General features: G+C 37.2%; 3 protein-coding genes across 4 annotated transcripts; all 3 read right to left on the reverse strand.

Annotated features, from left to right (window-relative positions):
• Window positions 1-2,970: 2,970 nt before the first annotated feature.
• On the reverse strand, window positions 2,971-48,098 carry LOC145683684 (uncharacterized). Its single transcript, XM_081755040.1, has 3 exons — window positions 47,909-48,098; window positions 8,751-9,224; window positions 2,971-3,511 (listed from the first exon to the last, which is right to left on the reverse strand). The coding sequence occupies exons 1-3, from the start codon at window positions 47,991-47,993 to the stop codon at window positions 3,003-3,005; spliced, it is 1,068 nt and encodes a 355-aa protein (XP_081611166.1). The 5' UTR covers window positions 47,994-48,098; the 3' UTR covers window positions 2,971-3,002.
• A 4,041-nt stretch (window positions 48,099-52,139) lies between these two features.
• LOC145683685 (uncharacterized) lies at window positions 52,140-70,362 on the reverse strand. Of its 2 annotated transcripts, XM_081755041.1 has the most exons (3): window positions 69,830-70,362; window positions 55,659-55,926; window positions 52,140-52,470 (listed from the first exon to the last, which is right to left on the reverse strand). In XM_081755041.1, exons 1-3 carry the CDS (start codon window positions 69,918-69,920, stop codon window positions 52,455-52,457), a joined length of 375 nt encoding a protein of 124 aa, XP_081611167.1. In that variant the 5' UTR covers window positions 69,921-70,362; the 3' UTR covers window positions 52,140-52,454. The 2 variants fall into 2 exon arrangements, with proteins under 2 accessions (XP_081611167.1, XP_081611168.1); XM_081755042.1 differs by lacking the exons at window positions 55,659-55,926; window positions 69,830-70,362 and adding an exon at window positions 55,152-55,598.
• A 9,940-nt stretch (window positions 70,363-80,302) lies between these two features.
• On the reverse strand, window positions 80,303-113,260 carry LOC145683686 (uncharacterized). Its single transcript, XM_081755043.1, has 2 exons — window positions 112,715-113,260; window positions 80,303-81,264 (listed from the first exon to the last, which is right to left on the reverse strand). The coding sequence occupies exons 1-2, from the start codon at window positions 112,788-112,790 to the stop codon at window positions 80,537-80,539; spliced, it is 804 nt and encodes a 267-aa protein (XP_081611169.1). The 5' UTR covers window positions 112,791-113,260; the 3' UTR covers window positions 80,303-80,536.
• Window positions 113,261-122,060: the final 8,800 nt, after the last annotated feature.

Below are 122,060 nucleotides of genomic sequence, written 5' to 3' on the forward strand. Positions count from 1 at the left end.
AATGACAACTGAAAGAGCCGGGGGTCTTCGTGGAGGTGGTGCCTGTTTAAACGCCTTTGATTCAAGTCGCTTCATTTCAGCATGTTTGCCAAAAATTTCGAAACTGCATTTGTTTCGTACAGTGGTTAAGAATGATGAATCGTATGACTTGAAGATTATCCCATTGGGTGTATGAACAATTTGAGCGACGGAGGCGCGTGGTAGATATTTTATGAGTTGTTGGAAAGCCAGCTTGGTATTCTCAAATTTGGAATCAAAGTTGGTAAGCAGGAATGAATGAAGACGAGGTTTGGAAGAATCCAGTATTGTCGGAAATTCATTAGCGTCGTCGAGATTCATGGATGAAACAGACTGTTCGAATTCACTAACAGTATGATGACGCTTAGACGGGGGCTGAGTTGAAGAAGTGTGATGTTTGTCCGGTGTGCGTGATCGGGATCTACCAGAATTTTTGCCTTGGGAAGCAGATGGATGCCTTCGGTCAGGCCCCTGGCCCACTGACGTGGGGTTCAGAGACGGCCCAGGAGGTTGCGGTGGTAGTCCCGGATGGCCAACTGACGCCATCCAAATGGGCGCAAAAGACTTCGGCGAAGAGAATGATCGAGGAAGCCCACTGTGGCTCTCACTTGAGGCAGCAATACGTCCTCGCGGAGATGTCGGTCAGTGCGAACACTGGCCCTCCACAAAAGAGATGAGAAGACGAAGATGATGATGATGGCCACGGGCTCCCACTTGAGTCAGCAATACGGACTGCAAGGGGATGTCGATTGCCTGTATCAGAACAATCCTCCCTAAATGATCAAAAATATTAGTAAATGCTCGTAGAGCGTTATAAATCGAACTCAGACCTATAAATCGATGAACGATTCGGAATTCTGAGTGGGTATGATTTCGTGAAAACATCCATCCCTCTGTTATACTTGCGGAGCGGGCAATCATTTGATGAGCGCCGTTTTACCGTTTTCGATGTAGTGAACGTGAATGTGAAAAAAAAAATAATTTAAAGTATCTTAACTTTATTAATTTTCATTTTTTTTTTAATTTTCAAAATGGATAAAATAGATGAAGGTATGTGCAATTCAAATTTACGCTTAGGAAGCAATTGAATTTCCATAAATTATTATTTATATTAAAGTTAACGAAAAATAAAGAATAATTAAGACAGAAAAGCAGATAAATGCAGAAAAATAGTTATGAATTCCGTATAATTCTATAGACAAACTGAGTTTACGACAGACGCAATACAATAAGCTAACGGAATTCACAAAAAAAGCAGCTGCCCATATGTGCCCTTACAAAACTTATACACTTGTTTCCCAATAGATATCCAGGATACCAATTATTAGTAATTTGAAACTAAAGCAATAATAAATATATCTTATTTTGTTATATTGCAGTTCACGTCATAACCATTTTGGAAATAGACATTCTGCCTTTATAATCATTACACTGATCTCCAGTGGATTTTTTACAAAAACGAAAGTATCCAATCTTTATAGACTTCGAGGCGCTGAACACGAATATCACACTTAAAATTAGCTGGTAGCTCAGGGTTGCCAGTAAATGTGGAATTTACCTTTAAAAATCATGTTTTTCACATTTATTTTGTTAGGTTTTACTCAGGAACGTATAATTACGTCCCTATTTATCGTTGCGGAATGTGTTATACCTCTTTCTATTCGTCGATGACCGTACTTTCTGAAAATTTAACAATCGTTCCGAGAACCGGTACCGTTGGGAAATTATATACCCATATATTCGAAAATATCCCTTTTTTAAAAGAGGAAAATCCGATTTTTATTTTTTTTACTGGCAACCCTGCAATAGTAAAATTATAATTTATATTTGAAAAGTAACCTGTCAATATTGGGAATGTTTTCTGCAAATGTCGTCATGATCGAAGCGAGCCCAACTGTGAAAAAAAATATTATCCCTTCTACCGAAATGCCGAAATTTTCCCTACCTTTACAAAATGTATATACATTAAAAATGTAACATTGACTTCCGTATGCCGAAGTGATTATCATTTCGGTAGTCTGTACTGGGATGGGGGATTTTATGTGCTGAAATATTGCACGAAAAATTTCCTTTTATAATTATAGCCAATCTTTTCGACAATGAGTTCTAGGGAACCATAAGTTCTAGAAAAATGCTGTTTTCAGGGATCGATTGCAACTTTTGTGCAGACTGTTCAGTTCTAATTGAATATTTTTTTTAAAAAAAATGACTATTATTTCTTGATTACATCTTTTTGAGTACACTGGAGGTGTTGAAATCTTTAAGAACATATCCTACAAGTTATACATTCCAACACCTCAACTGTGTATATAGAAGTTGCATATCTCTCAGGTGTTTGTTTCATGGTTAAATGATAATGAAAAAGGAAGTATAACCATTCCTCCAGTCTAAGATGAATCTTTATTGTTTGGAGTATTTTGTTCAATGAACACCATATATCACTAATATTATAATTAATTGTGGGTGTAATGTATTTTCTTATACAAGAAGAAAGAAAACACTAATCACCAATCGTCATAATTAGAAACTCCAACCGAAGGTAGGCTCAATTCACGCAAGTTGTGCGAAATATTAAAAACATAATCCAACAAAAACTTCCTTTGATGGTACTCCTTGACGATTTTTATCAAGATGTCTTTCACTTGTGTTTGTAATGGGACATGTACAGATGAGGTGAGTTGAGTTGATTTTGAGTTTAACGTCCCTTTCAGCAGCGATGCTATATAAGACGCTACCTACTGATTAACATGGAATTTGAATCACATGAGATCCCTCCGGAATCGAATCCGGGTCACCCACCCCACAGGTGCGTAAGCTAACCGCTTAGCCACGAAGAAACTCGACATGTACAGATGTTGTGAGGAATGACAAGGAGATTCATACTCATATCTGAATGATGCACTGTGTAGAGAGCGCAGATTCATCTAGTAAATAAGTAAATAAACAAATAACTACAAACGATTTATATTTATTCATTTAGTTTATTACACATACGCACATCCTTTACAATAAAGACTTAAAATCGTAGAGAATGACGGGACCAGTAAAGAATCATTTTTATTTGGCTGAATAATGTTATTTCTGCGTTTAAGTCTATCAAAGAAATACCAGTAATGGAATCTGGTAGTTTTCGTTAGTTTTCCTAATTTTGTCGACACCTGACTTTCTGAGCTTTCACCTTCTGGTGAAAGCTTCTCTTTCGTATTCGTGGCATTCACAGAAGGTTCTAAGGGAATAAACAGAAACGTTAAACCCTCATGTAATTCCGTTTCATTGTTTCTAGTAGTGTTATGCTCTGGTTCAATTAATTTCCTCACGCTGGATATCCTGCACAGGTATGGGATGAAGTAATGGGTGTTGTTGCTTGCGTTTAGTGGAAGGAGTGTACATATCAAATCCGATATTTCGACCTTGTTTACTATGTGCTGATTTGGTGCGATTCGTAGTTTCTTCTTAGCATCTTCTATGTTCTTCAGTTCTTCATCAGTTTCACCTGTAACAATATATTAATTAAATTTAGGAGTAAACAAGGAATAGAAAATCTAAATGCGCATAAAGCACCGTATGATAAACACATGTTTTTAAAAATACATTAACAATTGCCTTACAGCAATGCCTTCTTAACAACATTATAGAAACCTGAGTAAACTCGTTTGCTGGGGACTCTATGACCAAATTTTACACGTAATACATGTGATTGTTCGACAAGTGATTACCGGACCCATGCGTTAAGACGGCTTTGCATTACAGGCCTTCAATATGATCTCATGTGATAACATGGACTGTTTTCCAAATCTGTGGTGGCATCCTCTGTTGTTTGTGAGGTTAGTTTTGTTGACCTCGGTGACTAACCACGCTACAATGGGTTAAAAAAACGAAATATTTGAAAAACTAGTGCCTAAGAAGGGTTCTTTCAACAATGAAAACAAACGAAAATTGCAGACGCTTACGTGTGGGGAGTAAGGTGGATGTCCCAAGTTCTTCCAGTGCCACCTAACACCTTGATCACTAAGTTAGAAGTCTCCACAGGCAGGAACTTTTAGCCTGGGCCTGGCCCGTGAATTTATAATGTGGGGCCCGACTCAAGTCCGAACTATGTTTTAGCATTTAGGCCCGAGTCCGGCCCAAACTCGTATGATAATCAAATGAGTGCGAAATAAGCTCGAATTACAGATACTTAACAATTAACGCAAAATTGTATTTTTATTTACAGCAATTGGAGATTTAATTTTGCTGTTGTGCGTTAAAAGTTCTCCAGAAAGAACGGTCCAGTAAATATCGTTGCATTGTATATTTAGAAAGTTAGCCCGAAATGGCCCGGGAAATATGGTTGTATATTTAAAACTTTACGGCCCGAGCCCGGCTTGGACTCGAAGTGACATATGCTTTGTAGGCCTGAGTTCGACCCGCAGGCTCAGGCAGAGCCCGTGCAGACCTCTACACTGTATTTCGACTTATTTCAACCACACCTTAGATAACTCTGCCTCGTCTTTCGTAAGTGAGGGACGATTGCTATGTGTCCAAACTGCAGAATCGTGATGTTCTGAACGAAACCCTTTTACCCACGGTGTAGCTGTCCTATATGGTAAGCATCATTGTCACACGCTTCCTGCAACCTTTCATTGCACTTATATATATTTTTGATGCGGACGATTTGGATTTTCATACAAGTATGCTGTTTAAGTTTCGTAAATATGGTTTAAGAAAGCTCATACAACATTGATCACTTCAACCATACAAGGAGCCACTTCAATGGCTATCCTTGGTACTATACATCTCCTCAATGGTTTGAACTATCATTCTCCAGATTCACCTTCAGCAAGATCATGCAAATACTCATCTCTCGACAGTCTTGCCAGTACTTCATTTACAACCCATGTAAGATAATATACGCTAGTAAAACACAATTAAGATATAGAATAGTGTCACGTGCATTGTACTTGTGTGATACTTGCTAGGTCTACCTCATATACCTTACGTGTCTATATCATTACACAATGCATTCACTTTCTCAATAACTTCTGAGCGCTTAAGAAAAACTGTCGTCTGATAATTCGACAGAATCCTTTATACTTTCGACGCACTGCTGCTAAATGCTCTCAACAACAGATACAGCAATTTTGGTCACAAATTAAGAACGTTTACCAAGTCATATCTCTATAATCGAAATAGCATGGCAGGAAAATTTGTAACGTATGATTTACAAATTACAAACATAATAGTATCAGGAATATTTGACAGAAAATTCAATATTTAACTACCCTTAACAGAACAGTAATCGAGCTCGATTGCCTAAAAACAGCTAAAAGAAATTGTAATGAAGGCATTACTGAACCTCACTCTGAAAAAGTATGCTACCACCTTCACACTGAACCTCATCTTCAAATAATATTGCTCCTTACAAAATCGCTTACTCCCAACCCCACTCTCAAATAATATTACTGTGCTCACTCTCGCTTACACTCACCCTCAAATTATACAGTAAAATCTCTCAATAACGAAAACGATGTGACATGATTATTTGAACAAAAGGAGAGATGTCCGTTACAGAGAGATTACAGAGAGGTTACCTTTATATACCTCACAAGGAAAGCACATGAACCTGTCATCCGGACATCCGAATCAAACCTAGTCCATTCGATAAATATAACAAAGATATGTTCATGCACAAAAAGTTAGGTGCCACGGACAACGGAATAAGTCCCTGGGAATCATTGATCCTGTTAGTATAAAGAAAATCGTAGACTCGAAGTGAAATAGTTATTGTATCAACACTGTCCATTGGAAAATCATGGTTTATAGTTCATTCTCTTCAATATGAAACAAGCTTTAGAGAAGTGCTATGTATTGGGGCCCATAAAGTATTTGAACAGGAGAAATTGGGAGAATGTCAGGAAAAGTTCCTCCAGAAATCCCTACCTTCAACTTTGGACCCCTCTGTAGTGGCCCCGGGTAAAAGCACACAATCAAAGTGTATCTCAAAAACTACTGTAGGAAATAAGAAATGTGTGCACCAAGTTTTGTATTGAAGGACAATAGATATGAGGGGAAAGCGTGTATTGGTATACAAGCTTTTCCCTCATATCTATTTCGTCTATCAATACAAAACTTGGTATACACATTTCTTATTCCCTATAGTATTATTTGAAATAGATTTAGATTGGGTACTTTTACTCGGATCCACTCCACAGTGCTCCAAAGTTGATGGTAGGGATTTCTGGAGGGATTTCTCCCGACATTCTCCCAACTTCCCCTGTTCAAATACGTTATGGGCCCCAATATATAGCATCTCTGGAAAGCGTGACTCATGCCAAAGAGAATGAACTATAAACGATGACTTTCTAATGAACAGTGTTAATGCAATAGCTATTTCAATGCAAGTATACCCCTAGGATCCTTCTCCTTTGTCTATGGCACCTAATGTTTTGTGCCTGAACATATCATTGTTAAGTTTATCCAATGGACCAGTTTGATTCAAATGTCCGGACGAGAGGTTCATTTCCTTTCCTTGTCAGTTTATGTGATAGTTATATGCAGCATGTAATAAATACACCACTAATAAATGTAAATATAGGTTAATATTGAAATACTCTATCGAGAAACTGACCGGAAAAGTTCCCTCTGTAGAGAAACAAAACTATTGCTGGAGGATGTGTTTTGTGTGAGGGTCCTGAAGAAATATAATGCTTATGAAATGATTTTCTTGTCAAGTATAAGTTATACCTTTATAAAAGTCTCATAATTCGCTCATTGGCTGTATTGCAAGTATAAGTAACCAAATAAGAACATGAAACATTATGATAAGCATTGATAATGAAGATAGAACCAAGCAATTATGACGGTTTATGAATTTCTTGGAAAAAAAAATAGTTGTCTGTTGTTTAATCCTTCGGACACGTTTCCGATCAAAACTTGCTTCCACTAAGAAAAAATTGTTATTTGGACAGATTGTACAAATATACGGAATACATATGCTTATTACGGAAATTCTGTAGTTCTTTCATACGGAAAGTACGTTTATTCGGAACATTTATACAGAAGGTACCTGTAAAACATACGTTATTCCAGTTATACGTTTGCTACAGTATATTACATGTAGTTAAGTCCAAAAACTACAGGATTTATACATGTAACCTACGTTTATACATACGCCATATTATATATATATTCTTTGTGTATAATTGCAGCTTCAGTTGAAGGGATCATTTTTTTTTCGAATCGTAAGATGTATTTGCTGTGCTAAAGACCTTAAAATAATTCCTTTCCATTATGAAGAGGTTCCTTAAACATTGGGAATAAAAGATAATAATATGTATCTATATCTGCAGTGAGAAAAATCCGTTATCCGGGCAGCGGTATATTGAACAAATATACGGAACCCTTATATTTACTTCGGAAATCAGTGCGGAGCATACGTTATCCGTATGTTACATACTTTTCCCGGTTAGACGTTACATCATGCACGTTGCAGGATGTATGATATCTAACAGTCCTATGTATATTACATACGTACACATATGGTATATACGTCAGCTATATGTTCAATACGTCTAATTGTATGTGAGATCCGGACGGCCTATTTTGAGTTCTTTCGTTCGTGCGGAATGTACCTGTAAAATTTACTTTTTCAGTTATACATTTGCCGTACGTTAAGTCTAAAAACTACAGGATTTCCACATGTAACCTAAGTTTTTACGTATGCCACAAATGATTTTTTTTTTTTTTTCAATGTGATAATGCCGTAAAATGGAGGCCAAACTTTTGTTTCTTCTGGAACAAAAAGTTTGTTGTTATTGTGGAGACGTCCGCTATTAAGAGTTATCCAATAATGTAGGTTCCACAGTATTAATGCATTCACTCTCAAATAAATACTTTCCCTTACACTCAATCTCGTTAATGCTTACCCTCAAATCAATATTTTCCTCACGGTCACTCACTGTTATTAGGAAATATTCAATATGTCGTCCTTGTCTTCACTCTCAAATAATGATCACCCTCCATATTATTGCTATCACCTTTACATTTACTCTCAAATTTTGATGCTCTTACCCTGAAATTAATAATTCCTTCCCCCCCCCACTCACTCATTCTCATCTTCATTATTACACAAGGGGGCGCGGTGGCTCAGTAGTAGAGCGTTCACTTCCGGTGCTTGGGGTCCCTGGTTCGATCCCAGCTCGCGCCGTGTGGACTTTGTGGTGGACAAACACCGTGCTCGTGTGTTTTCTCAGGGTTCTCCCGTTTCCTCCCACTTTCTTCATTTCATTCATTTCCCATAATCACCGTCTCCTTTAGCTTAACCGGCATATACGTAGGACGTAAAACTGAAAGATTTTATTTCATTTTTTTCATTCTTATACAACTTCGTTACACCCTCATTCTCACTCTCAAACCAATATTTCTTCCTTGCTCTAATCTTCAAATTCTCATGCGCTCATTTCATCCTCAAATAGTATCTCTGCTGTAGTCCTCACTCCCAGTCCCTTTGAAAAAATACTAATTCCCTCATCCAATATTCATTTTTTTTGCTGTCACTTGACCTCACCCTTATTAAACTGCCAAATACCATTTCTTCAACCGTGACCAACGATGGTATGGTTACCGTTTATAAGAGCTGACAATCGTATTATTCTGAAAAGTTGATTGATTTTCTTTCTCATAATGTTAAACAAAACGCTCTTTACCTTTTTGGATGACACTTGCATATGTGAACGACTATTTAAAATTCTTACCGTTAGATTTTCCTGATGATGCTTTGGATTCGTTAATCATCGATTGATATTCAATTTTTCCTTCTTCCGTCAGCAATGACTCAACTGAATAGATTGGCTTTGAGGACGGTGGTTTAATCTTTTCTAAAATTGAAGCATCAATCAAATCTACAACAGGTCCTGACTCGTTGCGAATCTGAAACAACATGACGATGTTATCTAGCTTCTGTGGTAGATTATGAGTCAAGTTGGTGGAAGTAGTCACCTCGGGGTCTGTGAAATCTCTAAACCTGCAGAGGAAGGCGTTATACTTTTTGATGTCGTTGTTGGCGTTAGGTTGTCGAAGGGGTAAGCACAGAATGGGAGTCGTTTCAACGTCAGGATGTGGCGTATTTACTGATGGTAAGCTTCTAGCGCTGGAAGTTTCGCTCTTCTGAGTCCTAGATTTAATGGCGCTGACTTTGAAAGTTCCAGCTAGCAGAGTATTCACAGCATCTGAAAGAAAGAAGGAAAAATGAAGTTAAATGCTAAATTTAGTGACTCTTCAAGAAGGTTACATGAAATATGGACATAAAGCTTATCCATATCCCACATGGATTATTTTAGATGGATTAAACAGTAAAAAGTAAAACATAAGTCAAACATAAGAAAACAAGAAACCAGTAAAGAAGCAAAAGCACTGCGACTTTCAGGGTATACTAAGGGTTAAACTTGGCAACTAGTTCTGTTTTCATGCAAGAATGGAACTTTATCTTCCAAATATCAGTAAATCCAATTATATACCTAGCAGCACAGTAAATCTAACAGCTCAAACTTCTCCAGATCTTTCCACATTACCAAATATGGCTGACCAAATCATACCGTCAAGACTGACAATTCTGTATTTCCTACAAGGGACATATTATAGTACCAAGATTATCTCCGGTCACATGTTTTCCCACTCTTGTATACAGTTTACATTGTTGATATCCCACCACGTTAAAAACTCTCACTGTGACGATTGCCAATCACATTACTGTTTTTGCAAACCACTTTTATGTCAGATGCACCACAGTATGTCTACAATGCCATATCCAGTTGCTGGGCACATGGATGGCCAACTGGGGGCTCAACATAAACACAGCAAACACAGCGATTGTAAGAAACGTAGAGAGGATTAACACTACCCTCACAACGTGAGGAGCGGAGCTAACGATTAACAAAGAGGTGAAATGCCTGGAAGTTAAACTAAGCTGTCGGTTAACGTTTACCAATCATCTCCAAACTACCACAAAAAAGGCACTGCAATGCTTACCGCTCTGCTACTACCTCCGCTCTTCCGTCATTGCTAATGGAAACGAAGAGACTAGAGATGCAAAAAAGCCGGCTTTTTTGAATCGATGGTTTTTTTCACATAAAAAGCCGGCCTTTTTTGGGGGGGGGGGGGGGAACGAGAATTTTGGAAATTTTGGCTTTTTTCATTTTCATGATTTTTCTATCTAAATAGCTTTCTTATAGTATATTCTATAGTTAGATAAGAATTCCATGACCTAAATGCCATATTTCGCCGGAGCACATGTTTTACGAATTAAAGCTAAGATGAACAATGTAGTATTTGAGGGCAATTTTAGAGGCTATTTAACTTTATTTTAACTTTTGAGTTATCGACATTTTTTCTTCTGTAGATCATTTTAGTTTGTCATCCGTGCTTCATTTCTAAGAGCTGAGTGCTCTAGCTTCTAGCGCAAAAGTTAAACTTATGTTTTTCTATATATGCCTCAAAGCGTTCGTTTTTCAATATATCCGTCAAACCGTACTTCCACATTTCTGTTATACTGTAGCTGTGCAATGATTTAGCAATAATTATCCGGATACAATTTACACAAATAATCAGTAGCGGATTTAGAAAAGTACTTTGGGGGGGGGGGGGTCTCTGATTGTTTCGTTTTCTAAAATGCCTAATTTTATTTGGGAGGTGTTTGAAGTTTATGAGTACAAGCATAATTAATATTTTGTTTAGTTTATATGTTTAGCAATAATCTTCCAGATACATCCTTGAAGATAATTTTATACTGAGAATCAGTGGCGGATTTAGAAAAAAGTATTTTGGGAAGGGTTTTTCTTACTAATGTTTAGTTTTTCTAAACATTCGTAATTTTTATTTGACGGGAGCTTAAAGTTTGAGTAAAGGCATAACTAATAGATATTTCGTTTGTTTCAGGCATTCCGTAACTTTGGGGAACAGGTTTCAGTCCGAAAGACCGCTCCCCTAACCTTCGTAAAACCGTCACTGCTGGTAATTAGTAATAATAACGATTTAAAAACAATAAGAAAGGAAGTCAGTCATCTCACAGTACACGCACTATTTCTACATTCACAGATGGAATGAAGAAAAGCTTTGTCAGAATGGTCGAATGCTGGGTTGAATACCGGACTTCCCGATAGAAGCGCAAAAGCTAACCACTCAGTCATGTTTGTTGTGCAGTTGTATTTAGCTTAACTCAAATATATTCCGTAGTCCTCTTTTTTTTTGGGGGGGGGGGTCCGTAATGATACGTTGAATCTCTCTTGTTAAAAATTCAGAAAACTTGAGGATTGGGTAAACCCGTGATGGCGGTTATATAAAACTTAACTGTAGAATTTCAAGAATATACAGAACCAAAAGCTCTAGATGTGCAGCCTTTAAGTGTATCATATAAATGTAAGTATTTCTCTTATGTTTTATTTCAATTTTATTTTGTTTCCAACAGAGGGTATGGAATATTTTGAAATAAAAATACTACATACAATTTTGTTAGCTATTTGTGTATTTTTTAAAAATAAGTATTTACTTTTAGGGTTGGCTGGTTTACACCAGTTATTTTTTTCTTTTTTTCTTCTTCTTTAAATAACTGGTTTAAACCAAAAAATAAAAAGAACGAAAAATGCGAATCGTGTGAACTTCATGGTGACGTTTCTACATATCAAACCATCTGCATTAGTTTTATTTCCTTTTCAGATTTTAATCAAGGTATCCCATGTTCAATTCTCGGTCTAACCACAACCCTTCTCTCATGCGTAAACCAAGTAGCGGTTCGGATGTCACTTTAAACGAAAGTCTTCTCCTTGATAACCTCGGTATTATGTAAGGATGTTAAGTCTAAACATACGAAACGAAACTAAATTGTATATTTCTGCATGCGTGAATGCCTGTTGTTTTATAAACAAGCCAACGTTGCTTAAATATATTGATAGCAATTGACAAAATTTATCGATTGCCTACGTAGCTTCCAATCTTAGCTTGGATTGAACTTTCAATGATATCTAAATTTGTAATTTAATACCTCAGCTTTAGCGTACTGATTATGATACGTTGACCTTTAAATTTTACATGCAAAGCAATAACAGGATTTTCCCGTTATTGTTTTGCATTTAAAGTAATGACGGGATTTTCCCAATGACTAGGGCGGGAGTTTCTCAATTTAAGAAATTTACTGACCGGACTTCTTTAAGCTTATGGGACCTCTTCCATCATAACCCCGTTGTTGCATAATAACCATGGGCGGCGATTAGGGGGGACAAAGGGGGACAGTTGCCCCCCCACACTTTTTTTAAGTAGCCCTTAAGGTATATAGTTTCATCTGGAAATGTAAAATTTTTGTATGTATTACTGGTTTATAGAGAAAAATGATGCCATATAATATTTGCTGTTGCGTGAGTACGTATTGGTCGTCTTTCCGTGTAGTTAAGAAAGCTACAGGAATTGGGTTTTAATTGTCACCGAAAATAACCAAAAATTAACCTATTGGATCACAACAATTCCAAGATACTTTCACTACTTCTTACAAGGGTTCGATGTATTAGCCGCTTTGAAACTAATTGAGAGAACATTTCGGAAAAAAAAAAAAAAAAAAAAGCTTTTCACAAGTTATTCTTTAATTGCACGAAAATGGATAGTTCCTAAAATACCTTATCTTCTTGCTAATAGTAAGGCATATTGATTAAAAAGGGAGTAATATGAAACAACTTGTACCTTTTCCATTGTTTTGTAGTGTAATATACAACTGAAGTGGTGTGTTGTGGGTGTACGAGTGTATATACAATTAAATTTAGTGAATTCAACATAATTCTAGGTTTTAGGATTATTTTGTGTAACTGGAGTGTGGAGTGATTCTAAGTGTTCTGTTTTGATGTGGTCCAAAAAAGTTAAAACCATCTAATGGCAACGAACATGTTTCGGGAAGCTGCAAAAGTAAATATTTCTTTAAATGTAGCATATGTTCGTAGTATTCACTGTCTTTCATTTTCTAAGAGTAATAACATACATTTAATAGAATGTGTGGAATTAAAAATTAAGTTATTCATTAATCCCCAGTTTTAATCCCCATTGATTAATATTATCCTTTCTATTTATTTCTTTTGCAAATTTGTTATTAAATAATCTGATCACACAGTTTTCCAGACAATTTTATGATGTTCATGAGCAAGGAATCAACTTTCTTCTTACACCTTTGTTGTTCAAGAGTACAAAGAGCTAATACCTACTTCTGTTGCTCTTCTCAATTTACTTAATAAAATATGAAATACGATGTACAGTACTTGAACTGAAAAAGATAGTATCCTATTAGTTATACAACCTTTCGCCAAACAAAGTGTTAGAAACAACTAGGGAAACGTAAGATTGATACACATATATTCAGATCATGTCTTGCCCCCCCCCACTTTTAACGTCCAATCGCCGCCACTGATAATAACACTAAGGCGAAACAAACTTATTTCTGTGTATATGTAATATAAATACATAAAGCAAAATATCTAAATCAAAAATCCTGGTTTAAACCCAAAAAACCTGGTTTAAACTCCCCCCCCAAAAAACGTGTTTTTGGCATTTTCAAAAACAACACTGCTTACTTTGCCAACCCTGCGTACTTTTTTATATAGGAGGTTAAAAAATTCTTATTATATACATTAGTTAGTCCTTTGGAATTCATAATGTAAATATATTGAAATAAAATTGTTTGAAATATCTTTTCGAAATTCATGGTTTATTTTCGAGGTTTTATATTATTATCAGCATCAACCACTAATTAAATGATTTTTTGTGTTATAGAGAAGCGAAACAAAGTCTGCTTTATCAATTTAAAGCAGAAATTTGAAAAAAGCCCAAAATTTCCCAAGCAAAAAAGCGAAGCAGAATAAACCGAGTTTTTTCCAAAAAAGCCGGTTTTTTTCCCAGCCCTTGCATCTCTAGAAGAGACACATCTATACCGCGAGTATATGCCCCATACTTCTGTACGAATAAGAGCCACGGTGGCATATAACTTCTAACAACAACTTCCCACTGCAAACCCTCCAGAAAGAGCCAGCACAAGCCATTCGTGGGTTAAACGCGTTGCATAAATTCACTAAGACATGGGTTTCCCATTTTGGAAGAAGTACGAATAAAGTGAGTGGCCATCTTCTGGAGAAACATTGAAGCCTCTTAAAATCCAGAAACTGCAAAAATTGGAAAAACAAACAAACCCAAGATGAATACTATACAAGATGCTGCGCCCAGCACGATAAAACTGAAAAGGGAAAAGAAAGAAAAAGAAAAAGAGACAAACAAAAGGAGGGTGGGAACCCTGTATCGTGCATGGAATAAGTCGTGAGTGGAAACCCTTCACCCCTGGTGGAGGAATATTCATGAAGCTATCAGCTTATGTCTAATTATATATATATATTTCATTTCTTACTTTCGAACCTACAAGGTTCGACCAAAATGAAGACTTTTATATCGGACTTCCGAAGAGAAGTGAAATTAATACATGACCGTGTTTATTATATATAGGATTCCCAGTCACGACCCCCTTTTCAGGTTTATTAAAATAGAAGAAGGAGTAAAGAAGAGAAGAAGTTGGGATAGGAAGAAAGGAAAAAGAGGGAAAATAAGAAGATGAGAAAAGAGGGAAACTGCTACTGGATATTTTTGAGAAATACGGTAAAGGAAAGTGAATAATTATCGAATTGGGATCATTTCTAATAGCTATTGTGTGAATCTTTGGTATTAAGGTGATCAAAGGTAAACACATGTTAACCCATACCTCTCAGACCTAGATCCATGTAACCCCAACTACCGAATTATCCCAATCTAGCTCTGAGATAGGTGAGAAAGTTTAATTTAACAGTTTATTCAATATTTCAGAAAGTTCTCGACTAGTATCCAATACTTGAAAGATAAATGATGAAGTTGATCGCATGCTAGAATCGAACGCAGAAAAAAATCAGAGTAACATATATTTGTCGAAGATTTTGACTCTCGAAGTTCTCCCATGATGATCATTCGTTCAGGCTATTTCCGTCCTTTTTGCTTCCTTTATAGAGCCAACTTAAATTAAGTTAGTATTGACTTTCAACGACTTTAATTGCCTATAACCGTTAATTATAGTAAGTCACACACATATGTCAAAAGAATTGGTGCACTTAATACTAAACCTACATTTCACTCACACTCACATTCATACAGGACAATGTGTACTTCAGGTAGCATTTAGTTGAATTAAACTAACCTAACTACATTTCTATAGACATTTATTACATTTCAAGAAAACTTAATTCGACAGCACAAGAGAAATTTCGATACATGAAAAGAAAATAATACTAGTAATAATAATCTAGTTTATAGACATGCATAGAAATTTGTTACTTTTCAATATCGAATAACACATTTCTTTTTTGTAGATATATTAAAAGTTGGATTACGTAAAAATAATCGACAAAACGAAAGACGAAGAGAGAAAAAAATCAAAGGTCAACATTGAACATATTTAAAATTCAGTACAAAGAATACATATCAATGTGAAAGAAGAAAGAAAAAATATAATTGGTTAATCATTTTTCTAAAAAAACACTTTGGTAGCATTTTTATTGAGTCTCTGTCTCAAGAGGAGAAATTTCGTCAATTTTATGAGTCCTTTTCTCACGTCGATAATAACTCCTTTATCAACTCTCTTTATACACAATGATTTTTGTCCATGAGAGTATTTAATCGTTTGTCTTAACTACCGACAAAAAAAATAGTTTCTTCATATTATATATATTTTCCATTTCGTCACTTGACGCACTTGGTATAAACATTCAAAATTTATTAAGATTTAAAAAAATATCGAATCCAGTCCCAGACATTGGGAATATATTTCCATTATATGACACTTCCACAGAGCTGGGTTTCCGGACCCATCCCAGGTCCTGTATTCATATCACTAAATTATTAACCACATCTCAGTTCAAATTAAGATCGCTAAATTTTATTCCTCGTCTAGATCATGGAGTCAAGAGATTCGAGTCACTGAACTGACGAATGACAAATAGTTATGTTTCCGATCGTAGGGGAAGGATTTGGGGCGCACTGTTTCATAGTTTACTGATTTCACTATTGTTTTACAAAATAACTTTAGATACGGATTAGGGTTTTTTCTTACGACCTGCTACCTGTTCTATTTACATGCAATATTTACCATAGTATTAAACTTTAATAGTTACGAACATTACTAACAAATCAATAAGGTGTCATTTATTACTAGTTACGCGGTAATACTTTACAATCATAAATAGTTAGTCAAATATCGGGTGTCAAAAATCTATGGCAACCTAAAACAACCAGGGTAAATACCGAGCCCTTACATACATATTCGCTTATATATATATTCATATTACTCAATATAATAAATTTTATTCTAATATCAATCTTAGTATTTCGTCGACACTTAAATTTTCTACATAATATTTTCATATTCAATAAGTATTCACATTTTTTTTGGCTCAAAACAAACAGAAAAAAAACCCTGACAAACAAAATTCTTTTTCTTCTAATAAGGTTGCAACATTGGAATGTATATATATCCCCGATAATCAATAAAATTTCAATTTTATTAAGATCCGCGTATAGAGAAATGGTTGGTATTATTTAATAAGTCGACACAAAAGTGCAAATACAGCAAATATAGCAAACACGTAAGTTTCCAAACTATGTAAGCACACATATATAAATGTATATACAGAGAAAGAAAGAAAGAAAAGAATCAAGATTATTTTAAAATTAGTGGGCCCAAACTACTAATACATACACACCATATAACCAATCAATAGAAAGAAACCAGAAATCAGTAATCAATGGATATAGTTTCTACGATCGATGAACAACAATTAAGTTTCTGGGTATCTGAGATCGTAGTTTACCTTCTCATCAGTCCCTCCCATGGTGGATTGAGTATCGTGAAAAACGGTAGTAAATTGTTCTGAAATACCGGGAAATACCTCCGCGAATTGTATCCCTCGATGTCTCAGTTAATACATACGATCGAAATAAGTGATATGAACATTGTATGCTTTCATGAGTTTCAGAAACCGGGGGGGGGGAGGTTGGAAAAAATCTTGAAGTAAGAAGGAAGAAAGAGACAAGATAGAGAAAGTGGCGCCAACGAAAGGTGGAAGATTGAGGTACTACTTACTACACAGGCGAGTGATCGAATTTAAATATATAACAACTCACAGCCAAAAATATTCACATATGCCGAAAGAGGGCGGTTTACTTAAATACGTAAACTCAAAAGTTATCTCCAAAAACACAACGAGTCCGTGCCCGCAAGGGAATCTTCAGAAAGACGAAAGCTTTAAGGAAATTCCCCTCCTCGCTGTATCCGGATGAGTCCTTGGAAACCCCGGCCATCCCGGAAGGTGGTGCAGAATCTTAATTTGGAATTTCAGAAAAAAATCATTCGACCTCTCAGAAACTAAGAAAGTCCAGAACAGTAATGAAACTAGAGTAAATAATAGTTGAGATATCCTTAGCTACTAATTTGCCAAAATAATAAAAAAAGTTTAAATAAACTGAATTTTGGATCGGTGATTTCAGTGACCAAACATCACCGATGGCTACCCTGCGCAGACATGCCAAAGTCTGGGACGTCGTTAATTTCCATCATCTAATTAAACTAAGAAAAGAAACGAAAATACTTAAGAGGGTCAGGGGTCGACATCCGGGTACGCAAAGGACCTAAAAGAATTTTTAGTAGCGGCTGATTTAATCGGATAGCCCGATCTGAGCTGTTAGCTATATGAACACTGCACAGTAAATAAAGTAAGCAACGAAAAAAATCTCGGAAAGTCAATGAATGTTAAAGGTACAAATGACCAAACTTGTACTTTTCGATGATTCCAGGATATAGCAGTTATTTTTCTTAATTATCATTTCTGTCAACCTTTAAAAGTAATTCCCACATGATGCTACCTTATCTGATGAAAGGCTTAAGGTAAGGGGCTGTTAGTATGAGGTACTTAAATGCGAAGTAACATACAATTCCCAACTACACATTACTATCCAATAGCAAACTCGGTTGGATGAATGTACTGGTATAGAAGTCAAAACGCGAGAGATTTTTAGTAAGCATATTCATATTCTCCATATATAATATACACTGGGCCTATCCATTTAAATATAGGTGTCATATCATCTCATTCATTTCATATTATAATCGTATTATTATTATATCGTTATATTTATTCATTATTTACTCATTTCCACACGAAGTAATATTTTACAGACACTATATTTCATACATTTTGCACGCAGGCATTACACATATTTATATTACGCACTAATAAATATATAATTATCACAATCTGTCACGCTTAAACTACTACACGATAACATTCATCGAACCACGGACTCTGTTTCGAAGCACCCAAATTATATTTACTTCGCAGTTAAAACAATCATACGTGTATTCACTGAAAGTTAAATTGTCAACGATGAATTTATTTCTGATTTGCTGATAGAACTAAAGCAACAATGGAATTTTTCTACAGCCACGGGAAAAGAGAATTTAATATTACATTTTGAAACAAACACTAACATCATGTGGGCTTTGCTTCTATTAAGAAAATAGGCATTCTTGATTTCAGTGGATATTTCGGTTTCTAAGTGAGGTATCAAGCTGTAATCAACAGTAAGATCTCATGCTATTTTATATGAATGTATACTCATTCGAACCGCAAACCATGTTCACGGGATGTAATTTAAGAAGAAGGGGCCAAAATCAAACAATCTAAGTCACTAACTCTTGCAATGACGTAATGTCAACAAACAATTGATTAGCGAAAACTGACATGATGGCGCTGTAGTAAGGAATAATCTACTGTGTACTAAAATATATACTTGCACTTATTAATCAGAACTATAATATTTACTCTGGTTAGTTATTTTTAGCTAGAAAAATGGTATTAAATTAACGCAGGTGAACTACACTGTCCTTACGGTAAAAAACATGAACTCACACAGAACTACGAACTACACACCACTATAAATACTACACATAAATTCGAACTATATAACGACTCACCAAAGGGTAGTCGTCAACCTGGTTCGATCGATGATATAAAGAACTTGAGTGGTAGTAACTGTTTTCATGTAAAAATATTTTTTTATAATTATGTATATAATACTATTCTCACCTTCTCTATCAGAATTATAAAGTAGATGAACGGTTTTAAATGGTTTATTAGTTGATACACTTTTAATGTATTTGTCATTCACACTGTCGTGCACATACACGAGAATTAGGTATCCATAAACAATTACATAGCAACGAACTATATAATACCCTCTAATATCTTACAGATATTAAAAACATTCTTCTTTTGTTATTATTAAATTAACATTCTATAAGGTATAGTGCTTATGTATGAGCACTTTCTACCCAAGGTACAGGTAATTATTAACCTATCCAATATTTCGTTATAACTAAACAAAACAAGCCCCATTTATTATAGTCATGTTGAAGACAACTACCTTCAAACACATTACTCCTTGTCGGTATATAAAGTTGGCTCTATTGAACCTAATGGAGGCAAAATGAGAAGGGTAACCCTAGGTCCAATTGACCTGACCAATTATTTAGAACATATTTACTAGAATTTGAAGCCCTGGGGGCACCTTAACAAAATTTATTAAGGGGCCTTTCTCCGGAGGGGGAAAAGGCCCTAAAACAAACAATAACTAACCCATTACCCCCACTAGAACTGATTCAATTTGGAGAGAGAAATAGGAGCCCTTTTTTGTTAGCATAAGCTGCCATTATGATAATTAGTATTACACTACAAAACCTACTACGTACAGGCACTTACTGAATAAAGAAAATCACATTTACCATATACACAAACAAAATTACGAAACAGGTCGTATTTTCCCTAATCCCTAACTGAATTTGGGTTTTAGAAGAAAAGGAACATAAAAATCATTATTTCGCTTTGTCTATTCTATCTTGGCAGCAAACATGGCGTCCGTTGACAGATATCTGATATTTCTCCTAACTATGAACTGTTTGTTTAATAAAAATGTAGAATTTCGGGCTCCTAAGTAATTGTCAGTCTTTAATTATTAAGTTAACTTAGATGTTACTTTAATTCTATTAAATATCTGTCCTTTTACAGTCAAAATGTGACAGTACAAGTCACGAGCTGTGCGTCCAGATGCGTCCTTGCTTAGAATGATAACATTGCGCCGAAAACGACAGAGATAGGAGGATTCCTCCAATCAGGGCGAAATATTTCAGCTGTGGAAATTACAAAACAAATAGAAATTGGTGAAATCCAGATATAACCGGATCTGAAAGTGACTATGACTAGTGAGAGGGGGTGAGGGAAGGTTTAGTTACCTGGCCAAATTCTACATTGGTCTGAAATTAAGAAAATTTATATCCAATGGCGGAACTATATTTCGGTATGAAGTCAGAATGGTAAACCTTGTAACTATTCAACTTGTATATGCGAATATGAGATTTTACAATTAATCAGAATATAAATAAATATTTTATTCCGTGAAAATATAATTTCTAATGAGACCTTTCGATTCATTACATTCATTTGAAATAAAGAGGATAAATAAATTGTGTAATTAAACCGAAATTGAATTTTAAAAAATTACTATGTACAGGGTGAGTAAAAAAAAGTTGCCATTACTTTCAACTGTAATGGTACATTACAACGAGCACTATCAATTCTGAATTGACTGAAGACCAAAGAGTGCACTACAGTCACGACACCTTCAAACTACTTAACCTTGAAATCCTACTGGCAAAAGGAACACCATAAATGGGAGGCAAGGGCATTGGTCCGGAATTTCTACACAATAACATACGCCATGACTGTCTGTTCTTATCTTGGTGTGCTAAAAATATTTCATCTCAAGAAGAAATAATGTTGTCTAATTGTACTTCCCTCTCCCACTGCTCCCCTTGCGTTATTAGCTAGTATTTCTGTTAGTTAGGGCCGTGGGTTTAATTTATGTTGTTTATTACAACATTGACAGTTTTATTCCTTTCATAAACAAAAACTGTTTACGCATTTCACTGTTTTTGAGTGAAACGAAATGAAAGCTTTTCTCGCTTGCTCCTACAATAACATATACGACTTTTAAATGAAGTCTTAGCTCCTTGAGCTGTGTTCTTTTTTATCTTTGGAATTTAATTCTTTGTGAAGAATACAAAGAACAAACTAAAAGGCCAATTTCACCGTATATATTTACTTGTATTTTGTGTTTCTTTACTTACTCCGTATAAATTTAACGTGATAGGAAAATTTCAATAATGTCCTTTCGGGATTACTAATAACGCCAGTAAGACGAAAGGAGGAATGCAGATCAAAAGTACCTTAGTATCGAACGCGATGGTAGTGATATGTAGGGTAGCCAGATGTCCTGCTTTTGGAGGTCCTGTCCCGTGTCCGGCTTAGTAGTATTGCCGGATGCCCATTTGTCTTGCTTTTCAGTTGTCTCATTATAAAAGTTTAACTTTTCATTATTCTGATGGCTCGATGGCTGAAGTCTCAGACACTTCAAAATTTGCAAATTATTATCAATGAATTTTTGTAAATTGCAACATAAGAAGGTTTTGAGAATTTGAAGAAAGTCCGTTCATATACTGTATTCTTTTCATACAAAGTAATAATGCCTACTGCCAACGGGTATTTTCATTAATGAATGCTGCTTGGACAACAGAATGCAGCCGAGTGAATATTTAAACAGTTGAGTCCGAACTTCAAGTTTGTTTCAATTTTAAAGGAAAAAATTAGGATAGAACGTGTAGTAACATATTTAAAGATTTCTTGCAGAACAAGCGTGTATTGAGAGCCATTCGAGGAACAGAGATATGAGATATGAATTTTAACATGTAAATGTAGCTTTTTCAGTTTGCTTGAGCCAAAGATGCCTAAACGCAATTAATGAATTGAACTGCCATATGTTTGGGAGAAGGTTTACAAATCCACAAAATCTGGCTTTGTAAGTCAATGTGTCCGTCTATTTAATCATTGCCTTCTGGCCACCCTAGTGATATGACGTATTTCGAAATATCAGAAACAAAGTGACGTGACTTTTTCGAAAAGTCTTTTATTCCTAAAAAGCTGTTTGAAGAACGTACCGCACGCAATCACATTAACGATTTTTAACAGATGAAAATATGCTAATGGCATTAATATAAGCAATTCGATATCTCAAACTGTTTCAGACGTATTGTAAATAATGATAGAGTTTGCAGCACTACTTAAAATTTTATGTAACTTGTAATTACAACTACCAGGTCTATTGTTATAGTGTTATACAAGCAAAGAAAGTCATTAATTGTTTCAAAATGTATCCCCAACACCAGTATAGCAATCTTTACCAATGTTTGTCAAATCTCCGCAACAGTTTAAGAATATTGAATTTCTGTAAATGTAATTAAGATCTTTGTGTCTATCAAAAGCTGTCTGTGTAATTTGATGTTATATCTATGCACTTTTAGGAAAAAACTTTGTAAAAAATGAGAAGTTTTCAATTATGTATATCTTTGTTCCTGTTTAATTGAAATCCATCCTGTGATGATTATAGTATTTAGCATTAAGGTACTTTGGATGCTTCTTGCTTTACCCGTTTCACTTGGGTTATCGCTGTTTTAGAAGTCCTCAAAATTTTATATTTCTTTGGCGTTGGTGATACTGTAGCGTCTTTAGTTTGCATCACTGAGTAATACATATGGTATTGTAGGTTTTTGTTTAATATATATATTTAAAATATGTAGCAACCTGACGTAATACATCTTGGAAACAACATATCAACAAGTAGTACTACTACTATTAATGCTACTACCAGGGAGGTAAGCAAGGGATGGATCCTATGGTCTGGACTCCTCTGCTCCGAAATTCCGATATTTCTGGAAATTTAGTCCAAATTTAGCGTGATTTTACAAATTCTGGTATAATTTATCATCACATTGATTTTTTTACGCCCAAAAGCTCCCAAATAAATTCCTACTTTACTACTACTACTGAGTTCTCAAGACTTAATCTGATGGTGTTCCAGATTATGTCGAACAATGTCCCCTTTTTTCTATTTCCATGGTACAAAATTTCAGCTTTTTGCAACCATTAATTTAAGTATTACAAATACATTCAAAGTAAATGGTCCACCCTGTATATAAAAAGCCTTAGACCTCTTGGACTTATTCCTTTTCCTTCGAATTTAAACACACCAAAAGCAGGGGCGTCATTTCATACTTCGCTTGAGGTGGACAAGAGCGCCACCGACATAAAAATTTCACGTTTTATACGAGTATATTAGTAGATAATCGATTAAAGTATGTATTACACAAACCCTTGGGGGGGGGGAGCAATTGCACCCTCCCCTCTAATCGACCCTAAGTATGGGAACAAGTGCTTCCATGGTGAGTAGATGGTTGTGAATAATATGATGGCTTACATGTGATTATTCTCTAGCATTTGGTCTGTTGCACTGCGCATCATCTATCCTCTCCTTCCACTCTAGCTGGCCGACGGCAATCCTAGTCATCAATATCGTACACCAGGACAATTGACCTTGTCGGCGATAGATTTGCCCGAAATCAGTGTCTGCACGACTTTAGAGATGGACTGGCCCATACGTCTAACCTCGATAATCTGGCCACAATCAAATAGGCTGAAGTCTAGCATCTTATCCATTCTATAGTCTACTATAGGTCATACAGCCCATACGATAGATAGACACATGGACAGATATGATAAATATATAAAGGGATTTCAATAAACCAACCTTAACAAAAATCCAAGGATGAGACACATTAAACCAATACATCCATCTAGCTGAAAAAGATGACATGGCTGATGGCAAATCCTCAGTCAAAGTTTTCAAGCAAATAGATAACACTGACTCTTTTATAAGGGAATCTATTTGTTTCTAAGGAGCTCTTTTCTGCAATCAATTAAGCGTACCAAAATGTATATCCCATTTCCAATCTGATCTCTGTAATAAATCCAAAAAGGGAAGAAATATACTATCACTTTTGCTTCCAGTTTTTCAATTAAGCGTACCAAAATGTATATCCCATTTCCAATCTGATCTCTGTAATAAATCCAAAAGGACAAGAAATATACTATCACTTTTGCTTCCAGTTTTTCAATTAAGCGTACCAAAATGTATATCCCATTTCTTATCTGATCTCTATAATAAAACCAAAAGTGGAAGAAAGATACTATGACTTTTGGTTCGAGTTTTAAATGAGAAAATATTGCGCGATACAAACCAAATTATCTCACTTGGTGTACATGTGACACAGCTATTTATGTATTTATTTTAATTTATTGTTAATATGAAAATAGATACCATACGAGAAGCAAACTACATATTAAGATAAAACCACATAATACTACACTGATGGCGGGGACACGCAGTGGCTCAGTGGTAGGGTGCTTAACTTCGGTGCGTAGGGTCTAGGGATGCGCACGAGACGAGTCGAGACAGGATTTTCCTGACAAAATTCGAGTCGAGACACGGCTCTTCCAATACAAAAAATACATTTTTCGGGTCGAGACATCAGTTTTATAACACATTTTCGAGACGAGACAGCCACAAATCTTGTCTCGTGCGCATCCTTAATAGGGTCCGTGGTTCGATTCCCGGTCACGTAAGCTTTTGAGAACAACATTGTGTCCGTGGGTTTTCTCAGGATAATCCAGCTTCTTCCCCATTATCATTAAACCAATTTTTTCATCATTATTCACTTGCCTTCACCATCATCTTCCTTAGCCTAAAGGGCATAAACGTGGGTCGTTAAACGGAACTATTTTATTTTTATACACTGATGATCAAATGAAGTAGAAAAAGCTGCCGTTCTGGGAAAACATTGCTGTGGTCGTCCTTTGGAATATAATAAGAGAGCGTGGCATGTAACAGCAAGCACGTTAGACCTTGTACAGACTGTATGATCTAAAGTGGAAGTTTAGTATAGAATAGGGATGGCCACAAAGTTCCGTTTCCGGCGGAACTGGTTCCGCGAGAAACCGGTTCTCGGAGATCAGGTTTTCAGAATCCGGACCTGGATACGAAAACCCGGTTCCAGAACCGGATCTTAGGAACCGGTTGCAGACCTGGATCCGAAAACCCGGCTCCAGAACTTGATCTTTGGAACCGGTTCCAGGCCTGGATCCGGAAAAATGGTTCCGGAACTAGATACTCTAGAACCGGATCCGTTTAGACCCGAACCGGTTTTGGGCATTCCTAGTATAGAATGGCTGAGACACGAGACTTCAGCGCATGTGATTGTGGTCAGATTGTCGGGGCCAGATGTATGGGCCAGTTCATCTCTGAACTCGTGCAGGCTCTGAGCTTTCGGGCGGAATCATTGCCGCTAAGATCAACTGACATAGTGTACGACACTTTGATGACAGGCATTGCATCGGCTAGCTAGAATCGGAAGAGTGGATAGACTTGCCACAGTACACCATGGCGTGCAGAAGAAGGAGTCCCATGACGGCGCCTCAGCTTAACATCCATCACAAGGTATAATGACTGGCATAGGGAAAGGAATACTGCCATTGGATGCTAGAAGCACGGAAAAGATCGCCTCGCCAGATAAGTCAAGGTATCAGTTGGTACACGACGATGGTCAGATACGAATGCGGCGCCAACCACATGGGCAATCGATTCGTCTTAGTAGCAGCATACAATTCAGGCTGGTGGTGGTGAGGACTGCTCATGTGGGTTAAAATTGGATCCATGGTTCACCCATTACCGTCGAACGTCGCAGAGACCTACTGGCAAGTCATAGTCGTTCCTTTGCTCGCCCCGAACACACTCAAGGCAATGTTCGAGCTCATGATTCCCAAATTATGGCTGAAAGGATCGGTGAGGACTTCACGGATATGAAAATGTTTGCCTCATTCTCATGGATCCGCGATCTCAACCCCATTGAGCAAATCTGGTATGCTTTTGAGAGAGATTTACTGCCTAGGAAACCTACTCCGAACAATCCTTTTAAATTATGGAAAGCTGTGCAATGATAATGGATCAATATGACTTCCCAAAGCTTCCAATGTCTTCCGGAGTCCATGCATCGCCGGCGTTATCAAAGTAAAAGGGTTTTTTATATGCTACCATCCAGGTGTGTCTAATTCAATTCTGTATGATTGTACAGTACATATATCTTGACAATCCACCTTGCTTTGAAAAGGCTATATTCCGCCAATCACAAGCAGGGAATTCTAATACTTCAGCTCTAAATTGGCCAATTGAAAATCTATGTTTGCTTGGTTTGATTCAGGCTGTGGGTAAGTGTACATGTTTTTTGAAAGAAAAATGGGAGTAGGGATGCGCACGAGTCGAGACATATCTCGAATCTCGACTCGACTCGACTCGAATCCGAGTTGAGATTCGAGTCGAGACACACTTTGTAAAATTCGAGACGAGTCGAGACAAACGTATTTCTCCACTCGAATTTTCGAGTCGAGTCGAGACAGCTGTTAAAAATCTCGACTCGACTCGAATGTCTCGAAAAGTTTTCTATAATTTTTAATATTATTTTGAAGAAAGTGCTCGCCCAGAAACACTCGGCACGAGAATTTCGGAAACTGCAGGACTTGTCAGGTGTTCGAGGAGTGCTGTGGTGATTATCTTCAGCAAGAGGCGAAACCAAGAGGAAAATACGTCCAAATGTCGAGGGGTTGGGTGCCCCCACCTCATTACAGATGTCGAACATCGTAGGCTGGGCAGACTGGTAAAACAGAACAGGCGGCGAACTGCGTTGAAATTAACATCAGAGTTTAATGCTGGGCAAAGTACTGGTGTGTCTGAACTACTGTTGTCAAATTTCCGGAAATTTTGAACCTATTTTTTTAAACGTTTTTTTTCGATTTTCGATTATTCGATTTTCGATTTTTCGACTTAATTTTACTAGTAATGATATCTTTTTTTTTCAAACACGTGAAAAATGTAAGTTCAAAAATTTCAATATTGCGAATATTAAAAAAATAGCACTCGAAAATAAAACTATTCCAATTATTATCTATATATTAAAATACTAGATTTACGCGTATATGTTTCTCCTCACATAAAAGTTTATATGTTTGTCTCCAATCCTTTCAACAATGAGATCTCGAACCCACAAGTGCTAGAAACGTGCCGTTTTCATTTGTCGATTCCAAATTTTATGTAAATTGTCCAGTTCTAATTGAATATTTTTATTAAAAAAAACATGGCCATTAGTTATTTATTACATTTATAGGGGTACACAAGAAGTACTGTGGGGGCACGGTGGCTCAGTGGTAGGGCGTTCACCTCCGGTGCTTAGGGTCCCTGGTTCGATCCCAGATCGCGCAGTGTGGACTTTGTGGTGGACAAACACCATGCTCGTGGGTTTTCTCGGGGTTCTCCCGTTTCCTCCCACTTTCTTGATTACACCACTTCATTCATTTCTCATCAACGTCTCCTTTAGCTTAACCGGCATAACCGTGGAACGTAAAACTAAGGATTTCATTTCACTAGAAGTACTGAAATTTTTCAAAAAGTAAAGCATCATACCCTACGAGTTATATATTCCAACATCACATAGTTGTATATATGGGTTGTACATCTGTCAGGCGTTTGTTTCATGGCCAAATGATAATGAAAACGAAGGATAACCATTTCTCCAGTCTAAGATTAATCTTCGTTGTTTGGAGTGTTATTTTTTAATAAACACCGTTTATCACTGACATAATTAATTGTGTGTGTACTTTATTTACTTATTAAATAATGCATGCAAATGCATGCATACACGATATGGGCATTCAGTAAATGGATACTTGAATATTTGAATTCAATTACCTATACAAGCCGGCTACGCGTCTTTTTTTTTTTTTTGCCATGGGTGCAGTTCAAACTACTCTGGGATGAGCTTCTTACCGGATGTCTAGCCTACCGAAGGACCACACAGATGTTATCGAAACTATTATGCTATTGTTTCTTTTATGCTTTGGCAGAAGTTCTGTAGATATCGAAGCCCGCCAGTGAAGCCATATCTTGCATTTTGGAGCTAGATCTAGCATAATTCACTCCCATTTAGCATCTAGCATCTTGACTTTAGCATCTTGGTAAAATTTCAATTTTTCGTCTGGAGAACAGAAAAAGAACGAAAATTTAGATGGCTCACTGACCGTTGGGAATTATCTCTTAGTTGAAGCGATGGTTGGAGTAATAAAACCCGTTAGCATTTCCGCTGTTGTATTGTTGAATTCACAGAAATGTTAAAAAATAAGCAAAACGTGACTCTGTACAAGATGTTTACTTACCCATAGTTTTATTATTGTCAACTGAACCCTGAGTGTTTGGGATGTTTCTGTCCCTTCTCACTTTACAACTTGAGAGGGGAGGGGGTATGACCGCTAAAAGAAATGCTTCAGTGCTGCGCCGGAAGCGCGGCATGTTTTGTATATATTTCTTAAAATGTTATCCATTCATAAAGTATAAATTCCCCCTTCCTCCCCTGATTCTCTTTCCAATACAGAGAACCGACTCTTTAAATGAAGAAAGAACCCTGAATTCTCCCGAAGATGCAAAAATGAATGATGCGTACAAAAATAACAAATCTATGGATGAATCAAATAATGCAGATACATGAGAAAATGATGACGAAGATAACAGTGCTTGATGCAGCGCAGTCCAACACATGTAAATAGATTTGAAGTGTTCATATTTGTGTATGTGTACGTGTATATGTGCTTGTTTCTGAGTATCTATATGCGCGTTTGTTTTGTAATTGTTATATTAATATCCACTGGATTAAGTGAAAGTATAAAATTGATTTGATAATTGCCAAATTGACGTCAGCTTGGTAAGTCATTATTTTCTAATATTTAGTAATATTAAATTAGATTATAGTTTAGCGTCGTTTTCAGGAGCAAAGCTCTACAAGACGTGAGCGTACAGTTTAACGTCGGATTTGAAACACATAAGCTCCTACCATGAATCAAACCTCGTTCGAGAAAGGCGCATACGCTAACCATATAGCAACGGGGAGCTCAACATTTAGTGATATGTATATTAAGTTGTAAAATTATATTCGTTTAATTTTCACTAATATAATCTTCACAAGCATTCGCTTGACACGTTATCTTGTTTAAAAACAAAAAGCCTATCTCTTATGTTTCCGTCTCGGGGTTGGACTGCGGAATGATAGAAATCCGAAAGAGATGTTTTTATTATATTTTGTACAGTAGATCTGATCCTTCATAATCTCCGTGTTTGATAAGAATGAACCTCCTTGGCTCACAAAAATGTATACATAATATAGCAAACCATGCACATTAAATGCCAGACTAATATAGCAAACATTGTAGATGCCTCCCTAGAAAATTTTCTTCGGCCACCCATGTCTTCACACAATTTCACAACTCAGTGGATATGATGTGGATGTATTCAGTCTACTGTTTTACCCATAAAATTTAAATTTTATAACAATATTCTCAGTGAATACTAACCGGAGGAGAACTATCTTTTTTTAATTCGATCGCTAAAGATTTTTGTTTGTTTGTTTGTTTGTTTGTTCAACAGGTCTCTGTAATTGTCCGGCACGAAAACAAGTTTCTACAAGTGTTTCCCCAGCATTTTTTTGAGAAAGGGGTCCTCCAGGAGCGTTTTTTAGGGGGTAATTCCTGCGTTTGTTATGTATATATATATATATATATATATATATATATATATATATATATATATATATATATATATATATATATATATATATACTGTGTGTATATATATAAAGATAAGTAGGAGCGGGTCTTTAAAATTAGTTCGGAAAGATAATATGAAAATCTAGCATAATTTGCAAGAATCTATCTAGTCTAATATAAATAAAATAAATAGTTTGTTTGTGTTTGTCTGTCTGTATGCGGGCTGGGGACCAGACGAGTGGACCGAGAGTTACCAAATTTTGGTCAGGAGTACCTTGGCCCAGGCCCCAGATCAAGACGATTTTTTTTTTCAAAATTCGAACCAGGGGGTCTCAGGGGGTGCTTACAGGGACATGCAAAAGTGGTAGAAAATGACCAATATTACTGTCGAATTCATAGTTTTCGAGGTCGTTGAGATCAATGGTGACACTTTTATTGGCGAGGACTTGCAAATTCAGCTACAATTGTATGATGGCCGGGAGTTAACGGGGTCTCAGGGGGACTTTATCCGCCCCCCTGTGATCCCCGGCCCGAATAGGGCGAATTTGGAAGTTAATGCGATGAGAGTTTCATCATTGATTTCAGCGACCGTGAAAACTATGAATTCGACAGTAATATCGGCCATTTCCTACCACTTTTACATGTCCCTGTAAACGCCCCCTGAGACTCCCTGGTTGGATTCCGAAACATGTAAAAGTAATCCAAAATGATCGATATTAGTGTCAGATTCATACTTTTTGCGGTAGCAGAAATGAATAGTAATACTCCATCAGACGTTGTCTTCCAAATACTGCCCCCATGCGAAGAATGGGTATATTCAGCTGTCTAATGTAAATAAAATATAAGGGTTTGTTTGTGTGTTTGTCTTGTGCGGCCTGGGGACCAGACGAGTGGACCGAGAGTTACCAAATTTTGGTCAGGGGTACCTTGGCCTAGGACCCAATCAAATTGACGAAATGTTGTTTTCAAATTTCGAACCAGGGGAGTCTCAGGGGGGCGTTTATAGGAACCGGCTTGGGAAACAGACAAATTGACCGAGAGTTACCTAATTTTAGTCACGAATACCTTGGTCCAGACTCCAGAGCAGAGTTAAACGATTTTGTCAAAATTCGAACCAGGGGGGTCTCAGGGATCGTTTACTGGGACATGTAAAAGTAGTAGAAAATAACCGATATTAGTGTTGAATTAATAGTTTTCGCGGTCACAGAAACCAATGGTGAAACTCGGATCGTATTAACTTCCAAATTCATGCTATGCAGCACCGGGCCGGGGGTCACCGGGAGGGGGGGAGTTGAGATATTTTCGCGGTCTTTGAGATCAATAGTGGCACTTCCATTAGCGATGATTTGCAAATTCAACTACAATGCATGTGGGCCGGAAGTCAGCGGGGGGGGGGGGGCCGAGACAAGTAAAAGTAATCCAAAATGACCGATATTAGTGTCAAATCCATAGTTTTCGCGGTCGCTGAGATCAATGGTGACACTTTCATTAGTGATCACTTGCAAATTCAGCTACCATTGTATGCGGGCCATGAGTCAGCGGGGAAGGGGGGGTTCGAAACATATAAAAGTAATACAAAATGACCGATATTAGTGTCAAATCCATAATTTTGAGGTCGATGAGATGGTGACACTTTCATTAGCGATCACTTGCAAATTCAGCTACCATTGTATGCGGGCCGGGAGTTAGCGGGGGGGGGGGAGGATACCGAGACATCTAAAAGTAATCCAAAATGATCGATTTAGTCTCAGATCCATAGTTTTCGTGGTCGCGGAAATGAGGGTAATACTTCCACAGGCCTTGACTTCCATACGAAGAATGGGTATATTTAGCTAATATATATATATATATATATAATATACTGACCAAAAAATTAGGGAATCAGATGGAAACACATGTAAAACTTCCTTCGAATAATGTGAGAACACTGTATCTTGTCCAGTTCAGATTAAAATCATGAAGGCCCAACGTGCAAACGAACCGTTTGGAACATCTGTGCACGTGATCAGTGACGTGGCGCTACCAGATATCATTTTGTAGTGTGGCGCTGCCAACACATTCCAGCTCCAGGATACCTTTGTTCACATTGTGTTTAGTGCGTCACAAATCTACGTAGTGAAATTGCACAACAACGTGATTTGCCAGAATCGTTGGCATGGCGAGCTGTCGGCCGGTTGGAAGCTGGTCAGTCATGGCGGAAGGTGGCACATGAAATAGGAGTGGCACAAAGTGTGATTTCCCGATTGTGGAATCGATTTCAAACAACTGGAAGTGTTCGAAGAAGACAAGGACAGGGGCGTCCACTAGCAACCAAAGCCAGAGACGATCGTTATCTCTTGTTAACAGCCCGTCGAAACCGGCGTCAGAATACAACTCTGCTCCCGCGAGCTTTCTGAACAACAACAGGACGCACAATATCTACTCAAACGGTCCGCAATCGCCTTCGAGAAGGTGATCTCTACGCACGTAGGCCTATGGTGTGTGTCCCATTGACTGCACGACACCATGTTGATCGAAGAGCGTAGGCGGAGGAACATCGTGGGTGGGGACGCAATAAATGGGGCAATGTTTTGTTCTCTGACGAGTCTCGATTCAGTGTAGAGCCTGATAATCGACGTGTTTTCATCTGGAGAGAGTGTGGAACACGACACAATCCCATGTTTGTGCGAGAAAGATCCAGTATCATGGTGGTGGACTGATGGTGTAGGCAGGAATCAGCATTGGTGGGCGTACTGAGCTCCACATCATCCGAAATGGCTCTTTGACGGCTCTCAGATATAGGGATGAGATCATGAAAACTCTTGTTCTCCCTTATGCTGGTGCCATTGGTGATTCGTTCCTTTTTATGGATGACAATACTCGTCCTCACAGAGCTCAGTTAGTGGATGAGATGCTGGATGCTGAGGGTATCGCTCGGATGAAGTGGTCAGCATGCTCTCCGGATCTCGTTCCAGTTGAGCATGTATGGGATATGCTTGGCAGACGAATTGCCGCTAGGCCAGTAAATCCAACAACCACTCCAAAGCTGGAAGTCGCTCTTCTGGATGAGTGGCACAACATCCCCCAAGAACTCATCGATAATCTGATTGAATCCATGCCACGCAGGTGCGAGGCTTTGTTGACTATTCGAAGTGATCATATGACATATTAGGGAACAATCAGTGTTATTGCCTTGCCTGTTTGTGAGCAGTTCGAGAGGTTCACACATAACCGTCTTGTGTTATGAGCCATGTGAACAAGGTTTTCCGAGCCCCAACACCAGTATGTGTCCCATTTTTCTAGTGTATCTTAAAGCATTCCTTCGTGTATGATATATATGTATCAAACCCAAGCTTATCCATACACTATCTTAAGGTCTTGTGTGATATTTCAGCTGAACCCCTAATTTTTTGAGCATTATATACAGTATATATATAGTGGCGGATCCAGGATATGATCAAGGGAGGGGCTAAACCATAGTTTGCAGTTTTATCCAGTGTAAAGCAGGATTAAAGCCCATTTTATGCAGTGTATACTTGAGTGTGATCCCCTTGGATCCACATCTGTATATATATATATATATATATATATATATATATATATATATATATATATATATATATATATATATATATATATATATATATATATATATATATACGAAAATGGCCTCGAATCCATACTCGCTGAGATGAACGGAATATGCCGTTTAAATCCACAAATTCAGCCCCATTAGTACTCTAAGGAGGATGGTGACATGTAAAGATAATTGAAAATTACCGATATTAATGTCAAATTCATAGTTTTGGGGCTCCACAAGTTCATTGGTGACAGTTTTGGTGCCCTTTGTGTCCAAAATGAAACGTATTCTCCCAGTGCGAAGAACGGATATTCTACTAGTCTGTAATAATAACTAACGGAAGTTTCACTTAATATATTTCTCGCTGCTCAAATTTACTCACTTGTGCGGTATATGTGTGTAAAGTAGAATTAAAACCTGTTGCTTTAAGTATTTTTCCTTTAGCGAAATACTGTACATTGTATATACAGTAGGACGTCGATAATCCTAACGTCAAAAATCCGAACGCGGTCCCTAAAAGCTTTTTACATTTTGTCTTAACGCTAGCGATAAACAAACAATAGCGTGTCTATCGACGTTATGTGAAGTCAGTGTTTTTACAGAAGTTCATTTATATGTAATTGTTTGTCATGTATTTTTATTTCTATTTTTTTCTTAGGCCTATAAGTTTTAAGTGTGACTTACAAGAAAAATGTTATTTAAAGTACAAGCAAGTTCTTCAGAAACATTAAATGTAAGTAGCCTTACGTACTGTATTGTAATTACTGTATGTACTGAATAACCACTGTATCGATAGAAGAACATACCGTACAGTATATGTAAGCCTAAATGGCATTTTGTTGGTCATTTTCGAAAATCTGAACAATTTGAAAATCCGAATACCTGTAGTTCCAATTAGTTCGGATTTTCGACTTCCCACTGTATATGTTGCAGACATGTTACAGGAAGTAAGATTACTAGCACCAGGCCAACAAATAGTTTTTAAATTACATTTTCCTGTTTTTGCCAATATTTCCTAACAAATGATTTTTTCCTAATGGTTTCAAAATTTCCGGAATTTTACATAGAACAATGAAGATATCTCTATGAAACATATGTTTGATTTGAGATTTTACCTAAAATGATTCTGTGATTAACAAAAATGATGATTCTGATAACACCCAAATTTTCCGTTTTTTTCCACAGGCCTTCACAACACTAGTCTGAACACACAGTACACCGAACACTCCTAACGATGGCGCATGTTAACACCACGACATCGGCAACTATAACTGAAATGAACACGTGACCGCTGCTTGCAGACTACGTACACCCCTTCATGACGGTCATGTTTCCCATCGGTAGTGGCATTTTTCGACAAGATAATACACCAGGTCACAAGGCCAGGAGTGTGATGCTGTGGTTCGAGGAACGCAGGAGCGAGTTTCAAGTGATGTGTTGGCCCCCAAACTCTCCGGATCTGAACCCAATCAATCACATCTGAGATGTGAGTGAACGTGACGTGAGGGCGCGTCACCCCCTCCCCGGAATTTACGGAAATTAGATGACCTGTGTGTGCATATGTGGTGCCAACTCTCTCCAGCGACCCACCGAGGAACATTGCGACCATGCCAAGACGCGTTGCCGTTGTTATTCGTGCGAAAAGGTGGACATACTAACAATTAGATAGGTAGTCATAACGGTCTGGCTGATGTGTGTGTGTATATTTTAACTCGTATATTTTGTCTCGACTCGAATTTCGAGACGTCTCGACTCGAATTCGAATCGAGTCGAGACAGCAACATATTTTCGAGTCGAGACAACATTTTCTCGCGACGAGTCGAGACAGGCTTAAATCTCCACTCGACTCGACTCGTGCGCATCCTTAAATGGGAGACCAAGTCTTTTTGAACAAGACTGTATAATTCTATTAGGAATTTAATTATGACACTAACAAGACAAGAGCAGATACTATTGTCAATTATATACACAGTGCGTCCAATAAGTTTCCAGATTACGACGAAATAAAATACTTAACAATGTTCATTATTTTTACAACGTTAGCTTCCTATCTACACCTCTTCCCGTAGTCAAAACAAAGTACACTCGCCGACTCGTACCTCTTTACTTGTCTGGCAGTAAGTTTTTATTTATTTATTTATTTTTGCCACAATAAGGGTCAGAGTACTCGTACACTCCATATTCGCTTGATTTAACCCCAGTGGGTTTCATAATCTTTCCTAAGCTCAAATTTGATCCCAAGGGGGAGTATTTTGAGGATGTTGATCGATTCAAGCGAATGTGATAGTGGTGTTGAATCTAAGCCTGCCATACGTCCCGTAAAAACGGACAGTCCCGATTTTGGGCCCAAGTGTCCCATGTCCCCATAAATTTAGTCGTGACAGGCAAATGTCCCGCATTTTAATCCTGTCCCATTTCTGCTATCAATATCAGCTTATTCAAAAATTAAAAATAAAAAATTCAGACACTCTCTGTGAATCCTGTAATTAGTGAATGAACAATAATCTGTAACATGTAACAGCTCCGAGCAAGTTATCACACCCTTTCCGATTTGATAGCGAGAAGCCAATAGGCTCGCAGTGCAGAGTTGCAGTTGTCCGTTAGCAGTCTCATGGATAAAGTGCACGAGATAGCTGTAATTGATAATACATTATAAATGAAGTGTTCCAACTTTGTAGTAACAAGAATGTCTAATCTGAAGTGCACATTTTCTTCCAATTTGAAAGAGAAGTACCCGTGTTTGAAAGCAACGAAGTTGAACTATGAAGTTGACGGCCAATTTTGCAATGCTACTTTTCCATTGTACCTGGTGGAAACTTAGACACTCTCTAACATTAAAAAAAAAATAATAAATAAATAAAATAGAAACATAAGATGGCCGGTGTACAAGCAAAGAGAAGATGACTGAGTTTCTTTTCAGCGAGACATTAGATAAGTTAACAAAAACTATGAATAATCTTTCTAAGAGGCAAGGAGCACAGAATTGTGCTTTGGTCTCGACCTTAGAAATATGTAAATCCGGCCCTGACAATTACACTCGACGCAAGGAGAAAAATCAGCTAAAGTTTCATCAGATTAAATCGACAAACGTAATTTTCGCAAATACAGTCATGTAAATATTGCTAAATGCGCAAAGAATATTGAAGGTAGATTGTATCACCAATTTAAATAAAACGAAATTATTTGCATGTTGTTTTTCCGTAAAGCATTTTTATAAGACGTCGTCTTGAGTTTTTGAAGCGATTCTTTTGTAAATGGGTTGTAAATATATTCACTCCGCACAATTAATTGCAGCGAACAAAAAGATAAAGTAGCTGCAGCTTGGGGAACTTTTGCCTGTTATACTGTTGTTCATAACCATAGTTACAGTTCATTGGATTGTGTTGGTAAGTTTGGGGGAAGGGAGATTGCAAGTGTCCCGTATTCTCATGAAAAAAATAACAGGCTTAGTTCAATAGCACTCCAGTGGACGTTTTATATAGTAGCTCACACCCTTTACTACCGTGGCGTGAAAACAGCCTACTCGTACAAAATTAACATGGTAATAATTTTTTCTGGTATCGATAAGTGTTTTACTTCAATGTAATCCCGGAACTTATTAAATTCACTGTGTAGTCAAGCCAGTGGTGTACGCAAACGAGGTTTACCTGGGTTCATACATTCCCTTGAACAAGATACTATCGAAAAATAAGCATTTATTGTATCGAGAAATAGGCTTTATTCAAAATTCCCATGTAATCTGAAATGATATCATAAGGTTTGGTTGCTCGAAACCACTTCTTGACGAAACTATCTGCACACCACTGAATCCGTTATTATCGTTAACTCTTTACTCTTTAATTTTTGTTAATAATTGAGACATTGTCGTGATTTTAAATTATTAGGTTCTTTTTCCATACTTTAGGTGACAAAGTGACACTGGTAAACCCATATACAGATGGTGATGAGAAAAATGGAAATACCTGAACGAAATTGCAACTTACCAGATTAATATGGTCCCGGGCAACCTTTCGCTTTCAGAACAGCCTTGATGCGACGTGGGATGGAGGCATATAGGTCGTGAATGGTAGCAAGTGGAATTTTACACCATGCCTCGTGCAGGGCATCGGCCAGTTCTGTGAGAGAGGATGGAGGTGGAAATCGTCGCCGGAGTTGTGTTTCCAAGACGGACCACAGATGTTTAATTATGTTGAGATCTGGGGATTGGGCGGGCCAGGGGAGGTGTTGAACTTCATCGTCAGCTGTGTGGATGGGTGCATTATCATCCTGGAAGATGGCGTCATTGTCCGGGAACAACATCTGGACCATAGGATGCAAGTGGTCTCCTAAAATTGCGACATAATCGTTGGCAGTGATTCGTCCGCTAAGTGTGACCACAGGACCCAATGAAAACCATGATATGGCGGCGCACAGCATCACCGACCCGCCGCCATGTTTCACAGTTGGACGGAGACACTGCAGATCATAAGCTTCTTTGGGTGTTCTCTACACATAAACACGGCCCGTGGTTGGGAATAGGGTGAAGGATAACTCATCCGAGGTCGCGGCACCATTTGCGGCGTGCGAAAGCGTTATAGTCCCTGATGAGCGGTTTGGCCCGTGCAACACTACCCCGTAAGTTCATGTCATGTAATTCGCGGCGGACTGTGATTGTCGAAACAGGGTGGGGGAGGTGCTGATTGAGTTCCTCCGTCACTTGCTCCGCAGTGGCACGACGGTTCTGCGTGACAATGCGCTTTAATACCCGGCGTGACCTGTCACTCATGCTTTTCTTCCGCCCACTGTTCTGCTTCCCCGATGTGGTTTTCCCGTGTGTTGTGTAGGCCGTCATCACCTTCGATACTGTCCCACGCAACACACCTAACACAGTAGCCACTGCCGTCACACTCACTCCACATAACCGCGCACCAACAATTTGCCCTCTTTGAAAATCTGAGAGGTGTCCCATTTTACACTACCTCCGTCTGCTGCAGCCACTGGACACTGCTGTTCCACTGCGCCTGACGTAGTATGGAGACCGACCTAACATACCATCACCAGCGGTCCGGCGCTGCGGGCGCCACGACACCACTGCCATCCCATACATCTGACGTGTTGCCAACTACAGGTGTTTCCATTTTTCTGATCACCGTCTGTATGTATCTGGTCCTATTTAGTTTGTTAGAAAAGAAACAGCGGACTGTTTGTATAATCAAAAATCAGACCACTTGACGTAAAATTTTTTTTGGTAGGTCTGAGCCAATCTAACGCCATCTGTTAAAAACTGGATGAACTATATCCAGTCTAGCATTTAACACTGCATCGCTCTGTCTGTAACAGGCATATCAGAAGCTTTCTATAAGCTACTAACCATCTTTTAGTCTCGTCACTCCCAAGTTTGCGTCACGACGCTGGATGGACGCCAAAAAATTGGGAATCCAACCCTGGACCACGTAGATGTATGTCCAATGCTCTAACCACGACACTACGGTGTTCCTTGGACTGTTTATATGACAAAGCAAAACTAGTAAAAACACTGATCAAAGCTTCAAACCTACTATATTTTAAACTATAATATGTAACGGTTTCGGATTTCTAAACATTGGAGATGGAGAAAAGAATGATAATAAGGAAGTGGAAAGAAGCAGATTGGATAAAGAAGGTAGGAAGAGATAAACTGATGAACTGGACATGGGGCTTACCTATTAATGAGTTATGGCAAGGAAGTTTGGATAGCGTGGACAAGAAGAAAATAAAAAAAAAAAGACCCTTATAAGAACCAAGAATGGAGGAACGTGATTAGTTGGAAAGTGAAGAGGAATACTTACGGGATTGGCTGAAGGCCTCAGCAAATAGAAATTAAACTTTCTTATAATAATGAGTATATAAATATGTCTGTTAAAAGAATTTAAAAAAATTGTTCATAACAATAACTATATATCTATATATATCTATATCTATCTATCTATCTATATATATATATATATATATATATATATATATATATATATATACTGTATATATATGTCTGTATTTACATTTATGTTTCATAATGTCTGAGGAAGGATATGTAAATATCCGAAACCGTTACACATTATGTTTTAAAATATAGTGGGTTTGAAGCTTTGATCAGTGATTCTTTTGGTTAAAATAATCAATCCAAAGCCATGGATAGTCATGCTAACTAGTAGAAGTTTGTGCTAGTTGTTGAAATTAATTATTAAAATACCTTACACGGATAAAGTTTGATTAAGATTTAAACATAAGTATTTTGATATGTTTAGATTGGAAGGAAACAGAATAAGTACACGAGTTCTGACGCCTTTTATGTACAGGGCGGACCATTCACCTTGAATGTATTTGTAATTCCTAAATTAATGGTTGGAAAAAGCTGAAATTTCCTACTATGGAAATAGCAATAAGAGTTAAGTTCCAAAGTTAGGCGTCCGTTTCCAGCAATTTTTTTTTTTTTTTAATTTACAGGGAAGATATTGATAATTTGATAGTTTGTGTGCTTGATAATATATAAGGATCTCGAAAATTATCTTTATTTGTCATATATAAACGGTTACAAATATGTGACTACTCCGCGAGCGGACGGAACTACTTGGCGCAAGGTAACAGAATAGTTGCATTGTGGGAAACTAACGAGCATTTATATTATCAACATGGCGGCAAATATGCCGAAACGATGCACAGGATATGAACTGACTTTGTTAAATTTCGTGAAGCAATACGTTCATAACGAGCAAAATCTTCTAAAACTATGTGAAGAACATGAATTAATGAAAAAATTGTGGAAAGTGTGGAAAGGAAGTGACAGCGAAGAAACGTGGAGAAAGTTATTGTTTTCAGTACGAACCGAAGTACTAAGTTAAGTGTAAAAAAAACTATATTAATTAGAGTTTAATGAAGACTAAAAATAACGTGCCCTGGGGGCTCTAAACCGCCTTCACTCGCTAACGCTCGCTCGGCAATACTGTGTGAATTAAATAGTAAACTTTGTTCGGACGTCCGAGGGCACCTCTGTTCACCTCTGTTGTATATGCAAACCAAACCAAACCTAACCTCTCCCATACCTCACGATGTAACGAAGGAACCCTACAGTCAGTCAAGAACGTAGGAATTGAAGATTTTGCTCGAAAAGTATGGGACGCCCAACTTCGGAATAAATGCACATTGTTTGACATAATCTGCAATACCATCTGATTAACAGCATTGGGAACTGATCATAAAGTGGAGGGCCGCGGTGGCTCAGTGGTAGAGCGTTCACCTCTGGTGCATGGGGTCCCGGGTTCAAACCCTGCTCCTGCCAAGTGAACTTTGTGGTGGACAAACACCGTGTGCGTGGGTTTTCTCGGGGTTCTCCCGTTTCCTCCCACTTTCTTCATTCCACCATTTCATTCATTTCTCATAATCACCGTCTCCTTTAGCCTAACCGGCATAACCGTGGGACGTAAAACTCAAAGATTTCATTTCATTTTTTTGATCATAAAGTGATACAAGTAGTCAGGTGTGTACACAGGAATTTATTTCGCTAGAGGTCGAAATCTGATGGTGGTCTAAATTCAATATCAGGATAAATTATATTAGAATTTATAAAATAACCCCTAAAATTGAACTAAATTTCCATTAAAGTCGGAATTTCGGAGTAGAGGAGTCCGGACTCCCAGAACTCATCCCTGCGTACGTCGCATTAGTCAGGGCCGGCCCTAGACAATTTCCGCCCCTGCAATGGCATCATTTGCTGGGTCCCTTTCTCCAAATAGAACAAATATTAAAAGCCACGATTTTATTTATAAGTATGCTACTTCATCATGAACAACGCGAAGGACGAGAGGACAAGCACTCGAACTCAGAAAGGCTAAACATCACAAATACAATACCGTTGTATATTTTTATTAAACTTTAAATAATGGTATGTTATGTTAATGAAAGTTAAAGCAAACATACCTACAGAGGAAAAAATGATAATCCTTTTTATAGAATTTAAAATGGAGATTCAAATTCAATATATCAGTTTGCAATTCCAGTGCAACTAGCTCTTTTAACTTTATTTCTTGATTGTCCTTCTACACCTGTTACCTTTAAAAAAAAAAAAAAAAAAAAAAAAAACTTGTCTCCAACTTCAATGATAAAGAGCTTGTTTGTGAGAAAGATAAGACTAATGTTCATATCAAAACCGTGATAACTAAGTAAAAGGAACAGGTGTTAGTTATGTTCGAGACCTTAAACTAATGCAAAATTAACATGGTTTATAGATGTAGTATTCAAATAGAAGGTCAACTTAGTAAATTTAACCACTATCATCATGCAGTCTGTTTCCAATAAGATATATTTATTTTAAGTTACATAGTTATAACAGATTTTGCCGCACCGTACAAATGCCCGTGTTGCCGCACCGTACGGTAGAGCCAGCCCTGCTGGTAGTAGTAGTAGTAGTGGTGGTGGTGGTGGTTGTTGCTATAGTTGTGGTTATTTTTGTTTTCAAAAGGCACTACACCATTGTATTACATATTTCAAATTTATATATTAGACGAAAACTTACAATACCGTACTTATTACTCAGTGTTACAGTCTAACGACGCTACAGTATTACAAACATCGAAGAAATATAAAACTTTGGGGGATTTTACAACAGCGACAACTCAAACGGATGGAGCAAGGCACATTCAAAGTACCTTGGTCTTAAATACTATGATTATCAAAGGGTGGATTTCAATTAAATGGGATCAAAGATATACAAGACTGAAAATTTGACACTTTTTCAGAAATCTTCAAGGTGCATAGATATCACCCCTAATAACACATATGGCTTTCGAAAGACATTTAAAATCTAAATTAAGTTTACAGAAATTCGATATGTTAAATCAATGGTTCTCAACCTAATTCCTATCACGAGTCCCATTTTATCACATTCTCTTGCCAGCGACCCCTTTCTAGTTTATTTTTCGTAATAAGCTTGTGCGGGAATTTTTAATATACCTATTGCTGAGATCTCATGATATCTATCTATTTCTATAATAGTATAATCCATTTCTTCTATATAGACCTAGTGGATATAGTAATTTCCCTCAAAGTAAAAAGATTAAAACCAAGTTTAGTCAATTCATTGATATTACAAATATCGAATCCGATCCGTCATACCGTTTCAAAATGGAAGAAGTTCGAAAACATTAAAACTGCATAATTCCCTTATTTTGGGTCATATGATAAAGAAAAGTAAACTTATTTTTAATTTTGGTTTAAAATAAAGCTTGAACAGTTGTTTAAACAGTTGTTAACCCTTCGAATACCAAGACGGTCAATTCGACCCAGATTATCTTTTATAAAGAAATGCTATAATTTCAAAGAGATATAGTGGGCTAATATCTTAGGTATTCCTCCATTAACAACCATTTTCACTTTTGGAAAACATTTCAGTAGAATTCATATATAAAATAAGCACAAAATACCAAAAATATGGCAGAAATTGTAGTTGGGTCAATTTGACCCAGCCTTGGTACTCCGCAGCACGAAACACACAAATAACATATTTTATTATTATTATTATTATTATTATTATTATTATTATTATTATTATTATTATTATTATTATTTTGCTGATTGAAACCGCATTTCTTCTTTTACCTGCAACAATCACTTCCCCGTTCTACCGAGCTTTGATTAAAGTGAGAATAATAGAAAGTTTTATTTTAGCAAACTCATTTGCCCCCTTCTCCTCCTCCACACTGACCGCTGTACATTTCTTTCTCAGCAATTGCTACATTGTTGTTCAGTTCTCTATAATATCTGGCTTTATTTTCAGCAAGCCATGTGATTTTTCACCCTTCAAAAGTGTGCAATCTGCCACAAGTTTGTATGCAAAGGACACTGCACCAGCGAGCCGACCTGTAAGGACTGTCAGGTGTAATCAAAATACCATGTGTGACAGGAATTACTCCTAAAAAAGCGTGTTTTATGTATATATATTTGTTACAGTACTATAATTCAGGTATTGTTTGAGAGTGTCACGAGCCGCCACTGTCAATTTATACAGCGTATAAAATTTACTGTAATATAAAGAACGATCAGGAACATTGCCCTTTTTATTGAACGTTGGAAATTTTAACTCCTTGAATGAAACTTGATATATTTTTAACAAAAAACTCGCCTGGGTCCAAATGACCCAGGCTTAGTACTTTATGTAATATTTTAGGCTTGGTACTCTAAGGGTTAAGTATTTTAAATGACTTGATAATGTGCATCACGAAGACTGAACTGTACATTGAAGCATTATTGAAATCATACCATGCTCAGGTATTTCATTAGTTGTCAATTTTAGTTGTAGTTTATTATGCAGCTTTGTTGCATTTTAATTTTTTGGTATTTCAATATGCAGTTCTCATTAGTTAAATAACGTACCTCTTTCATTTAAATTGATTTATAAATAACTCTGTACCTGTTGAAAATGTTGAGTAGACTCTTTTTTTTTTTATTCTTAACAATATGTATAATAATAAAAATATGCCATTCAGAACAAAATTTAAAATAAGCTTTAAAAATATTTTCCGGTATTAGATTTTAATTATATTTATCTCTTCCGCTTATTTTCGCGACTCTCATAAAACCCTCTCGCGACTCCTCTAGGGGTCCCGACCCCCAAATTGAGAAATCCTCTCTTAAACCGTTGGAGAGATATGAAAAACAACTGTTGTTAAAGATTGCTATACTGCTTTTCAAAAAAGGCGTGTTTAGGGATACATTTTGAAACAATTGTTGGTTTCCTTTGTTTCAATAACACTACAATAACAGACCTCGGAGTTACTGTACATAAAACTCTGAGAAATTTGCAAACTTTACTATTATTAACCATACCTCCGAAACAATTTGAGATATGTAAGCGCCATTATGATCCTTACATTTGTTAAAATTCTAATATGTAAGTGCATGTGGTACTTTTCTCCAAACAGCTTTTAGAAATAAAGATTTCACTCCCTTGTCACTCTGTTTCTAATTATTCAAAATGCTTTATATCACTTCCATCGCGTTCGATACTAAGATATTTTTGATCTGCATTGCTCCATTCGTTTCACTGGCGTTAGTCTTAGTTTGTACACTAAATAATGTAACGAAATTAAATCTTAATTTGTATAGTAAATAATGTAACGAAATTAAATCTTAATTTGTACACTAAATGATGTAATGAAATTAAATCTTAATTTGTACACTAAATAATGTAATGAAATTAAATCTTAATTTGTACACTTAATAATGTAGCGAAATTAAACCTTAATTTGTACACTAAATAATGTAACGAAATTAAATCTTAATTTGTACACTAAATAATGTAACGAAATTAAATCTTAATTTGTACACTTAATAATGTAGCGAAATTAAACCTTAATTTGTACACTAAATAATGTAACGAAATTAAATCTTTCAGTTTAACGTCCCACGATTACGCCTTTTAGGCTAAGGGAGACGATGAGTAAATCAGGTGAATGATGATGGAAGAATTGGTACGATGAGAATGTGGGAGGGAAGGGAAATACCTCGAGAAAACCCATGGACACGAGTTGTCCACCACAAACTTAATTAGCTGGGGATCGAACAAGGGACCCTACGCACCAGAGGTAAGCCCTCTACCACTCAGCTACTATACCCCTATCACTAAATAATAAGGGTGATATTGTAAGTTTTCGTTTAACATGTAGTTTTAAAATATGCCATAACTTGAGGTAGTACCATTTGGAGAAAAATATGTTATGTTGGTAACACTGTTAATTTGGTGGTACTAGAGAGTATGCCAAAAATATACTCCTATTGTTTCCATGGTGCGAAATTTTAGTGCTTTTGTCCACTAATTTAAAAGTTAATAGGGCATTTCTCGGTAAGTGATCCTCTCTGAATAAGTTAGAGGAGCTTCGGTTCCACCTAGAGGGCCGTACTTGGTAAATGTTGTGTTTCATATCTAACGTATCCTTAAAATATTAGTGTTTTAATAGTTCTACAAACAGACTGCGAATCCAGTTTACACTAGAATAGTTGGTAATGAATTGCGTTTAAATAACTTACTCTATGACCTATGGAACCCGGAGGTTCAATGCCGCTTCTTCTCCACTGACTTTTGTCCTTAACGAACTGGATCTAGTTTCTACTTTGTAATCCTATTTCTACGAGATCCATCTTAATATTGTCCTCCCATCTGTGCCTGAGCCTTCCTAGGGCCCAGGTACCGTGTTCATTTACCGGTTGGATTTCCAGTTAAAACTTTGAAAGAGCACCTATTTTCTTCTATTCTAGTACATCACCTGCCCACCTGAGCCTCCTAGACCTGATAACCTTGACAATGTTTGGTAAACGGTATAAATTATGTACTTCCTCGTTATGAAGTTTTGGACATTTGGAATTCCCGTTCCTCTTGGGCCTGAAAATTCGGTTACAATTGCAATTACTATACATTTACAGTATGTAACATGTGCTGTAAACAAAAGCTATAATTCTTATATTGCCTTAAAGGAGAGCGCTGATTTCTTGGCTCAATTCTCAGAGCATACGTGTTTATAATGTACAACTCAACCTCCATGAGTTTTTTCGAGTTTTTTCATTTCTTCTCACGGTATATTTCAACGAGTTACTCCATCATCATTCACTGTCATCAATCACCACTGGCATGGAACATAAAGGGAAAGATTTTATTTAATCGTATTGCTTAAACATTTATGACGTTTTAAGGTAACAAACATTCGGCTGACACCGGGGTTCTCGTTGTTTTGAGACCTTACAATTCACAAGCAGACCCATGAACTGTTCGTAGGTTTCCTTAAGAAAATTTCTCTCAACTGACACAAAAATTGCCTTTTTGTTATCAAATTTTTCCTAGTTTTTGAAAATGAAAAATGAAATGAAATCTTTTAAGTTTTACGTCCCACGATTATGCCGGTTAGGTGATGATGAGAGATGAGTGAAATGAAGAAAGTGAGAGGAAACGGGAGAACCCCGAGAAAACCCACGAGCACGGTGTTTGTCCACCACAAAGTCCACACGGTGCGAGCTGGGATCGAACCAGGGACCTAAAGCAACGGAAGTGAATGCTCTACCACTGAACCACCGCACACCCTCCTAGTTTTTGAGTATCCAATTCGTATGACATAAGTTATGTGATAACACTAATTCGTCTATACTAAAGGAAGCGCTAACCACATTTGTTTTATTCATTTTCATTTTGCTTCCTTTTTACTTTTTATGTTACTTTTTTAAACAAAAAGTACATACAAGTCACCCGGCCAACATTGGGTAGAAATTACGCTACTTTCAACAGACAGATAGACACCCACCCACTCACACACACACACACACTCACACACAAACTATTGCTATTGTATTGGCTCATATCTGAAGAACAAAGAAAAATTTAAGCATTTATATTGATTAATCAGTCTGCTCAAAAATTTTCCTGGATTTTTGCATTTTACGGGAAAAATTCATTTTTTCGCTTTTTGCTAAATTTGCCCATGAATTTTCCCTAGATTAGGGAAATTTCCCCTCAAACTACGAACACTGGACGCATGGAGAACAGAAGTTGAGTCAACGGCCTAACAATTTTTCAACAAATTCAATGTTGAACAACGGACGACCACCGATCGGTGCTACTTGGGGCATTACGTGTAACTTTAAAAGCGGTGATTATATTCGAATGAAGTTAAATTTCTAGTTAATGCCTCATGACTACGAACCGAGGCTAAAAGAGACAGTGATGATGAAAATATTAAATAAAATGACATCTTTAAATTTTACGTCCCACGATTATACTGACAAGGCTAAAGCAGAAGGTGATGATAAGAAACGAATGAAATGGTGGAATGAAGAAGGTGGAGGAAATTGGAGAAGCCCGAGAAAACGCATGCACACTTTGTTTATCCACCTCAAACTGCCCTTGACACAAGCTGAGATCGAACCTCGGAACTCCACACACCAGTGGTGAACACTAAGCCACTACGGCCAGCACCGTAACTTAGATATTTTTCTAGGGGACAAGTATTAATACAGAATTTGGGCTCCCTGCAAAAATCGAAAATAGGCCCCTTCTTTCCATCTTTTTCTTACTCTTTGTGGGCTCCCCGAAGACTGTGGCCCTCCCGTACAGTAAGGTCTGCGGGGACGTTAGTTACGCCTCTGGACCCGTTCCATACATGACAAGTTAATGAAGGACAATATTTTTTAAATCTCAAAGCCATACGAATAAATATTATTTCTAGGGCTCCTGATAATATACATTTTTTACTGAAATGGGCCCATGATTCATTTTTGTTTTATTTATCTTTTGTGTGCTATTTTGTTTACGTAATTTACTGAACCTGTTTGATACTTCATTTATAATTTCATATTTGTATCGTATATGAAGTAAGAAAATTGTTGTCTTAAAGTAGACCCCCCTCGAACGTCGGGGAGCTTCCCTGAGAAAGGGGGCTGGCAGTTGCTCCCTGCTCCCCACAAGTTACGGCACTGACTACAGTATTATTATTATTATTATTATTATTATTATTATTATTATTATTATTATTATTATCTAGATATTTTATAATGATTAATGAATATTATGAAACCTGACAGGGACCCATCTTTCTTTTTTTTGCCAGGGTCCAAGAAGATACTGATTCGGTACAGCTTAAAGCATTGAAAATCTTAATTATAAAATATTTGCTCTTACCTTGGATATCTGTTGGACTAAACTGTTCCCCAGATGGCGCTGAGGTCACTGTGCCAATCAAGAAAACAACCAGAATCAGCTTCATGATTCACATGGAGTCTCCACTGGAAAAACATGTTGTCAACAAGAACTGGAATATTTATAGGTTTGTGTTGACCAGATAGAGATTTCACGTCATATATGAGTGTACACAACTGAAAGGCTGCTGAGGAAATCTTACTCTTTAAAAGATCTTATCTTTTGTAAACAAGAATTTTTGGGGGAAAACAGTTTTGACTGTGAAGCAACCGTTTTCGTTCATTTCCTATGATGACGTCTGGAAGAACGGACAAATATACTTTTCCTTTTTCCTTTTCTGACCAGGAAAACATCAATGACCATAGAAACTGCAATATTGCACAACATTTGAAAACTACTGTATTTTCTACGTAGAATCTGCATTTCTGATATTGATGTTTTTTTTTTTTTTTAACGTAGTGATCAAAATATAACATATGTAATTGGGTATCAGTGGCGCATATAGGATTTTATTTCGGGAGGGACCAAGTCTGGCTAGTAGTCTTCAAACGACATGCTGCACCATCTGATATCGATAAAATTGGAAGTTCGAATTTCTCCCCACTACAAGAAATTTAGTTATTCCTATTATTAACATGCTAAAAGACCTTAAAATAAAATTTCAAATTCACACATTCCTTATTCTTAACGGTTACAATTTTTAAAACTTGTACTCTAAATATTATTTTGTAGATCTTAATTTTTGCATTGATTACGCACTCTTTACTAACATTTTTTACTCTAAGAAATTAATTTAGGATTTTCACTGGGTTTTTCCTTTTGTGCAGTGCTTTGACTTAACCCTTTATGACCCGAATTAAATATTACTTTGAATTTTAATATATTTTTTCGTTTTTCTAGGCCACATAAAACTATTAGTTTTTAACTGGAATACAAGTTATATACACCAAATTTAAGCTTGAGTTTTTTTCATTTACACCCAATCACCCTCAAGGATTTATGTGCACCGGCAATATTAATCATTTAGCACCCAATTAGGCCCTTTGAGTGGAAATCAGGTCACAAAAATAAAAATGTTGCAGCATCAAAAGTAAAGATGCCGAAAGCTTACCACCCACAGTAGGTGAAAAAAAAAAAAAAAAACCTGCGACATACAATCAGTTCTTAAAAACTAAAAAAAAAATCCTATAACCTGTGAGGAAAAAATGTTGACGAAAACATACCTCCCAATTCCCTTTTCTACCCTACTACCATTTGGCACATAAACCTCGACAGATTAACAATTTCATACATAGCAGATTCTTGTTAATCAGTGTAATATACCTTATTATACGATAATTAAAGCTATTCAGTAGAATGTTCTACAATTAATTCACAATTTGAGAAGATTCCCATATTTATAGTTTGATATCAAATCTTCTTGGCTTCTTTGCAACTCCAGTTATCCGAAAAGGACAGCTGTAAACTATCGCAACACGATATTTTGCACGGCATATCTCATGCGTCAATGCAGATTAAGAGCACGCACGGTTCGTGTGTGTGTGTGAGAGAGAGTTTGCAATTTTTTAAAGATACTAGGCAAATGACAAGCAATAATGATTTTTTTTTTTAAATTTTCTTCAAAGTTTGTCTGCAGTACTGCTGTATAAGATAAGCTAGATTAGTTTCGGGAGAAGACTGGGCCCCCCGAGGTCATAGCTGGTTGCTCCACTGCTTGGTATATACTTATAGGGTGCCCATACAAAAGAAATTCCACTTAATATATTAAATTTATTTCCAGAATTTATAATATTTTTTTATAAAGAATTCTAAAAATTCAAATTCTGTTAAGGATTAGAGGAATACCTTTAAATTCTGCTAAGTTTAAACTTATCGCCAAACTTCAAAAGTCTTATGTTCGATTTTCGCATATGTGGTTTATTTTTGTCTTACGAAACTGTATTTTGTATTGCTTATATCTCATTCTGTCAACAAGAATTTTAGGAAAACTAAAAGCGGATCAAAATATTACGATTTTGGCCATGCTTTTTAGATCCGGGGCCACAAAATTTTTGAATTGTCACTAAATCGAGTTTTCGTATTTTCTTCCTAATAGGCGTATCATAATGTGTTAACTGATAGTTTGGGTTTGGCTACACTGTATAGTTCTCGAGATATAAGGCCTACAAGAAAATATTTTAAAAAATATTGGATCTTTTGATTAAAAAAAATGTATGAGTTGCAGAATGAGGATGTTTCCACACAGCAGATTCCAGAACTGAAAGTCTGGACACGTCATATTGAGTAAATGGACACTGTGTCTCAATTTCAGAGCTCTTGTTTCTTGTACAAAGAGTTTGTGGTTCGATCCCAGCCAAGTAGACAAAATTGTGTCCATGGATTTACCTCTTACTTCCACATTTAAAAATTGTTCATTTCATTAATTATGCATCTCCTTCTGCCTGCATACTATGTACGTGGAACGTAAGGTGAAAGATTTAATTTCAAGGAGTTCATGTTGTGTGACTTTAATTACATTTAAATGTTCTACCAACTTCACATAAGAATCTATTGTGTAAATTTCAAATTTTAAAAGCTAATTGTATCTACGCCTCATTGGTTGTAGATCAAGAGATGGAGTGGGTCAGTGGGTCGTGGGTTAAGTAGATCAAGATTTGTGAGCGGGTCAGCGGATCGTGAGTCAACAGGACGTGAGCCACTGCGATCCACCACCCATCGTGACAAACTCTGACCCACAGTTACTCACTCTGACCCATCAACACATCACGACCCACCGACCTACTCTGCTCAGTGCATTGTACACAGCATCTTCTGAATATTGGTGAATTTCTCTACGTTTTTCCATTTTTCTTCCTTTCTCATTTCTTTCTATTTACTTACCTAAGATGAGTATATTTAAGTGATAAGAAAATTCAAGAACTTTCTGATATTGATATTTGTAATTGTAATATTGGCAAAGGAACTTACTACTTGGCTTTCGAAACACAATCGAACTTTACACTGTTTTCTTTTCCTTTTTATCTTTACGTTGGATTACTTTACTTTGATTTGAAACTTTCAAATTTCATCCTATTTTCTACTGAAATGTATCTGTAAGTCAACAAGGAAATAATTATATATGATTACTAAGTTGAAATTCGTCATAATATTTCCCCTGACAAGCACTTTATCATTTTATATCGTAAAGGTCAGATCCACTGGTAAAAATAAAATGAAATCTTTAAGTTTTACGTCACACGGTTATGCCAAAGGAGACGGTGATTATGAGAAATGAATGAAAGGGTGGAATGAAGAAAGTGGGAGGAAACGGGAGAAACCTGAGAAAACACACGAGCACGGTGTTTGTCCACCACAAAGTCCACACGGCGCGAGCTAGGATCGAACCAGGAACCCCAAGTACCGGAGGTGAAAGCTCTACCACTTTTTTAAAAAAAGAAACTTCCTGACTATTTTTTTTCTATTTTAACCACTTCTCAGGACTACTAGACACGACAAGGACACGAACACAGAAACATCGAGGACGGTTAAAATTCCACCCTTGCTCCTCAGAGGGACTCGAGTCCCCAATGGGCTTCACCTCATGATCATCAGCCTAACTCCTTAGACCGCTCGGCTACACCCACCGGCTGCCACTGAGCCACCGAGCCACTGAAGATCCAATGATATTGTAACGAAGCAGTGCATGAGCGATTGAACATAGGAATTCAAACTCCGATTAGTGATAATTATACAGCCTTGTTTTATTACTCGTACAAGTTTAAACTCTGTAGTCAGTAGGGCCGCGGTGGCTCAGTGGTAGAGCGTTCACCTCTGGTGCTTGGGGACCCGGGTTCGATCCCAGCCCCCAGCAAGCGAACTTTGTGGTGGACAAACACCGTTTCCTCGTACTTTCTTCATTCCACCATTTCATTCATTACTCATCATCACCGTCTGCTTCAGCCTAACCGGCATAACTGTGGGACGTAAAACTCTAAGATTTCATTTCGTTTCATTTCTATAGTCAGTAGAGAGGAGGGCGTGGATCACGGGTCAGAGTTGATGACAGTGGGTTTTGGTGAGTAGCGGGTCAGAGTGGATCATGGGTCACGGTGGGTGGTTGGTTAATTGGTAATTGATCAAGGTTTAGTTCATCTCTGGTTATATCTGAAAGGTTGTTAACTAAGTTACTAATGACCGCCTGTAGCAGAATTTTAAAAAAAGTATTTATTAAACTTAAAGCAGTGTAAACGCGTATCAAGTAATTGACTTTCATAACAAATGATTAATATTTGTACTTAAAGCCTTATTTTTATTTCAAAATATACAAAATAAGTTGACACTAATTGTAACACATAACAATAATTGCTTTAAAAACAGATAAATGTTTTTAGCAAATTATTTCGTTAGCATTTCACAAAATCTTTCTCACACTCGATTATGAACACAAAGTTATTTGAGATTTCAAATACATGGCTGAATTTGTCATTTTTGGCGTCGCTGTTGCTCTTAGAATTCAGATGAATCAATGATCCTGTACGTATTTCACTTCCTATCGTTTCTTGCCCCTGTAAAATAGAATAAAAATAAAATAAGTTATAATTTATTTGTATCCACTGTGTTATTTATAAATTCTACAATATTTTAAGTGTTTAAGAGGAAGGGAAAGTTCAGAGCGTACTAATTTATAGATATTATATTATTGATGTGAGTAGAAAAAACAATACATCGTGCAAAAACTAGTATAGTTCTCGATAAAGTTGAGAATATCAAAGTTCAGGCTGTCCGAAAAATATTATATCTTTTTCTTTATTTTCTTCTGGGTGCCTAGTGTGTGGAGAGAGGTGTCAGTGACAAGGAATTGCTATTAGATACTCCAAATTTTGATTGAAAGAGCCCCTTTCCAAGACCACAATTTTTTCAAGATAGCGTCCACATAACAACATAAGGCATTTTGTGCTGTGGAATACGAAAAAACAATGTCTGTTACCACAGTTCAACGCAACTTTTGGCGACAGTTTGGGGTCGATCCACCTGACAAGAATTCCATTAAGCGTTGGCATACACCATTCATACAAAAATATTGTTGCCTATGCAAAGACAAAAGCACGGACCGTTCTTCGCATTCAGAGGACACAGTGAATAGAGTTTGGTAATCGTTCCAACACAAGCCTACGAAATCAGTTTTTAAAGCGGGCCGTGAGTTAGAATTGCCCCGCTCAACAGTCTGGGATGTTGTTCGTAAGCGTTTGAAATTCAAGGCTTACAAGTTGCAACTTGTGCAGGCACTCAATGAAGGAGACATAAAACTTGGCACTGTCTTCAGTGTACACATGTTGCGATTCCTGAGAAAGTGATGGTTTTAGGACCAGGGTAGTCTTCAGTGATGAGGAGGCCTTCCATATGAACGGCAAAGTCAATAGGCATTATATTGACACCCGGGCTCGAAATGCTGTCTGCGAATCACTGAGCATGTCAGAGTTTCTCCAAAATTTGAACGTCTTTGCTGCCATGTGCACAACGAAGCTTTATGGGCCATCCTTCTTCACAGGAAGAATTGAAACGAGATTGATTCTTTGTTTGAAACGAGATTGATTTGCAGAATTGAAACATGCAAATGCCTCTACGTAGTATTACTGTGACGTCGTATATTGTTCCCTCTGCGCCTTTCTCAATTCGAAGTTAGTACGAAATTCCAGCGCCTGATCTCGTTCGGGCATTTTACAGTAAAACCCCTTCTCCCTTCCTTGCATTTTATGTCAAATATCAAATAAATAAATAAATAAATAAATAAATAAAAATAAAAATAAAATTAAAAAAAAATAAAAAAAAAACACCTTTAATATTTTATATGAAAATCTCAAATACCAAATTTTATATGTCTAACCTGAAGAGTATAGTTAAAAACATGGTCGCTTACTCTGAGGGAAGAGCGTAGACTGAAAGTATTTGAGAATAAAATCCTGAAACGATTAATTGGATCCAAGAGGGAAGAAAGTGGGGACTTTTCAAAGTTTTAATTGGAAACCCAATCCGAGAACGATCATTACGAAGACCTAGGCGCAGATGGGAGGACAATATTAAGATGAATCTGGCAGAGATAGGAATACAAAGTAGAAACTGCATCCAGTTGGCTAAGGATAGAAGTCAATGCAGACCTTTTGTGAACGCGGCATTGAGCCTTTGGGTGTCATAGGCCATACAGTTAGTTATCCTTAAGAGGTTTCGATATAAGATTAAGAGATTACGGATTATTGTAATAACTCGAACCTGCATCTCATCTCTCCTCTCACCTCAATTCTCCCCTTTTGAAACAAGTATCAAAAAATGCTTTAACGCATGCTTAAAAGTAATATTTAACATAAGGAAGTTTTTGTTATTATATCCTAAAAGTCTTAAACATAGAGTACTTGAAATTTAATATAATTCTCAATTTATAGACCCTACATGTCAGGGGCGGATCCAGGACGGACTTTTGGGGGGAGCGGTGGGTTGTAATACTGCTACTTAGAGCTATTTTTAAGAGCTCCAAACTCTGGGATGGGTTTTATTTATATATAAAATAAGAAAGTTTTGTATTCAGGGGGGAGCGATCGCTCCGATCATTCCCCTGGATCCGCCCCTCCTACATGTGGAGTATAAAAAGGTTAGAAAAACACACTGTTTTTAAAGTTAAAGAAAGAAGGCAATTTTCAGGTGTATAATGTAAACAGTTGTGAATCTAACTGTAGACTGATTTCTTTTTTCCTTTTTCTTTAACTTCTAGTTTCTGGTTTACTTTGTACACAACAAACAAAATTTCAAGCTAACAAGTTAATAAAAACAGTAACAAATGCATTCTCCTTTTGTGGTTAGTAAAAATGTTATATTTCCTTTTTATCCCTTTCATCTTGTCTAGGGGAGGCACTGTACTCAGTGGGGTCAATGGTTCGATTCCCGACCAAGCAAGTTTGCGGTGGATAACATCGAGTATTCTCAGATTACTCCCATTTCCTCCAATTGCTCATTCCACCAATTCTTCTATCATCATTCACTTAGCTTACCCATCCGTGTCAGTTAGCTTAACAGCCATAATTATAGTTTGATACAGTACAAGCTAGTTAGACTTAAGTTTAGCGGTAACTATGACAATGACACATATGTAACGTCAATGCTTAAATACCTTATAAAAAGGGGAAATATGAGACAATATTTAAACGATTTAATGTAGATAGTTTGCATGAAGGATAAGTACAAGTGTTATACTTACCACCCACATGTATGGCAACCTCCTCCGCCATACGAAGGTCCTCCACCATAACCAACACTAGAGCTGGAGGCAGAGCTGTACGCGTGACTGGAGGCATAACTTCCGCCTCCTCCCCAACCACCCCCATAGCTAGATGCATGGGCATTTGCTCCGCTTCCTCCGTAGCCTCCACCGTAACCTCCTGAAGGGTAGCCACCACCTCCACATCCTCCCCCATACCCACAACCACCATGACCTCCATAACCACCATGACCTCCATAACCACCATGACCTCCATAACCACCATGGCCTCCAGACACAAAATTTCCTCCACCATAACCACCCCCGTGATGGCCGCCTCCAACGTACGTCGGTACTTTCACCACTTTAATAACTTCAACCCTTATTGGAGCGGAATAACCTCCGCCCCAACCTCCACCATGGTGACCCCCACCACCATAATAACCCCCGCCGCCCCATCCTCCTCCTCCTCCCCAACCTCCCCCACCATATCCGCATCGTTTGCACCTGAAAGTCCTCTTCTGTCTGATTTTGGGTTCCAGGACTAAATTTTTCAGGGACTTCATTTTGCTAGGCTGCGGAGTAGTTTCAGCGTTATTCTGTAAGTTGCTGCTGACCCCTCGAACCGACGGGTATTGAAGTACTGGCTTCAAGTCAAAAAGGTAGGTGACCTTTCCACCGTCGGGGACTGGAATAAGGGCACTGGACGACCTTCTCAAGCTTGGTGATGATGGAGTGTTTTCTGGAAAACTTGATGTCTCGGTGTTCGTTACTCCTGAAAACAAAAGAAAACATATGAAATGTACATTTATATTTGGAGCTGTAGTGGAAGGTATGCGGCGGTATTCGCTGTATATCCTTTGCTTCATCTTATTTATTAAAGTATACTTTCTTCTTCAAAGTAGATATATAGTAAGTTTGTTTCGTTTAGATATATATATTTGTTTACTAATTTATTCAATCAGATCATAGTTCTAATGATAAAGTGTGGTCCCGCGTAGAGTATTCGCTAACGCTCTCGCCTTTGGTGCGAGCGATCCTGAATTCGATTCCCGGTGGCGACACGCGGTCGAAAACATATAACGGACTTTTCAGGCTAGGAATTCTGAGTTAGTTTCTCCGAGATTTTCCTCATTCACACTGGGGAAATGCGGGAATCGTACCTAACATAATTGGCCCAGGTCGCTTCCTTTTTCCTCCCTTTCTTAGTTCCTCTCCAATTTCCCGGGCAGCGTGATCACCGAGTAACGCCATTCTCATATTTGTGACGAGTTAATATGGCCGTAGACGCCGAAAGCCTAAACATCTAATTCTTAATCCTAATCCAGAGATAAAGTGCCTATATCGTCATTCCATTATCACTTTTTTTTTTTTTTTTTTTTTTTTGTATCTTGTTCTTAGCCATTATCCAAATATATCGATGATGCGAGAAAGTGCATTTATTCACTATTTTGTGCTTTCAAAAGAGATTAAACAGAAGGGTTAGAATAATATATCTTTCAGCGTGGAAACTACATGAAACATAGGCATACGGCTTAACGTGGAATACGAACCACACGAGCTCTAGCAGAGAATTGAACCCGGCTGTGGTGGTTCTAACCTGGGGCAGGGGGCCTAGGTCCCCCTAGTTTTTTGAGTGAGAAAATAATTGAAGCTATTTTTTAAAATTTATAGTAAACTCGTGATATACTTATCATTGTTGGGTTCTGGCTGCTCCTTCCCAATTTTTACCCTCTAGATCCGCCTATGAAATCTTGTTCTTCCGCGAGCTCCTTCGTGGCTACGCGGTTAGCGTATGCGCCTTTGGCGTGGGAGTCCCGGGTTCGATTCCCGGCGGGAGCTCATGTGGTTCGGATTCCACGTTAATCAGTAGGTCCACGTCTCATATAGCCTCGCTGCTGAACGGGACGTTAAAATCAATCAATCAATCAATCCTGTTCTTCCGCACCGAAAACACATAAGCTAACCATATAACCTGGAGGGAGAAATCCCAAGTAGCAAGTGAGCTTACGGCCAGTTGGCGCGTGTTTGGCATTTGGCTTTCTATGTTTGCCCTTTCAACGCGTGCTTTAAAAAAAAACTGCCTTTTGTTGCACTTGCAAACGATTCTTTAGATCCTTCGCAGAGCGTCATAGCATCACTGGCCTTTTATTGGTTATTGACTTGCCACCAGCATAACACGCTTGTGTCAGGCTTGAATGGAACACTGAATGCAAGGTTGCCCCCATGTGTAACTACGTTGCTGGAATCCAGCTTGCGGCATGCTTGCACGCTTTCCAATCAAGCCGAATGTAAGCTTGCCAACTTCTAATGCAAGCTTACAGCAAGCGGTTGCAAGTTGTCGCTGATACTAGGGATAAATAAAGAGAAAGGGTAGGAGAGAAAGAAAGAGGAAGAAAGATGGAAAGATTACGTGAATTCTGTCTCTGTCCAAGTTCGTGTTGTTTCAATCAGTGAATATAACTAAGAAAGCTTTCTTTAATTGTAATATTCTTTTAGCCCCAATTTTCTTAATTCCTTCTTGTACATCGGGCGCGATTTTCTCTGTTCCTCCTCGCAATGGGTTGGGTTCTTTTGCGTACCTACATCCATTTGTATTTTGAATGGAACGATTTTACAAGAAGTATCATCAAGAAAATAGTAGAAAATGCTTTTAGACTATAAAACAACATCTACCACGGTCTGTACAGTACTTTAATGAAATTATTCATACAGACGTTTTACATTGTTAATTTTAAGAATATTAGACCCTGTCTATTGTCACATGTCTATGCCATTCACAGATGTTAAAAAAAAAGACAGGATATAACTTGTGAAAATTTTAGGACTGATTATTGAGAATTGGTTATATGGTACTCATACATACACTCACAGTGCGCTCAATAAGTTCCTAAACTACCTCGAATTAATATACTTAACGATGCCAGAAAATTTTATTACCTTGTTAGTTTACTGCATACATATTTTTTCCGCGCCACACACTCGAAGGAATGTGTTCAAGACGTTCACTGGAATGTGTATAGCACTGCCGTAATGCACATTTGAATCTACGCCACATCCTGAAAACGCCCTCTTTTGAGGAGAGATATGAACGGAGGGAAGAGCATGAAGTCTGCTGGGGCAAACTCAAGCGAATACAGGCTGTTCAAATATTTTGGCCAAAAATTGGCACACAAGCAAACTGGCGTGGGTTGATGCATTGTGGTGCAGTAGATATCTTTTACTGAACTCGTAAAATGCAGGTCTGATACGACGAATTCTGGCGAGCATTTATTTGAGGACCTCAGGTACAATGTCCGTATCACTAACTGACCAGGGTGACGAATTTCCGTCGAACAATTCCTCGAGATAATTTTCACCTTGGATTTTGAAGTTCATGCTTTCATCGGACAACTCTCTTGAGAGAACAGACAACACCGGAAAATGAGGCGTATGTGAGAGCATCCATCCAACAATGTCCAAAGCGGTCCAAAGCGTTGTTACGGTCCGAGGTAAGTCACGCAACTTTTCTCTTAGTGCAGAACCTGTTGCTCTGATATTTGATACCCAAACTTCAATAGTTTTCTCTGTCCGGAACAGAATCATACTGGCCAAGTCCGAACCACCATTATGAATATACTCCTCCAAAACAAACGCACGATACTCACTGGTCCCGACCATTGTCACTACTGAAAATAGCATGTATATCGCTATCGGTTGATACACCCTCTGCAGCCATATCCCCATCACAACTCACACAGCGCCCTCTCCAAATACGGCAGGTGTTTGTCCCTGACCCTGTATTTAGTCTGTGTGTCGTGTGTCCGTTCATCCGGGAGACAAAATCTGAACAATTACTTGATCGATCACTACAAATTTTGGCCACAATGTAGAGCAGCGTTCCCCAACCTTTTTTAACTTACGGCACACTATAGGTGTTACTTATATTCTCGCGGCAGACTTAGGCCTATAGATATTATTATTTGTAAATATAAAATACAGTGGTATTTTTTCTGTGATTACAGGGTTTGTATGATAAGTAATGAGACCAGGTCTGGAAACATTGTTTTATTGATCTGATCTGTACAGGGACTTAAAAGCTTTCGAAGTACTCTCCTCTTGCGTCGATGCACTTCTGCAATCGATGTTTCCACGCTGCAAACGCCCCCTGGAAGTCAGCAGCCGGCATGTCCTTTAGAAATGTGGTCACGGCTGCTTGGATGGCTGTGACGTCTGCAAAACGGGTTCCTTTCAAGCGTGGCTTCAGCTTCGGGAAGAGGAAGAAGTCGGCCGGGCTCACATCTGGGCTGTAGGGTGGTTGTGGAAGGACTTCCACCCCAATCCGGGTCAAAAAGGAGGTCACTAAGAAGGCGGTGTGGGCAGGGGCATTGTCGTGATGCAACTTCCACCGGCTAGCGATCGCCGGTCTTTTCCGCTTGACGCTCCTGTGCAGTCTCTCAAGGACTTGTTTGTAGAAGGCGGCGTTGACGGCTTGTCCTTGGGGTACAAACTCCTTGTGGACCACCCCCACATTGTCAAAAAAAACAATCAACATTGTTTTCACCTTTGACTTCGACATTCTGGCCTTCTTGGGGCGCGGGGACGCAGGAGTGTGCCACTCCGCGCTTTGACGTTTCGTTTCAGGGTCGTACTGGAACACCCACGACTCGTCACCTGTTATGACGTCATCTTCAAAGTTAGGGTCACTGTTCATGAGGTTCAACAGTTCCTGACAACAATCAACACGTCGTTGCTTTTGTTCGTCAGTCAACACTCGCGGCACCAGTTTCGCACAGATTTTTCTCATTCCCAATTGTTCCGTCACAATCTTGTGCACTGTTGTGTGGTTCATATCGAGTTCATCAGCAATCAATCTCAACGATAATCGACGGTCTGAGTTCAGGAGATCCCTCACTTTTGCCACAGTTTCGTCCGTAGTCACTGTTGTCGGGCGTCCAGCCCTCTCCAGATCCTCAACGCTTTCCCGGCCGTTCCGGAACGCACTGTGCCAACGAAACACCTGGGCTTTGGATAGGGCTTCCTCTTTGTAGGCCTCCGTGATGAGAGAAAGCGTCTGAGTAGCCGTTTTCCCCAGGCGAACGCAAAATTTGATCGCATAACGCTGTTCGATGGAACCCTCCATGTTTGTTGATTTTCCGCCGTGACAAGAATGTTCACAAGGGCTTTGTCCAAGGCTTGTCCGCGCTCCACTAAGGCTCGGAGCCAACTGACGCGCGGTGCGTTGCTTTGCTCGGACCCCCCCCTACATCCTCCATCACCGACAAACCCGCTCCAGCGACACGCGCGCCGCGGCGCGGCGAGTCTCATTACTTATCATACAGACCTTGTATTGATCTCCTTCTCACAGAGAAGGAAGCTCTATCACTGGTTTATCCTGTGGTAAATCATTTTGCTTATTTTTCATTCTAATTTTAAAATAGAAAGCAATTGCAATGGAATATTGAACTCGGTTTTCTAACGAAACTTAAAATTGTAGATTCATAGTAATGTGAAATACAAATATAAATTTTTCGCTATGTTTTGCAATTTGATTGCTATAAAATTAATAATTTTGTTCGATTCCCTCGCGGCTCACCAGTGACCCATTCACGGCACACCGGTTGGGAAACGCTGATGTAGAGAGTAAGAAGTTGGGAATTGAATTCGTCGATGGAGCTAATGTTCAAACCAAAAGTGGTAATAAATCATTTCTGGTTTAAATATTGATCGCTAAGACCCAAAAGCATTAATATATAGTGAGAATACATTAAGCGTCTCAAGAATTCATTTCATCTCCTTCCATAATTGTCTACTGAAACCGAATGTGATAGAAAGCCACACTTCCAATTTCAATATTGATATACTGTATATAAAACCAAAACGATAAGAGATTACAATAAGCGTCTTTTAACTCTGGAGTTGTAGTATCTATTTTTAAGCACTAAAGTAGTGTCTTCATTATTAGATTAAAAAAGAACCGATAAAGCTTTTTACTTCGGACTTTTTGTTTTCTCAAGTCTAGAGGTATTGTAGAACACGTTACGTGTGGTTTCACGCCTTTCTGCGTCGAGACATAAGAGGTGATGACGTCATAAGTTTAAAAAAATATAATTTTTGTTAGGTCTATTTTTGTTATTTTTGGCGGGCTTACTTTTGCACCTAGAAGATTGAAATTTTGCACAAATAAGCTATTCAATTTACCCAGCAGTATTTATCAGATATCTTTCAGATCTCTGCGCTAACACAGCGGGGTCCAGAGCGGCAAAAAAGGTAAAGAAAAGTTATATTTTAACCCCAAAAAATTCGTTTTCGCGATTTTTCCCGCCTCCGGTGCATTATGGAGACATGTGAATGATACCATTTAAAAGGATGCTCTATTCTGAAGAGAATAAGGTACAAAATATGGTCCTAGGATAGATAAATAGGGATGTCTCAGGATTTTTTTTTTAACCTCAGATTAGTATCTTTTGCAATAATCTGGGAAACTGTGGGGATCATTGGTAAACATTGTTCGCGCCCTAACTATTCAAGATAGAAGCTTGAAATTTTGTACACACATTTAGTACAACCCTTAGTATTTGCAGTTGATTTTCAGATCTCTGCGTTAACACAGGAGGCTCCAGAGGAACTCAATTTTTTTTTTTTTTTTAAAGAAAATCAGAGAAAAATTCCGATTTCTCTCAAACTTTCCGGCTTCAGAGAATGATAGGGAAATGTAAATTGTAAAATTTTGAAGGTTGCTCTATTATGAAGAAAACGAGGTATGAGCCATGATCCTACGATAAATGCTCTAGCTCTACCATGATACTCTAGCCGTTTGACTGAAAGTACGGTATTTACGTTTAAAAAGCAGGAATTTAAAACGGTTAAATCGATATGGATTATTTTGTGTGTTAAACTATTACCACTTCCGGTTTTAACATTATATAATTGATATGGAGTTAAATCTGTAAATTAAAATCTTTCAGTTTAACGTCTCACATTTACACCCTTTAGGTTAAGGAGACGATGATTAAAGCAAGTGAATGGTGACGAAAAAATTGATGGAATGAGAAAGCGGGAGGAATCGGGAGCACACCGACAAAACCCACAGACACATTGTTGTTCACCATAAAGATACTTGGACGGGGATTGAGCCAGAGTCTCCAGAGATACGCGCTCTATCAGTAAGCCACCATTCCCTCTAGTAAAATCTGTAATACATAACAAGAAACAGTTTTCTGCAATCAATTAAGCGTCCCAAGAATAGATTCCATGTCCAAGGGCGCCCATGTTGTAGTTTCCAAGGGGGGGGGGAAGTATAAGCGACGTTTCAAAAATAATTTGAAATTTTCCTGTAACTAATGTAAAAATTCTATTGAATTTTCGATATTCGTAAGTACAATTTCCTCTAAAGGGGGCGAGCGCCCCTCCTTGCCTCCCCTGATGGGCACCATTGTCGATGTCTACTTTAATGTCTCTATTAAAACCGAAAGTGATAGAAATTCACTACTACTTCGATTTAAATATTAGTTGACAAAATATGACGTCATAGAAGCCAAATTCCTTCACGTGCTGTAGACGTCACTCTGCTGTTTGCTTTGTAGAGAACTGAACACATAGTTAGGGTATTCACTACAGTGAAATTAAACTACCGCTAATTTTAGAGTTTTTCTGTAATATCTTCAAAACAAATAAAATTATTCGGAAAGCAGAAACGTAGTGAACTAGACCAAAAGATTTTACTTGTAATAACTTTATCACAATTCACCTAACTGTTTTTGGTATGACGCTATTTACAGAACCCGCAAAAAATGCTAAATCTATCTACAGTTGCAAATCGAAAGAAGATAGATGAGTTGTGATAACGGTATCACATGCAAAATAATATTGTCTAGTTGACTACGTTTCTGCTTCTCGAATATTTTTATTTGTTTTGAAGATATCACAGAAAAAGTCTAAAATTAGCGGTAGTTTAATTTCACTGTAGTGAAGACCCTTAAGTCAAAACGAAAAGAATTTTTACCATGTGAACAGCAGTCTTCAATCTATAAAATAATCAGAGAATTTGAAAAGAATTACTCTTAATGCTTTTGAAGGCATTCCATACAAGAGATTATTTATTCTAGTGGCTTTTTAATCTACACAAAATGAGCATACCTAAAAAGGCATTGAACTTGGTGGCGTGTTGATAAAGCCTCCTCCTAGAGTTTTTGACCTTTTCTTCTTTCGTCACGCTTCGTTTAATCTCATGAGCAAATGACTTTTTCTTTCATTTTTCTTTGAGGAAGAAATGATTATATAAAAACAAGAAATGCTAGGAAGTTAATAAAGCGACGTTTGCTTTTTTTTTTTTAAAGCTTATATATTATTTAATGTATTTACCAATTCTTTCAATTTTATTAATACAATGAAACCATGTTCGGAACTTCCAGGTCACTTGATTTTTGCCATGTAAGCGTATGTTGCAACATTGTTATTTCTCGTGATTCTACGTTTGTTTGTTCTATTTTAGCATTTGTTTTAACCAACGGGGCTAAATGAAACATGAACCTACTAAAAAAGGCGGGATACAAGCCATCGGAGCCTTGGGTATCAGCAGGGCCGTACCGTGGAAAATTAGCGCCCGGGGCGAGAGTATACGACGCATACATATATTCCAGACAATTTTTCGTATCTTTTTTCCTTTTTTCTCCCGAATTTTTTGCCCCTCTTAATTCGGTGCCCGGGGTAGTCGCCCCGCTCGCCCCCCCGGTACGGCCCTGGGTATCAGCACCCTCCTCACAGGCGGATCTAGAAGATGAAAATTGGTGGAGGGTCAGCCAGAATCTAGACTATGATACAGTAGGTATATCACGAGTTTACTATAAACTTTCAAAAAATATACAAATAACAGCTTAAATTAATCTTGTTACTCAAAAAACTGGGGGTTAGGCCCCCAGCTAGATTCGCCACACACCCCTCTTCCCAATGTTTGATGGTCGTTTCCGTGTACTACTACGAAACAAATTTCCTAAGTCCGAATAATTAACAGTGTCAAGTGTATACCATGTGAAAAGTTTGGTTTCTATGGCGTGATATTTTTTTAACTAATATTAAAGGCACAATAAGAGTATATTCCTACTATTTCCGGTTTTAGTAAAAAGATTACAATAGAGATGGAATATATTCATGGGATGATCAATCGATTAAATTTCTATTACTGTTTTTACTCCATAGCGATCAACGTTAAAACCGGAAGTGGTTGATTGCTGCCACTTCCGGTTGTGAATAGAAGGGTTGAGTTGAGTTGGTTTTAATTTAGCATCCCTTTCAGCAGCGAGGCTATATGAGACGTGGACCTAGTGATTAACGTGGAATCCGAACCACATGAGCTCCCGACGAGAATCGAATCCGGGCCTCCCACGACAAAGACGCGTAGGCTAACCGCTTAGCCACGAGGGAGCTAATAGAAAAGGCTAATAGAGAAGGTAGTGCCTGTGCTTCTTCCTATAATTATCTTTCTTTTTTTTTTCTTTTTTTTTTTTTTTTTTTTTTGCTCTGTAGATTAGTATTTAAACCGGATATTGGGGAGCACGTGACTCAGTGGCAGAGCGCTTGCCTTTGAAGCCTTGGTTCGATGATTATGTGGGAGGAAACGGGAGTACCCGGAGAAAACCCACAGACATGATGTTGTCCACCACAAACTTACTTGGCAACATTGTGCCTGTGGATTTTCTCTGGGAAGGAGTCCTCTCCTCCCACTTAATCATTCCACCAGTTTCTGCATCACCATTCCTTTGCCTTAATCATCGTGACCTTTAGCCTGAAGGGCATAGTCGTGGGGCGTTAAACTTAAATATTCCACTCCATTTCACTTTAATTTCAAACCGGGAATTTTAGTTGCTTTCTACCACTTCTAGTTCTAGTAGAGAATTAAAGATGGATTAGATGTACCCTTGAGACGCTTAACCGATTTTAGGATACTGCTTCTCGCTGTATGTTACAGCTTTTAATCTAAAGTGATCAACGTTAAAGAAGGAAAAATGTTAATTTCTACCATCTTTGGTTGATAGATTACTTCCATTTGCGGAGTCGAATCCCAACTTTCGGCCCTGTACATCCGGGTCAAAACTTACGATGATCCATTAACTCCTTCAGTGTGGGTGGCGAGTTAACTCGTATCTTCAAAACGCACCTGCTGTGCGGATGGCGTATATATACGCTTTCATTTTGCTTTGGCCATTTTGTATTGCGTATGGCGAATATACTTGCCCATAGTATGAGTAATGTTATCCCGTCAATATTTAGCTAGTTTGCGCTCAGCTGGTTTCAATTGTTGCTTAATTAGAAGAAGAAGAAAGAGAAAGAAATTATAAAATAGAGTTTGTGCTTCGTCAAATACAGTTTTCATTCTATGTTTTGTTTGAGAGCAGGCAGCACAGTAATGGCGTCAAAACGATATTTCAACGATGCTGACATCGAGGAAGAGTTATTAATTAGTGATTCTGATGTAAGAGATTTTGAAACAGATTTAGAGTCAACAGGTTTGGAGTCGGAGGAAAGTGGTGATAGCGCTTTTAGTGATAATGACAAAGAACTTAACTTTTTACAGCGGTTCGCATCTGAAAATTACGCACTGAAGGGGTTAACTATAATTTGGTTCTTGGGATTTCTTTATCTTCTGAATGAACGGACACATAGGGTAAACAGCATAAAGGACTTTTGGTAAGCCAACTCCTTAAAATCAACTACATAAGTGCTTTTACATCTCGAGAACACAGTGTTTACATTTCTTAAGTATCCATTGCAAGTTACTGTTTTAAGTAGTTTTCACCTGATTTTGAGTTTAAGAGCGAGGCTATATGAGACGTGGACCAACAGCTTAACATGGAATCCGAACCACATGAGCTCCCACGCTAAAGAAAGCACACTAACCGCTTAACCATGAGAGAGCTTCTTATTTTTTTAAAACTAGTATTAGTGTCCCGAAACCACTATTTTCTCATTCCAGAATTTTTATTGACAGGAGGACAAACCAGGTTGATTCTTGAATGCTTTTATCTTCTCCCAGCTTCAAATGTTTGTTGGTTACTGGTAAGCATTGTTCTTGATTTGTTATTACCTAAGTTGCGTGTGAGCCCTTGTAGGTTTCCCAGAAGACAACAGCTCGAGTAGTTCACCCACGCACTGAGCTACATGAATATAACAAATCAAGTATGATTACTCACTGTAATGTGTTTCAACTCGTTTAGCTTAATTATGGATTTGGTCGGAACCAAATGCAACCTTAAATCCTGACCCTATTATTCTCGGCTTGGTCCCATCAAGTTGTTTACCCTCGCTGACCTGAAAGCACGTAGAGTTAATGCTGTGTTGCCATTTAGCGCATACTTCTGAATTTTCCAGGCAGTTTTGCTTATTAGCGTAACGTGGCAACACCCGAGTGCTTTCAAGGTCATGAAGTCATCGGCAGCCAATGACGAGCGCATTCTCTTCTGCTTTAGACGATAGTGCTGCGTGATTGGATGAAGCTTCACCCAGCGATACGATTGTAGTTGGTTTGTAATAGACTTGTTCTTCCCATTGTTCTGCCCTTTCGGCTGAAAACGGTGAGAAATGAATAATAATAGAGAAACACATGTCAGTAGTGAAAGCAAGTCTGCAACAGAAATGCCCTGAGCGTTATTCGAACCCGCTTTCAATAGATTTCTTAGTCTCCATTCTCATTTCTTAACTCGCTCGACCACTCCAGCGACTGGCAGTACAGTAGAGGTTTAAAAAAAAAATCTTATTATAGTGATCGCGACAACTTGTGAAGCCTGGGCTCTACACCAGTCAAAAAGCTGCTTTTCCTCACGTGAAATGCATCGGAAGAATTTGGTACGATTCATTGAGCTGCCTTCTAAACGTACAGTATATTTAAGAGTCTTCATACCAGCGAAATTAAAATACCGCTAATTTTACAGTAATTATGTGACATCTTCAAATAAATAAAAGATAACTGAAAAAGTGGAACAAGAGCGCCCTAGACAATATTATTTTACATGAGAAACCGTTATCACGACTCACTTATCTACTTTCGATTTCGAGCCATTTTGAAAATCGGCATTTATTTTCGCGTTTCTAAACAGCTGAAAACGGAAAGCCGCTAGGTGACTTGTGATAACGGTACCTCACGCAAAATAATATTGTCTAGGGCCCTCTTGTTCCATATTTTAATTATCTTTTATCTATTTGAAGATATAACATAATTACTGTAAAATTAGCGGTATTTTAATTTCGCCGGGATGAAGACTCTTAAGAAAAAGTGAAACAGCAGAAGTACACCAACAACGTTGCCAAACTTGGCAAAGGAGCTAAAAAAAATGAACGTAAGAAACTATAACACAAACACTAACAATTTTTCGAATTAAGCGTTAATAATAATGATAGCAAAAATATTAAAAAACAATAACAACAAATCGAAACTTAGCGGCAATCCGGCAACACTGTACCTCCATATGTTCTCCGTAGCGCGCGAGAAACAAGACTGACAAAATTTCATGGAGAAGGGTTGACGACCGGGACACATACTCGCCTTCTATTGACTGGTGTAATTACTAAATTTAGGCCAAGCTTCACGACCTCTCGCGATCACTATAGTTACCATATTAGCCTGAATATAAGTCACACTCTAACATTTGAAGGAGCAGAAATATGCTAGCCTAATATAAGCAGAGGGAAGAAAAGAGTTGAGTTGAGTTGATTATAGTTTAGCGTCCCTTTCAGTAGCGAGGCTATGTGAGACGTGGACCTACTGATTAACGTGGAATCCGAACCACATGAGCTCCCGCCGGGAATCGAATCCGGGTCTTCCACGCCAAAGGCGCGTACGCTAACCGCTTAGCCACGGAGGAGCTCAGGGAAGAAAAGAATATACCTCAATCATTTGCCCGCAGATTAAGAGTGTGCAGGGGGGAAAAAAGAATATAGATATTAGATGGTTCTTGAATGAAGTCACATCAGTAAAACTTTCAATTTTACCGCTGCAAGATAAGGAATGAAGGTATTGAGTTTTGTATACATCTTCCTGAAACTATAATAATCCATCTCATGTCTTTAGCAACAAAATTGAATCTTTTACGGATATGACTTTCTTCAAGTGCCATCACGTTGTATATCGCAAATTCACATTGATTGACATAGGACCAGGGGTTTCTCACACGAGAGGTGAGCGATGTACTACTGGGCCAACATGGAATTTCTTGGAGATAAAAATTATGTAATAAAAGTAGCTACGTCCAATAATTCATTGACACTTTTAAATGACATTTGATTCAAATAAATAATATGCTATTGACTATCAAGGCAGTTCAAAGCCTGTACTGGTGTTCTAGTGGCTGGTGCAAGCGCCCTTGGTGTACGGGATGTTAGGTTCGACTTTTGGTAGAAGAATATTGAAATTTGATCGTATTATGGTGGTTCGGATTCCACTTAAATTGAAGACCCACGTATCATATAGCCTCGGCGCTGAAAAAAGAAACGTTGAACTCGAATCAGAACAATCCAAAGTTTCAAGATTATTTCCTTTAGGCTCTTAGGCTAAAGTTTATTTTCTTTAGGAGACGGGTGGCGTTGGGCGTCAGTGCCAATAAAATTGGTTTGATTAGTTACTGTTTAACATCCCTTTTTTGCAACTCTAAGCTTTATGGCATGAGGACTAAGAATTCAACATAAGATCTAAATTCCACTTGTGGCTACAAGAAACCAAACTTGACCCATCAAACCCAAAGGCTGGAACAAAACCATGCAGCCATTGGAAAACACGATTCAATGATAAGGGAAGAATCTTTTCAATATACATTCGTTATATGAAATGAAGTGATGGTACACACCCCACTCTGGAGAAACAAATGTGGGTTACAGACAGCGGCTCCCATTTGCATATATAACTTCAGGGGTAGGGTGATCAGAATGTGTGTTTCGTTTTCAGGTATCCAGATTCAAGGGGGATCAAGATCATTTTGCAGAAAGGGCATAGCCACCTTCTGAGCCCCAGGTGATGTGATAATGATTCATACTTCGATGCTTTGAGCACTGTACAACTCAAGGAGCACTGTACAACTGTAGTTAGTAACTCCGGGGAGCGGGGATTTCCCCTGGAGTATATATCTGATGGACCTCAACATGGGTTACAAGCAGGCCCGTATCCAGGGGGGTCTAGGGGGGCCGCCCCCCCTAAATTTTTACTGGGCCCCTCTAAAATTTTCACGCTAGGATTGCAAACGAACTATAATATGGAATGAACTAATATTTTTGGATTGCCCCACCCTATTTTCCACCGGGCCCCTCCTACATTTTCGGGCTGGCTACGGGCCTGGCTGCAAGTATTTGCAGTAATACTTCCACCCCTCGTGTAGCAATGTTCCGCCAAGGGAAATCTGAAATCATCACTGGTCGACACAATACTTTGATCAACTTTACCTTCAGTTTTCCTCGATATTGCTAAAGGAATCTTGTCCACAATTAACAATTTGATTGAAGTCTAGCGCCTCTTTCCACATTGAGGCTATATGAGAAGTGGACCTGCAGTTTAAAGTGGAATCCAAACAACAGCAAAGTTTACAAATTTTAAAACTCTCCCACTGGGAATCAACCCGGTACCCCGTATAGCAAAGGCACCTCTAACCATTAGACCACCGGAGAGGGCTGATCAGCAGTTTGAATTTCATTTTAAGTCTATAGATTAAAATTCTTACCTGGAAGGACGGTATTCGAAGTAGTGTCATCTTCAGCTCGAAGTTGGCCCACAGATACCAACAACAAAAATAAGAAGCCAAATCTTGTCATAATGGTATCCTTAGAAAGGACGTTATCTTCTTCCAAAAAAATCCTTTTCTTCAAAGGGTTCTCATGCGGTCACACATCCACACTCAGACACTTACAAAACCACCGACAGACGGAAGCGTGGTCTTTCAGTTACGTTCATGAGCGCGAACGAAAGTCCATCTGCCGTCCCTCTAGTCTTGGCACGTTTTATTAAATAACATTACAGGTGGAAATTCCGTGCGAATTTTGTATCTTGTTGTCAGGATTCCCTCAGCAAATCCTTTCCCAGAGGGAATCCCGCGTGTATTAAAAAAAAATGAAGAGTTAAAGAAAAGAAAAGTTGGACTACAAAAAAAAGTTAAAAATCGTTGTGTCTGTGGTGGGCCGTCCCAGAAGAATCACGGAACCTTGAAGAATTACAGAGGTGCGGGGGTGTTCAACCCAAGAAGATTCAACGATGCGTTGCGATATAAATTACCTTCGTTTCTTTCTTTTTCTTTTTTTAACGTTTTTCCTTCTCTTATTTTTAGGTGCGCACGTAAGAATGCGGCTGTTTTCTTTTCTTGTATATGAAACTGCATGGACCACTGTCTTCCTGCATCATTAAGAACTACCCAGTCATCTTCGTTGATTAGGACTGAGTGTTGCTTTGTAATTTTGTTCGCTTCCTGGCGCTCCTAAAAAAAAGTTAATTCCAATTCAAGATCAATTTATTAAAGGTTAAGGTCTCACTTTCATTATCATGTGAGCTTTTGCACAAGAGTCAGCAGAGGAGGGACTGGTAACGTTTCTGCATCAGAGAGGTTGTGGATTCTAGTTAACATTGTGGCTATAGAAAGGCTTTAAATTCTTTGTTGGGGTAGTTAAATTGCAGTAGCGGATCTGGAAGGTAAAAACTGGGGGTTGCTGGACAGCCAGAACCCAGATTATGGTAGGTATATCCTTGCAATTTTTCATGAGTCCTGGAGAAGTTTCCAACGTAGCTCTCTCCCGATGAATATTATGTCTAGGTTGGACGTTCACATTGTTAACCACAAGTATTATTTTACACATTACATAATAGAAAAAAACTGTAAATAAAACTATATCTAATGTTTCAAAAAATTTCCAATAAAGAATAATATTCAACGTTTACTATAAACGTTCAAAAATATAGGAATAATAGCTTCAATTTTTTTATCACCCCAAAAAACTGGGGAGTCATATGCCCCCCGACCTAGGGTTAGATCCGCCACTGTTCAATTAAAATCTAAAGGTAACCTATAGGTTTATAGCAAACAGGCGGAGAGTGATTTTATATGCAGGTGCTTACTTGTTTTACGAACTGTTTATTCTTTGTTATAAGTTTTAAATTTACATAACGAGATAGTAACAATATGGCTGTCGTATAAGAACTAGAATTTAGGATCAAGGGCGCCGATTTCTCTGATACTTTGGGAGGGCGCATTCAGGTGTGCGTTTGCTTGCAGACAAGAGTCTAAGAAGACAAATATGAGGATTTTATGACAAATTGAATTCAAATTATACCAAATATTGTACATTCATTAAAAAATACATATAAAATATAAATACAAATAAAAAAATAAATAGTCATAAAAAGTCATAGGGCCCACATCAGCATTGGGGGGGGGGGGGGGTCGAGCCCAAGGATCGGCGCCCTTGTTTAGAACTCACATTTAATACGTTTTCTATTAGTTAACAATGCTAATATTATAGACACTTTATATTTTGTTGTGAAGGTTATGACATACAGATCAAGTGGAGCATATTCGGCGTTAGTATAACCTAATATTATAATGTTTAAAATTACAAGTTATAACAGGTAAATTTAGAGTTTTGCCGTACCGTTTTGATTGCAGCATCTCTTTTAACTATTATTCTTCCTTTTGGCAGGTCACTGGGAGTAATTTTTTTTTCATTTTCTTCTTAATTTTTAGTTTGAGCCTGGAAATATTTCTTCCATGTTTCTCAATGTTCAGCTTCTTCTTTTAATTCTCAATATTTTCTCCTATTTTTTTTTCAAAGCATCGATCACTTGTGTTCTTCTTCTTCCTATTCCTCGCTTTCCTTCCATCTCTCCTTCTATTACAGTATGAAGAAGACAATTTCTTCGCAAGATGTATCCAATCCAATTGGCCTTTCTACGAAGGATGATGGCTTGAAGCGTCCTCTTCTCTCCTATCCGTTTTAAAAGTCTTCGTTTGTTACTTTCATCTATCCATTTCATCTCCCCCATCTTCCTCCAACACATTACTAAGCTCTCTAAATATTTCTTCTCTAACTTCCGTAACGTCCAAGCCTCTTTACCGTACATCATATATCACCATAGAACCAAAGGTTCCCCTTCCGAAGGAAGGGAGGACTTTTTAGCACAGGTGCTACTCTGTCCAGTGGAAAGAATTGTTTTTTGTTACGAAATTTTGGTTTGTCTTCTTTACGCTTGAACTGTGTGTCCTTCGAGTGGAAGTGAGTTCTGTTGTTGAATGTTTTTCTGTTTGAGAGGAGTGTCGTTTTATTTTATTTTATTTATTAAAAAAAAATTTTTTTTTTTACCTCCCATTGTAGATATAAAATTGTCATAAACATTGTGTGTGTTGTTAAGAGTTAGTGGTTTCAGTTTGTTGTGAGCTATTCGTTGGTGGGTTTGTTTTTTGTGTCCTGTGTTTCTTGTTGGATCTTGGGTTATTGAGTTTTGTGTTTGTGAGAAGGGTGTTTTCATTTGTTGTCTTTACCATACAGTCCAATGCTCCAGACATAACACTTCACCAGCTTAATCACTCGATATGCCTTGAGCTCGCATACTACATGGCTGTGTTCTAATCCACACAGTTATTGTTATCAAGGCTGCAGTGAAAAATTATGGCTATGATGTAGGTTCAGCATCTACCGTACTAACCAGATTTACAAACTTACAATAGTCAGTTAGTGTATGTAGGCGTATGGTAAAAACAATATCCACTTTAATCCATTGACAACTACACGCTGGCGGACAAGGAATCGATTTCATTATGTCGTACTTTTCAGAGTCAAATGTCTTTTACATTACTAGTGCAATAAGAGTCAGTGAATACTTTCAAATATCTAGAATCAATATTAACAGACGGAAACCATATCCACGAAGAAATTAAATGTCGACTAAAAGTTCATGTTATTATTCAGTTCAATATCTTTTGTCGTCGCGACTTCTGTCGAGGAATTTGAAGCTTAAAATAATAATCATGCCTGTTGTTCTGTATGGTTGCGAAACATGGTCGCTTACTCCCAGGGAAGAACGTAAACTGAATGTATTTGAGAACAAGATCCTGAGACGAATATTACGACCCAAGAGGACAAGGAATGGTGGAATGACGGAAACTTCATAACTAGGAATTTCATAATTTTTACCGTTTACCAAACATTTGTTAGGGTCAAAATTTGTCTTTCTTTCTTTTTCTTTTTTCTTTTTTTCTTTTGTTTGAAAACATCTTATTTTATAGGGTTTTCAGTGCAAAGATGCAAAGAAACATGCACATAAAAGACAAAAATACCACTCACTCACTCACACACACACACACACACACACACATATATATATATATATATATATATATATATATATATATATATATATATATATATATATACGCGTTTTATTTACCTGTATCGCATCACAATTTGCTATACAAAATCCTAGAATAGTTTCCAGTTAGTGTACATGCCTTCGGCGTGGGAGACCCGGATTGGATTCCCGGCGGGAGCTCATGTGATTCGGATGCCGATTGCTTACAGCAATGTACGCCCTATTTCGTGTCTGCCTAGAAACACTTTGTTTTGTGAGTGTAATTTCACTATTTGTGACTCCCTGGCTACTAGATCAATACCAAGCATTGCACAGCGAAATACGCCAGGGCTGCAGAAGACAAAGACGTTTCCTATTTGTCCCACATGTTTCATGTAATATCAATGTAGCTTCTTTTATTTTTAAGTCACAGTACAGTGACACGTTTGTTTATGTGCTTATGGACTAAAACTTTTCAGTTTGTAACTCCATTTCAACTATCATTCTAACATTTTATCTTTTTATCTTCATTTTGCACTTCGATTATTCTATGTTTTACTTCAGCCATGTTGTGTAGTAATATTTGAGTTCGTATAATACAGACTATGTAAGCAGTTGTAAGATTTATTATGTTTCTAGTAGTATCCAAGACTTGGCGTAATTACCTGCACGTGTTGGTAAATACTCCACTTTGTAACACTTTTTTTCTTTTACCTTGGGTACAAAATAGAAATGAGTCGCATCATTGTCACATTTTTTTTCTATACGCGGAAAGACTATTCTGCAAAGCATATGTGTTTTCTTTGTGTTTCATGAAAATTAAGGCCATAAAAAAATCCAACATCCTTAACATGGCGTATTTACCTTCTTCGAAAACAGCTACCAGCTTAGACAATTCGTAGAACGTCAAAGTTAAAAGTTTTTAAAAAATATAATTGCTGTTACTTTTTCCTTACTTTGCTATTCATCATCAAACTTGTTTATACTGGATAGAAAATATTTAGGGTCTACTATTTCACTGTATGAACCAATAATAGTAATAATAATAATATAATACTTTTCTTGGTTGCCGAGAGTGCGAAATAAAACCTGCAAATTGCAATGTAAATTTAAAATTGTTTCGCAATTTGCTGCGTAAAAATAAAAATCTAAGAAAAACCCACTGATATATATACAGAGAGGTAGGTAACTCCACAGACAAACTTTGGGATGTGATTCCTTATATGAAATGAAAGAAAAAAGTTCTTATAAACATAGGTCAAAAAACGTCTCATTTCAGACTTATGAACCACCGAAAATTCGAAACATCATGTTTCGAAACGCCCTGCCTTAGAAACTATAGGACCTATAACAAGCGGTTTAAGGAATTACACAGGAACTAGTATGCGAACTATCTAAATATCCATGTTTTACCATCTTCCGTTATCGGCGAAACGAACGCGTTATTAGTACTTAAAAAGAGTATCCCTATACCTCAAATTCCTTTTTACAGTTCGTTTCACCGATAACGGACGATGTGTGTGTGTGTGTGTGTGTGTGTACGTATGTATGTATATTTACAACCGCTGCTGATAGGAAAACGAATTGTCTTTATTTTTCAATCGGTAATTTGACCGAGCCTTTCCTTTGCAATAGTTGTAATTTTACATTTTATTTATTTATTTATTTCGGTAACCAAAGTACCAACGTACATTCAGAAGACGAAAGATTGAGCTCTGGGATTTTAACCGTCTTGGTGAAGAAAAGAAAATCTCGGATAAGTCGTAAAATTCCTAGATAACCCCTCCAAAACTGGAACAGCTGGGAATCCTAGGCGGACGACCGGACGTACCCGTTCTATGCAAGATGTGATCAAAAAAGTGCGGGAAATGGATTTGCCCAGTGCCTTCTATCGACTAGTAAGTCCGGTAGTCTAAACCTTTGGTACAGTCAGTATCGAGTGCGTGAGCTGTGACATGTTAGTTGGCTTCCAAGCAAGAAGAGTGAGGACATGTTAAGAGTATCTGTCGCGCGACAATATTAAGTTTTGTTCTAAGCTGCAAAGAAATGGCGAAAAAGCTCACGAAATGTCAAAATCAGTGTATGGCGATGACGTGGCGGCACTGAACACCGTTTATAAATGGTATGAGCGATTTAAAAGCGGCAAAGGAGTTAGTTGAAAATAACCAATGATCGAGACGTCCTTCGACGTCAAAAACAGATTTTTAAAAAAATGCAAAAAGTGACACAAATGATTTGTTCAAACAGCGAATGAGTATTCGAAACAACTATCTCATATGGGTCCGTGAAAAGCATTTTAACCACCGATTAAATCGGCAAATGTCTTCCTTCTTCACCACGAAAACGCGCCGTGCCACACCTTGCTTCTATCGAAGAGATTTTGGCCATGAAAAAGTGTTCCTATCTGTCTAAATCCCCCTTACTCACCAGATTTAGTACCATGCGACTTTTGACTCTTCCCAAAAATTAAAACAGTGTTTAAATGAAAACGTTTTGACACCACTTCTGACATTGAGAGAGCGACGACAGAGCAGCCGAACGCCCTTCCGAAAGAAGACTTCCAGAAATTCTCCCATGGGTTCATCGTTGGGATAATTGTATTGGTAGCCAAGGACAGTACTTTGAAATAGATTAAATCGAAGTACATGTGAGCCTGTTACTTTATTTCTAATAAAATGATTGACTCTACATTTCTATCACATCTCTTAATGTGCTTCCCGTACACTTATGTATGACATAATTTTGGGTGTCAAAAATGGGAAAGAAACTGCTGAGCGTTAGTTTCTGCTTTATACAGTATCTGTGCTGAGCATGGGCCGTCGACGGGGAGAGGAGCAGGGGGACCGGGACCCCTCTGGCTCACGAAAATATGTACGTAAAATAGCAAATAACGCATATTAAATACCAGAAATACCAGACCAGCAACCATGAAGATGCCCCCCCCTCCTCTAGAAAATTTTCTTCGGATTCCTCTGGTGCTGAGAAAGAAAATTAAATTCTAATTGAATTCTCCTTGCTATATCACAGGATGCTACTTCTCAATTCAAGTTACCCCAGAATTGTCCTACAATGCTAATTCAGGAAAGTTCTCGCTTTTTCTTGATTATTAACCCGGAACTACGCGTATTAACAATTCGTGTAAACGTCAAGCTAGTTAGTTTAAATCCTGGAAATGCATCTATATAAATACAGGAAACACTAGAGGTTCGTTATTATATTTCTTGTTATAAATATGCATATCCTTTACGGTATCTGAGTTTTTTTTTTTTTTTTTAAGCTCGTTGTTAATTGTGTAATGTTTCTAACAGTGCTGACGTCACATGCACTCATTTGTTTCTCATTAACTGTATAAAATAAGAGGATATACCACTCTAAAACAAAGCTTAAGAGCTTGTTATGTTTCTCAAAGCTCTGAAACTGATTATCTTTTTCTCTTTTCCTCAACGAAAAACATTAAACTTTCTCTTGCAAGGGTTCATGGCCACTAGACGCCAATCATGTCACGAATTTCCCCAGAATTTCATTATCTGAACTTTATTCTTTTCTTTTTCTGTCTTTCTTTCTTTTTTCACTTTTTATGTTTTTTTGGATCAAGATGATAAAAACATAAACTTGATCTTAACCTTGGCATATTGCAAAAGACAGATACCCTTATAATGAACTAAAATCCCTCATTTCTACACTGTATTGCTTTTTTAAAACCTGTTTTCTCCAGAAAGAATGAAGCCAACTTCCGATTTGCCTATGTTTGTTTTTACTTCGCCATAATCCCTATGGAACACTTTACCGGATGTTACGTAACTGAATGGATACACGTGTAAGAAACAGGTGTCCGTTAAAAAGATCTTATGCGAAGTTCTACTCATTGAACTCGGCATGCATTTCCTTGTCTCTGTGGGGGCGCGGTGGCTCAGTGGTATAGCGTTCAACTCCGGTGCTTGGGGTCCCTGGTTCGATCCCAGCTCGCGCCGTGAGGACTTTGTAGGGGACAAACACCGTGCTCGTGGGTTTTCTCGGGGTTCTCCCGTTTCCTCCCACTTTCTTCATTACACCATTTCATTCATTTCTAATAAATACCGTCTCCTTTAGCCTAACCGGCATAACCATGGGACGTAAAACTGAAAGATTTCATTTCATTTTTTCCTAGTCTCTGTCTGCAGGAAGGGGGGGGGGGAACGGTGGCTCCGTAGTAGAGTGTTTATCTCTGATGCGTGCGGTCCTTGGTTCGATCTCTGGCGAAGTAAACTTTGGTAGACAATCTCGTGTCTGTGGGTTTTCTCCAGGTGCTCCCAATTTCCTCCCTCACTCTCATTCTACTGATTATTCCATCATCGTTCACTTGTCTTTATCATCCGTCTCCCTTAGCTTAACAAGGGCATAAACGTTGGACGTTAAATTGAAAGATATAAAATTTAATTCTCCGTCTGTACACTGTGAAAAATGAGATGTTGAAATAACACAAAATGACTACTACCACTTTAGCATTCTACTTGTGTGTTAATTCAACACAAAGATTTTTTTTTACGTTTACCCGCTTAAAGGGTTGTGCCCTTTCTTCGGGAGCAGCACAAAGTTTTTTTTTGGTAGTGGTAAAGGGTTAGGGATTAGGGAAATTCTTTATTCATCATTTAATTTCAAAGAATATTTCTAACCCTAGCCATTAGAGGGTTACGCCCTCTCTTTGGCACAGATTTTAGTACACAGTTATTTAAAGAATTTGTTGATGGTCTATGTGAAAATATCAAAAACAAAAATTAATAATAAAAAAAATCTAAACACAAGATTAGTGCAAATATTAAATATGAGTGCAGAAAATAACACATATAAAAGTGATGCAGCTAGGAAACTTTATTTTTTTTTAAATTTTTATTTTATTTTTTTTTACTGTTTAAGAAAGAGTATATAGGCATTGAGGTGCTTTATGAAATAAATATCATGACGGTGAAAGATGAGATGCAGTGCGTGCACGCCACAATCACAAAACACATTGTTAAGAAGACAAATGCAGATTAGTTCTTCTGTCTCGGGGCGGCTCGAGACTGATGGCAACATGGGGAAAGCCCAGCTTTAGTGTTGAAATTATACATGGTGCATAGATGGAAACAAATGAGGGAGATGATCACCAATATGATAAATATGGAAGATATCGCGCTCGTCGGCGGTAGGATGCTCAATATTAAGATACAGCGTAATAAGTATATTTAATGGCGTGTGCAAATACTTATACGGAGCGTCAGTTTTAGCATCTGCTTGTAGGGTATCGAGAAGAAATGGGTGTGAAACTGGTAGACGAGAGTGTATATATTTCAAGCGGAGATCGGCGAGATGTTGAGTAAGTTGAGGAAAGTTAATGTGCTCATAAGTCAGAAAGTTTGGATATGGCAGCCTGATACGATGTGCAAGTCGAATGGCATGACGCTCTAGTATTGACAAACGGTCATAGAACTTCGTGCGAGCGTTGCACCAAGCAATGTGTCCAAAAGTTAAGATAGGTCGAAGAAACAGCACAAAGACATAGCCTTCCGAGCATATCAAAAATAACTAGTTACTACCCGAGAGAATTTGCATTCGTATTTATTGTTTAATATGAGCAAAGCTTTACGAAATATCTTTGGCACTTCTGCCAAATAACGAATAATGTTCTATGTTTTCAGTAATCGGTCACAATAATATTGTTGTAAACCTTTAAATCATTTGACAACAGTTACACAGATAGCTGTGCTTCCATCTGTTTTCTTTATCTGTTATTCTTGTGTCTTAGCATATATGAATATAAGATGGCAGAGATTGCTGCCTGTGTTACTGTTGTCAGACAATTCAGAGGTTTACAACAATATTATTGTGTCCGATTACTAAAAACATAGAACATTATTCGTTACTTGGCAGAAGTGCCAAAGATATTTCGTAGAGCTTTGCTCATATTAAACGATAAATACCAATGCATATTCTCCCAGGTAGTAACTAGTTATTTTTGATATGCTCGGAAGGCGATGTCTGTGCTTTAAAACCTCATAGCCCATACATGTGTTCCACCTCTTACTGAAATTAAATTTAAGTCCCTCCCGAAGAGATTACGTTATCGTCTGCGGAAAACAGTTGAAAAAAAAATTTTAAAAAAATTAAAAAATCTATGCTGAGCCCGAAGAAAGGGCACAACCCTTTAACCGGGATGACGGACAAAAAAAATCTGTGCTGATTACCGAAGAAAGGGCGCAACCCTTTGAACGGGTAAACGTTAAAAAAAAATCTTTGTGCTGAATTAACACACAAGTAAGACGCGAAAGTGGAAGTCATTTTGTGTTACTTCAACACCTCATTTTTTTTTTACAGTGTATGCTTATTCCACGATCATTTTTTTAAAATGTATCCGATTTTAGTGAAATAGTGAGTGGTTTTCATGCAGCTTATGCAATAAGCTTATTGGAAACATGAAGTTGAAAATTAATTAAGAATAAGGCATAAAAAAAGAATAAAAGTAACATCAAGTTGTAAGTTCTCGTAAACCTGGTAGATATATCATGATGACAAGGTTTAGAATTTTTAGGGGCTTTTTTTTTTTTTGTAACAGTTGCCCTGTTACACATTAATTATTTACGCATTTATTTGATATTCAAAGTTATAAATTATCTATTTCATATGGTTTTTAAATAGCATATTAATCTTCTATTTTATTTTTTTCTATTCTATTTTATTTATAGGATAAACAAGTTTGAGATTAATTTAATTTCTACAGTTTTGTTTTCGTGAGAAATTACCCAGAATGAATATCTTTTTAATATATTTTAAAACAAATTGAAACAAAGCAATTTTAAGTGACGTAAAGCTATTCTAACCTCGACAATCGATAGTAAAAAGTTCTATTGCATCACTATTTATGAAATGATTTATTTTTGTTTATGCTTTCTCATATAAACAAAGCTGGCACATTCACACCTTCGATTTCTCGCTCGGTACTCTTTTTTTTAATATATTCCTTAATTGAATTGAAACAAATACTGATTTCAAATGATGTAATGCTAATCTAATCTTAATCATTGACAGTAAATAGTCCTTTTGCTACATTATTCATGAAATTGTCTTTGTTTGTTTGTTTGTTTGTTTAGTTTTGTTTACGTCTTCTCACATAGACAAGACTGGCACATCCACGTCTTCGATTTCGTCCTTGACAAGCTGGTCTTCGCTGAACTCGTGTTGAACGATTTGGAACGTAACTGTGTCCAAACCCTGTCCCACTGCTTTGACTGAAGGAATTACTGCTTGAACCTGATGCTGACAGTCCTCCTGAAGAGATGCTGGCCGCATTGCTGGCTGCCGAAGCTGCCGAAGAACCTCCAAGTCCTGCCGAAAATGAATGACTTTGGCTCGCTGCTTGGCTTGCGGCTACACCAGGACCAACTCCAAATCCACCTGCGTAGCTGGACGCTTGGCTTGCAGATGATGAACCCGATATGCCACCTGGACCTACGTTCACCGAGAACGATTGACTTGCCGAATGACTATTTGAAGAACCTCCCAAGCCTCCACCTAGACTCGAACTGTGGCTTGCTGAGAAAGTAGCTGAAACGCCATTAGGCCCAGCATTGATACTGTGACCGAAACTTCCTCCCACTCCATTTGTAGGTCCTCCACCCCCTCCAGTGCCGAAATTAAAACTTTTACCCTGAGGTTTACCTTCTCCTCGCTTAGCTTTTGGTAAGGTATCATTTGACAAGGGCTTAGTTGAATTCTTCAGAGGTGGAGTAAATAATATTGCTTTAATTCCTTGGAATATGATGTTAGAAACTTCATCCGATTCAGATGATGATTCTTCAGACGATGTGCTGTCGTCTGGAAAGAAACAATAAAAGAGTGAATAAGTAAAATTATTTATTTCAAATATTCATGATCAGCTTATGCAATAACAATTAATTCAAATAAAGATGATTCTCGTACTTCGCTTTAAAGTTTTCTTCAGTGGCGTATCTAGAAGGTAAACCCACTGGGGGGACCAACCAGAACCCACACTGTGATAGGTATATCATGAGTTTACTCTAAACTTTCAAACATATATAAACAATAACTTAAATAATTCTTGTCACAAAAAATGGAGGCCTAGGCCCCTCGACACTGGGCTAGAACCGCCTCTGGTTTTCTTTCAAATCGGCTTTAATGGGTTGGTTTGATTCATTTCTTTTTAAATCTATTGAAATTTGCTTGAAATAATGTAATTCCGAGAACAACTACGATAACTCAGAAAAAGCCCTCGTGGCTTTCCAAAAAGAGAGAAGTTTCCCAAAAGTTTTTTATATTCCGCGGAAAAATGGTTTTAGGTATGCATTCTTTTGCATTGTTTATTTTTTAAAATTTGTTTCCAATACATTGAAGTAGTAGTAGTAGTAGTATGCAAACAAATTTTACTTCGTTTATAAACATAAAGAGGATGATTAGACACTTTCAGGCTTACCCGAAACACATCGTTATCAACTCTGACACATGATACCCAGCCTTCTCAGTTTTTACCTTCTCAGCAAAACTTGCTACCTCAACTTCAAATAGATTCCCTGTACTCGGTTCATGGTTGCCGTCAATTATGCTCACAGTTGCCGTCAATTTCGGGTCACTTTCCTTTGTGGCAAACGGACACTAATCCTTACAAAACGTTCTTTTCCTTTGAATAATAATAATAATAATAATAATAATAATAATAATAATAATAATAATAATAATAATAATAATAATAATAATAATAATAATAATAATAATAATAATCGCAAAAATGGTCCTTCTCTTTTTTTCTTGGTACAAAAGGAAATAGGACACCCGGAACAAATCATAAATTTTGCTGTGTTGTAGAAGTGAGGGAAGGTGTTTTTTTAAACCATCAACAAAAATTCAAATTTCTCGAAATTGGATTTCATTTCCTTCGTGAAAATGAAATTATCATATTACATAATTTATAACTTACTAATTACTTATGTAATTTTAAGTTACGGATGATGATTTCTTTTTTGAAAGGGCAAATATTAACAAGGACTTTAACAACAAATCACTAGAATCACGTTCGTTATACTATTCTATCCTATACTATACTATACTCTATAAGTTATAAACTATAACTAATAAGAATCGAAGATGGTGGAGTTATTCAACTTCAATTAATGAAATAATTAGTTTAGTTCATTTATTCAACTTAGTGTTATTTGCAACTAAGCGTTGTAAGGAAATTTTGAGGCCATTGTAACTAATTAGTTGCCTTCTTAGTCAAGAGAAAAACATATCGCATTTGGTCTCTTGATTTGGAAATACTCGCATAGAAATATTGTCAATGTTATTACAAGAAATGAGATTACTATGAGTTGTTAATAATCAAGGCTAACGATTGTTTCTTCTTATTCCAGACACAGCACCTTTGATCACATTCTCTCAATGTTGCTAAGCCGCACTGTTGCCACACTTGGTACAATTGTACCAAATTCAGCCCTTTTTATCATTCAACGGCCCGTTGGTACCACGCTGGCATTTTCAGCCCCTTTTGTGAAAAATTTGGTACAATTCTACCAAGTTCAGCACCATTTAACAAGTACTTGTCACATTTTTAAAAATGTCAGTAAGACTCTTCCTACATCTCTTTCTTGTGATGTCTTTCAGGGAAGGTTTTAGGACCCTGGACCGGTTTTACATTTTTTACAAATGTCAGAATACCTTATATTCTTCTTACATTCTACTATCCTTCTTCGCTCATGAAATAAAAGAGAATAAGTGCAATAATTTATATTTTAATGTTTTATTATAATGTACTGTTTACACACGAACTCGGAGATGATTGATTTGTTCCTACTTTTATGTAGTTTTCATATATGTTCATAACACGATTTTGGTGTATTGGTCACTTTGAAATAGAGGCGCGTTTGATTTCCTTACAATACATACCGAAGGTGATAATTGTTTTCCCCTTTAATTTGCGGCCTCTGTTATACTTTCTACGTGTGGGAAAAATTTCATTTACTTCCACGGTTGTTCGGGATCCTCTTGGATATTTTTAAAAAGAACACTTTCTTTATTTGAACTCTTGGAAGAGGGAGCAAGTGTTCTATAACTTTACCTCTTTTAGTTTCGTGTTATAGAGTCATGTACTATAACACTGATACAGGATAATGACTTCAGCCCTTTTTGTTTCAATTTGGTACTATTTTTCAGCCCACTCCAGAGCTTGGACTGTGGCAACACTGGGCGTAGTGGAACAGCAGTGTCCAGTGGCTGCAGCAGACGGAGGTAGTGTAAAATGTTGGTGCGCGGTTATGTGGAGTGAGTGTGACGGCAGTGGCTACTGTGTTAGGTGTGTCGCGTGGGACAGTGTCGAAGGTGAAGACGGTCTACACAACACACGGAAAAACCACATCGGGGAAGCGGAGCAGTGGGCGAAAGAAAATCATGAGTGACAGGTCACGCCGGGTATTAAAGCGCATCACTGTTGCCACACTTGGTACAATTGTACCAAATTCAGCCCTTTTCGTCATTCATCGGCCCGTTGGTACCACGCTGGCATTTTCAGCCCCTTTTGTAAAAAAAGTTGGTACAATTCTACCCAATTCAGCACCATTTAACAAATACTTGTCACATTTTCAAAAGTGTCAGTAATACTTTTCCTACATCTCACGTTACTCATACTGTGTGATGTCATGAGGAGCGAACTCTGAGATGATTGATTTGTTTCTCGTTTTTATATATATATCTATATTCATATATGGCCATAATACCGTTTTGATTTATGGTCACTTTGAAATAGAGGCGCGTTTGATTTCCTTGCAATACATACCGAAGATGATAACTGTTTTCTCTTTTAATTTGCGGCCTCTGCTATACTTCCTAAGTGCGAGAAAAGTTTCATCTACTTCCACGGTTGTTTGGGATCCTCCCAGTGGCGTAGCAATAGGGTAGACAGGGTAGGCATCGACTACGGACGCAGGATGTTTCGGTATATTAGGGGGAGCCCCAAGTTTTTAATAAAAAAGGAACAAATTATATAAACGGAGCCCCAAGTTTTTGTAGTCTTCATTTTCAAACATGGCAAGAATAAAAATTCTTTCCCCCTCTCTCATAGTTTATTACATTTGGGTATCAAATTATTGGCATTATTGTAAACTCGTCGAGGTTACAGCACTGCATGATTAAGAAATGAATCCTCCTGGTTATTAATTATTACCGTATTAATACGATAACAGTTCTATATTACATGTACTGGGCTTACTAACTATAAATGCAATTCCCCTGCGCAATACTTTCAACAATAACGACAAATTCTCCAAGCACCAAAGGTTGGGCAAACCGGGCAACTGCCCGGGACGCTAACGTCAGGGGCGTCCAAACGATCACCCCAAAAATATTTTTTCTAACATATTTTCTAACATCACTGTAATAAAATGTAAAATACAGAGGTTGTTCAGTCTACATTTGGCCAATTTCGACTTACTTAAAAATTTAGAAGAATCCATGACGCCAGGTCATAAGTGCTCGATGTGTTTCCCTTGGTTCCTAAAAATAGCCCGACAGCGTAATTTCCACTGTAATAGGCTTCTCTGAAGAACTGGGAGGGGAATCTTGTCCCATTATCTTTGCACAGTTTTCCAAAGTCCTTCCATAGTTGTCACACGCCGTTTTCCCAAAGCCCGCTTCAGCAATCCAAATCCACAATAGCCCATAGGACTAGCATCTGGAGGTTTAACAGGTACCTCATTGAAATGTATCACCTGTATCCACTTGCCTCCAACGTCTCCCTGTAGAATGCTAGGGACAATCGTGAGGTATGTTAGGAGGCCTTGTCCATGTGAATGCGCACCAGATTGGCGTCATTTCCGTACATTGTTGGAATCTCATGCTCGTAGATCGGCCGCATGATCTGCTCCTGAAAATACTGCGAATTTATTTTGCAGTTCTTCGCCACCCTACGGATCTTCAGTTTACCTCGGTAACAGTAGCCAGTAACGACATGAACCCTTTTGGGAGGGATGTTTTACAGACACGGACCCACCTTCTGAAGTTCTTGGCGCCTTTCTCTCGGTACATGATGGCTCTCGGTTTGCCACAGTCGGAAAGGTAAATCCATGCTTCATCGAGCGTTACGACGTACATCCACCTTTGTTTTGCCAGATGCCGTTCGTACAGCTTCCGGGCGTTACACTTTCGTTCCTTTTGGTGGGCATCCGTGGCCGCGAGCTTTCGTGACTTTTTCTAGCTTTAGTTCATGGCGTAACGTCCGGCTCACAGTCCCCAAAGACACGTCAAGACGATTATCCATACACCTTTGTGTTGGATTTTCTTGCATTGCCATTTTGCGAAATTTCCTCTGCACGGTGGAGGTGGCCTTGGTGTATTCCCGCTTCCTAGGCAACTTCGTTGGTGATCCAAATGGTGGAGCTTTGTTGCCCTTGTACTTTTTAATAACATTTTTTATTCCACTTAAACTGATGTTTCAATCATTTTTCTTACACTGTTTTCTAATGACAGAAACACTAAAGTGGGCGTCATAAAGAGCCGCAACATAGCCTTCTCAAAACCGGCTTAGTTTGGGCGGCATTTTGGTCACAGAGCGGAAACCCACACACTTGGAAACAAATTTAACACAACATTCACAACAACTGTCCTGTTTTGTGCGTTATTGTCGTCCGCGCGGAAAAACAACTCCGCTCCGTTCCCAGGAAGCTACTGCACAACACTGCATGACGCCACGAGCCAGGTCGGGTGAGTCCATTCTGCCCGAGAGGGGGAAGGAACGAAATCGGCCAAACGTAGGCTGAACAACCTCTGTATAGGCTAGGACGAGGTGAGGAGAAAGACTCATTGGCAGGGTGAAAATTTTGCCTTCGTCCGCTCCTGATGTTGACTGAGGTGACGTAGTGTTAAATGGATGAGGACAATACTGACCTATTTAGGCTCTAATCTCAACATTATTGGAGAGTAATAATTAGCCGATCTTCTTAAATAGCAATTGCAATATTACCTACAGTATTTTTGTAGACGTAATAACTTTTTTTTTTTGCAGTTAGCGAATGTTTAGGCCTGTTTTAGCGGAAAGAAAATTATCATGTTAGCAACACTGCCCAAAGCTAGTCAAATGTGGGATGTGGCCCATACGCGTATGTTACAGATGGACATACTTTGGTCTATAAAATGGGTGAGGGGCGCCACTAGATATTTTGCTTAGGGGCGCCAAAGGACATTTTTACGCAACTGGATCCTCCTATTTGGATGTTTTTTTTTAAATATTTTTTTTTTTATAAAGAGCACTTTCTTGATTTGGACTCTTGGAAGAGGGGGTAGTGTTGTAGAACTTTACCTCTTTTAGTTTCGTGTTATAGAGCCATGTATTACCCTGGTATAAAATAATGAATTCAGCCCTTTTTTGTTTCAATTTGGTACCATTTTTCAGCCCACTCCAGAGCGAGGATTGTGGCAACACTGCTAAGCCGTGAGAAAAATCTTCGACTTTAATGATTTGGAATGGGATAAAGGGAATTTTGCGTCGAAATTAACAACATATATGAGATTCTTCACTAAATGTATAACCTACAGCAACAAAATTCTTTAGAGCGAAAAACAGACATAATGAGCATGGTAGTGTTGTCAACTTTTAGTCAGATTTTTTTTCTTTGTTAACGGCAAAGTTCATGTTAGTGATGAGTGAATTAATCTTGTGATTCTTAAGTATCAACTACAATCTTAAAAATCAAAATTTGTGCTCTGGTATTTGAAAAAGAAGGTAACAAAACAATGAGCGAATGAAAGAAAGAAAGTCAAACATGAAACGAAGAAAAAAAATATTTCCAAAGGTTCCACATGAAACGTATGGAGAAGTTTTGTAGTATTATTCGGCTCAGTATAAGGTGATGATACATGTGTGTCATGGACTCATTGCATTTCTGAAAACAGAAAAAATAGGCCCCTATACTTGTTCTTAGAGATGCAAAAAAGCCGGCTTTTTTTGAATCGATAGTTTTTTTCACATAAAAAGCCGGCTTTTTTGAAAAAAAACCGAGAATTTTGGAAATTTTGGCTTTTTTCATTTTCATGATTTTTCTATCCAAATAGCTTTCTTATAGTATATTCTATATTTAGATAAGATTTCCACGACCTGAATGCCATATTTAGCTCTGTAATTCACCATCAAGATGGATGGAGCACATATTTTACGAATTAAAGCTAACGTGAAGAATGTAGTATTTGAGGGCAATTTTACAGGTTATTTAACTTTATTTTAACTTTTGAGTTATCGACATTTTTTCCTTCTTTAGGTCATTTTAGTTTGTCATCCGTGTTTCATTTCTAAGAGCTTAGTACTCCAGCTTCTAGTACGAAAGTTAAACTTACGTTTTTCTATATATCCGTCAAAGCATACGTTTTTCAATATGTCCATCAAACCGTATTTCCACATTTCTGTTATACTGTAGTTGTGCAATGATTTAGCAATAATTTTTCAGATACAACCTTGAATACCAATTTATACAAATAATCAATAGCGGATTTAAAAAGTACTTTGGGAGGGGTTTCTCTGATTGTTTCGTTTTCTAAAAAGTCCTAATTTTATTTGGGAGCAGCTTGAAGTTTATGAGTACAGGCATAACTAATATTTCGTTTCGTTTATATGTTTAGCAATAATCTTCCGGATACAACCTTGAAGATCATTTTATACTGAGAATCAGTGGCGAATTTAAAAAAGTGTTTTGGGAGGGGGTTTCTTACTACTAATGTTTAGTTTTTCTAAACATTCGTAATTTCTATTTGACGGGAGCTTAAAGTTTATGAGTAAAGGCATAACTAATAGATATTTCGTTCGTTTTAGACATTCCACAACTTTGGAGAACAGGCTTTAGTCCGAAAGACCGATCCTCTAACCTTCGCAAAACCGTCACTGCTGGTAATTAGTAATAATAACGATTTAAAAACAATAAGAAAGGAAGTCGGCCAACTCCTACATTCCTAGTCGGCCAGTACACGCACTATTTCTACATTCTCAGATGGAATGAAGGAAGGCTTTGTCAGAATGGTCGAATGCTGGGTTGAATCCCGGACTTCCCGATAGAAGCGCAAAAGCCAACCACTCAGTCACGTTTGTTGTGCAGTTGTATTTAGCTTAACTTAAATATATTCCGTAGTCTTTTTTTTTTTTTTTTTTTTTTTGTTCCGTAATGATATGTTGAATCCCTCTTGTTAAAAATTCAGAAAACTTGAGGACTGGGTAAACCGTGATGGTGGTCAAGGGCGCTCATGTTGTGGTTTCCAAGGAGGGGCAAGTATAAGCGACGTTTAAAAAATAGTTTCAAATTTTGCTGTAACTAATGTAAAAATCCTATTGGATTTTCAATATTCTGAAGTACATTTTCCTCTAGGGGGGGCAAGAGCCCCCTTAACCCCCCTGATGGGCGCCCTTGATGGTGGTTATAAAAAACTTGACTGTAGAATTTCAAGAATATACAGAACCATGTGCAGCCTTTAATTGTATCATACAAATCTAAGTATTTCTCTTATGTTTTATTTTAATTTTATTTTGTTTCAAAAAGAGGGTATGGAATATTTTGAAGTAAAAATACTACATACAATTTTGCTAGTTATTTGTGTATTTTTTGAAAGAAGTTTTTACTCTTAGGGTTGGCTCGTTTACACCAGCTGTTTTTTTATTAAATAACTGGTTTAAACTAAAAAAATTAAAAGAACAAAAAAATGCGAATCGTGTGAACTTCATGGTGACGTTTCACATGTCAAACCATCTGCATTAGTCTTATTTCCTTTTCACCTTTTAATCAAGGTGTCCCATGTTCAATTCTCGGTCGAACCACAACCCTTCTTTCATGTGTAAACCAAGTACTCTTTCGGATGTCACTTTAAGCGAAAGTCTTCTCCTTGATAACCTCGGTATTACGTAAGGATGTTAAGCCTAAACATACAAAACGAAACCAAATTATATATTTCTGCATGCCTGTTGTTTTATAAAGAAGCGAAGGTTGCTTAAATATATTGATTAAAATTGGTAAAATTTATCGATTGCCTACTTAGCTTCCAACATTAGCTTGGATTGGACTTTCAATGATACCAACATACTAAATTTGTAATTTAATACCTCAGTTTCAGAAAAATAAACACACTGCTGAACAAGACTGCTTATCGATTTAAAGCAGAATTTTGAAAAAAGCACAAAATTTCCCAAGCAAAAAAGCAAAGCAGAAAAAACCGAGTTTTTTCCAAAAAAGCCGGTTTTTTTACGAGCCCTTGCATCTCTTCTTGTTCTCGATTGACAAATAGTTGTTCACGAACTGTTCTGTATACGTAGAAGATGGCAATTTATTGATAATTCACCCTGAAATTGAAAGAAAGTAAGACAGGCCATGCTCAAGTTCTACTTCTATATGTTAATAATAATAATAATAATAATAATAATAATAATAATAATAATAATAATAATAATAATAATAATAATAATAATAATAATAATAATAATACAACGTGAGAAATTCAGAGGGAAAATGGGATATTTTGCCTCTTGAGATGAGATTTTATAGTGTTTCAGGTTCGCATCACTGCGTTCTCTTGCCACCAATACCCACAAGTAAATTCTGGTTGTAATAAGCTTTTTCATTATCCCTGTTCATTTTCTGAAGCCAAGTAAAAAAATCTCTCACACTCAGCCAGGCTCAGGTTTTACACTTGACTTCATTTTGAATTGTATTTCAATGGACACTTTATACTCCTATTTTCCTTGTATTTCAATATGTAATTTATATCCAGTTTTATTTCACTTTCATTCCAATTGTTTCTTTAAACGATTCTTCTTTTTGTTAAAGTTTTGTTTAATTTTCTTTGTTATATTTGTCTGATAATAAATGTGAAAATCAGGGGGCGGATCCAGGACGGACTTCTGGGAGGCGGGTGGTGGGTTGTAAAACTGTTACTAAGAGCTACTTTTAAGAGCTCCAATCCAGGGGAGCGATCGTGGCGATCGCCTGCGCCAGAACAGAAAACCTTCTTATTTTATATGTAAATAAAATCCATCCCAGAGTTTGGAGCTCTTAAAAGTAGCTCCAAGTAGCAATATCACAATCCCCCCTCAGAAGTCCGTCCTGGGTCCACCACTACTCCAAACTCTAAGATGGGTTTTATTTATATATAAAATAATAAAAAGGTTCCTCTACTGGGTGGGGGGCGATCGCACTGATCAACCTCCCTGTATCTGCCCCTGTTGAAAATAAGAAGCTTTTTGTACGAGGTGTGTACAGATGAAGTGTAAGGTCAAATTTTCAAGCTACATCATTCATTTCCCCCTTAATCAAACATAGTTTTATTGAAAAAAGTGTACTGTACAAATGTAGGCCTATATCGAGTTAGGAAGTTTTTTTTTGGGGGGGGGGGGCGGAGGATCCAGACCCGGTGGATTCTCCGTGGATTCGCCTCTGTGTCACACGTAAAACTACAGAATTCATATCATATCATGCTTGACTAAAGTAAGTTGTTCTCAACCGTTGTGTCGCGACAAACTGATGTATCGCGCAGTCCCATAAAGTGTTAATCAGAATGAATTTAGAGACAAATTGAAACAGTCAGCGCCTCCAACGTCAATAACAATTCTCTGGTACTACATAGAGCAGGAACGGATCCAGAGGGGGGGGGGCGGTCGGGGCGATTGCTCCCCCCAAAAGAGTAAAACTTTCTTATTTTATATGTATATAAATAAAACCCATTCCAAAGTTTGGAGCCCTTAAAAGTAACAGTATGACAATCCACCGCCCCCACCAGAAGTCGGTCCTGGATCCGCCCCTGACATAGAGTCATTACTTTTTAAGAACTTATAGTTTTATACTATTATCAGTGGCGTACGTCACAAGGAGGGCTTCGGGATTTTAACCCCGGAGCAAGATATTATGCGAAAATAAAGATTTACCACATAGGCAAGGGCGCCCATCAGGGAGGGCAAGGTGGGGCGCTCGCCCCCTAAGAGGAAATTGTACTTGGAAATATCGAAAACCCAATAGAACTTTTACATTAGTTACAGCAAAATTTAAAACTATATTTGAAACGTCGCTTATACTTTCCCTCCCTTGGAAATCACAACATGGGCGCCCTTGCACATAGGCTATATTTCCTGGAAGGAAATGGGATTGAATGTTTGACACCCGTTTGATGAAACGCTGCGTATTCCACTGTCGTAAAATTTATATAATTTTACTGTATCAAACAAGCGTGTCGCGATGTCATAAATGTACAGTAAAGGTGTCGCCAGTCAAAGAAGGTTGAGAATCACTGGACTAAGAAAAGCTATTTCCGATCTGCAACAGAAAGAACTTGAAATTGTATAACTACATGTCTGTAATAACAGTAAATCCTTGAAGGTATTTATGGTTCAACAATAATGATGGCGTAATATTATGAAGCATTTTCCTTCTTACGTCTTGTATACTTGAAGCAATAACTTGCGAATAAAGAACATAGCCTATGTATCGTGTATCTATTTTGCATCCGGTTAGTAAACATCGCATATCGTCTGCCACCTACACAGAGACCATTCCATTGAATGACCTTACCACTTCCTAATTCAGAATTGTTAACGACCAAGTCTTAAAGCGCTGGAAGGGTCCTTTTCCTTAGGATGCGTCAATCTTGTTTCAAAGAACACACCTTCTTCACACGTACTTCACATCAGCTGACAACTGGAACTAAGCTGAAATCAGCCACTATAAGTGCTAGCCACATGAAGGTAACTCATTGGATATACAATACATGTCACCTGCATGGCCATTGAGCAGTTTCTAACACGTGTCACGGGATTACAATGAAAAGCACTTGGTGTTTAATAAGGATTCGCTGATTCAAATGTTTTTCAGAATATGTGCGCGTAATACTGAACAGCAGTGACAACGCTATACGGCGACAGATTCTTCTAACCTCCTCGACTGTTCAATACATATGTTGGATTGTAGTGTAGATCAAGTACTGTAAAAATATTTTTGATATCGTTCAACAAAAATCCGTCCCTGCACTTGTTTTCCCGTAACTCTCTCCATTCTTCTCCATACCCACACTTTGAAAGCTTGTAGCCTTTTTTCATCATTTTTAAGTAATGTCCATGTTTCTGACTCATATAGAGCAATACTCAACACAAAGCATTTATGAGTTCTTTTCTCAACTTTCATTCGCGGTCTCACCAGTGGCGAATCTATAGAGCGTCCCACTCTTAGATTGCAGTACAGAGTAAATGGAGCGCGCTGTTGCCACATTTCTTCCGCCGTGTGTTTTCTTTCGAAGAAAGAACAAGAAAGAAAGAGTGATGAGTCTGTAAATGAATCCTTCTTAAATTCATATATTTTCAACTCTTTTGTCATTCCAATCGCGCAAATTCATTTAGAACGGCGAATTGGAGGGTACGAAATAACAGTCTAACAATTGTGTATTAGAAGTTTTTTTTTTTTAATGATAGTTTATAAATCGTTGCAATAAAATTTTGATGAAAGCAATACGAAATCGAGAGAACATATGAAACGAATAGAAAACATATGATTGAAATAAATGGCAGGCTAAACAGTTCTAAACACAAATTTCCGGCTCCGATTGTGCGGAAAACTAAGGAATAGCAATGGGTAAGATACCGGTACTGAAGTTGGATAAGAGTGAAAACTGGAGTAGGGTGATAGTGATAAGTGACGAGAAAATGTGGTGTACGAGAACGCTCATTCGTCTGTGTACGCAAAATATCCGCTAATCCAATTCCGTTTGTCAAACAAGTTACATAATAAAGTATATTGTGAAGGCGGCTTCTCCCCACTTCCGATGTTTAAGACTGTATCATGAAGGACGTGCTAGATGGTATGGTGGCAGGAAAAAGAGGGAGGGGACGAAAGGAGAGTACAATTACTGGACGATATCAAAATAGAAAAATCATGCGTGAAGACGAAGTTAACCGAAGACCGTGGATCATGGAAGCTTCTGAGTTGCAGCAAGTGGTCTGCCAATAAAATATGATGATGATGATGATGACATATGCAATGGTGAATAGGAACTGAACCTCCTAGTTAGTGTTGTAAAAAAACGGTTTTTTTTCTGTGAAGTTTTTTTTCAATAAAAAACATCGTTCTTTTTCATGTTTTTTTTCAAATGTCTGTTTTTTTCTGGCAACTATTATTTATTGATTTACGTTGCAGATTATTGAAATAATCAACAGAACTTGAGTCGAAGCCCTCGTAACTTATAAATCTTTTGTTTCTTTGCACCTATATACTAGCAAAATTGTGTGATTATTCCTTTCGGACCCAGGTAATTTTTGGCGTTTTCCTATATTTCCAGTTAGTGACTTATTGCTCAAAAACCATTCATTCGATTGATATGGTTAAGGCCTTGCTTTTTAGAAAATGGATGTAGCTATTTTTTGGTGTAAGTTGCATTGCAGTGCTGCCAATGGGTGGGAAATTATTGAGGGAAATGTAGTTGTGAAAATTTACAAAAAATTCCCTAACCGAATTTCAAAATTTTTTGTATCTAGTACCACTGCTGCTATACGGGTTCAAGTCGCCTAAAAAAATCTTTGGTGTGTTGACAAGGTACAGTGAAATCCTGAAGTCGCTTGCTTCCATCCAAAGAGGGAAAGAAAAAATTCTGTCATACACATGAAATTTTGACACTTTTTACACCTCACAAACAAAAATCAAATATGCCGAGGCTACAGCTTCTCTAATTATCCTATTGAAACTTTTTATGGTGCGTTCTGTAGGGCAAAGAGGAAGCTTTCAGGTAGTTGTACGTTTGTTTCAATGTAGCCAGTAAGAGGGTAATAATAGAGGGGAAAAGGGAAATTTTCCGAATTTTTCATCTAAAAGCGGGAATTAATTGTTTTGGCTAAAAATACTGCAATCAGACAGACGAAAACTATCTGAAAACAGCCCTTAGTACTCCAAGAATATATTCTACAAGTATCATGGCGATATTATAACAAAGTAAGCATGAAATTAAAAAAAAAATCTCATTCTACCTCAGAAATTCACCATTTTCTTACCATTTACAGAACATGGTTTATTATAAACCTCAGCTGTACTTTCCCTAATTATTCTAGTGAAACTTTTTATAATGCGCTGTGTAGGCTAAGGACGAGGCTGGTAGACGCTGGTACGTTTGTTTGAATATAGCCAATAAGAAGGAAATAATAGAAATAAAAAAGGGAATTTTTTCCAAAATTTGCCCTAAAATCTGGAATTAAAATTTTCTGTAGCTGGCAACACTACTACCAGACACACACAAACTATCTTAAAATAAGCTTTGGTATCCCTCTAATATATCTTACAAGTATTGTGACGATATCTAATAAAGTAAGCATGTCAATAAAAAATATCTCATTCTACCTTTAAAAAAATCCCAGTTATCTTCCCAATTAGAGAACAAGGTCTACTGTACTTCCCCTAATTATCCTATTGAAACTTTCTATAGTGCGTTCTGAATAGCAAAGACGAGACTTCCAGATACTGGTACGTTTGGTCCGATATAGCCAACAAGAAGGAAATAATAGAGACAAAACAGACATTTTTTCCAAAATTTCCCCCTAAAATCTGGAATTAAAATTTTCTGTAGCTGGTAACACTGCTACCAGACAGACGCAAACTATCTTAAATTAAACATTGGTACATCACTAATATATCCTACAAGTATTCTGACGATATTTAAGGAACAAAACTTCTAATTACCAAAAATATATTACTGTAAATAGAAAAGTAGGGAAAAACTAGAAAAATCAAGGATTAAAACCTAAATACGAATTTTTCGTGCGTTCCCTAATTACCCCATTGTAACGATCTGTACTTGCGTTTGTTAAGTAAGGACAAATGTTCGATTGGCGCAAGTTGACTTGCACTCGGACGTATAAGTACGGATTTATAAACAAAAATTTCTAATTTTTTGCCCAAATTTAGGAAAATTTTAATTTCCCTAATTGGCAACACTGCGCGCAGGCCCGTTCAATTGATGTCAACAGTTAGGTATCCATCCGAGGTATCTACCTGGCAAGTATAAGGAGGTCTTTCTACAACGAAGGAAGCTACAGGGAAAAAAGAAGTAAAGGAAATTTGAAATTAGAAAATTCTCGAATTTTTGTCTGGGGTGAAATTTGAGAAGGAAATTCGACACCAGAAGAAAAAATTAGTATGATAAACTATAGTCCAACCATATTTTCCAAGAATAATATCCCGATATCTTAATTAGTGTCCACACAGGAGCGGATTAAACAAATGACACACCCGTGTGTGCCACTTTGTCTACCTGGGCCACCGAGTATACATTTGATTACATTTTTTTGACTACTAACTCGTATTGTTGTTGTAGTTATAGTTTCGACTAATAATAATATCGTTGTTGTAAACAATAACTTTATAAGGAAAATTTTCTCTCCTTTTTACATCTTAGTTCCAACACTGTTGGTGAGAAATGCAGGGTGTTTCAAAATGAATTTTGGGGTTTTAAGTCTTCGTAGTACTTATTACATTTTACGTACAATTATAAGCAATGCATCAAGTAAAAGAGCACCTCAAACAGTCTTTGCTACAAGTGTTCAATGTGAGATTCATTTGCCACACGGCACACATCTAGTCGATAGGCGAGAAAGGCCCATAAACTTTGCGCCATATGGCACAAAACACATTCAATTTAGGGGAATCTCGTTTCAAATGTACCATCTCCTGAGGATTTGCTGACGGCCAGATACAAACATTATGAGTGTTCACATCAGTGGCGTATTTAGAGGGGGGGCTTCCGGGCTTAACCCCCCCGAAATCTTATTTACTATAGTAAAGTATATGAAATATCTTGCAGAATTTTCACATTTTCAGGCAAAGCCCCCCCCCGAAAGTTAGCAAAGCCCCTCCCGAAACAAAATCGTAAATACGCCACTGGTTCACATTAGCTCTTAGGTGAAATGTCGATTTATCACTGAAGACGACACAATCCAGAAAATCTTCATTGTTATGCAGCAATATTTCACTTGCGAAATTGGCACGTAAACCGTAGTCTGTAGGCTTTAGACCTGTAGCAACTGCAAACGATAAGGACGTAGTTGCAAGCGTCTCTTTAATATTCTTCACACAGACCGTTGCACTGTACAGATTCAGTCTCTATTAAAACACAAAAAACTTTCTGCTCTCTAGTCTACATATTTGCTGCTTGTTCTTTCTAGCGGCAGACAGAAGAAACAATGCATGTAATGCGTGCGTACAAAACTGTTTGAGTTGCTCTTTCATTTGATATAATATTTATATTTGTAAGTTAATTGTAATAGATACTACAAAGTTTCAAAACCCTAATATTAATTTTGAAACACCCTGGAATACTTCAAATTGTGTCATCCTATATTCATGTCTTTTATATACTTGTCATCAGGGCCGGTCCTAGTCAATTTTTCTCCCCGTGCAATGGCATAATTTGCCGCCTCCCCCTTTCTCCAGAAAGAACAAATTTTAAAAGTCATGATTTTAAGTATGCTACTCCAGCATGAACAACAAAGGTGAGGATAAGTGCAGTTGCACTCAGAAAGGCTTAAATACTTACTAAAAATGCAATCCCGTTGTGTCTTTTTTTTTTTTTTTTTTAAATAATAATCTATTACGTTAGTGAAAGATAAAGCAAACACACCTGCAGAGGAAAGACGGTAATCCTTTTTATAGAATTCACTATCGAGCTTCAATCTCAATGTATCAGTTTGCAATTCCAGTGCAACTAGCTCTCTTATCTTTATTTCTTGATTTCTCTTCAATATCTGTTAACATTTTTTAAAAAACTTGTTTCTATCTTCAATGATAAGGAACTTGTTTCTGACAAAAACAAGACTAGTTGTCATATCAAAACTGTGATAACTTACTAAATGGAACAGATATTCACTACTATTCGAGAACTGAATTCTTGCAATTGACAAGAGTCCAGCAATTTGTGCTCGGATTTATTCGAACATTTGCTTTAGCATTGTCCATGTGGCCTTAAACTAATGCAACCTAAACATAATTTATGAATGTAGTATTCAAATAGAAGGTCAGCTTAGTAAATGTAACTACCATCATCATGAAGTCTGTTTCCAACAAGAAATATTTAATTTAAATAATATACTTATGACAGATTTTACCGGGCCATCCAAACTTGCCGCTCCACGCAAATGCACGTGTTGCATATATGGTAGAGCCGGCTCTGCATATCATATATATCTAGTCGACAAATTATTTATATATGACATTTAGAAAAATACTATTAGGCAAATTAGTATTAGTTTTTACCTTTAGACAAGTTATTTGAATTTTATACTGTTCGTGACATTATTTTCGTACTTATTAAAGGCCTTCTTTCAAGAAAAAACAAAATTTTATTTCTACTTTATTTCTTAGTTGATATTGATGAAAACTGCTGAAACCCGAATTGTTAATAGGTATGGCTTTCATGTAAATTGTAAAATATTTGTAGCGTATCAGTATCTAGCGTTTAATTTATGTTGCATTTTACGGTGATTATACCTACATAAAAATATTTAATACTTAAATAGACGTAAGATGCATTACAAATGACTATTTGAAAAAAAACGAAATTTAGAAAAAAAACGAGAGGCAATGTTTTTTTTCTAAAAAAAACGTACATTTCTGAAAAAATACGAACGGTTTTTTTTCTATTTACAACACTACTCCTAGTTTCTATACTCACTTCTGACACCTCAGACACACAATATCAGTCTGGAAACAGAAGAAGAATGAAAATAAACCCCATTATATCCGTTCTAAACAAACGCGCAAGTTGTGACTTTAAATCACGTATAGTGACAGCCAACAAGATACAAATCATTGGGCGAGGAAACAAAACCAAACAGAATTATCAAACCCTGCTTCCTAAAGAAGTATGGGGGGGGGGGGGGAGAATAAGCCGGCCTTTCATTCTGCTTTGTGAGCTCATAAAGTTATTTGTTATGAACGCTTTTGTCATTTTCATCTGTGTATTCAAAGTAAATAAGAGAAGGGGAATTGCAAACGAAATCAACTTTTATTGTCAAAATTGTCAGCATCTGAAACAGTATTAAGAATTACATGGTAACCCTAATGAATCAATTACAAAACTAATAGCTTTTTATCACCAGGAATGAGGAGATTTATTATTAATAGATAATTGTCATACTATATATATATATATATATATATATATATATATATATATATATATATATATATATATATATATATATATATATATATGTGTGTGTGTGTGTGTGTGTGTGTGTGTGTGTGTCTGTGTGTCTGTGTGTGTACGTGCTTGCGTGCGTGCAACTCAAGGAAAACAAGCGAAGTAAGTAGTGGAACGTAAGATTGAGTGGAGTTGACGCAATGTTTATCGTAGGTGAGGTCCAGGATTCGATTTTGCGAATATGCTTCCGTTAAGCAGTAGATTCGTGCTCGCATAGCATCAACAGTAAACACTCATCGGTATAGCACAATTCTCTACATCAGTAACTTTAAAACAAACATTATAAGGAAAATAGCATTGGCAAGATTTCTCATTGTCTTTCTTCTGGTCAGATGCGCGCGCTTTGGAAAGTTGACTCTTAACACTAAAAGTCATAAAACCTAAATAAAGAAAGATATTGACCTGCAATTTGTTTTAAAAATAACTTCAATCCTTTCTCGATATTTTTCTTGCTTTGCACCCCCATCTAACCTGAAAAATAAAAGTTTCTCACTAGTCAACTTTTTAGATATTGCATTGCAATAGTATACGCACTTTCTCTTACATTTTATTTTTTATTTTAAAATTCAAAAAGTTTTTTTGAATGCAAACTTTTCCAACATTGGCACCAAATATGGTGTTAATAGCTGTATAAGTTTTAACGTTGTATCTCTTAGAGTTCCGAACTTATGACATGATATATTTAATGCGACGTTAGAATTTGCCATTAGCAAGATTTCACTCTTTCAATGTATTTCAATACTTGAAAATTCTTCTCGATGTGAGAAAAACAGATTATTTGATAGAGAATACAATGTTCTACAATAATTTATTCATACCTAGTAAAAGAAACTATTTCTAAAATTCAGGCTAAGTTTGGCAACAATGGGCATAAGGAAAAGCATTGCCATTTACTCCTGTACTGCAGCGGCGACAGCCAGAACACAAACTATGATAGGTATATCATGAGTATACTATAAAATTTCAAAAATGTATAAATAATAAATTACTTTTATTACTAAAAAAAACTACAGGGTTGCTTGACCCTGCGGCCACGAGCTGTATCCACAACTGGGTCTCGCAAAAACATTTTTTTGCTCCTAAAGACTTCTTTCGTCAAGAGATATCGCCCAAAATTATGGTTTGTACTTAAACTTTAGTATGATATTATCTACATATAAAACATTTATCAATCGGTAGATAATATTCACAGGAACAAAATTACATGTTTCAAGGGAAATTATCATGCGTAATTTTCGAAACAACCATCGGAAACGATTTTTATGACGTTAAAAAATATATATCTGTTGTTGGTTGCCAATCTGATAGAGCTAACAGCTTTTTCTCTATCAGATTGGCTATTTGTTATTAATTTACGTACTGTATAAGAAAAATATGAACTGTTAAGTAGTAGATTGTTATTATTCTTTGATTTATCTGAACAGTAGACCGCATACTACTTATAATTACTTAAGAAACAAAAACGGGACATTCTCACGTCCCAACTTTAGTTGAAGAAATCGCAAATCGCTACAAAGACCAAAAAGAAAGGGCTGATTTTGACTAAATGGGAACGTATGCATTTTATTCGGACTGCTTTCTCTGAAATACCTAGTCGCTCGTGGCTAAGCGGTTAGGGTACGAGCCTTTGGCCTGAGAGAACCGGATTCGATTCTCAGCAAGATCTTTTTTCCGAATCTCACATTAAGTTGTAAGGGAGGCGCGGTGGCTCATTGGTAGAGCGTTCACCTCTGGTGCTTGGGGTCCCGGGTTCGATCCCAGCCCCCGCCAAGTGAACTTTGTGGTGGACAAACACCGTGCTCGTGGGTTTTCTCGGGGTTCTCCCGTTTCCTCCCACTTTCTTCATTCCACCATTTCACTCATCTCTCATCTTCACCGTCTCCTTTAGCCTCACCGGCATAACCATGGGACGTAAAACTCAAAGATTTCATTAACATAAGTTGTAGGTTCACGTTTCATATAGCCTCGCTGCTGAGGAGACGCTAAACTAAACTTTTAAAAAATCTAAAATGTCTGGAATGATTATGTGTATTTCCTTACTAAACAGAAGATATACTATAATAAATTTGTTTCTTAAGAGTTTACACTACAGCGAAATTAAATTACCGCTAATTTTAGAGTTTTTCTGTAATATCCTCGAAACAAATAAAAATATTCGAAAAACAGAAACGTAGTGAACTAGACAATACGATTTTGCATGTGATACCTTTACCACAATTCACCTATCTGCTTTTGGTATTCCGCTATATACAAGAATTACTACACATGCACTGATCAGAAAAATCCGTTCTCGAGAAAAATCCGTTCTCCGGACAGAGTTTTATTGTATATACAAATATACGGAATCCTCTTGCTTACTATAGAAATCAGTACGGAGCATGCGTTATCCGTATGCTTCATAGGCACTGCCCATAGATGTTACATCATGCCGTTAGAACCCGGAAAATATGCTAAATCTATCTACAGTTGCAAATCGAAAAGGGATAGACGATTTGTGATAACGGTATGATATGCAAAATCGTATTGTCTCTTGTTCACTACGTTTCTGCTTTTCGAATATTTTTATTTGTTTTGAAGATATTACACAAAAACTATAAAATTAGCGGTAATTTAATTTCGCTGTAGTGAAGACCCTTAAGAATTCGGAAAGGGCGTTTAGCTGAAAGGTTGAGTTTCATTGAGGGCTTTTCAGGTATGTCGCATCTGCAAAATTTTTATTTTTATTTTTTCCCCTAAAAGCTAGGAGAAGAAAGATTAGACACTGAGAGAAAAAAAAAATTGTGGCGTAATTAAAAAGGTAGGTAGTTTTCGGACAACGTACAGCAGACGTATAACTGAAAACGCATGTTTTAAAATACTTTCTGTATAAGTGTTGCATGTATATATTTCTTTCCATATGAAACAATATAGGCGGTCAGGATCTCACATACAAATGGATGTATATAACATATAGCTGACGAAGGAAACATAACTATATGTATGTGATATACGGAAAAGTGTTAGATATCAGCCAACTGCAACGGCATGATGTAACATTTAAGGGCAGTGCCTATGTAGCATACGGGTAATGTATGCTCGATACTGATTTCTGTAGTAAGCAAGAGGATTCCGTATATTTGTACATAAAATATGCCGCTGTCCGGAGAAGGGATTTTTCTGAGTGCAGGTGTAGTAATTCTTGTATATTGCCTCCCGAAGCTGTTTGAATCTTTCTTCTTACATCTTGCAGCAATGAAGGCAGGACAGGGTGGCTCAGTGGTAGATCGCTTACCTCTGGTGCGTGGGTACCCTGGTTCCATCCCCGGCCAAGTAAGTTTGTAGTGGACACTATTGTGTCCGTGGGTTTCCTCGGGAATACTACCGTTTCCTTTCACCTTCTCATTCCACCAATTCTTCCATTATCATTCACTTGCCTTAATTATTCGTCTCCATCAGCCTAAATGGCATAATCGTGGGACGTTAAACTACAATATTTCATTTAATTTGCATTGGCAGCGTTGAAGTTCAATTTTTTTGCCGACATGACTTTCGTTACGATTCGCTTTTGATGAGTTTTCTTCGGGCGGCTCGTACAGGCCTAATTCTATTCATATTATACGAAGGTCCAGTAACAATCTGAGCATGAAATGGCTGAAACGAATGGGAGAGAAGAAATTCTAAGAAATGGAAGAAAAAGTCCTTAGTGCAGTGGCTTTATAACGACTTTAATTAGGATCACGTAGGCCAGACTAACAATTTTGAAATGTTACAGTAGTACATATGTCTGTTATTTCACCATGATAACTGTTGAACAGAGGCGATTTTTTATTTTTTTTTCTCGGAATCAATAGCTGGAGAGATTGTCTTAAGCCGAGTTCGTTAATGGAATCAATACTTTAACATCGTAACGGGGACATACGTCAGTCTGTTAGCTTACACGGTTACTCTGAAACGAAAGCGAATATTTATTTTTTTAAATTTTGCATGACTATCTCGGCCCAGTCTGTTGGTTTGAGTTAATCCGTTAACACCTTAACGGGTAACGGTTACTTTAAAGGTAGATCTCCATATCCCACTTTCTAATATTGAAACAAAGATAGAAGTTAAATGTCTGGAGCTAAATGTCAGCAAACATCTTAAAGCGGTTGACATCTACTGGATGAATTTGAAATTTCTGGTGCGTGGTACCTTAGTTTATTGTGTTTCATTCTCCTTTTTACCTAACTATCTACTTAAAATGGAACTTATCCATGTACGTAACAGGGGCGGATCCAGGACCGACTTCTGGGGGGAACGGTGGGTTGTCATACTACTACTTTTAAGGGCTCCAAACTCTGGGATGGGTTGTATTTATATATATAAAATAAGAAAGTTTCCTCTTCTGGGGTGCCGATCGCCCCCCTGGTACGTAAGAACACTTACAACCTAAAAACATTTTACTGGTAGAGAGTAAAGTTATTCTGTCAGAAGTTTAAGTGAGAGTTCTATACTAGATTAGTAATCTACTGAATTTATCAGTGTGTACTCAAATAAAAACTAAATCTAAAATAGGTATTCGTGTTAGAAACAACTAATTACATGTTTGGAAATACAGAAGAAAAAGTGTGATATATTTAATTGCAAAATATTCCTTTTAAGAGTGGGAATGTACTCTGTACTGTAACACAAGATGTCAGCGTGTCTACCTGCTATCTGTTGCCAATACTGTTAACTCTGCTCTGCTCGATTACTACATTCTTACAAGAAGATTATAGTAGTTGTCTGCAGGGCCTACAAAGCATAGATCACTTCAGGCTCGGGCCGTAAATTTTTAAATACAGAACCATACTTTTCGGGTCTAACTTTGTAAAAATACTGTACAACGATATTTATCGGACCGTTCTTTCTGAAGAACTTTTAAAACAGATATACATCTAAATTTATAACCTGAGACGCCTACACTAAAAATCTGATTATCTTTGTGCAATTGAGAGTAAAGCTAAGTGTGTAGTGGAGAGAAAGAGCTAAAAGTAACAGGAATAAACATATTTAGCTTATCTGTGAGAGAAAGTGTGATCAGCCAGTGTGTGGATTCCATTCTGTTTCTTCACAACAATTGTAAATGACTGCTTTGAGAGCTATCTGAGTGAATACAGTACACGTTCATTAGCATAAAATTTTGTATACATTGACATTTTGTTATAAATATTTGGAGTATTCATGTTCCCATTTTGTGAGAATTTATATGAATGAAATGAAATGAGCAGTGGCGTATTTACGATTTTGTTTCGGGGTGGTGGTGATAACTTTCGGGGGGGGGGGTGGCTTTGCCTGAAAATGTGAAAATTCTGCAAGATATTTCATATACTTTACTATAGTAAGTAAGATTTCGAGGCGGGCTTAAGAACGGAAGCTCCCCCCTAAATACGCCACTGGAAATGACATATTTAGTTTAACTTCCCACGATTATGCAAAGAGGCTAGGGGAGACGGGATTTATATAAACGAGCATTTTCTTTTAGAGAATTCATATAGTTAGTAAGTGTAAACGATAACCTTTATTTCGATATTCTCTCTAATTAAACCTCTAAATAAAAATACAATTTTGCGTTAATTATTAAGTTTCTGCAACTCGGGCTTATTTCGGGCTCATTTGATTATCACACGAGCTCGGTCCGCGCTCGGTCCTAACATATTTCGGACTCAGGTCGGGCCTCACATTATAAATTCACTGGCCGGGTCGGGCCCGGGGATAAAAATTCCGACCCGGGCTGACTCTAACCTATACGGTAACAACATTTTAGGAATGGAATCGAGACTATCCAATAGAAGACTTCATACAGTTTCGGTCTTGTTTCAAACAACCATTAACGTCATTTCAAGTTTTGTTTTGTTGGGGCTGACGGGAGAAGAGACTCCCCGATTAAGTAGTCATTCATGACTAACCATTCATGAAGTAGAGTTATTGAAGTCCATACTATTCTTTCATAGCTGAATGGCTAACGGATGCGCTTTTTGTGCATGTGTTTATGGATTCAATTCTCATTTGTGTATCATGCCTTGGATAAAAGCAAGGGCGCAGATTTCTCATTAAATTTGGGGGAGGGGGGGCATTCAGATGCAGAAGGTATATAGGGCTATATGAGGATTTTAAGACAAATTGCATTCAAATTATGCCAAATATTGAATATTCATAAATACAATAGGGGACTCACATGAACTTTAGGACATTAAACTAAAAGATTTCACTTCATTTGTATTTGAAGAGATGAAATTTAATGTTTTGCTGACGTAACTTTAGTTGGGGCTAGTTTTAGACCGAAGCATTTATCGTAGCATTTCTCGTAGCAAATATCGTATCATCGATATCTTACCGTGTAAAGTAGCAAATGCTATGCTAGGGCATTTCTTGTCGATAGAACCTGCTCTATTTCGTAGCATTTCCCCCCAGCCTTTTTGGTCCGATTGCAGCGCTGTGGTGTGGTAACAAAGCGAAAGATTTTGTGCCAAATATGCATGTTCTTTGCTTTGTGTGGGAAATTGAATTGTAGTAAAGAAAAATGAGTTGGAGTAGGGATGCTGTTTGAAAAATATGAGAAGCATCCTTGTTTGTACAAAGTTAAAAGTCCTTTGTATCATAATAAGCATATGCGACAAAAGAAGAAATAGCGACCGAAATCTCTGTTTTTAGTTTCGGAGCCATAATTGCAGTCTTCTCCAGTGATTTGATTGCAACGTCACGATAAGGTGCTTATCAAAGTGCTACCGTGTAAAAGCACCGTATACTTTTGATGCCATAGAATATTATACGAGATTTTTGGCAGCATATCTGCTACGAGAAATGTTTCTGTCAAAAACTAGTCTAAAATTGGCTTTTGATGCGTTTTCTTCGGACGGCTTCTATACACCTAATGTTTACAAAGGTTCACATATTTTAGAAAGGTTCAGTAACAAATTCAGCATAAAATGATTTAATTCAAAAAAAAAAAAAAAAAAATGTGAGCGAAAATTCATAGTGTGTTTTCTTTTGTACCAACTTTTATTAGCATCAAGCAATTAAAAGCAGCAATATTGTGATGTTAGTACGTCTGTCCGTTACTTCACCACGATAACTCTTGAACTTAGGTGATTTTAAAAAAAAATTCGCAATCAGTAGCTGGAGCGATTCTCTTAGTCGAGTACGTTAATGGAATCAATACTTTAACATCGTAACGGGGACTATGTAGGTCCGTTAACCCACACAGTAAGTCTAGAACGAAAGCGAATATTTTTTTTTTTTATTTTTGCAATAGATAGCTGGCATGGTTAATCACGGCCAAGTTCGTTATTTGAGTTAATCCGTTAACATCTTAACGGGTAACATATATCTTAACGGTTCTTGTTTAAATTCCATTTTCTACTATTGAAACAGAGGTATACATTGTATGCACTGTTGCCAATATTAGCGACAAGTCGCTAAATCTAACGGATTTGGAGAGGCAGATAGCGATAAAAAATTCTACAAAAGCGACTAATGACTTTTTTTAAAAGCGAATTTTGAAGTCTTTTGGCGGTAAAACTTGCGATTTTTTTCTTACTGCATTGCTTTTTAAAAATTTCGATATTACATACTGAGGAATTGTCAAGGGATTGATGAATAAAACGAACGCATATCTTTATGTGAGTGCTGCTGGATGCAATTCGGGAATAACTTATGTGGTTCGTGACGCCGCAACCTGAATACACCATGTGTGACAAACTGGGTAGTTCCCTAATGGCTTGTTCTATACAACTGACATCACAACCTTTTGGCAACAGTAATGGTGCGTCAGGTCAGTTCGGAACAGGGCGAGGAGACAATTATTTGCGGGTGTTTTATTGCATGGTCGTTTTCCAAACAGGACAAACTACAGCAGTGATGGTCAAACTTTTTCTAGGAGGGACAAGGAATAAGGAAAAAATCTTAAGCGGGCTAATATAATTTATGAAAACAAGAATGGCACATTTGATATATTTTTTGTAACAGTGAGCCTTATTAATGATTGAAATTTTTCATAATCTGTTTTCAACCGAGATGCACTGATTCTCAGAATTGAATTTAAATGTTCATCTGTCGGTCTGTCTCTAATACAACTCTTTCGAAGAAACCCAATTCTATTTTTCATTCTTAAGATTAGGTACCATATCATTAACCGGATAGAACCTTTCAGGGGCCATATCTGGCCCGCAGCCAGTAGTTTGTCCATCATTTAATTACGACATTTCGAATGATTTTTTGATTATAGAGGCCTATCTAATTGCAGTATGTACTGTGTAGTGCAGGAATGCAGATAAGCAACAAAATTTTACTAGCCCAAGAAAAAAGCTACTAGCCCACAATAGAAATCATTTAGTTAACTTCGGTTCTATATTAAGTACTCGCCCGCACCGATCCCTGGTGTAGTGTATACTGGTGTGGAATTGATAAATTAAAGTGACTAACGTTTGGGATCTCTGTATTTTCTATTTCGCCTGAAGTGTGTCCTTTAAAGAAAAAATAAGCATGGTAAACCCCAAAGATGCATAAGAAGACAGTGTGTTTTTTTTAGGGGGGAGGGGAGGGAATAATTAAACCTTTTACTTGATTTGTGATTTTATTGATTACTAGCTAAAATATACCCATTCTTCGCATGGGGACTGTATTTGGAAGTCAACGTCCGTAAGAGTATCTTCATTCATCTCAGTGACCGCGAAAACTATGGATTTGACACTACTATCGGTCATTTTGTATTATTTTTACATATTTCGCTAACTCCCCCTCCCCCCTGGTGAACCCCGGCCCATACATAATGGTGGCTGAAGTTGAAAGTCATCGCTAATGCAAGTGTCACCATTGATCTCAGCGACCGCGAAAACTATGAATCTGACACTAATATCGGTCATTTCTACTACTTTTACATGTCCCGGTAAACGGCCCCCCCCCCTGGTTCGAATTTTGAAAAAAAAAAGAGCTCTTCGTCTTGGCCTGGGGCGTGGACCAAGTTACCCGTGATCAAAATTTGGTAGCTCTTGGTCCAGTTATCTGGTCCCTAGGCCGCACAAAAACAAAAACTTTATTTTATTTATATTAGATGTTTACGCATACATGTTTGTACATATTTTCTTTGTTTCGAAAGAAAAGAAAGAAAAGAAAAGAGATAAAGAAACATCGCTTTTTCAGGCTGAAATTTGAGAAACTGTTTTAGCGATTTTAGGAGCTAAATTTAGCAACACTTTGCCAATAAGTTTTGGCAACAATGATTGCATGTGTCGCCGCTAGATGGGAGCAAACATCTTCAAGCGGTTGACATTACTGGATGAAATTGAAGCTTCTGGTGCGGATACTACAGGCGTCTCTGGCGGGGGAGAAGGGGGGACGCGGCCCCCCAAATATTTTGAGTACGAGATAAGTGAATCAATGCTGAAAGTATTTAGATCTATATGGAAGAAGTAAAAACATATACAGAACAAATTAAAGTTATGTCTGTTCTTAAACATTAGATTCATGTGATTAAAATGTCCGCCGGACGTGTTTCACTTTCAAAGATCTTGGTTAGTCAAAGTAGTGTCGTCTGCAGGCGCACTATTTTTTTCATTGCTTACCCAACAATTGGTTTCCATGACGAAGGAAGACTGGAAAAAGGAAGGAAAGGGTGTATAGGTACGAATTAAGAAGGGCAATCTATAAAGACAGGGAAGTATACAATAGAAGCGAAAGTGACAAGAGGAATTTAAAAAGATAAAGAAATTCGAATATTATATAAATATAAGGGTAAATTTCATGTGAATACTGTAGAAGGGTAGCAAGAGACAACTACTATGACAATATATAAACTAAAGATAGAAATGAGTGTTTAATGAGCGAATTGAGTTTGAGGAAGATGAAAAGAACACATTGAGGAGTCGGATGAAAGAAAGAATAAACAGTACATTTTAGACGTTAAAACGGAAAACGAAGTAAACGAGGATGGTTCATTGGACAAATTCTAAAACACAGCGAAATGAGGAACAAAAAGGTAGATAATATACCTTTTGGCGTAACTTTAGTTTGGGTCTACTAGAATTCTAGGCGCCCCCGTCCCTCCCAATTTTAACATGCCAGAGACGCCCATGGTGGATAATACAATTCATTGTATTTCATTCTCTTTTTATGTAAGTATCCTACTTAAAATGGAACGGATCCATTTCCGTGGAAAAACTTACAATTCAAAAATACATCTTTGTTAACAAAATATCTTCAGCTTCGCAAGTCTAATCGCAGTTCCCTACTAGATTAGTAATCTAATGAATTTGTCAGTGCATAATCAAATGAAAACCTAAATCAAAAATATGTATTCATGTTACAAACATCTAATAATGTGCCTGGGAATACAAGAAGAAAAACGTGAGATATCTAATTGCAAAAGATTCCTTGTTAGAGTGGATATGTACGCTATATTGTAATACAGAACATCACTGTCTCTATCTGCCATCTATTGCCAATACAGTGAACTCTGTTCTGTTAGATTCCTACAACGGTAAAGATTACTTACGTTAGATTGAAAACCAACTCAAACTCGTATGCTGTTTAAAACGCTTTCGATGTACTCATTCATAAGAGATTGTGTTTGCCTCGATTTCTCTCGTGTTATTTGCCTATTGTTTCAGCTATGCGAGGCCCAGGGGCTCATCGACAGGGTTGGTCCACCAGGTCAGCCAATGGTGCTCTTCAGTCGGTTCCCACCGGTTCGAGCGAACCGGTTGTTAAAATATTTCGAGTTCACAGAACCGTTTGTTATACCGAAATAAACAGACACACATATCATCATCATTATCAAGCCAAGAATGAAAGAAAGAAGCCAAAGTATGTGTTTAAACCTGACAGAACACATTTTCAGAATTTGAAAAGTAAACCATGCAGATCGTTTGTTTACGATCGTTCTAATAAAATTTTCGTTTGTCCAGAATTTATAAGCAATTTATACCAAAAACAAACTGGACGGTGTCAACTTCACGTAGCAGAGCCCATTTTTCGGCAATCGAAAATAAACCATGCAGATAAGATTTTTATATCTTTTGTATTTGTATTAGCATAGCAAGTGTGTGCATTGCAAATTCCAACTGGAAGGGAGAGCTTGTAGAATACAAATTTTCCACAGATAAAAACAAATGACCTATTTGAAGAACATTTCTTTGCTCTGTACATACGAGATTAATGGAAGGCGGGGGGAGCGGTCAATTTTTATTTTAAGTGTTTGTTCTTAGAAATTCCTGAGCTACAGGGTTAAATGTCTCTCAGAGAAACTTATAGACGGTTTATTCCTTAATCTCAAATGCTCAGATATTAAGAATGAGAACTGGGATCATATGAGTGAAGCACTGAGGGTTATTTATATTTGAAACTCATACATAGCATTGTTAACAACTGTCGATCCATTGCTGGATGAAGGTCTTTTAAATACTTCTTGACAACAATCTATCTTGGATAATTCGTTTCCAAGATATTCGAAGTGCAGCATAATTTCGTCACACCATTTATATGCTGTGTAGGTCGCTACATGTCACAAGAGAATTATATCTGTCTATCTACCTATCCGTCTACTATGCCTCTCATACAGAGAGAGAGAGAGAGAGAGAGAAAGAGAGAACCGGTTATTAAAAAATTAGAATAGCAGTACTGAGGTCAGGACACCCCAAAACTTCGTAGCTCAACATATATTTGTACATTTTCTTAATAAGACTATATTTGTTTAACAGCGAAACGATTGAGGTAGAACGAAAATTTGATCTTACACTTCATGTGTATTATAAAAATCATCTAGTTCTATCATTTTTCTGAAAATATTTTTGGAAGTATTTTACAATTACTTTTCATGTTTTTGGGTGCAGAATAATAGACGTAGTAGCTTTTTCTAGTATTGGACTCCTACCCCGAAAGTTTGTACACCTCCCAACAAAAATTTCTAGGAGCGCGCCTGGCGAGGTCATTCGTTACCCTGTTACATATTGCTTTAAAACGCAACGAATATTCAATAAAGGTATTTTTATTTTTATTTTATTTTAAGTTTTTTTTTAAACGTTCGAAGCGAGATCAAGACATTTGAAAAGAAATGAAATCCCACGGTTATGCCTGTTAGGCTAAAGGAGACGGTGAAGATGAGAAATGAATGAAATGGTGGAATTAAGAAAGTAGGGGGAAACAGGAAACGACAGGATAATAATAATAATAATAATAATAATAATAATAATAATAATAATAATAATTATAATTATTATTATTATTATTATTATTATTATTATTATTATTATTATTATTATTATTATTATTATTATTATTATTATTATTATTATTATTATTTGGAATATAATATTCAGGCTGTAAAATGATTATAGCAGAGTTCTTGATATACCTTAGCGGGTCTGTGGAGGTAAGCTGAAAGGTAACAAATGGAATCGAAGATAATAAACAGGCTAGGTAGTATCATTTAAACCAGTTTCTTTGATATCTCCCTCATATTTTACATGCCAGAGACGCCAATGAGTAGAACTATTTTTCGTTTACGTAAAGTAAGAACAATTTTCTCCTTTCCTGGCCCGAACGATTAGTTGTGCAAGATTCTATTTGCGTAATATTGCAATCGAGTCTCAGCGGGGTACTTGTCTCGGAAACAAGTATGAGTATTGGTCCAGATCCTACTTTAAAATTTAAGTATCGTGTCAAATAGTATTGGTGTCGGAAAGAAACGTTAACTTCCATTCTATTCAAAATTTTAATTAGAAGCGTACGTATTCAACATATCTGTGAAATGCTACCATAATAAATCTGCTGTTTAAGATCCATTAAACACCAGAAGTTTAGTTATAAGTCTCACAAGCATTCACTGAAAAGGTTCCCAAAACTTGAAGTTAGAAATGCGTGTTTAAGTTATGTGTGTATTCTTCTCGTAAATATATATTTTTAACATTTTGTGGAAATTTGGGTTTAGTTCTCTGTTCAGCAGCGAGGCAATGTGAGACGTAGACCTACAGCTTAACGTGGTATCCGAACCAGATGAGCTCAAACCAGGAATGAATCCGGGTGTCCCATGCCAAAAGCCCGTATGCTAATCACTTTGCTATAAGGGAGCTATTTCTCTTCAGGCGTCTATAAACAGCACTAATCTATGTATGTTAAAAGTTAAAACTTTTTGGTGCTGTGTTTACTGGCCATTTTGGGCTTATAAATAGTAAACTTCTGGCAAGGAAATAATTCATCTGGTTAGCAGATTTTTAAAAATATTTTTGATTGGAAAAATTTTAAGTTTTTACCTGATTGGCAAATACTTTGAATTTTCACCTGATTGCATAAGCTTTAAAATTTTCACTTGATCTACAAAAAATTTTAATTTTCTTTCTTGGGTAAAATTTTTAATTGGTTAGTAAAGTCCCTTAAATCTTCACCTGTCTAGAAAGCTTTTAAATTTTTACTTAGTTGCCAAATCCATTAAATTTACACTTCATTAGATTTTTTTTTTAAAGTTCTCACTAGATTGACAAATCAAATTTAATTTTCATTTAATTGGCAAAAATTCTAAGTTTTTATGTGTTTGGTATTTATTAAATTGTCAAGTATTTGTGAAAATAATTTAAGTGACATGATTAAAAACTTCCCAAATTTCCATCAGGTTGGTGAAACTTTTAAATTTTGAATTAATTAGTAAATTACTTAAATTTTTAACAGACTGGCAAACACTTTTAATACGTCTGTGTTTCACCTGAATGGCAAAACTTTTCAATTTTTGACAAATTGCAAAACGTTTTCAGCATTTCCAAGATGATTGGAAATATTTTACATTTTTCATTTGACTAGAATATCTTATTAAAATTATTCTCTTTAGCAAAACATTTAAATTTTGAACTGCTTGGAAAGTTTTTTTCAATTTTTTAACTTACTAGGAAAGCGTTTCAGGTTTTTCCTGTTTGTCAAAATTTTTATTTTTGATCTGGTTAACAAAACTTTTTGAATTTTCATCTTATTAGGAAAGAAGAAAAATCAATTTTCAGCAGATTGTAAAACTTTTATGTTTCATTTCTCTACAGGTTATACTAAAAATTAACAGAAAATAAAAAAAAAATACGTAATCTATATGTTGACTTACCCTCAAATATTACTCTCTGCTCTCCGAATGATACAAGTAGTCCTACGATGAGAACAATAACAATATTTCGAAACATTTTTGGTGAATTGCAGGTGAACAACAGACAGTCAAACACTTTTTAACACAAAGTCCTCGCTGACAAAAATGAAACAAAATGTTGAGTAACAAGGGTCTTTCACTTAATATATACAAGTTCACGAGAGGGCTTTTAAAAAGCGTATATAATGGATTTTTTTTTGGAGAGGTTCACAGGTAGTAGTAATCGGCTGACTTCATGAGTTGGATGACATCCGGTGAACTGAGATAATTCTCTTCTGAACTCTTTCAGTTGAAGAGTTGGAAGTTGGATGACTATTCATCACAACGGACAGCTTCTGGACTTTCTGTTTCTTCGTTCTCTTTTTTTCTTTATCTTAATTTATCCTACAAGAATAATAAGAAAAGGAAAAGAGGGCTGTCCATTTGCGGCTCTGCTTCCTCTATCAGTAGGTAATCTTATTTTTGTTCTGGCAGAGACATAAGCACTTGCACATTATATGCCAACAGCCTTTCAGATCACGCACAAACCATCCTTGGGTTCTTCGAGGCGAATGACAATGGGTCATCATGTAACATGACTAGATTATAAAATGACTGTAAAAAATTTCCCCGTCTAAATATTTTGTTATATCTTGGAATTTCCGTTTGGCTTGGTGCTTTAATATTCTGTCCGAACGAAAACACCTGTCCTTGCTTACAAGTCCTTCAGTGCTTATCCTACTAAATGCTTCATAAGAATGTATAGCAAATCCTCGTGTGTTTGGTTTTGATACATGTCAAAGTGGTTATTCAGGGGTTTCCAATGTTTCTGGACAGGTTCATAGCCAGAATACTAAGACGGTGGTGAGATTGGTATAATTTTTTCGGCGAAGTAATTTGAGTTCATTTTTCATTCTAACATATATACCAACAATTCCATTGGGCCACTTCTCTGACCATGTTTTAGATACGGGCCTCTATCAAGGATCCCATAAACCCTTTCTCCCTCATATTGTCTGTACGAAAGCCTCCACGTATTAATGCCTTGTAAAGAAAGAAAGCTCAAAAATGAAATACGTCAGTTTTGCGTCCTACGATTATGACGGTTACACTGTAACCAATAACCGTGAAAATAAGTGCCTCCTACCATAAAAAATATACGGTTTACCGTTTTTCTAAAATAATGGTAGGAGACCGTTTTCCTGTCAGATGCTTGTGACGGGCATGCGCATTGGAGAGAAAAAGCACATGGTCGAAGCGAGGATTCATGGCGCGTAGGTTCGGATGTGTTGTGCTTTGTTTTGTTTTGTTTCTTTCTTTTGTTTGTTTGTTTAGTGTGTGGTTTTCTGCTGTGATATATACAATAGGCCTACCACTGTTGAAGATATTCTGGAAATTCAACATTAAGCAAGGTAATGCATGGGAAAGCACCATGTTAATATTTGAACTTTGTTCGGTGACAAACAAAACTTTAGTTGGCTATCGTGGCAAGCAAATCGCTCCAAAGTGCAACGATTCGAAACCAAGAAGCTGCTGGATGTATAAAGTCTTATGATAATGTAACCAACTACGAGTGGTTTGTGAAGCTAGAATTAGAATCACAATGTTGAAATACTTTATTAAAAAAAAAAAAAAAAAAAAAAAAACTTTTAGGAAAACTGCTTCGTAGTTTACCGTAACAGCATTACATAAATTGTGTTGCATCAACTGGAATTTTTCATGTTAGAGAAACAAAAGTATACTGTCACTTATGTGTGCCCGAAGGAGGGGCAGGGGGTCGCTCCCCTAGCTAGTGAAAACGTATTAAATTTCTTAATACAAATAAAAAATATCAGGGTATATAGTAACCGGGGAGTTGAGTCCCCTAGAAAATTTTCATCGGGCGCCCATGATGTCATTATTTTTTCTGGATAAATAAATTGTTAGATTTGAAAAATATTTCTGTAAATGTTTTTATCTTTAATTTTGTTCTGAGTACCTATAATCTGTTCTGGTGTCTTGTTAATACATTTGAGCGTTTACTAGTCTAAATATGCAAAAATTCGATACTCTGGAAGTTTGTTGACTTTTTTCTTTCTTTCTTTTCTTTTTTTTTTAGCATTGATGCCACTGTTACATAATTATGCAAACACGTATTTATTAATTTCAGATAGCGGATACTGGATACTGTAGGCAGTGTTGTGAAAAGTCATATGGTTTTACACTTGTTTAGTCGTACTTCTGGTCATTCTAAGCTATGTTGTCGAGTGCCTGCTTGGTTATCTGAAACCGTAATAATGCGACTAATCGAATGAATCGCTGATTAGAATATTTGAGGTCTATTAGTTTACTGGTACTCATAGTGAAAATACATGCAATAAAGCTAGTCTTAACACTGTAACAGAATATCGATTTATGAATATCTTAAAAAGGCATGGATGTTTGTTCCAACTACATCTTCAAAGCGTACAAAAACTCAGCTATAAAATTCAAGTTTTTTTTTTAAATGTAATATCGAATCCTCTTCTGGTGTTTTGTTCAATACATGACAAAATTAGTAATTTTGAAAAGAATAAGCAATGTATGTTCAAGATGATATCAGAACAAGGGTTCGATATTACAAACTAAGAATTAATTTCAACTTTTATTCTTATGGATATTATGCACGTCGTAGGTGCAACGCTTCTTTCGTTCACTTTTGTTTTCTTTAGTTAAGTAGTCTTTAACAGCAGTGGACCAGTGTGCACTCTAGTTGCATCCATCCAGCAAAAATTATTGCTAGCCAGTGTGTGTACTGATACAGTTTCCAGCAATTCGATGAAAATTGGGTCAATATATATTGACCAGCAAGAGGGATCTTACTGGATCTAGCAAGAGGGCACAGGTGTGTTATTACCGTAAATCTTGTACGGTAATAACACACCTGTGCTTTTTTTTTAAAAAAAAAAACGACCCCTAAATATTACGGTAAATTACCGTAAAATATACGGTACCAAATTTGTTTCTAAATACGGTCAATATTATTTTGCTTCTAAATATACGGTCTGCCGTTTTTATGAAAAAACGGTGGTCCGTAAAATTTAGGGTAATCGGATGGCAGCGAGAGTTGACGGTAATCGGTCAGTAAATTTAAGGTGAAATTTTTTACAGTGTAGGCTAAAGGAGATGGTGATAGTGAGAAATGAATGAAGTGGTGAAATGATAAAAGTGCACTAAGAAAAAAAATGTAGGTGGCGTACTTAAAAAGATAGGTTACATGTGTAATTCCTGTAGTTTTTGGACTTAACGTACAGCAGACGTATAACTGAAAACGCATGTTTTATAATACTTTCTGTATAAGTGTTCCATCTATACGTACTTTCCGTATGAAATAATGTAGGCGGTCAGGGTCTTACATACAAATGGACGTATATAACATATAGCTGACGAAGGTAACATAAATATATGCATGTGATATACGGAAAACTGTTAGATGTCAGACATCCTGCAACGGCATGATGCAACATCTAAGGGCAGTGCCTATGTAGCATACGGATAACGTATGCTCCTATTCATTTCTATAGTAATCAAGAGGATTCGGTATATTTGCACAATATACCGTTGTCCGGAGAACGTATTTTTCTCTGTGTGGAAGAAAACGGGAGGAACCCAGAAAAAACCCACGCACACGGTATTTGTCGACCATAAAGGTCAATTAGCGCGAGTTGGGATCGAACCAAGGACCTCATACACCAGAAGCGAAGGGTCTACCAATGTGCTGCTGCGGCACGAAAGCTCAAAAATATTTTCCTACACTGTAAAAAATTTCGCCTTAAATTTACTGACCGATTACCGTCAACTCCCGCTGCCATCCGATTACCCTAAATTTTACGAACCACCGTTTTTTCATAAAAACGGCAGACCGTATATTTAGAAGCAAAATAATATTGACCGTGTTTAGAAAGAAATTTGGTACCGTATATTTTACGGTAATTTACCGTAATATTTAGGGGTCGTTTTTTTAAAAAAAAGCACAGGTGTGTTATTACCGTACAAGATTTACGGTAATAACACACCTGTGCCCTCTTGCTAGATCCAGTAAGAATTCTTGCTGGTCAATATATTGACCCAATTTTCATCGAATTGCTGGAAACTGTATCAGTACACACACTGGCTAGCAATAATTTTTCTGGATGGATGCAACTAGAGTGCACACTGGTCCACTGCTGTTAAAGACTACTTAACTAAAGAAAACAAAAGTGAACGAAAGAAGCGTTGCACCTAGGACGTGCATAATATCCTTAAGAATAAAAGTTGAAATTAATTTTTAGTTTGTAATATCGAACCCTTTTTCTGATATCATCTTGAACATACATTGCTTTTTCTTTTCAAAATTACTAATTTTGTCATGTATTGAACAAAACACCAGAAGAGGATTCGATATTACATACAAAAAAAAAAAAAAAAATCTTGAATTTTATAGCTGAGTTTTCGCACGCTTTGAAGATGTATTTGAAACAAACATCCATGCCCTTTTAAGATATTCATAAATCGATATTCTGTTACAGTGTTAAGACTAGCTTTATTGCATGTATTTTCGCTATGAGTACCAGTAGACTAATAGACCTCAAATATTCTAATCAGCGATTCATTCGATTAGTCGCATTATTACGGTTTCAGATAACCAAGAAGGCACTCGACAACATAGCTTAGAATGACCAGAAGTACGACTAAACAAGTGTAAAACCATATGACTTCTCACAACACTGCCTACAGTATTCAGTATCCGCTATCTCAAATTAATAAATACGTGTTTGCATAATTATGTAACAGTGGCATCAATGCTAAAAAGAAAAAAAAATCACCAAACTTCCAGAGTATCGAACTTTTGCATATTTAGACTATTAAACGCTCAAATGTATTAACAAGACACCAGAACAGATTATAGGTACTCAGAACAAAATTAAAGATAAAAACATTTACAGAAATATTTTTCAAATCTAACAATTTATTTATCCAGAAAAAATAATGACAGCAAGGCGTCCGATGAAAATTTTCTAGGGGACTCAACTTCCTGGTTACTATATACCCTGATATTTTTTATTTGTATTAAGAAATTTAATACGTTTTCACTAGCTAGGGGAGCGACCCCCTGCTCCTCCTTCGGGCACACATGAGTGACAGTATACTTTTGTTTCTGTAACATGAAAAATTCCTGTTGATGCAACACAATTTATGTAATGCTGTTACGGTAAACTACGGAGCACTTTTCCTAAAAGTTTTTTTTTTTAAAGTATTTCAACATTGTGATTCTAATTCTAGCTTCACAAACCACTCGTAGTTGGCTACATTATCATAAGACTTTATACATCCAGCAGCTTCTTGGTTTCGAATCGTTGCACTTTGGAGCGATCTGCTTGCCACGATAGCCAACTAAAGTTTTGTTTGTCACTGAACAAAGTTCAAATATTAACATGGTGCTTTCCCATACATTACTTTGCTTAATGAATTTCCAGGATATCTTCAAGAGTGGTAAGCCTATTGTATATATCACACCAGAAAACCACACACTAAACAAACAAACAAACAAACAAAAGAAAGAAACAAAACAAAACAAAGCACAACACATCCGAACCTACGCGCCACCACTCCTCGCTTCGAACATGTGCTTTTTCTCTCCAATGCGCATGCCCGACACAAGCATCTAACAGGAAAACGGTCTCCTACCATTATTTTAGAAAAACGGTAAACCGTATATTTTTTATGGTAGGAGGCACTTATTTTTACGGTTATTGGTTACAGTGTAGGTATATATCAGATTCGGTGTGGCGTTGATCATTCGTCTTTGAAATCAGGGAGATAAAAGACAGGAGATTAATTTCAAGTACCGAATCATGATGAGGAGGTTAGGGAGATGAGAGTTCCTAGGACGAGTGTTGTGGAGAATAATAGGGTTTTAGGATTAGTGAGCATTAGAAAAAGTAGAGTGAAATCTTCATATGCGGGGGGTACCCAAAAGAAACCGGAATTATTGTGTTAAAGCTATATTTTCAAACTTTTTACAAAACAATTTTATCCCCTTCAAAATACTCTCCATTACAACTAATACATTTGTCCTACCGGTGCTTTCACTGCTCGAAGCATTGTTTGTAGTCATCTTGAGAAATGGCTGACAGATCCTCCCTCGTTTTTTTTTTCTTGACCTTTTCAATGTTGTCCAATCCATGTCCTTCCATGCCTCTCTTCATGCGTGGAAAAAAAAAAAAGAGTCGCATGAAGCCAAGTCAGGCGAGTAAGGTGCATGCGGCAGGGGAATCATGTTATTCTCAGCGCAAAACTGGCAAACAGAGATGACTGTGTGTGCAGGTGCATTGTCATGGTGGAAGAACCAGTCTCCTGTCTGCCCTAAATCGGGTCCATTTTGACGAACACTGTTGCACAAACTTCTTATCACTTGAAATTAAAAGATTCCGAATAAAAATTTGACAGCTGCACGTTATTCATTTACACTTTCCACTAGAAAAAAATGAAACAAGACCACAACAGCGCTACCAAAAACACTCGCTGCAGACGAACACAACAAGCCAAGTCGAAAGCACAGGCGGCACTGAATTGACAGTGAGTTGCGCTTAGGGATGCGCACGAGACAAGTCGAGACAGGATATTCCTGACAAAATTCGAGTCGAGACACGGCTCTTCCAATAGAGAAACATACAGTTTTCGAGTCGATACATCACTTTTACAGCACATTTTCGAGACAAAACAACCACAAATCTTGTCTCGTGCGCATCCCTAGTTGAGCTATACAAGCCTAGCAGCGTAAATGCGTACTATAGAAGCTGCGCCCACTACATTGCTATTCCGGTTTCTTTTGGGTAATTCACGTATACATATCTATATATATAGTGTGTTTCAAAACAACACCGACAACGTATGGGAGCTGATTCCTGACACCAAGATACGACAAAAAGTATAGACTAACCTGGATGCACAAATGCTTCCTTTCGGAGTTATAGGCTGCCGAAAACATAAAAAATTAAATTTGAAAGTTTATAGTTCCAAAACTATGGAACCTACCATAGTCAGCTCAAGACTTCACTTAGGAACTAATATGTATTCTATTCAAAAATACGTTTCAGAATCCTGTGGTACTCACACAACAATTTTTATAAAGGGAGTTTGGCTAAGGCATATAATTTGAAGTTCTCACCAACTACTTCTATAAACGTTGTTGCTGAAGTACCGTACTATTCTAAAACTTGGATATTTGGATAGGGCACATACTAGTTTCTAAGTGAAATGTTGACCCGATTACGGTAAGTCCAGTAGCGTCATTTCAGATTTGGCTTGGGGGGGGGAATAGGCCCCTTGATATAGGTAAAATTTCGCGTTTGTCACTGACTTACTACTATTCTATTGATAAAATCTATATAAATCTCAAACTCAGGGTGCGGCAAATGCCCTTCCCTGCCCCCCTAAATGACGCCCCTGGGTAGGTCCCATAGTTTTGTAGCTACGGACTGTTAAATTTAATTTTTGCATGTTTTCGGCAGCCTATTAAACCGAAAGGAAGCATTTATGCACCCAGGTTGGTCTGTACTTTTTGTCTTATCTTGGTGTCAGGAATCACCTCTCAAACGTTGTTGTTGTTTTGAAACACCCTATATATATATATATATATATATATATATATATATATATATATATATATATATATATATATATATCAATGCATCAAAAGATATGTGTAAGTTAAGCTGCTGCATTTCTGAAGAAGTTGATTTTGGCAAGGGGGAGACGATCATATACCTAAATAAACATTCTAAAGGAATAAACATTCTATTCAGATAAATGGAAAACCACACAAACCGTGAGGTGCACGGTACACATCAGCCCTCTACTATCGGCACAGGAAAGATCGGCGCTCATGCATAACTTGGGAGAAAATCAAGATAAATTATTTTTTCTTGTAAACCCAACAATATATTTGTATGATAACCATGCTATCTATTAAGATTAAACTGATATTAAAGTACACCTTCAACAAAGCTTTTCATTATGACTGGAGAGCAAGATTACTGAATACAGTATGATTAATATAGCTCAAAACATTATGATTAATTCTTAAACTTTATTTCTAGCTTTATCTAGATAAAATGTTGTCTAAGTACACTGAGAAAAAATTGTAGGTGGCGTACTTAAAAAGATAGGTTACACGCGTAATTCCTGTAGTTTTTGGACAACGTACAGCAGACGTATAACTGGAAACGCATGTTTATAATACTTTCTGTATAAGTGTTTCCATCTATACGTACTTTCCGTATGAAACAATATAGGCGATCAGAATCTCACATACAAATGGACGTATACAACATATAGCTGACGAAGGTAACATAAGTATATGCATGTGATATACGGAAAACTGTCTGATGTCAAACATCCTGAAGGGCATGATGTAACATCTAAGGGCAGTGCCTATGTAGCATACGGATAACGTAAGCTCCGTACTGATATCTATAGTAAGCAAGAGGATACCGTATATTTGTACAATATACCGCTGTACGGAGAACGGATTTTTCTCTGTGCATAAATCATAAGTCAATCAACAAGTCACATCGACCTTAATAAAATAACGTTTGCACGAAAGTTCTAATGTGTAGATTTCGAGAAAATCCGTAACATAATTTCAATGTCGTTGTTTACTAATTTATAGAGTATACAGTTTGCAGATGATATGACGCTTGTTGCAGAATCAGAAGAGAAAATCAATAAAACTTGAGAATGGATGGGCTGTGAAGAATATAGGATGGAAATAAATGTTAGAAAGACAAAAGCCATGGTGACTGGAACGAAGAGGTCAGTGTGAAATATAGAAGTAGGAGGGAAGAAAATGGAACAGGTGACTAGTTTTCGATACCCAGGTAAAATTATTAGTGATTATATGGAAATGCGAACGTGAAATAAAAGCAACGATAGGAAGGGTAAAATAATTCTTTAGGAGCAAGAAAATATTATTTTTTGGAACCTTGAATAAGGAGCTGAGAAAAAGACTCATAAAATGCTTCATCTAGAGTATTGTATTGTAAGGGGCAGAAACATAGACATTACGCAAAAATGTCAAAACACGATTGAAAGGTCTCGAATGGAGAGAATTAGTTGCGTAGAGTTGAAACGAATTATAGTATGTTAGAAATGGTGGGGGAGAAAAGAAAAGTTTGGATACTATTAAGAAGAAGAAGAGAAACTTGTTGAAGCATTGGATAAGAAGGAACTGTATCATGACATGCTAGAGTATAGTGGCAGGAAGGGGAGGAAGGGAGCGAAAAAAGCAAAAATTAACCCTAGGAACGCCAACGTATTTTGGCTTATA

Source organism: Thermobia domestica, chromosome 4, assembly GCF_964235325.1.
Source record: "Thermobia domestica chromosome 4, izTheDome1.hap1.1, whole genome shotgun sequence".
NCBI lineage: Eukaryota > Metazoa > Arthropoda > Insecta > Zygentoma > Lepismatidae > Thermobia > Thermobia domestica.

Bases quoted from the DNA above. Each gene is read 5' to 3' on its own strand.
- LOC145683684 (XM_081755040.1), bottom strand. From the start codon at position 47,993: ATGAAGCTGATTCTGGTTGTTTTCTTGATTGGCACAGTGACCTCAGCG. The intron at 9,225-47,908 runs GTAAGAGCAAAT...TCTTTCTTTCAG, and splicing joins TAGTCCAACAGATATCCAAG to ATGCTGTGAATACTCTGCTA. The intron at 3,512-8,750 runs GTAAGAATTTTA...ATATTGTTACAG, and splicing joins ATCATCAGGAAAATCTAACG to GTGAAACTGATGAAGAACTG.
- LOC145683685 (XM_081755041.1), bottom strand. From the start codon at position 69,920: ATGACAAGATTTGGCTTCTTATTTTTGTTGTTGGTATCTGTGGGCCAA. The intron at 55,927-69,829 runs GTAAGAATTTTA...TTTTGTTTTCAG, and splicing joins TTCGAATACCGTCCTTCCAG to GAGTAACGAACACCGAGACA.
- LOC145683686 (XM_081755043.1), bottom strand. From the start codon at position 112,790: ATGTTTCGAAATATTGTTATTGTTCTCATCGTAGGACTACTTGTATCA. The intron at 81,265-112,714 runs GTAAGTCAACAT...GTTTCTTTCCAG, and splicing joins GCAGAGAGTAATATTTGAGG to ACGACAGCACATCGTCTGAA.